The following is a 144,179-nucleotide window of genomic DNA, read 5'->3' as shown; positions in this document are numbered from 1 at the left end:
ACTTGCTAACCAAAAATGTTGATGTATCTCATTTCTCTGCCCAAGGCCCCCCCTTCTCTTAATCATCTTCTCTTTCCTCTTAGATAATCATCACCTAGCCCCTGGATAAAAATACCACTTATATTCTCTCAAGTGCCAAATTTGCCTTCTTCCCTTGCATATCCAACCGCCTACTTCACATCTTCACTTGAATTAGCTAAAGATATCTCAAACATATCACATCCACCAGAATTCTTTGAGTCCACCTTCTCTCCTGAAACTCTTTCCCCCCAGTCTTTCTCATCTCAGTAAATGACATCAGTATTTACCATTCCTCAAGCCAAACACTTGGAATTATCCTTATTTTTCCCTTCCCTCAGTGCCCTCATTCGGTCTTTCAAGAAGTCCTACCACCTCTATCTATAAACTCTATCTCAAACTGCCCCATGTCTCTCTATCTTCTAAATCCAAGCCACCAAAATCTCTTACTGTTCTACCTCAGTCATCTCCTAACTTCTCTCCCTCTGCCACTCTTCTCAACCCCCTCCCTTTTCTCCACTACAACCAGCATGTACACACTATCATTATTCTCAGAGCTGCCAGAATAATCCTTTTAGAATATGTCAGGTCATGGCATTCACCCATTTAAAACCTTATAATGGCTTCCTGTTGCATTTAAGAGAAAGTATTTTAGTCTATAAGTCCTGATATGATCTGGTCCCTGTCTGGTTTTTCTCATATTACTCACCTTCTTGCTTACCAAGCTTCAGAAACTGGTTTCTGTTGCTTTCTTTATTTTTTTTTCTTTTAAAAATATCTAGGTATTTTTTACCTCAGGCCCTTTACATCTAATGGTTCCACTGTACCCTGTTTCCTCCTTCTTATCATTCAAGGATCAGTTCAAATGCAACCTCCTCAGAGAAGATGCCCTGATCACATGTGTAAATTAGGACCAAGATTAACTATCTCACATATGGCTCTATTTCTTTCAAGCACTTGTAGCAATCTGAAAAGATCTTGTTTATTTGTTGTTTACCTGTTTATTACCTGAATTCTCCCACTAGAAAAGTCATCACCATGGAGGCAGGCACCTTGTCTATGTCATTCATTCTGTAGACCAATGTCAAGCCCAATGTCTGGAATATAGTAAACACTCAATGAAAATCTATTGAGTAAATAGATGAAACCAAGGACAACACTGAAGAGTTTTAAATGGGAGAGTAACATGAAACATCTTTCCTGCATCATCTATGTCCAACAACGGTATGGAGGATGGATTTAAGGTGGGAAGAGTCCATGTTTTATTCATCTTTGATGAATTCATCCCAATGTCTAGTATGGGATAGTCCAGTCTACTGTTATATAATAATGAGATTCCCAAGCAACATCATTTTATCAAAAATCTCATTAAAAACAGACTTGTTTTGGTGTGTTTGGATAGGAGATGGAGAGTTAGAGATATATAACACAAAGGTATTATTCTTGTATGCATTTCATTAATAAAGGCATAATTTTAATTGAACATGCATTTTATTAAGACAAAAATAATAAATTAATTTTTTCAAATAAACAAAAAAAGTAAACATCATCTGAACGCACCAAATTTTTTTTTAATAAATTCTCATGATAACCCTTGAATTATAGAGTATGAGTTTGAAGGAGACATAAAGATGACCTGGTTCAGTCATCTCAAAGAACAGATATGGTAACAGGCCTGCAGAAATTGAGGGTTCAAGGCCAGAACACAAGCTATAACCCAAATTTCTGATGCTCCGTCCTGGACACCATCCATTCTACCACCTTGAGTTGGGAAGGTGACACTAAGGGGGGAGTTGGCAAGATGGTGACCCAAAGCAATTCATGTCAAAGTTGGCAAAAAACCATTGGGCTATTTGAGTCTAAAACTTCAGGCTCTGACTTTTGTGATTTATTCATTAAAAGAAAATTCTTCTTAATCTCAATAAAAGAGGATCTTTCCCCAAAAGGAAAGGAAAGCCGTCTTGCTTTACATTGGCAAGCCCACTTTGAGCCCTTTTATAGTCCACAACCAGATGTGCACTTAGAGAAACCATCTGTCCCATTTAGGATGCAAAACAAACCACATATAAGGGAACTCTCACCCCAGATCCTTCTCTGAATGGGAAAGGAAATAATAGGGTAAACCATAAAACAGAAGTCGAAGAGATAGATAGGTAATTAGATGGATAACACAACAGAAATTGCAATCAATGGCAATAGATGTAGGTGTTTGATAAAAGTTGGCAGATGAGAAAGGTGTTGAGACTGGGGCTCCATGTGTTTCAATTAGAAAATTCTCAGTAACTGAGGCTTTGGGGAAAGTCTGGCAGTTTGGAAACTTTTGCCTATGGTCATGTTCACTTCATAGACACCTACTTCAGTATCATTATTTTTTGGCCTTTTGACTTCACATTCTAGCTCTCTCTTACTTACTTCCTATTATTGCTTAAAAGTTTGTAGCTTTTATTTAAAATTCACTTTGTTTTTAGCTACACTCATTCAGGGAAATAAACACCAGAAAAGCTGCATTTGGCATGTCTTATAAAACTGCTTCTGGATACTTTTTGCCATACTAGCAGCCTGCTTAGAGCTTTAAAATGGATTCCCCTATTTCAACGTTGTTTTCAGGCTGATTGGCTGGAGTGTGGCTGGAGTATTCACCACGTGGAAATTCCTCTTGGTACATGATGAACTCAATTGTGCTCTTAACCCAAATCCAAGAATGTGGGCCAAATTTAGCTTTCTGCTGAAAATCCTATTTACCACAGACATGTCTTAGTGTTATCAGCAGCCCTGAATCAGGAAGGATTACAATACCATGACTATTTTACTGGAGAGTTACAAGAACTTTATTCTACTGTTTTCAGTGTGTGTAAGCAACCATCGAGGCATTCTTTCAATCAGTGACTACTGAGCACCCATTCTGTGCCAGACCCTGGGCTAAATGCTGAAAATACCAAATGATTCATAGTTACTTCCACAGCTCCTGTCCCCAGAACTCATCAACTAGTGCAAGGCGTTGGTGTAATAGCCAGACCCCGCAATTCCCACCTCCTGATATTCATGACCTTACAGAATCTCTTGCCCTTGAATGCGGGCAGGATCTGTGACTTGCTTCTAATCAGTACGATATGGCAAAGATGATAGGACATCACTCCCTATGATTAAGTTACATCACATAAGCTTCATTCTTGCTGGCTTGATAAAGTACAAGGCCATGTTGAGGAAGCCCACATAGCAAGGAACCACAGCTGACTGTGAACTGAAAGTCAGAACCCTCGGTCACACAGCCACGGGGAATGACTTCTGCCGACAGCCTCAATGAGCTCAGAAGTGGATTCTTGCTGAGTCAAGCTCCCAGATTAAAACACAGCCTGGCTGACACCTTGATTGCAGCCTTTGAAGACTCTGAGCAGAGAACCCAGCTAAGCTGTACATAAACTCTTGACCCACAGAAACTGTGACATAATCAATGTGTGTTGTTTTCAGCTGCTCAATTTGTGGCCATTTGTCACACAGCAATAGAAAACAGACACAGCAAACTATAGCCTATGAGCCAAATTTGTTCTGATGCCTGTTTCTGCATGCCCTACAAGCTAAGGAGGATTTTAACATTTTTAAGTCATTGAAACAAATCAAAAGAAGACTATTTTGTGACACATGAAAATTATATGAAATTCCAGTTTCAGTGTCCGTAAACAAAGTTTTATTAGAAAACAGCCACACCCATTCATTTGTGCATCTTCTAGGGCTGCTTATGCACAACAGTGGCACCGTTGAGTAGGGGTGAAAGAGACCAGATAAACCAAAAAGCCTAAAATATTTACTATCTGGCCTTTTTCAGGAAAAAAAAAAAAAGTGCTAGCCCTTGATCTAGTGGAAGGGACAGACACTTAACTCGGTAAATTACAAACTCAGAAGAGGCATGGGAGCTGGTCCTACTGTTGAGTAAGAGAGTTTTCCAGATGGAAAGTGGAGGAAGGATATCACAAGGAAGGATCAAAAGTAGACAGACAACAAGCTTTGGGGAAATCATTGCATATAATAAGATCCGCAATTTAATCCGTATCTCTAAACTGTTATTGTGGTTTGCCTAGGGCTCTTGGCCAAATCATGTCACACATGCTTCTGCCTAAATGAGTCTGGTGATACAGCTGCATCCCCGCTTCCAAATGCCATAAAATCCACAAATGATCACTTTCCAAATTGGAAAGCATTAATCTTGTACTGCCATTCTTGTTTGGGGGGGGTGCAGAGGGGGGGATATTTGTCTACAGTTTAGTGGCTACAGATCATAGTCTGTTACTGGGTTACTTAAAGATTCAGTTTCACCTCATTTTCTTGAATGCTCTACTCCTATCTTTGACACTCACATCTGTTCATTTGTAGGTGGAACTGAAGTTTGAAAAAAAGGCACACAGTCAGAGCGCCACCCAGGGATGACCAGTTAACTGGCCTTACAGGGTGAATTTTTCGGGGTCTGGCCTTCAGTTTCTAAGTCTACAATCTCCTCATCAGTGCTATATGTCTGTCATTATTATTATGATACTCTCAGATTTTATCAGGGGTTATAGCATCATGTGCCTCCAAACTAAATGACCCTCAAACTACTGCATATTCTGTGACTGCACGTTACAATTTTTCTGTCTCCTTTGTGTTCTTGGGTGTGTGGGCACCTCTCCCTTCTGTTGGCGACCTTCCAGTAGCATCCACACTACTAAATTGCTGACAGCTTAGAAAGGGATAACATAGGTCTTTAAATTATGGGTAAAACAATAATCTATAGAGAAAGAGTGAGGGCCTAAAGTGTTCTTCAATCACTTAAATGATATGAATTTACTATATTCAGTGGGTACCCTCTTTGGCTTTGAGGAATCCTTTTATGCTCTTGCCTAGTTATCAATTGCATTCCAGGGAACTAAGTTCAATATAAGTTAGAAGTTACTACTCTGCTCTTGAAATGCTCAGGGACAGTAGAAAAGGGAAAACAAAACTCTATCATGCAAATGATTGATCTTCATTCAGTACATACCTGTTTACAGTCAATCGATCTACATTGTGTGTTATAAGAATTTCTAATCAATGTCCTTCAACTTAGATCTAAGTTTGAGGAATTCAGCAAATTGATTAAACCAATCAATGGCTCCATATCGTTAGGGCTTTATGACATTTTCAGAAGCTCAGCAGTTACTTACAGGCAGCAGCAAAAGACAGGACACTATTGTGGCTGTGACATCCAGAGTGTCCTTGGATGGTAACTTTCCCCTTCTTACCCCTTCCTCCCTGGGCTCAGCAGGAACTAACAGGCTCTTACTATTTACTTACTATTTTAGTTTTAAAATATGGGTGGTGGGACAGAAAATGGGCAGGGAATTCTGTTCAAACAAATATGGAGATAGTGACCAACTGTCTCCATTTGCCTGGGACTGGGGAGGTTCGCAGAATGTGGGAATTTCACTCCTAAGACGGGGAAAGATCCAGGCAAACTGGGATAAGTTAACCACACTGTATATGACACTAATTGTGCTGTGATTGTTTTTTTTAGAAATCCATAACTGAACTGAAAAGGAAAAAGGAAGATGGTTTTCTAGCAAAAGTAAAAAGAGAAAAACACATTAAGAGGCTCCTGGTGGTTCCACTGGTTGGAAAAGTTTATCAATGAATATCAGTTACCACTGCTTGTGGTAACTTGACCTTCCAAGTCTTCCTTACCTCTGAATTTCCCCGCTAAGCCCACATCTTTCTCTTCTAGAATACAAATCCCCCTTGCCAACGGTGCCCGTAATTTAAAATACTTCAGCATAGAAAGTGCAGCACAAAGCACGTTTTCAGTAAGTTTCACTCCAGGATCCTTCTAAACGGAACTCACACTCCTGAGGATGCTACTGTGTAAGCATTTCCGTTATCCTCGCCTCAGTTAACACCAGAAGCTTTGATAATTAACATCATGAGAGTCAGAAATGAGCCATCACTGGTGAAATGAGTGGTTTGTTAATTAGCCTCGGGGATATCAGAAAGGGACCCTCACTGGTAAAATTCACAGTATTCAAGAAGATATGCGAGTTGACAACTATTTTAGAGACACTCCAGCTATATTACTTTCTTAAGGCTGCCATAACAAAGTACCACAAAGTACAGTCCTGGAGGCTAGAAGTCTGAAATCAAGGTGTGGGCAGAGCCATGCTCCCTCTAAAGTCTCTAGAGAAGAATTCTTCCTTACTTCTTCCTAGCTTCATCTAGTGTTTTTCTGCAATCCTTGGTGTTCCTTGGTTTGTAGCTGTGTCATTCCGAATTCTGCTTCCATCTTTACATTTCCCGCCCCATGTGTCTCACTATCTTCACACAGCCTTCTTACAGGACACTAGTCATTGGACTTAGGGTCCACCCTAATCCACTATGACCTCAGCTAACTACATCTGCAAGGACCCATTTCCAAATAAGTTTCATTCTGAGGTTCCAGGTAGACATGAATTTGGAGGCACACTATTCAGTCCATCACACTTCCCATGCCTAAAGAGGGTATAAGACCTTAACAAGCCTCCAACTGTAGAGATGGTACTTGAGAGCTGATTTCTAACAGTGTCCAGCTATTGGGTTGAAGGATTTCTGATTGCCTGATAATAACTAGATGACATACCTCTGGCATACAGTTGTCAGCCTCACATGAACCTTTCATCAAAGTGAAGTTCATATCACTGAAAAGTTCAGAAAGGTCGGAGTTCATGAGACTTTCAGAACATTTGAATGCATTGTCTTGCCTGCTAGACAATATATGCTTGATGAATACATATTTGTACGTGTGTAAGAATTTGGTCTAACACTTGCTTTCATTATAACCTGGCAATGAGACTGTAAGAGAAGAGTGGTCACCCTCACACATGCCAACATTTTGGTGGCCTCTGTTATTAACCAAAAAGAACCAAGGAGTTGGGCATAACCAAATTGATATAAGTTGTCTGCAATCCTCTTTAACCTCACTTCTTTCTCTCTCCTTCCCTTCTCAACCAAACTTCTAGAAAGAATAATCTACTCTCTCTTATCTGCACTTCTATCATTTCCATTCACCCCTCAACCCAGTGAAACTTGGCTTCCGCTGCCATCAAACCAATAGAATGCGTTCTCCAAGGTCACCCATGTTGTTTGAATTGCCAGACTCACCAGATGCTTTTCAATCCTTCTCTTAGGAACTGTGTCAGCAACATTGGACTCTGCTGAACATTCGTTTCTTCATACAACCCTTTTTCCTCGGCTTCTATGACACCCCTTTCTCCTAACCCTCCTACCCTCTTTCAAGGGTTCTTCTCCTTCTATTTGCCCCTTTACGGTGTGTATTTCTGAGAGTAATATTCTGGATCCACTATTGTTTTCATTCTACAACCTCCCCAGATGAGTAATTCAATTTTCACCACTCTAAGTGATGACTCCAGAGGCATATTTCTCTAAGCTTCAGATTTGCATGCCCCATGCCTGCTCAATGTCCTGGGTGACCCATGGGGAGCTCAAACCTGCTTGCTTAAATCAATCTCATTGCTTCCCACCAACATCTAGACTTACTCTTGGGTTGACCTCAGGTAATGGCTGCAGCAGACAAGGCAGAAACTTGACCACTCCCTCTCATTTTCCACTCTCATCCAATCGCCAAGTCCTCAACCCATCTCTTCTCTCCCACTACAAAGGCCCTGGTCCAGACACTCACGGGTTCTCTCTGTGCTGCTGCAGGAACCTATCCTCTTGCCTCAAGCCCCCTCAAATCTACCCTCCATACATATTGTCTAACACAAGAGCATGCCATTCATTCACTTAAAGTCCTGCAATAACCCATCTCCCTTTCTGAAAGCAGGATTTCTCAACCTTGGCACTGTTGACATTTAGAGCCAGAAAATTCTTTGTTGTGGGTAGCTGTCCTTGCATTATAGGATGTTTAACCACAACCTGGTGTTATCCCCCAAGTTGTGACAATCAAAATTGTCTCCAAACACCACCAAATGTCCCCTGGAGGGGTGCAAAATCACCCCCACTTGAGAAGCACTGACCTGGAGAACAAAGCCAAAAATCTCTAATGTATCAAAAATGGACCTTCATCAGCTGGTCCCTGACTACCTGCTGACCCTATCTCTTCCCTCTCCCTGTGGTGTATCTGACGCCCTATGAAAAATCTTTATAATTATACTTAACATATTGCATCATAACTAATTCTGCATATGTCTGCATTTCCCATGAACCATGAACTCCTTGTGTCTGGAGGACCATCACTTATTCCTCTATATATTCAAAGCTTATAACAAGTGCAGTGCATGTAAGTATTTAATGTTTGTTGGATAAGTGAACAAATGAATTGGAGAGGACTTGGAAAAATAAAACAACTTTGGCTTTTGTGCCTACTATTGCTGCATCTCTGATGAGCTACAGCCACACACCCGCCTCTTCAACTTTTGAGCACTTAACCAAGCGTATTCTTATGTGGCTCTCTGTGTCATGGTGTACACTTTGTTTTCCCAGTTAGGATATAAGATCTGCCAAAGCAAAGATCTTTGAATTAAGCTTCCTTCCTAAACCTCACATCCCCTACTACAATGCTGGGCTCATAATGTAGCCTAACAACGACTTTGAGAAACACATTGACTCTCTGTAAAAACTTCACCTGTGGAACACAAGCCTGGGTAAGGTAGTAATTAAGTTGGATTCTAGAGTTCAACAATCCAAATTCCAATCCAGGTTCTTTCCACATTTTCCTAGTTCCATAACCTTGGAGAATTCATTTAACGTATCTAAGTTTGTGTTTCTTTGTGGGGCAAAATGAAGATAGTAATAGTACTTACCTCATCCATTCAAACAATATTCATTGATTATTTATTACATGCCAGGCACTGGAGGTACAACTGAGTTCAAAACAAAGTTTCTTCCCTCATTTGAGCTTACATTTTAACAGGTAAAGACAAACAATAAATATGTAACAGATAAATAATGTAATTCCAGATAAAGGTAAGTGCTGCAAAGAAAATATACTAGGGCTTTGGGATATCACAATGGGTAGGTAAGATAACCTTAGATAAAATTATCAGTAAAAGCCTCATTGAGGATGGATTTGATCTCCTAAATTACAGAGGGTGTTGTGAAGATAAAATGAAAGGCATGCTTGCGAATTTCTGAATAATGAATATTCATAAATTGCAAATATTCTACAAAAATTTACTATTGCTATTACAGGGAATCCCCACTAGAGGGAACTACCACTCATTGAGTACTTGCTGCATGCCAGGCACATGGCTCATCATTTTACATGCAATTTCCATTGATCCTCCTAACAGAAACAACCCTGGAGAACAGATATTATTGGTTCCATAGTCCAAGACTGAGGCTCAGAGAGCAACCTGCCCAGGGGTTACGCAGTTGGTAAGTGGTGGAGCCATGCAGGTCTGTCTGACATCAAACCTGTGCTTTTTCAGTTAAACCATGCTGCCTCTTTCTTCATACTGACTTCCTTCAAAAACAAAGAGACAAGAGCACAGCAGTCGAAGATCAATAAGTAGGAGGGGGAAGGAGAAAGATCTATACGAAGTTCATGGTTCACAATTTGGAGTCAAAAGCCCTGGCAAGTCACAGAATGAACAAAGCCCTCACATTAAGGAAAAATTCTTCAGAACTGTTTTCAGAGATGGTCCAGCTTACTGCTCCATCCTGGGGCTTCAGACCTCCTAGATTCCCATGAAATCAAAGCTCAAAGCAGTGACACTTCGTAGCTGTGAAACAGAACTGACAGAAACACTTCCTCAAGGCCCTCGGAACAGAGGCAGGTGGAAATTTTCACTCTGTGAGTCCAACAGCATTTATTTTCTGTAAACAATTTTCTGGTTTTTCCCCCTGACTACCAAAGACTCTGCCCAGAAAAACAGGTAAAGGGACCCACAAACTTCCATTTCAGGAATCTGGAGTGTAGAGATGCACCTCGAATTCAATCAAAGTCATACTTTACAGAGTTAGCAGGATGGAGAATCTGACTGCTCTGTGGATAAATTAACAACCTGCCTAGTGAACACAACCAGACAAGAAAAGTGGGAAATAAACTCCCAAATGATTCATCCCATCATCCACCAAACATTCATTAAGCATTAATATTTTGTCTGGCTTAATGAAACAATTGCCATCTGCAGCAACATGGATGGACCTAGAGATTATCATACTAACTGAAGTAAGTCAGAAAGAGAAAGACAAATACCATATGATATCACTTATATGTGGAATCTAAAATATGACACAAATGAACCTATATATGAAACAGAAACAGACTCACATACATAGAGAACAGACTTGTGGTTGCTATGGGGGAGGGGGGGTGGAAGAGAGAAAGATTGGGAGTTTGGGATTAGCAGATGCAAACTAGTATGTATAGAATGGATAAACAACAAGGTCCTACTGTATAGCACAGGGAACTAGATTCAATATCCTGTGATAAACCATAATGGAAAAGAATAAGAAAAAGAATACATATGTGTATAACTGAGTCACTTTGCTGTACAGCAGATATTAACACAACATGGTAAATCAACAACAACAAAAATAGAAAAGTTTTAAGAGTTTTTAAAAAAGAATCAAGAATCAGAAAAAAATATTGTGTCTGGCTCAGAAGGAAGACACATGCTGCATTACTGTTCATAGTGTTAATTTACTTAACTATATTTGCATTTTGTCCAAGAGTAAACACAACTGTATAATATTTATTGTACAACACGTTCTGCATTTTTTAAATTAAAATAACAGCTGTGTGCTGGTAAGGGTTTGCCAGCTGTCCAAGGAGGAGTGGGTGGTGAGAAGCCTAATGATAGAGTTTGCCAATTTCCATGGTGTAAATATTTCCACCATGGCCAGTTTTGAGCTGCCACTGTGAAATAACTCAAATGAGGAGTTCAGAGAGATGCCAGGAGCCGGAGAGCCAGCTCCAGCACTCCACTGAAAATCAGAAGTTTGCTAGTGAAGTTTTTCCCCAGCAGCTTGAGAAGAAATAAAATGTAGTCCACAACTTCCAAGTTAAGAAGACAGCATAACATAATAGAAAAAGCACAAAATGAAATTTCAGAAGCCTGAGTTCTAGGCTTGCCTCTGCCTCAGATATCCTGTGTAATTTGGGAGTAGACATCTTTCCCACTCTGAGTCCAAGTGTCTTGCGCCTAAAAGGCGGGATTGAGACACATTGGTAGTTTTCAACCATGGCTACACATTTGAATCACTGTGGATTTTTTTTAACTACAGCTGCCTGGATTCCACCTGTCAGAATGATTCTGAGGGTTTAGAGAGGTCTCTAAGGATCTTCCTTTTTTTGTTGTTTTGTTTTGTTTTGCTTAACTCCATCTCTCTATATGTATATCTGAGACTGGGGAAGCATTGGACTGTTTTATGTTTTAGGCCTCTCCTAGGTGAAATATCCATATTTCTAGCCTAACTAGTGTGGCAGACAGATTAACGGGGACCCCCAATGATCCCTATCTCCCAGCATTCATGCCCTTGTATAGTCTCCTCCCCTGCAGGGTGGGCAGGACTTGTGACTTGCTTCTAACCAGTAGAACATGGCAAAGGCAATGGGATGTCATTCCCATGGTTCCATTACATTATGTAGGACTCCATCTTGCTGACAGACTTGTCCTAGAGATGCTCATTCTCCTGCAGGCCCTAAGGGAGCAAGCGGCCATGCGGTGAGCTGCCTGTGGAGGGACCACGTGGCAGAGAGCTGGGGGAGACACCAGCCAACAGCCAGCAAAAAGCTTCAGTTCTTAGTCCTACAGCCACAAAGAAATCAATTCTGCCAACAATATGAGTGACCTTGGCAGCAGATTCTCCTCTAGCTGAGCCTCCAGAAGTGCGGCAGCCCAGCTGATACCTCAATTACAGCTTCATGGGACCCTAAAACAGAGAACACAGTTAAACTGTGCCTGGGCTCCTGATTCAGAGACACTGAGATAATAATTGTGTGGTTTGTAAGCTGTTATGTTTGAGGTAATTTATTATAAGGCATAAAAAACATACATCCCAAAACACTAGAACCTCATTCAGCTAGAGGTGCTGAAACCAACAGATTCATGCTTCCCTTTTCAAGCCCACTCCACGGCGCAAGCTCACTGCATGGAGTGACTGGCCGGATTACGTCACACTTTTTAAAATATAATTTGATTCCCCTTTTTTTTTTCAGCCTTTAGTTTGCTAAATTCTATTAAATTGAATGTGCAGATGATGTGACCTCACTGTAAAATTATATTACACTTTCTGGTTTATAAACTTTATTTCTTGATCTTTACCATGTCCCTGTGTAGTACTTTTATTGTTGTACTAGTTTTCTTTTGCTGGGTAAAAAAATTACCACAAACTTAGAGGCTTAAAAACACATTCATTCACAATAGCCAAAAGGTGGAAGCAACCCAAGTGTCCATCGAGAAGTGAATGAATAAATAAAATGTGGATTGGAATACTATTTAGAATATACACATATACACTGAATAATGGAATATTATTCAGGCTTAAAAAGGAAGGAAATTCTGAGGCATGCTACAACCTGGATGACCTGTGAAGATGTACACGACGTGAAACGTCAGTCACACACACACAAAAATCCTGTATGATTCTGTTTTTACGAATTATCTAGATGAGTCAAATTCATGGAAACAGAAAGTAGAATAGTGGTTGACAGAGCTGGGGGTGAGGAAAAATGCAGAGTTGCTGTTTAACGGGTATCTAGTTTTCAGTTTTGCAAGATGAAAACATTCTGGAGATCGGTTGCACAGCAATGCGAACATACTTAACACTACTGAACTTAAAAGTGGTTAAGATGGTAAATTTTATATTGCGGGTATTTTACTACAAATAACAACTAATTTTTAACTAATTACCAAAAAAACCCCACATTTATTATCTGACAGCTTCCATGGGTCAGGGGTCCAAGTTCAGCTTAGCTGTCTTTTGCTCAGGGTCTCACGGGGCTGCAATCAAGGTACCAGGGCTGCATTTTCATCTGGAGTTTCAACTGGGGAAGAATCCACTTCCAAGTTCATCCAAGTTGTTGACAGTACCCACTTCCTTGCAGCTGTATGACCGAGGGCCCTGCTTTCTTGCTATCTGTCAGCTGGGGGCTGCTCTCAGCTCCCAGAGGCTGCCTGTAGCTTTTTGCCACAGGGGCCCACTGTCTCAGTCTGTCTGGGCTGCTATAACAAACTACCATAGTTTGGGTGGCTTAAACAGTAAACACTTATTTCTCACAGTTCTGCAGGCTAGGAAGTCCAACTTTCAGGCACCAGCAGAATCGACGTCTGGTGAGAGCCCACTTCCCGGTCATAGATGACCATCTTCTCATGTTCTCACTGGGTCCTCACATGACAGAAAGGGCAGGGAGCTCTCTAGGGTCTCTTCTATATGGTCAGTAAACCCATTAATGTTCCACCCTCATGACCCAGTCACCTCCCAGTGGCCCCACCTCCAAATACCATCACTTTGGGGGTTAAGTTTCAACATATGAAATTGGGGGGGAAGGGGGGCACAAACATCCAGTCTATAGCACCATCTCCATAGGACCTCTCCTAACATGGCAGTTTACTTCTTCAAAGCTGGCGAGGGTAGCTTCTCTTTTCAGCCTGTGAAGACAGAGTCTTATATAACATAACCTGGGCAAGGAAATGACATCTTGTTACCTTTGCCATCTTCTATTGGCCAGAAGCAATTTACAGGCTCCTCCTACATTCAAACAGAGGGAGACAAGGTTGTGACTCGCTAGGAGTCACCTCATGTGTGTCTGCCACAACTGCTGACCCCGTTAGTTATACATGAGAAAACTGAAGCTTAGCAAGTTTATGTGACAAATCTAAGGTCACCCATTCAGCAACAGGCTGACCAGAGACCTCTAGCTGTGGACTTCTGGATGCAACTTCCAGACTCCATTCAGTCCCCACATGTAGGAGCCAACAGGCACTCACTGGAAAGACGGAGGCAGCCCATCTCCTTTTACTGGTGGCAGCAAAGACATCCAAACGTTAAGAAATAGGTCTCAAGTCTCAGCAGGAAATTAGCTGGATTATGTGGCTTCTGTGTTTCTTTTCATGACTCCCAAGTTCAATGTCAACAATCAGGATTCTAGAAGCCTATTCTGAAGTCCAATCAATAATGTTGTTTGTAAAAATACTTTGAAAAATGTAAATCACATTTTGTCCCCAAAGAAAAAGATTATCACTTTAAAAATGACTGCATGTTTAGCCAATTCTTTAAAAGGAAACTGTACCCTGACTTGTTAAAAATCACATCTCCTAGAAGTGAGATTTATATCATATCAGAGAATCTTAGAACACAACTAGAATACATAGTGCTAACTACTGGCTCAGCTTCAAGGAAAAAAGCTTCCAGCAAAGTAAATGGAGGTGAGGTCATATACAAAATAAAATTAACAAGGGAAGATGAAAACAAATTAGTGAAGTCAGTTTAGAATTTAGTTTTTATTTACACCCAACACTCATTTTGTAACCCTATGTAAAGGTTTCTACCTTCTGAACCTGCTCGAGATCACCTCCCAGGATTCTCCTCTGCTGGACAAGATTTAGGTGCCTTTCCTTGTCATTGTGATAATACGCAGTGATAGGAAAAGGAAAGCTATTCCTCAAACTTGTGAAACTAAGAAATTACTTATATTGCAATTTTTCATATTTATCCCACCTAATAATGATTGTAGGGTATCTGAGAGTCATGATTATCTCAGCTAACTTAAAAGAGATTGGTATTCTTCCAAATGCATGCTTTCTGATAGAATGTCTAAAAAACAGGAATGAAGGAAAGAGTGGACTGATGGCCCCTTCCCCTAGTAAAAATGAAGAGATCAAATAACATCATGGAGAAAAATGTCACCAAGGAAAACCATGTGCTTTTGTTTCTAAATTAATTACAAGATCCTTACCTTTCAAGTTCATTTCCTATTCATACTTATTGAAACATGCTATTGCAAATGAAAGTTCATTTTGAAATCAAATATTAATATATGTTTTCATCTTTCTTGGGAAAATATCAAGGAATGTGATTGCTGGGTTATATGGTAAGTATATATTTACCTTTTTAAGAAACTGCTAAAGGTGCTGTTTTCACCTTGTTTTCTAAAGGTGCTGTACCATTTCACATTTTACCAGCAATGGCTGAGACTTCCAGTTGTTCTGCATACTTATCAACACTTGGTATTGTCAGCCTTTTGAATTTTAGCCATTTTAGTCAGTGCAGTTTTAATTTGGACTTCTTGATTAGTAATGATTTGAGCATATTTTCATAGGGCATTTGTATATCTCTTTTTGTAAAGTGTCTGCTCAAATATTTTGCTTAGTTTTTTTAAGTGGGTTGTTTAGCTTTTATTGTTGATTTGTAATATTTCTTTATATATTCTTGATATGGAGTTTTTGTTTTAATACATGAAAAAGGTAATTAATAAAAGCTTAAATGGTGCAAGGGAAAAAAATCAAGCTCAAGAAGCAAATAGCCCTGAGATACATATGATTTAAACCTTACAGTTTCTTCAGCTATAAAGACCAGTGGTGGGAGCAGGTCCTGGGCTGGTGTCCCTTCCTATGTGGATATCTCCACCATCGATATTGGAAAGCAAGCTACTTTCTTTACTGTTTCCATTTAGATGCAACTTCAGCATGCCTTCATCTCCTGTTAGCCTTCATCTCCCGCCATGGTAAGAAGAGAGAATTCTAGCCCTCCCGTTCATCATCACCCCAACAAGCTACCGGAGGGGCACAGCTGTGATGAGCACAGGAGCTGTCACTGATCATCAGAAGGAATTATGGACTGAAGTTAAGTGGGAGGATTTCAGGCAACTTACTTAACCACTCTGTTCCTCAGTTTTCCCATCTGAAAGATGGGATGACAGTAGTACTCGCCTTACGGTTTGTTGTGAATATTAAATAGCTCAATTTATTCAAAGCACTTGAAACAGTGTTTGGTGCTATGTAAGCATTTATTGCCACGATTCTTTCTTTTTGAACTACATGAAAGAGGCTAAATGCATGTTGATTGACCAACTGACAATATAGGTGACAGAGTAAATCATTAAGGAACTAAGATCTTCATGATCTGATACCTATTTCCATGTCCAACCTTACTTCCCATCTCCCCACCCCCTTCTCAAGCCTGTGTTCCATCCTTGCTAAGCCCCTTTCAGTTTCATAAACTCTCCATCTTCTCCGTACCTTTGGCCTTTGCACCTGCTGTGCTCCTGCTTGGAACACTGACACCCACATTCCACCCCCTCCACCCCCCACAATATGGCTCTCCTCACTGCTCCCAAGAAGCCTTCCTTGACCCAAGTCTCAAATAGATGACCCTCTCCGTGCTCCCATGCACCCCCGGACCACTACATGACATCACTTCACGTTCTCTACTGTGATGATACATTTGTTTGCCTCTCCCACTGTCGAGTGAGATCCTTGAGAAGGATCATGTTCACTGGGCCATGTTCACTGGCTTCCCTCTACTTGGAACAGGACTTGGCATACAGTAGGTGGGTGTTCAGTATGCACAAGCTTTTGTTGAATCAATGAACAAATGAATAAATGAAATGCCTAACAACACATGCTATAAGAGTCACTACTATGGGCTACATTGGAAAACCTAATAAAAAAAAATCTTACAATCCAATTAGGAAGATAAATCCTAAGTAGATGAAAAGTTAAATAATTTTAAAAGATTCATATACATAGGTAATTACAAATAAAAATTAAACCCTCTTGTACATGTCACTGACCATGATATCAGGGTGGCAAGCTAACTCCAAATAGCACTGGAAATGCTACAAAGTCTTCTATGCAGGTCCAGAAACCAAGACTCATATTTCATTGATAATAAGATAACACATTTTCTCAAATTTTAACATCTCAAACTTATGAGGCATCCTGTAAATAATGACATGTCATAGTTTAAGCAGAAATCTTTCTCTTTCTTAGTGGTACATAAAACAATGGTGCATCTTACAATCCTTGGTGTTTGATGAAATCCATGATGAAATAAGGGGAAAGGGTCAAGGAAATCTAATTATTGTATATGCATTTTTTCCTTAGAGGAAACATCAGAGAATTTAAGAGCTGGATGTGTGAGGACTTTGGTAATCTCTCCTGCAGCAAGTAATTAAAAATAAATGGTTGCAGGGATCCTGGAAGGTCACTCCTGCCCCTCAATGCCCAAGGTGAATATCTGATGCAGTTTGAGTGTAGAGAGCTTATCTTGGCAGCCGATGAGGATAAAACCTAAGAGATGAAGGGGCGTGGGCTGCAGTAACTACATCTAAACAGTCAGTATAATACTTCACTATCATTTTTATGATCTTCTAAATGCAGATATTCTTGCACCTCTTCCACCCTGTTTTATGAATTTTATGAAAGATAAAAATTAATTCAGCTATCTTGCAAAGCCCTTTATAACTAACTCCTTCCTCTGCCCAATGATCATTCCTATGTGCAGAATATTTTGAAAGGTGATAAACGATTTATTTGTTCCATTAAAGACGTCTCCTTACTAAATGAGAGCGTTCCTTAAAATGACATGGTTCCAGCAAGAAACACACAATCACTTCTAGTGACCCAGAAGCTGAAGATGTGTAATACTCATCAATATACTGCAACGTCCCACTTGGCAAGTATAATGTTTAATTTATTTGATTTCTTAACTGATTTCACACTTACTAGGATTTTCACAGGGTAGTCACACTAATTTTTTAAAATAATCTTCCTGTAATACCATGGCAGATAGTGAAAAATAGATTTTTGCCAGAAACTGCTTTTTTAAAAATTGCAAAATAGGGATTTTGCAGTTAACTTATCCCATCTCTCTTCTCTCTCTCTCTCTCTCTCTCTCTCTCTCTCTCTCTCTGTCACACACACACACACACACACACACACACACACACACACACAGAGCAAAGCAATGCTCTCCTGTCAAGCTAAATCCATCTTATTTTGATATTTAAACATATCACGTAATTTGTATCTTTAATCAACACAGCCAATTTGGCTAATGCACATGGGGTGATTGGGTGTCTGTGTGCTAATAACAGTGGCTGGGAGCTAATGCTGGGAAAGGCTAAATGCCCTGAGAAGAGACTTGGATTAACTATGAGCATTTGCCTCTTGGCTTTCCTAGAACTGTTTGGTTTCACCTCCATTTAACCTTGACATTCAGAAACAGAATCTAAAGGTTTGACAAATAGGGACCCAACTTAAACACAAAACAGAATGCCAAAAATCCTACACGTATTCCCCAAGAGGGGGGGAATGCAAAGCTGAATCTGACCATCTTCTTTTAACACCTTGCACTTTGACCTCATCCAGTAAAGATGGTTCAAGAATCAAGTAGTCTGTTATTAAAAAGACTTTTGTGTGGGTAAAAGAAAAAAATGTGTATTTAAGAAGTACTTAATTACCCATGAAAATATTCAAGGACCTCTGGCCTTGAAGAAATGATAGTGTCACTTTTACCAAGTGTCGTAAGGAACACTATCTAGTGTAATTCTGAGTGAATATAGAATTCTCTTTTCAAATAAGCTGGGAATTATTGAATATAGTGCAGGCCCACCCACCTCTGAGTTTCACTTTACGGATCTCCATCTTAAGGGCTCAAAAAACTCTTGCAGCAAAGACACCTATTTAAATTTGGTTAACCCGTTGTTACCTAAATTTATTTGACCACAGAACCTTTTTTTTGAGCAAGAACATTTTGGGAATGTTAGCTAAATGAAAAGAAATCCAGGAAAAAGATCAGGAGATCTAAAGCCCAAGGTGAGCTTTCCTTTTAGTTCACTGTACAGCTTGGAGTAGGTGAGCTTTCCTTTTAGTTCACTGTACAGCTTGGAGTAAGTCCTTTTGTTTAATTCATGCTTTGAGAAAATAAAAGTGTTGGGCTAGAAAAGTTCTGAAGTCTCTCCCAGCTCATAAATGAAATGGTCTGAGCAAACCTGATGAAAATGAAGGTGAGAGGCTGAAGAAAATATTAGACATCACCTAAAGGACTGGGATAAACGAGGTGAGAATAATGACCAAGTAGGTAAAAGGGCATGAAGACCTGGGCAATTCATTCCCAAGAAAGTCTTACCAAGCAACCCAGGAGCAGATCTGGGTCCTTGTCAAGAGAAATCCAGGTCAGACCCAGGAAGACAAGACGCTGAAAAAGCAAACAGACAAAACAAAGACCGAAACAAAAACTGAGTCAGGAGGGTGGATGGAGAGTCAGCCATATGTGGGATGAAAGGAGGTCCACGAAATAGCTCGAGGTGAGGGGTTCATCAGTGAAACTGAGAACAGAAACTTGGCAAAACTACCCTTTTTATACAGTGGGCAACATTCTGGGAGCAGGAGTAGGCTGGACAGAAGAATCTGTGATAGACCAGTCAAAATTAAAATTATAGGTCACCCTTTCAGCAATATTTGGTTGGCTCATTGGACCTTTTAATAAATTTTGAATGAAATTTGTCTTAAACTCAGTAAACAAAAAGGAAAAGAATGTGGTTGAATAAGACCAAAGTTTTCCAACCTAGAATCCCTGGGCTGCTAAGGCTTGCAAAGGTTGTAAAGGGTCGCCAAGTAGCCTTTCAGCTAAAAGAAGTAGGACTGTTGTCACTGCTTTTTCAGGATGCTGAGCAAGAGGCCACTGCCTGGGGTTGGAGTCCTCAGGGGCACAGCTAGGGCAGGGGGCCAGCATGGGTTAGGGGAAGGCAAAAATGCAAATGTATGACCAGAAAAAACACTGGCAGAATAAGAGCTCAACCTGCAGAGCCAAGACTAAGCAACGGTCAGCAGAACCCTGACACTCTTGGCTTGTGCACCATCGTTAAAAAGAATTTTGAAGGGACTTCCCTGGAGGTCCAGTGGTTAAGACTTCGCCTTCCAATGCTGGGGGTTCGATCCCTGGTCGGGGAGCTAAGATCCCACATGCCCCGTGGCCAAAAAACCAAAACATAAAACAGAAGCAATATTGTAACAAATTCAATAAAGACTTTAAAAAAATGGTCCACATTAAAAAATAAATAAATAATCTTGAGCACAATATACACCTGCAATGTACGCAAATTACGTAGGTATAAAACTGTACTAATAAGTTACATGCATGACAAAATATACACAAAAAAAGCAGAAAATTTAAACCAGTGAGAAAAAATAAAGAAGTATAAAGCTTCTAATACCACATAACTCCTAGAGTGAAAGCACTCCACTTTGGGAGACCACTGACAAAGACCAGATGAGAGCAAAAGATGAAAAACAAGCGAGAGGGGAACCAGACAAAGAGATGGCTGCAGACATGTGGGAGCTCACTGCTTGCAGCTGTACAGCATGGAGGCATCAGGCTGCTTTAAAGAATTAGGAGGAAAGAGAACAGGAATCTGAAAGCCCTTTTTGGAAATTCAAGACTATAATGTAAATATGCCTGTACCTGTGATAAGGCCACCAGAATGGAAAAACCATAATAATTTTTAAAATTTCGGCTAGAATTATATCAGCTCAATGTAGTCATATCTACCTCCTAGCAGAAGGTATTGCATTTGTTTATGCCTTGACTTTACAAGTGGGGGAAGATATTATCTTTCATCTAATAAGAACCCTGCAAGACAGAACTTTTTTAATGGAAAAATATATATGGAAGTTCTCAGATGTAAAAATATTAAGAATTACAGGACTAGAGTATCTCTAACTCTGTGATGTGAGGTCATTAACGTGGCCACTTTCCTTCACCAAAACTATTCTTCAAACTGAGAAACCTTCTCGACCAGTGCCATCCAATAGAACTTTCTGCGATAAGGAAAAATCTGTATCTGTGCTGTCCGCTATGGTAGTCCCTAGCTCCACGTGACAATTGGGCATTTGAAATGTGGCTAGAGAAACTGAATTTTAAGTTTTATTTAATCTTAATAATTTAATTTCAAACAGTCACATGTGGCTAATGGCTACTGTATCGGATAGTGCAGCCCTAGAATAAAATCTCAAACAAATGTATCACAATCAGTTATTAGAAGCAATAAACATAGTTTATGAAGATTTGGGAAGACTTGCTAAAATTCCACAATCTAATTTGTCAGGTAGACTGAATTCAACAAACCACAAAATCAAAGGATGCTGTTTAATAGGCTTTAAGTATAAGATATTAGACTGTAACCAAAACAAAGAAAACCCACAGATACAAGAGGGTCAATGAGCTGGAAAAAAAAATAAAAAGAGAATAAAAACCCCACAGGGACCACAATGGGCAGCAAATGAAATGGGCCTGAAGCATGTCTAGAGTGAAGATGATGAGGGCTGAGCTGAGAGATAAGGATATAAAAGTGCCAGTGAGGAATCCTTCCTCTAGACTTGGCTTGCATTTTTGGCCTCCACCTCTGAAGAGGGATGAGAAGGAATTGGAGAAGGTCCAAGGAAGAACAAAATGATTCAACTGTTGGATCACAGGTTCACAATGCGGAAATACTGGATGCACTGTGGCTTTTTAATCCAGAGAAATAGAATTTGAGGGTAACAATATCTGCCTTCAGGTACCAGAAAAGTCACAATAAGTGGCATCTGCCAGATGGTCCCCATGCACACAGAGGAGAAAATTATACTTAATATACAGCAAGGATGATATTCCATTTAGCCAGAAGGAAGACTTATCTATTCATAGGTAATGGTTTAACAGGGAAGCAGTTTCATTTAATCAAAGAGATGTTGAGCAACAGAGCCTGTGGGGACTGACCCTAAAATATAAATAAGACAGTCCCTGAGCTCAGGACCTTCACCTGGGAGAGCCGTAGGAGGACTATGCACTGCCTCACACCCAACCATCCAACACTGGGACAAATTTGTAAGGAAGAGGAAGAGGGCTGTTGACGATTCCACACTCATACCTCCCTCCCCTCTCTACAAAGAGAGTTGTACAGGCACACCTTGCTTAATGCACTTGGCTTTACTGCACTTTGCAGATACATTTCTTTTACAAATTGACGGTGTGCGGCAACCCTGCATGGAGCAAGTCTATAGGCACAATTATTCCAACAGCATTTGCTCCATTCATGTCTCTGTGTCACATTTTGGTAATTCTCACAGTATTTCAAAGTTTTTCATTACTAACCTATTTGTTATGGTGGTCTGCGATCAGTGATCTTTGTTGTTACTATTGCAATTGTTTTGGCGCACCATGAACCATGCCCATATAAGATGGTGAACTTAACTGAGAAATGTTTTATGTGTTCTGACTGCTCCACCAACTGGCTGTTCCCCCCCACCCCGCCTCCCTCTCCTCAGGCCTCCTTATTCCCTGGGACACAACAATATTAAAATTAGGCCAATTAATAACCCTACAATGACCTCTAAGTGCTTAAGTGAAAGGAAGAGTCACACAATTCTCACTTTAAATAAAAAGCTAGAATGATTCAGCTGAGTGAGGAAGGTATGTAAAAAGCCAGGATAGGCCAAAAGCTAGACCTCTTGTGCCAAACAGTTATCCAAGCTGTGAAAGCAAAGGAAAAGTTTTTTTTTTTTTTTTTTTTTTTTTGTGGCCATGCCCCGTGGCCTGTGGGATCTTAGGTCCCAGACTAGGGATTAAACCCATGCCCCCTGCAGTGGAAGTGTGGAGTCTTAACCACTGGACTTCCACGGAAGTCCTGCAAAGGAAAGGTTCTTAAAGAAACTTAAAAGTGCTACTCCAGTGAACACACAAATGGTAAGGGTGTGAAATGGCCTTATTGCTGATATGGAGAAAGTTTGAGTGGTCTGGATAGAAGATCAAACCAGCCACAACATTTCCTTTAGCCAAAGCCTAATCCAGATCAAGACTTTAATTCTCTTCAATTCTATGAAGGCTGAGAGAGGTGAGGGAGCTGCAGAAGAAAATCTGAAGCTAGCAGAGGTTGGTTCATGAGGTTTAAGTAAAGAAGCCGTCTCCATAATATAAAAGTGCAAGGGGAAGCAGCAAGTGCAGATGTAGAAGCTGCAGCAAGTTATTCAAAAGCTCTAGTAAGATAATTCATGAAGGTGGCTACAATAAACAACAGATTTTCGATGTAGACAAACAGCCTCATATTGGAAGAAGATGCCATCTAGGACTTTAATAACTAGAGAGAAGAAGTCAGTGCCTGGCTTCAAAACTTCAAAGGACAAGCTGACTCTTTTGTTAGGGGCTAATGCAGCTGGTGACTTTACATTAAAGCCAATGCTCATTTACCATTCCAAAAATCCTAGGGCCTTTAAGAATTATGCTAAATTTACCCTGCCTGTGCTCTATAAATGGAGCAACAAAGCCTAGATGACAGCATATCTGTTTACAACGTGGTTTACTGAATATTTTAGCCCAACTTTGATAACTACTGCCTAGAAAAAAAGATTCCTTTCAAAACATGACTGCTCATTGACAATGCACCTGGTCACCCAAGAGCTCTGATGGAGATGTATAATAAGATTCATGTTGTTTTCATGCCTGCTAACACAACATCCATTCTGCAGCCCATGGATCAAGAAGTCATTTCGACTTTCAAGTCATTATTTAAGAAATACTTTTTGTAAGGTTATAGCTGCCATAAATAGTGATTCCTCTGATGGATCTGGGCAAAGTCAATTTAAAACATTCTGGAAAGGATTCACCATTCTAGACGCCATTAAGAATATTCATGATTCATAGGAAGAGGTCAAAATATCAACATTAACAGGGATTTGGAAGAAGTTGATTCCAGCCCTTAGGGATGACTTTGAGGGTTTCAAGACTTCCGTGGAGGAAGTAACAGCAGATGTGGTAGAAACAGCAAGAGAACTAGAATTAGAAGTGACTGAATAACTTGAATCTCATGATAAAACTTTAACAGAGGAGGAGTTGCTTCTCACGGATGAGCAAAGAAAGTGGTTTCTTGAGATGGAATCTACACTTGGTTGAAGACGCTGTGAAGACCATTGAAGCGAAAACAACAGATTTACAACAAAATATCACATAAACAGCTGATAAAGCAATGGCAGGTTTTGAGAGAATTGACTGCAATTTTTAAAGAAGTTCTCCTGTGGTTAAATACTATCAAAAACTATTGCACGCTACAGAGAAATCATTCATGAAAGAAGAGTCAGTCAATGCAGCAAACTTCACTGTTGTCTTATGTGAAGAAACTGTCATGGCCACCCCAGCCTTCAACCACCACTCTCATCAGTCAGCAGCCGTCAACACTTAGGCAAGACGCTCCGCCAGCAAAATAATTACAACTTGCTGAAGGCTCAGATGATGGAAAACATTTTTAGCAATAGAGTACTTTTTAATTAAAATATGTACATTATTTTTAGATGTAATGCTATTGCACACTTTATAGACTACAGTATAGTATAGACACAACTTTTCTATGCTCTAGGAAACCAAAAAATTCATGTGACTGACTTGCTTTATTGCAATATTCGCTTTATTGTAGTGGCCTGGATCTGAACCCATAACATCTCTGAGGTATGTCTGTACTCCACTGGGAGGAAACAAAGCATTAATAAAAGAGAAACTGGAAACGCCTAACACCATGTGCTCAGGTAAATGCTGGATTGGAATATATGGAAAGGCTCAAAGTTCAAAGAAGCCAGTGGGTCTCTTGTCCTGAATCTAGGATGGCAGGGTCTGTGGGGCTGAGCATCCCTAACTTATCCTCTCATGCGCAGAGAGCAAGGCAGAACCAAAAGAGGAAGCAAGCTCTGTCTAGGTGAGTTTGGCACCTGGAAACGGGATGTACAAGGGATCCTGCTGTTGATGAGTCCTGACCAAGGGCGAACACATGGTGGCTAATGTAATTAACCAGGGCTAACCCAGGAAAACTGGATATAGGGTCACCTCCCTTTAAGGTACTGTACTCTTATTAGTTAAACATTCACTTTGCCTAATCAAGGCTCAGGCTTTACCCAATCAGATAGCATCTTCTCTCTTGAGGAGAATGAGTGAAGGTTCCTGCCGCAACTATTGCAATTATATCACAGATATATTTAAGCACTAATGAGAAATCAGAGAAGGGAGTATAATGAAGGGCAACTGCATATTATGCAACACTGAATTAATCTGAAACTATGTGATATAAAAATATTAATAAAGTCCCAATTTATGCACAAAATTAAAAATTATGCAATTATCAAACCATTGTTTAACTCATCAGGAATTGTTTATTTTCAATGTTATTATGCCAAGGGACTTGTAGAGAGTGTTTACACTACTAGCACTTGAGCTGGTAAACAAAAATACCCACCATCAGAAATGCTTTTGTCAGATCTGTGAGAAAATTAATCTTAAATTATGTTTCTTTGATTTATGTAAAAATTTATATAAATTCTTCAAAAATCTATCCCTCATGTACATTATCACTTCTGTGTATGAGAGCAGAGGAAAGACATTTCAGGAAGAGATAAAAATTATTTGCAAATACATAGAGGCAAGAAAAAATTAAGGGAAGGAAAGCAGAAAGGAAGGAAAAGGGTTTGGAATATCCAAGAAACAGTGGGAAGTGGGGGAGGGGAAAATGAGGCTGAAAAAAATTAGTTGTAAACCAGTGATTCCCAAAAGCCAGTCCTCATTTAAGTATCAGGCCATGGTGGAGTTTTCATCGATTCACAGTAACATAAGAAAAACAAGGACAGTATTTTCTATAAAGCTAAATATATAAAGTGTTTAATATTTTCAAATTATCCTTTATTATGAGATTATATCTTCCTTAATTTGTTGGCATTAAAATATCTTGTTATGAAATGTTGACAACAGGAGATGACAGATGACAGGTAGGGTTAGGTATTTTTTTTAATCTCCTTATTTAACAAAATAAAATTTGACAACCCTGTATAGGTCCACAATTTATTTTTCAGAAATATTACTGCTCCATAAAACGCAAGAGACATGGAACCACAGTCATATAGTAAGAAATTTAGATAGTTGAACAAGGTGTCAGATTAAGCACACTGAGAATAATTCTAGATATTGATTTTTCAATATGTTTAAATGTACATCAATAATTAAGAGGAACTACTAGAAGAATATATAGAGCATGCAAGTGTTCCAAAAAAAGAAAAAATATGACAAAAAAGTATTATAAATTCAACAAAGGGAAGAAAAAAAAAGGAAACTAAAAAAACAAAATAAGATAGCAAGAATTAAGTCCAAATGTATCATTAATCACAACAAATATATCTGGGTTATATTCACCACATGGAAATTCCCAGACTGGTCATGAAAACCAAACCAAACCAAACAAACAAATAAAAACTGTCTGTATGCTTTCTGTAGGAATCACATTAAAATAAGACCTTGGAAATTTAAAAATAAAGTGATGGAGAACGATAAATCAGGCAAATGCTAGCTACTATTCTTCAATCCAAACACCTCAAAAGAAAATAGTGTCACAATATTAATTTCAGGTGAAATAAAATTCAAAGGGGTGAACATTAAATGAGACAAAAAAATTTTATGTTGATAAAAAATTAAAATCTACCAAATAACTACAACAGCACTCAACAAAATGGTTTCAATATATATAAGGCAAAAATTGTTAAAAAAGCAAGCACAAACAGACTAAACCATAATAGTGGGATGGAATAGACATTTCTTAGAAAATGATTGTGTTTTCTATACAGAAGTAGAGATTAGGATTTCACAATTAACAAGCTTAATCAAAGAGCTATATAAAGAAGTTGTACACAACAGAGAAAAAATACATTTTTAAGCACTCGTGAAACATTCAGAAATAAAGGTGGCACAAAATAGCTCAGTAAGTTCCAAAAATAGAGATTATTCCACAATTCATTTTCTTTTTTTTAATTAGTTATCTATTTTATACATATCAGTGTATATATGTCAATCCCAATCTCTCAGTTCATCCCACCACCACCACCACCCCCCCGCTTTCCCCCTTGGTGTCCATACGTTTTGTTCTCTGCATCTGTGTCTCTATTTCTGCCTTGCAAACCAATTCATCTGTACCATTTTTCTAGATTCCACATATATGTGTTAATATACGATATTTGTTTTTCTCTTTCTGACTTACTTCACTCTGTATGACAGTCTCTAGGTCCGTCCACGTCTCTACAAATGACCCAGTTTCGTCCTTTTCATGGCTGAGTAATATTCCATTGTATATATGTACCACATCTTCTTTATCCATTCATCTGTCGATGGGCATTTAGGTTGTTTCCATGACCTGGCTATTGTAAATAGTGCTGCAATGAACACTGGGGTGCATGTGTCTTTTTGAATTATGGTTTCCCAGTAGTGGGATTGCTGGGTCATATGGTAATTCCATTTTTAGTTTTTTAAGGACACAATTCATTTTCATTAGAAATTTACAACAAAAGATAACGAGCAGCATCCAATCCCCAAAATAACTACTTAGAAATTTTAAAGAGCTCTTTTAAATACTTCCAAGTAAAAGCAAAAATCAAAACCAAAATTATAGATTCTTTCAACATTAACACCAATGACATTATACAGCAAAATCATTGAGATGCAGTCTCAGTGGTATTTAGAAGTCTTTGATGTGTTTATTGGGTTAACTTATATAAGTATTCAAGTCAAGAAATTAAAAAATGAAAAATAAATATAGAGAAAGGGGAAGAAAGGAATAATACATAAAATATAAATTAACCAAATGTAAAAGAAACTGTAAGTACAGAATGAATTTTAAAAATAGTCTTAGCAGAAACTAACACACCATTGTAAAGCAATTATACTCCAATAAAGACGTTAAAAAAATTTTTTTTAATTTAAAAAATAAAATAAAAATAGTCGATTAATAAAATGAAAACTGGTCCTTTGGACGGAGAAATAAGCAACAATAATAAAACTGGCAATCCTTTGGCATGTTTGATTATGAAGAATAAAAGAAGGCAAAAACAAACTCTTAGGAAAGAGAAGACAGGCATAGCTACAGATACAGAAGGGATTAAAAAACATATAGTAGTTTCTGGAGCCAGACTACCTGGGTTTGAATCCCAGTTCCACCACTTGCTGGACAAGTTAATAAATCTCTCCTCTGGGCCTCAATTATCATACCTATAAAATGGTTATAATAATAGTACCAACCTCGGGGAAGATTAAATGCCATATATAAAAATACCTAACACTACTCCTGGCTCCAGAGTAGGCAATGTATAAAGGTTAGCTATTATTATAAGAGTATAATTTCAACTTTCATCTAGATGAAATGTATGGTTCTCTAAAAATATATAAATGAGCAAATTTGACTCATGAACTGAGAGACTGAATAGGTTAATAATTAAGAAAGAAATGAGAAATACAGTCAAAGATTTAGGACTAATCAGGCATCAGGCCTGTTTTATAAAACTTTTATAAGAAAAGTACTAAACCTTATATCGACTGTTTCAGAGCATGGAAAAATATGAGAAGTTTTTCAATTTTTTTCTACTGGGCTACCATAATCCTACTACTAAAACCAGATTAAAAAAGATACAGCACAGACATCATACAAACACACACGTACCCCTTTGGCCAAAACTTAATTACAAACATAAACAGAAAGTTCCAAATACAGGCATACCTTGTTTTATTACACTTCACTTTATTGCACTCCAAAGATATTGCATTTCTTTTTACAAATTGAAAGTCTGTGGCAAGCCTGCACCGAGCAGGTCTATCAGTGCCATTTTTCCAACAGCATTTGCTCACTTTATGTCTCTGTATCACATTTTGGTAATTCTCAAAATATTTCAAACTTTTTCATTATTATCATATTTGTTATGGTGATCTCTGATCAGTGAGTGATCTTTGATGTTACTATTGCAAAAAGATTACAATTTGCTGAAGGCTCAGATGGTGGTTAGCATTCTTAGCAGTAAAGTATTGCACACTTAATAGATCACAGTATAATGTAAACATAACTTTTATATGTACTGGGAAACCAAAAAAATCGGGTGACTCACTTTATTTCAATATATGCTTTTTTGCGGTGGTCTGGAACTGAACCCACAATATCTCTGAGGTATGCCTGCAAAATGTGAGCAAACCAAATCTGGCACGTATTGTTTAGATATTAGGGGAAATCTTAGGAATGGGTCAACATTAGGAAAAATACATTAATGAAATTCACTGTCATAACAGATTAGGAAAAAAGAAATATATACATAATTAGACATTATAAAAAAGAAATATATATTGTATATAATTATATGTATATAATTACATATATAGTATACATACATATATAATATATATTTCTTTTTTCATAATCTGCATATATACAATCAGTAATCCTCCCTTATCCATAGGGGATACGTTCTAAAACCCCCAGCGGCTGCCTGAAACTACATATGGTACCAAACCCTATGTATAATACTATGTTTTTTTTTCCCATACATACTTACCAATAATAAAGTCCAATTTATTAATTAGGCACAATAAGAGATTAACAATAATAACTAATAATAAAATAGAACAATTATAACAATATACTACAATAAAAGTTATGTGAATGTGGTCTCTCTGTACCTCAAAATACCTTATTGTACAAATTTAATGACTTTTCTATCTTAACTAGGCACTTATCACACACTGTGGCTGTAACTTTTATAATTTGATGTGTGACAGAAGAATTAGCATGAATTTTTTTTCCTTCTTCACAATTTCATGGATAGAAGATTCGTTCTTACTATATATTCCAACATAAAATTTTTTTTCTTTTTTTTTACTAAGTTGAGAACTTTCCCCTTTTCATTTAAGGGAAGCACTTTACAGCTTTTCTTTGGCATATCCAGATAGCCAGCATCACTACTCTTGAGATCGGGGCCCATTATTAAGGAAAATAAGAGTTACTTGAACACAAGCACTGTGATATCCAGGCAATCTGATAACCAGGACATTTACCAAGTGACTAACAGGCGGGATTGAGGAAGACCGTGTGAGATTTCATCACACTGTTCAGAACGGCCTGCAATTCAAAATTTATGAACTGTTTATTTCTGGAATTTTCCACTTACTGTTATCAGACTGCGGCCGATCACTGGTAACTGAACCTCAGGAAGCAAAACCATGGATAAAGAGGGACTACTGTATTTCCTAACACATTAGATGTACAAATTCTGAAAAAGTATTTTATAAAATTCAATACTCAGCTTAATTAAAGACAAATAGACAAACAAAATCTTGCTAATAAAGGTTATCTAACAACAGAAAATATCACACTTAATGGTGAAACACTAGAATAATGCCCACTCATCAGGAACAATGCAGGGAAATCAACTATCTTCACTATTATTCAATATTATGCTAAAGGAACTGGTAATCTCAATAATAGAAGACAAAAAGAGAGATCAATTTTTTTAGAAAGAAAGGGACAAAGCATTCCATTTTGTAGATAATATAACCTACCTAGAAACTCCAAGAAAATCCATTTTCCAAACTACTAGAATAAAAGGATTTGGTAACATGACCAGACACAAGATCAACATGTAAAATTTGACAGCTGTCTAAACACCAGTGCTAACTTACCAAGACTCACAAAGGATACCTTTTCACTTAGGGTCCAGTTGCAGATGATGAAAATTTCTCTAACTGGTTTTTTAATAGTAAGGAATTTATTTCCAGGTTTACAAAATTATTAGAAAGCCTGGAGAAACAGGCCTCACCTAGGCTGAACTTCCAGGAATCATAATCCTCTATTAGGACTGAGAAAACTGCCACAAAGGCAGGAAACCACCTGATGGGGAAGCTGCCGACCATGGACCAAGTTGGCTTCTGTCACCATCAGAAAAGCGGTTTTCAGAGTCAGAAAGTTGCTGACAGCAGACACAGAGGGTAATGAATTAAAGGAAAAAACAGCCAGTTGTAAAAGAATATATATAGTGTAATTCTGTTTATCTTTTAAAGAATTAAATATCACATCTGAAGTGCCTGGATCATAGGGTAGAATACAATAAATGGTAGCTAGCTATTTTTGAACTTTGCAAAAATATCTGGAATGATATTTTGTAGGTTCTGGAAGCTACTGAAGGTTTTTACAACAGGAAAGTAGTCTGATTGGATTTATGTTTTAGAAAGATTGCTCCAGCATCCAAGGGGAAGTTGAGTGATAACAACAGCTAGCATTTATTGAGTGCTTACTATATCCTAGGCATTGTTCCAAGGGCATGACACATCTTATTTCATTTAATGTTCACAACCATCCGATAAAGTTATTACTACTATTTTCCTCATTTAGCAGATGAGGCACTTCAGGCAAGGGAGGCTAAATAGTTTGCCCAGAGAGTCAGAGTCAGTTACTGGTGAAACAGGATTCGAATCCAAGCAGTCGGACCTCAGACCCCACAAATTGACACTGATGCCTTTGAACTGAAAGGGAATGGAGACAGGGACCCCTAACTCTATACCAGTTAGGGGACTATCAAATTAATATTAGTCTGTGACAGATGATGATGATACAGACATAGTACAATGAGGTCTGATAAATATTTTGGTACAAGATAAAAAATGGAGTTTTAGATAGAGGCAGGAGGAACGAAGATGCGAATAGGAAGTGAAAGATTCAAGAATGTTTGGGGTTTCTGGAATAGATAATTGAGGGGAAATTTGTATCATAAGCCTGGATGAGGGATGGATGACGAACATCAGGTTTGGGTTCAGACATGCTGACAAATTCTAGACGGAGATGTCTTTGTCAAGCAGTGGCTATAGTAGTTAGGAGGTGGGAGACAGATGCAGTGAATTTCAAGTACAGGCTCTTCTCTCTCTAGCTGTGTGACCTGGGGCACTTTAATCCCTCTGAGTCCTAGTTTCCTCATCTGTAGAATAAGGATGCCGAAACCTTCCTGCCAGATTTTTGTGTGACTCTCAAGTGAAAGAATGAACAGAGAAATACATTGTTGGCTATTAAATGCACACACACACACACACACACACACACACACACACACAATGGGATTTAAGAAGCCCTCATTGCTTTAGTAAAAGAATTCAGCCTTGTGTAGATAAAGTATGTCAATAATATCAATCCTTCCCATACTTTGTTAACTTTTGGTCTTCTTTGATGAGAGTCAACAATAATGAGAAATCAAAATGACTTTATAGACTCAAGTTTTTAACAAAGTCTATACTTTCATAGTTTTTTTTTTAAAAATGGCTTGAATTGTCTTTCTGAAATCAATACGTTGCATTTACAGAGACACTTTAGGAAAAAAGAACAGTGACTTTTCTAGGATCAATAGTAAATGACTTGATTCTTACCTAGACAATGAGCACATCCAGGTTAACTCTTGGGAGCTGGGAAAAGTTTTCCTCAAAACCCAGGCTTGTCCAAGTCTTTCTTGTTCATCCTCAAGGCCCAGTGTCCTTGACACCTTCAAGATAGAGTAAGGTAGTCTTCAAGAGCATGTGCTTTTTTAAGGGTATCAGGCAGTGATGGGTTCGGACTCCAGTTTTATCACTTTTTAGCTCTGTGATCTGCAACAAGTTACTCAGCCTCTTTAAGCCTTAATTTCTTAATTTGTAAAATGGGTAGAATAAAATATCATAGCATCATAGGGTGTGGTTGGGATTTTTTTTTTTTTTTTGAAGATTTATTGATTGATTGATTGCCATGTTGGGTCTTCGTTTCCGCGCTAGGGCTCTCTCCAGTTGCGGCAAGTGGGGGCCACTCTTCATCGCGGTGCACGGGCCTCTCACTATCGTGGCCTCTCTTGTTGCGGAGCACAGGCTCCAGACGCGCAGGCTCAGTAGTTGTGGCTCACGGGCCTAGTTGCTCCGCGGCATGTGGGATCTTCCCAGACCAGGGCTCGAACCCGTGTCCCCTGCATTAGCAGGCAGATTCTCAACCACTGCGCCACCAGGGAAGCCCGGGATTTTTTTTTTTAAGTACATGTGTCTTATGGCAGGTTTCCCATCTAAGACTCTCAAATGGAAAGTGTGCACAGGAAGCTTTTTAGAGAGTGATACCCAAAGTCAACACCCATGAGGTAGTGAGGGATGCAGGACTGGACAGGGGGATGTACTGCACCGGGATGCAGTCACGACAGAGGCCTCAGCTGATTCCCTGGGGAGCTCTGGAGCCGGGATAGCCCTTCAAAGTAGTCTGGAATTAAGGCAAAGTGTTGGTCCTTTGTACCCCTCATCTGCTAGTCACTGGACGCAGGCTGCCTCCAAGAGGGAGAATAACCCAAGGCAAGGCAGGACTCTTCAGCTGATGACAATTCCTGTGAACTACCAGCTGTCAACACTGGTTAAGAGCTGGAGGAATGATTCTAAAGGGGGATCTGAGTGGTGCAAGACAACATCCACTACAACATACAAAGGAAGTCAGCTCTCTCGATTGTAAATGCCGCAAAGGTAACCACCTTCTCTACTATTTGCTGCCCCTACCGATGCTAGTTCCAAGCATATAGTATGTGCTTAATAAATGTTGAATGCAGAGAAGAAGCACAATGTGTTAGTTACTATTACGATTAATAAGCCTTCCCTGATACTTCCTAAAAGGAGGTACCTTGTACCCTCATTGCTTTGGTCCTGTCTTTCCTATTCCCTTATTCTATTCTACCTTGCTACCCTACCATTTTTATTCAATTATTAATATCTCACACCATTCCACAAAACATAAAGGTAACCCCCTAATTTTATCTTGTCAGATATTACCTGTCACTCTTCAGCTGAAACATAGAAAGAATAAGAGTCTTCATGGTATTATGGGCAGGAAGAAACCAGATTTACAATCCCACCCCCTAGGAATGTGGGGGCAGATGACAGTGTCCATATAAAAGAACCTGGGGATGAAAACATTGGCCAAGAGTGGAAGCGTTTTCTCAGATAATGATCCCCTACCCTGCCCCTCACAAACACTCAAGAGGTTAAGTTCCCATTATACCTCCACAGCAGCCTGAACTAATCTTTCCAACACTCATCACCCTGAAAATTACTCTTTCATCGTTGGGTCTCCCACTGGACTACAAGTTGCATGAGACCTAGGACCATGCAACGCCATTATGTGGGGCCAAGGCTAAGCCACGATGCACAAACATAGGTACACCAATCGTTTACAACAGGCACTCCTTCTGAGCGGCCTGGTCAGTCCTGAATGCTCAGCATCTGTGTCACAGCGGTTGCCAAGAATTTTGAAAATCACTTTCTTTTGGCTTCAGGGCTTAGCACAGGTCCTGACAAATGGTAGGTGCTTGTTATGGGCTGAATTGTGTCCCCAAAATTCATACGTTGAAATCTTAACCCCCAGTACCTCAGAATGTGACTGTATTTGGAGATAGGATCTTTAAAAAGATGATTAAGTAAAAATAAGGCCATTACCATGGGTCCTAATCCAATCTGGCTGGTGTCCTTAGAAGAAGAGGAAATTTGGACCCAAAAGGAGACACCAGGAATTACTGCGTGAGGATACAGCGAGAAGGCAGCCATTTGCTAGCCAGAAAGAGAGGCTTCAGAAGAAACCAAACCTTCCAAAACTTTGATCTTGGACTTCTAGCCTCTGAAACTGTGAGAAATTAATTTCTGTTGTTTAAGTCATCCAATCTGTGATATTTTGTTATGGCAGTCTGAGCAAACTAATACAGTGCTTAATAAATTTTTATTGGTTGACATAATTGGTTACTTAGGTCTCAGGAAGTAAAGGGAAAAATTGATTATTTTACACACAGTTCAGCAAATATTTACCAACTACTGCCGTATGCCAGGCCCTGAGCTAGGTGCCGGGTAACATAACAAAAAAATAAATTAAATGTGGCCCCATGACCTTTGTGAACCAGCAATTGCCTGAAAGTAGTAAATAAGAAACACAAAATTGCTGGGACCCAGGGGGCGAGGGAGCTGCCAGCCCAGGGGAAGATTTCAGTCATGTAAAGAATTCTGGGAGCCCAGCTGAATGATTCTGGCAGGGGCATAAAGACACACACAGCACATTATCCCTAAGGCCAGGTGTGTAGACCCCAGACCATACATAAGGGACAAACAGAACTTGGCCTTGCTCATATCTGTCTTTTCGGATCCCTCTGTCCTTGGGCTCCCAGTAGCTGATCACTCTGGGGATAATGAGAAGATTCATAGCGTTCTGGATCATTAAAGCTTTAAAAAGGTCAAACAGAGTGGAAACAACCCTCCACCAATGATCCAGCAAATTGAGCAGAGCATCCAGGGGACACTGAAAAAACACGGGCAATAAATATAGTTGCCTTGGCAACCAGGCCCCTCCCCAGTCTGTGATACTATCATTTTTTAAGCCACAGGCAAATGAAGGAAACTGGACATAAGGGCAACATTTGGCTTAATTAGCTCCACCTTAGGAAAGGGTCTTGGAAGTAGACCTTGGAAGCGTAGACCTTGGAAGTAGACCTGTGCAGGGGTAAAGGATAAGATCATGAAGAGATAAACCTGATTGTAAATAGCAAGAATTGTATCTAAGTTTCAGAATTTCTTAGGTTCTGCAATGCATCTTCCATTGACAAGGGTGCAGTGAGTGTAAATAATTTAAATGTCTGCAAGCCCAGCACACGTCATTGGATTTATTCTACCACAACCACTGCAAGAAGGAAAACTCTGGAGCCAGGAGAGCTCCTGCCCACAACAGGTATTTGAAATTGGCTTGAGTTACCAGCTTGCTGCATTGATTAAACTCCCACTCCCTTGCATCCATCCAGAAGAACTGAGTCCACCAAAGGAATTCAAGGTGGATATAAGGAGAACCTAAGAGTTCTCTTAGCTTAGAAAACACTTTCCCAGATTTCTCTAGAACCTAGAGACCCTCACTATCTCATGTTTCAGTTCCAATTTTAAATAATTCTCTCTTCTCTTAAATATGATTCTCATATTTAAGACTCAGTCCTTTGAGAGCAACGTATTCCCCTGCAGTTTTTAAAAAAATAACTAAAACTAGAGCAAATGACAGTTTATGGGTTTCCCCAAACATTTTTTCTGGTAAAATCTCCTCTTCTCTTTTCAGCCTATAACCAAAATGACTTTTTCCTTATACTACCCTAATCCAATGTTTCTGTTATAAAGTAAATGAACGGGCACAGGCCAAGCTCCCAAACATGTTAACAAACAATGATGGAGTTTAGCAGAAAATAGCTCATAGAAAAGTTTAATGAGCCACAAATGTTACATTTTATCCTACAATGTCACCACCTCCCTCCATTACCGCCCATGCTTCCAGCCCTCCCCCAGACATCTCCACTTCCCAGACACTCCGTTGCTCATGAATCCAGCAGAAGAGTTGAATTTTTCAGATTTTTTTTTTTACATTCCTGGTCATTGTTTCTTATGAAGTCTTATGAACTGAAAAATCTCCCCAACCTCTCCCTTCCTTGAAATCAAGAAAATTAATAAAACAGTCAAGCATGGAATGAGCCGTTACAAAGAAGAAGCATATCATTTGAAGCAGCTTGCGGGTGAATCCACAAAGGGTCAAAGCCACACAAAACCAAACAGTAATGCCAAATTCCAAAACATGTGTATTCCACTGACTGCAGTGAAAGCTAGATGCGTCCTAATTAAATCACTAAACACTTAATATTTGTAATGAGCTTAGGGAATGGAGCTCATTGTTTCATCTCAGCATGCAGCTTTAAGAAACTTTTTTGTTTAATTTGGCTTTACCAATCCCACTGATTTGGGGCATGACCAAACCCCTATTTAGAAAAATGGTTAGCTAGACATCTAAGAGAGGCAGCATGGAATGATATTGAGGATATAGGCTTTAGAGTCAAAAAGATCGATGTTCAAGTCTCACTTTGTGACTTAGTATAAGACACTTAATCACTCTGAGATACAGGTGCCTCATTGCCACGTGGGAGTAATCATATCCAATTTGCAGTGTTGTTTTAAGAGTTAAATAAGATTATATTGCTAAAGTGCCTAACACAGCACCGGACCAAGAAGACTCAATAAATTTTAGGAATGATGGTCATAATAATGACAAAGAGGACCACTATGATGATGATGTTGGTGATGGAGATGATGGTAAGGATGAGGATAAGGATGGTGATGTTGAAAAAAGAGGACCAAGACCAGCTATTATTCATCTGCACAGTCCAACTGAATAGGCTCCTCAACTCACAGAGTTGAAGAAGAGTAAGCAAGTGCCACACAACCACCAGTTCTGAGCCAGAGTCAGGACAGGACAGGAGATCAGAGAGGGAGGTTTGATGCACATGCAGATGAGAACTTCACCTCCAATAAATCAGTCTTCTCAGGGCAATGCCCCCAGCATGATGCATTCATAAATCAAAGCATCTATTACATGGTATATCCACAGACCTGTCTACATCACAAAGCAGGCAATCACATGCCTGGGCTCCCATCTTGTTTCAGACCAGGTGCTCACAGGGATCTGAAACTGTAAGTGATTTCTCAGCTACCTGGACAAGGAAATTTACCCCAATACAATATCGCAAAAATGAATCTTTGACACTTGATTCATATCTGCACTAACAATTGGAAACAGGAATAGCTGTACTTTTTAAATATGAGATTCAGTGGAGGCTGGGGGAGATGGAAGAGTAAGGGTGAGCTTTGCTATGAGGGGTGGTGGTAATAAATGTCACCAAGTAGGAAATATTCGAGCCCTATTCCCAGAAACTGGGAGGCAGTAGCTCAAGGCAGAAAAATGACAATAATTATATTGCTCAGAAGTTGACAGCATGCATAAATCTGGTGCGTTAAGCCCTGCCCGTGGATTCGCTTTCCAAATCACATTTCGGCAGCATCCTTTCTGGGAGCTAGAATCCCCTTTTTCTGCCTAGAGATTTCAGGTAAATTCTGCTCCTGCAAAAGGTAATTATTATCAGACTTTCGCTTGCTTTGCTTGTTTTTTGTTCAGGCAATACAAGTTCCACAGTTTGGTGAATTACCAGCCACAAGGAAGGAGTAGGGCAGACAGTCTTTGGGTTGGTGTCTCTCTGTCTTAAGGTGGCCATTGTGTGTGTGATTTCTTCCTGCTCCCTCCCAGACAAGTCCCACTTGAACCTGGGTTTATGTAATAAATCTTGGAAAACCATTGCTCCGGCAATTTCTAAGTTACTAAGCCGGCCTCCTCAGTCAACCTGGCTTTAAGACTCCATTGGGAGATTGTGCTGGTGTCTATGTGTATCTAGGAAAATGCATTCAAGATTTGTCACGCTGAAGGAAGGGATTGGGCTGTGTCTGGGGAAAGTTCTGTTTCACAGTGCAAATTCTGGAGAGATAGGAAGGAATCTTAGAGTCACACGCTTTTGAAATACCAATTATAAACATTCCTTTTAGTGGCAGATTTTACACTTTGGAGTGAATTTTAAACTTCTGGGTTTGGAAGCAATCAAAGCGTTAGAATAGAAGATTCTGTGTTTGAAGGGCCTTGGTACTCCCAAGTTTCAAGTCTTAGCAATAAAAGAAAAAGAAGTATTCAGGGAGAACTTCTCTGCTCAGAGGAACACTCTGAACATTGCCATCCTCTGAACTTCTGTGTTGAGACTCAGGACCAAGCAGGGGCTGGTGGTGGGAAAGCACTGCAGGGGGGTCAGATAGAGAAGAAGCCTGGGGGTTAGGGGGCAGGCCCATCCCTCCCCAACTTACGATCTGCCCCTGTCCAAGTCCCAGTGCCCCTCGCCATCATCCCACAAGAGTACAATAACACTTGGAAACCTAAGAGAATATGAAATAGAATGAGTGAATCCCTGAGGGTAAATTGTGGAATATGCCATGATTGCATTTATTCTGAGGTCATGTCAATATCACAACTTGTTCAAGATCAAGACCAAAATTAAACATAAACCAAGAGCACCATCTCACAGAGAGATCTACCTCCACCTGAGTGGCTCTTCCCCCAGCTGCCCCAAGGTATTTTTTTAAAGGACACCTTTGCCAAGCACAACCCCACAACTTAAGGGACATGCAAGGTGAATGCATTCATTGTCTACTCCATAAGCCTCTGCAGAAGGGAGAGAATGTCCACTGTCTCCCACTGTAGTAGTCCTGGTTCTCCAGAGAAACAGAACCAATAAGATAAATATATATGTATCTAGGAAGAGATTTACTTAAGGTATTGGCTCAGGTAATCATGGAGGCCGAGAAATTCCCTGATCTGCTGTCTGCAAGCCAGAGACCCAGGCAAGCTGGTGGTTCAGTTCTAAGGCCTAGAGCTGGAGAGCCAATCGTATAGATTCCAGCCTGGGTCTGAGGGCCTGAGAACGGAGAAACTGGAGTGCCAAGGGCAGGAGAAGATCAATGTCCCAGCCAGAACGGTCAGGCAGAGAGCAAATGCAACCTTCCTTTGCCTTTTTGTTCTATTCAGGCTCTCAACTAACGAGATGAGTCCCACCCACGCAGGAGAGGGCCCTCTGCTTTACTCAGCCCACCAATTCACACGCTAATCTCCTCCAGAAGCACCCTCATATTCACACTCGGAAATAATGTTTAAACAGATATCTGGGCATCCCATGGCTCAGTCAAGTTGACACATAAAATGAACATCTTTGGGCATCTGCCCAAAGTGGAAATTACAGGAGGAACACAGGGGAGGTTTCAGGCTTGCTCCACCCCTGAAGCAGAGGCCGGCTGTCGAGGAGGCCACGGGAAGGCCACCAGTTGAAAGACTGCTGGCAAGTCCTACTTGGCCACACATCCAAGTCTCATCATCCAACTCAATTTTCTCTAGAAATAAAGCAGAAGTGCTTATCATCTTTCTTTCTTTTTTTTCCCTTTTTTTCATTGTTGTAAACATCCATAACATAAAATTTACAATTTTAACAATTTTAAGTATACTGTTCGATAGAATTAAGTACCTTCACTCTGTTGTACAAAGATCACTACCATCCATCTCCAGGACATTTTCATCTTCCCAAACTGAAACTCTGTACCCATTAAACAGTAACTCCTCATCACCCCCTCCCCCAGTGCCTATCCATATTACAGTGTGCATCAGAATTTCCTTATTTTTTAAGGCTGAAAACTATTCCTTTGTATGTATACACCACATTTTCTTTAACCATTCATCTGTGGTTGGACAATTAGTCTGCTTCGGCCTTTTGGCTACTGTGAATAACACTGTTTTGAAGAGGGGTGTACAAATATCTAGTCTCATCCCTGCTTTCAGTTCTTTTGGGTATATACCCAAAAGTAGAATTGATATCTCCATTTTTCTGACTCCTGCATCCATCTCTGAAATGGTCTTATCTCAGGCCTAGAGAAGAGTATCATCTATGACTCAGCCAAACCCCAACAGACCAGGCTGCCACATCCATTTCTGTAAGTTGGGCCCTACCCAGAAGACCTCTGGGCGGGTGGGGGAAGCTGAAACCCTACCTATGCATCCACCTGGAGAAGGGTCTTTTCCTAAATCTCCCAAAGGTACCCGGGTTGCAACTCAGCCCATAGGACTCGTGTCCTTCCATGTTCCTAATTGGGTCTCATCTGGGTCCCAACTATGTCTGCTCCCCAAGGCCCATGCCCCTTGCTCCAGGGCATCGTTGGAAGAGCTCGGTTTCTTCCTGCCTCTCTCAGTCCTGGTTCCTTCCAAGGGTCTCCATGGTCACTAATGCAGAGATAAATGAAAACCTACCTTCTCAGATAAGACCTTCTCCTCCTAACTAGTATTATGCATCCAGCCCAGGCAATCTGTGTTTGAGAAAAATGCTGAACTCTTCCAAACCAGGTGAAAATCCAGTGCTAAAATCCCAACAGTCTGGAGTACAACCATTCCACAGCAATTATTATCACTTAATACTTTTTTTTAAATATCGAAAGTACCATTCTCTTGCATAGCTGAAAGTCCTTTACAGATGCTAGCCCAGATGCCTGACATCAAAGGTAGCAAGAACTCTTACTGATCAACATTTTCCAGTAGCAAAAAGTCAGTGAGCTTCTGTTGCTCTGTTCGGCTTAGTGTCTTTGCCAGGATTATGAAGCACCTCAAAAGAATTCGGTTCAAAACATAAAGATCAAGAACAGGCAAAAATAGTTTTATCCTACAGGAATATGGCAGTGCATTCATTTTTTTATTGTTGCTGTAGCAAGTTACCACAAACTTGATATCTTACTTAATAAAGACAATGTGGTGTGTTTTTTGTTTTTTTTTTTTTTGGCCATGCACGTGGCTTGTGGGATCTTAGTTCCTCAACCAGGGTTCAAACCCATGACCCCTGCAGTGGAAGCGTGGTGTCCTAACCACTGGACTGCCAGGGAATTCCCATAAACACAAATTTTTTATCTTATAGTTCTGGTGGTCAGGAGTCCAACATAAGCCTCACTGGGCTAAAACCAGTGTGTCACAGGGCTGTGTCCCTCTTCAGAGGCTCTAAGAAAAAGAAAAATTTTCTTGCCTTTTCCAGCTTCTAGAGGCCACATACATGCCTTGGCTCATGGCTTCTTCCTGCATCTTCAAAATCAACAAAGTTGCATCTCTCCAACCATTCTTCCATAACTACATTTCCCTCTGACTTTCCTCTTCTACGTCCCTCTCCCAGTTATAAGGACCCTTGGGATTACATGGGACTCACTCGGACAATCCAGGTAATCTCCCTATTTTAAGGCCAGATGAACAGCAACCTTAATTTCATCTACAACCTGGATTTCCCATTGCCATGTAACCTAACACATTCACAGGTTCTAGGGATTAGGACACAATAATGGTGCTCTTTGGAGGACCATTATTGCATCTTCCATAGCAGGTAACGTACGTAAAAGAGTAAAACAGGCCAGACACAAGCCCAAAAGGAGAGGCTAATTTTTATGTGGAAACTTTTGGTTCTTAAACGTTAGCAGCCAAATCAAGTTAAACCCAAAACAAACACTGTCCAAATCAAACTCCTCTGGAGGCCACATTTGCCTGTGGGCTGTAGTTTGCAACTACTGCTTCATAGTACAGGGCAATGATTCCTAACCTTTTTTTCACCACCAAAAGCCCCTTTTGATTTCTCCTACTTAGACCCCCAGGTTTTAATAGATCCAAATAAATAAATAAATATTATTTATTAAGTAATTATTCATTTTCCAAAGTTTTATTAAACAAAGAAGCAGATTAACATCTATCATCTGTAAGAACAGCCTGAGATAAGACTTATTAATAATAAAAGCCAATGTAAATTGAGCACTTACTGACTGCCAGGCGCTATGCTAAGTGTTTTCTATGCATTAACTCCCTGAATACTCATAACAATTCTATGAGATCAGGACTATTATTTCTCCCATTTTTATCAATGTGAAAATCAAGGCTCAAAGAGCTGTGTCCTTAAAGTCACGTAGTCAGTGAGTGGCCAAACCATAATTCAAACCCAGGTCTGACTGCAGGAGCCACAGTTTTAACCATTATGTTATTCTGCCAATATACATCTAACAAAAGAAAAAATGTTATGGTTTCATGTGTCTGTGCTACCGAATGGTAGGCAAATGGATGTGAGTCTCTTTGGGGTGTTGAGAATACTATGCTTTTGTGTCACTGTTGCTTCCTTTGGCCACCACAGAGGACCATCCAGGAGTGGGGTTTGAAAACATTCAAGCAATAAAGCGGTGACATACAGATCCTATTCTATCAGATGAAGAAGTTGCCAAGGTAATCTTAAAATTGTCACTTCAAAGCAACAAAAAAATGCATAATAGACTGGGCATCATACACAGGAGACTCCAACCCTGCTTAAAATGCCTTAAAAAGGAATCCTATTTCCTGAGAGACTTTCCCCACAGTTTGCATTTCAGAGTTGAACAACTGCTAAAGACATCTGACTTCCTGGTGGTTCAGCTGCCCTGCCCCAGCCTGGAGCAGCTCTGGTTGTTTCCTGGAGGCCACTGCACCGGGAGCAGGTGAACCTCATCAATCTTAGAGTTATGGAATGCACAATATGATTGAAAATATGGCACAATACTGTATATTCAAACACAAGCACAGTCATTAATCACCCTCAGCCTCCCCGGACCAATGCAACCTGGTCCAGATGTTACTGAATTTAGAGCTGTAGAGCTAAAACAAAGGTCAGTCCCTCAGATGTCTCTGAGAGTCACATTCAAGAGTTATTTCTAAGACTTCTTGTTTCTAGACTTATTTCTAAGTCTTGAGCCAATCCTGAAGACAAATGGGAGGGAGAGGGGACGCAAGAGGGAGAGAGAGGGAAGGGTGGAAAGATGGAAGGGAGGAAGAGGAGGGAGGAAGAAAATAACCATGTATCTTAATTCAGGAAATACGGTGAAGTTCTAGTGTGCTTCATAGCCAGGTTTCTTATTCCAGGCACAGAAGGCTCACACTTCCTTACCTTCCTTGGAGGTGGGTGGGGTCCTGTAACAAGTCTGCTTTGAAATGTTTAATTGCTGGCACAGGCCCCTCTGTGCTCTCTTCCCCTGCTGGGATAATCATACAGGAATCAGAAGCCTTGTGATGGGATGGAGGAGCCACGCCATTGAAGCTTTGTCCTGGACAGTTGTCCAGACGCTCAGTGGACTTGAGTAAGCAAGAAATATACTTTGGTTTCTTAAGCCACTGAGATTTGGCAGGGGGGGTGGTTATTAATGCAGCATCCCTTATCTTAACCTGACTAATATAGGATATTAAAGGCAAAGCTTACCAGAGCCAACTTACAAGAGAATTTTTTAAATTTTATAAAACAAAGTTGTACACAGCCTAGGACCTAATCAGGGCTCAATAAATATTTGTTGAATATTGCATAATTGGTTTTTCTCAACTACTATTTAGTTAAGAAATAGTTTAGAAATCTCTTATGCAAAATATGTTTCCCACTGCTCTCTACCTCATATCTTCCATCTTCCTTTGCTTTAATGACTGTCTCAAAGAGTTGTTGTGAGGATTATGTGAGATGATGCATATAGAGTACTTTCCATGGTATGAGCACATATTGAGTACTCAATAAATGTTAGCTATTGGTGGTGGTGATGGTGTTAGTGCTTCATTATTCCTCCCAAACTCCATCCTTATGATTTTAATTAGATCTATTTCTTTTCCCTCACCCTGTCTCTGCTCTTCCCTACACCCAAATTCTGCCCAACCTTCAAGCCAGCTCAAGTCTCATCTTCTCCAAGAAGATGACTCTCAATTCTCACCTCTCCCATCTATAGAATTAATGCTCTGAGCTAGTACCTCCCAATTCAATCCATTGTTTTTTAAATTTTGTATGTGTAAAGTGGGCAGCAGTTCTTTTGTCTGCTAACATTGCTGTGATCTGGGAAATACATCACTTTTCTTTTAGTGCACAGTTTCTTCTCATCACCCACCCCCCCACCAGTTCAACTCCTTGGATAAGTGGATCATAGCAGACTGACCCTCCTGGTCACGGAGGTGGGTGTTGGATCCATCTTGAACCAATCTTAGTATCTTAACCTGATTGAACACAGTGATTGGTCCAAGAACCAGGTCCCATGACTCATATCTGGCCAATCAGAATTCTTATCCAGATTTTCTTACATTGGAGTTAAGGGTCCTTTCTTCTTAGGCTACACTATGGAAATTTGCATCTGGAAGCTACTAATTGTTGCTCCTTCTCCTCCTAAGAAGGCTGGATGTAGTAAGAGCAATAAAGCTGATATTCAGAAAGAAGTCAAGCCCAAAGAAAAAGGTCCCTGGCTTCAGTTGCCCCAAGCCATACCGCTCCCTTTTCATCTACCCAAGAAAATAAATTTCCCTTTTACCTAAACTAGAATTTTTGTCACTTGCAATCAAGAATCCTGACTAATCCAAAAAATTACCCTTGAGAAAAGCTTAATTCACAAATTTGGCAAACTTGTCTGCGCACCCATTATGTGAAGTTACAGCTCTAGTGTAATTTCAAACACAGAATAGATGTGGGAAGAGATGTGATAAATGTAAAAATTGTTCATATTATTTATCACCTAGAGGGGCTACTAAGAAACTCGTATTTGCATTTGGAAACAAGGTCTTGCAGCCAAAACCTGTGAGGCAAGAATGCAGAACCTAAACATAGACATGTAGCCTGCAGTCTTCCTATGACTCTAGTCTGTCAGTTTTACTAACCCCCATCTCCCAGTCACACCCCACATACACACCCAGCACTCCAAACTGTCCAGATTTCAACATCTTTTGCAACAGAATCTCATATGTTCACCAGGAGGATAGATTTTTACACTAGCACACTTGGGAAGCAGGATAAACCGGGGGTGATATTCTAAATATTTAACAACCAGACCTGCATGGGCATGGAGCAATCAGAACAGAAGCTGGCTATCAACAACTCTATGCTCGAATGGAAGTCTCAAGGCAGAGTGGGTAAAAAACTAAAACTCTGGATTCCAGAAAAAGCTCAGGATTGAGGACTGAGAGAACCCCAGTGGGTTGACAGTGAGGGGGTCAGCGAAGAGACTTCTGGCTGCGCCTCAGCCCATCCATCACTCATTCAGCCATCAGTTGTCAGCAGGCACAGATGATCACAAGCCTCTCCACCACTATATTTTTATAGGCTTCTGATCATTGCTACTTCAAGTTAACCCATTGCTTCATGAGATGTGTTAATTCCTTAAATCTGAGTATAGCCAAGTATATCCAAGGTCCTCTGCCCAAGATCACTTCATATCTCCACCAGATCACTATGCATAAGTATTCCAAACACAATCAAGGCCATGCATGTTGCAATTTCTGCATTTCAAGGAATCAGAGTCCAGCAATCCAAAAAAAAGTCTTCTAAACCAATTCAAATCTTTACTCAGACACTTGAGGAAATGACAAAGGCAGCCAGTGCGTTCTCCATACACAGCAAAATATTTTAAATATCCTTTGAGTAGAGTTCTCTTGGTCAGTCTCTCTCCTCATGCTGTCTCTCTCCTTCATCCAGCAGTGAACTCTACTCTACTCCAGGAAAATTCTCTCTCTGACAGTGACTGCTAAAAGCTCTCTTCTCCAGCTCTAATCATCCTCCAAATCTCCCTATAAAATTTAGCCCACAGGGCCCTACTTCCCTTTGCCTAAAGTTTCTCAGTCATCACAGAGGCTCAGAAACCTTTCCCTCTCAACTCTCCCTCCCATCACACAGCCTTCTACTCCCACCACATCCCAACAGCAACATTCAAAAGAGTGGAAGTTCTTGCTGGAGGCTTACTTCTTCCAGCGGGGAGAACAAGGGGCTCCTTACCACCCAACTCACTCTCACACCCCACAAAAGGGAGGTTGTGAATCCCCCTGCTTTTTGCAAAAGGAATTCTAGTGGAGACTCTCTAGTGAAAGGAATGTTCCATCTGTTTGTACATGTCTCCAGTTCAGACCAGTTTGCATTGTTTTCCTAGGGTATCTCTTTCCCAGTCCTTGGAGATGCCTTATTTTTGACCCCGAGGCACCCTTAGACAACCCCTGCCAGGAGGCCTTCTCACCAGGGCCAGCTATGTGGCCTTAGCTAAGTCATACTCCCTGCTGACTTGGGAGCAGTAATCCTCAAGGTACCAGATTAATCTGCTGCTTCTTTCTCCTTCTCTTTTCATCTGAACTCTAGAAGAACAAAAGACCTCAGAAGAGCATGCCACATCTTGCCTGGTTTAAGGAGCCCTGACCTAAGAATTGGGAAACATGGGCTCTGGTCCCAACCCACCCTACCAATCACAAACTGGGTGACTCTGAACCCATCAGCTCCTTTCTCTGAGCCTCAGCTTGAGGGTGTTGGACTAGATGGGCTTTTCAGCAGAAAGGAGAGAAGTTTGAGCAGATGGCTTTTTTTCATTTTTATTCATTTATTGGGATTGATCATATGATTGATTGCACTTGGGGAAAAAACTCCAGTGGCTAAAAAACTATGAAAAACACTGCCCTAGATGATACCTCCAAGGTCCTTTCATCTCTATTTGTCCAGTAGTCTATGATTTTCTCCACTGACCTCCATTTATAGAGGAAGTCTGCAATAAGCAATATTTTTTCATTTTTCAAATCAATCAGAGAATGGCAAGCAGTTACAATTGAACTTCCTTAAGCACTCTAATTAGGAGATGTCTTAGGAAAATATCATTACCCTAGATCGTGGGTTAAATAATGGATGCCATTTCCTCTCTGGCCGTGCTGTTCGCCCTGCTCAACATCTCTAGGGATGGCTATTTTTAAGTGGCCTTGGCCCTGTGGGCTCCAACAAAACCACTGGTACCACCCTGAGGACCAATGACTTTCACTATGGCCACAAAATAATCATGGGGGAATAAAATCATTCTCATGGTAGAATAAAATTCTGTAGGCCACCTGTAAATCAGGGGCAGGCAGTGACTAAAGGAGGAAGCTGGGGGATGGGAGGGGACATCGTTCTTACCAATTGATGCTGAAAGAGATTTAGAGACATGCAGCCAACCCACAATACCTCCTCCCTCCATGCCTCTAGCCTCCATTGACCTTCCTGTTCTCTGCTCCTTCTGCTTCCTTCAACTGAGACACACTGTCTCCCATCTGCCGCTCAGACATCAGGGAGTACAAAAATTTAGGAAATGCTCGAGGTTTTATGTTATAAAATTATAAAAGCAAAAATAAATAAGGATTCTGAAGGTCCAATAAAAGCAATTTTTAAGATAAATTTGGTTCCTATTTTAAATTATGTTTATAAGGCATTTACAATAATATAGGATACCTTACATTATATACAAACATTGACTCAAAAAATGGGTCAAAGATCTAAATGTAAGAGGTAAAACTATAAAACTCTTAGAAGAAAACATAGGTCAAGATCTTCATGACATTGGCTTTGGCAATGATTTCTTGGATATGACACCAAAAGCATAGGCAACAAAAGTAAAATTAGATAAATAGGACTTTGGCAAAATTTAAAACTTTTGTGTACCAAATGACACTATCAACAGAGTGAATAGGCAATCCATGGAATGGGAGAAAATATTTGCAAATTATAAACCTGATAAGGGTAGGCATAGAGGGAACTTTCCTCAACATAATAAAGGCCATATATGACAAACCCACAGCCAACATCGTCCTCAATGGTGAAAAACTGAAACCATTTCCACTAAGACCAGGAACAAGACAAGGTTGCCCATTCTCACCACTATTATTCAATATAGTTTTGGAAGTTTTAGCCACAGCAATCAGAGAAGAAAAAGAAATAAAAGGAATCCAAATCAGAAAAGAAGAAGTAAAGCTGTCACTGTTTGCAGACGACATGAATCTATACATAGAGAATCCTAAAGATGCTACCAGAAAACTACTAGAGCTAATCAACGAATTTGGTAAAGTAGCACGATACAAAATTAATGCACAGAAATCTCTTGCATTTGTATACACTAATGATGAAAAATCTGAAAGTGAAATTAAGAAAACACTCCCAAATACCACTGCAACAAAAAGAATAAAATACCTAGGAATAAACCTACCTAAGGAGAAAAAAGACCTGTAGGCAGAAAATTATAAGACTCTGATGAAAGAAATTAAAGATGATACAAATAGATGGAGAGATATACCATGTTCTTGGATTGGAAGGATCAACATTGTGAAAATCACTCTACTACCCAAAGCAACCTACAGATTCAATGCAATCCCTATCAAACTACCACTGGCATTTTTCACAGAACTAGAACAAAAAATTGCACAATTTGTATGGAAACACAAAAGACCCCGAATAGCCCAAGCAATCTTGAGAAAGAAAAAAGGAGCTGGAGGAATCAGGCTCCCTGACTTCAGACTATACTACAAAGCTACAGTAATCAAGACAGTATGGTACTGGCACAAAGACAGAAACATAGATCAATGGAACAGGATAGAAAGCCCAGCGATAAACCCACACACATATGGTCACCTTATCTTTGATAAAGGAGGCAAGAATATACAGTGGAGAAAAGACAGCTTCTTCAATAAGTGGTGCTGGGAAAACTGGACAGCTACATGTAAAAGAATGAAATTAGAACACTCCTTAAAACCATACACAAAAATAAACTCAAAATGGATTAAAGACCTAAATGTAAGGCCAGAGACTATCAAACTCTTAGAGGAAAACATAGGCAGAACACTCTATGACATAAATCACAGCAAGATCCTTTTTGACCCACCTCCTAGAGAAATGGAAATAAAAACAAAAATAAACAAATGGGACCTAATGAAACTTAAAAGATTTTGCACAGCAAAGGAAACCATAAACAGGATGAAAAGACAACCCTCAGAATGGGAGAAAATATTTGCAAATGAAGCAACTGACAAAGGATTAATCTCCAAAATTTACAAGCAGCTCACGCAGCTCAATATCTAAAAAACAGACAACCCAATCCAAAAATGGGCAGAAGACCTAAATAGACATTTCTACAAAGAAGAGATACAGATTGCCAACAAACACATGAAAGAATGCTCAACAACATTAATCATTAGAGAAATGCAAATCAAAACTACAAAGAGATATCATCTTACACCGGTCAAAATGGCCATCATCAAAAAATCTAGAAACAATAAATGCTGGAGAGGGTGTGGAGAAAAGGGAATCCTCTTGCACTGTTGGTGGGAATGTAAATTGATACAACCACTATGAAGAACAGTATGGAGGTTCCTTAAAAAACTAAAAATAGAACTACCATATGACCCAGCAATCCCACTACTGGGCATATACCCTGAGAAAACCATAATTCAAAAAGAGTCATGTACCACAATGTTCAGTGCAGCTCTATTTACAATAGCCAGGACATGGAAGCAACCTAAGTGTCCATCAACAGATGAATGGATAAAGAAGATGTGGCACATATATACAATGGAATATTACTCAGCCATAAAAAGAAACGAAATTGAGTTATTTGTAGTGAGGTGGATGGACCTAGAGTCTGTCATACAGAGTAAAGTAAGTCAGAAAGAGAAAAACAAGTACCGTATGCTAACACATATATATGGAATCTAAAAAAAAAAAAAAAGGTTATGAAGAACCTAGGGGCAAGACGGGAATAAAGACACAGACCTACTAGAGAATGGACTTGAGTATACGGGGAGGGGGAAGGGTAAGCTGTGACAAAGTGAGAGAGTGTCATGGACATATATACACTACCAAACGTAAAACAGATAGCTAGTGGGAAGCAGCCACATAGCACAGGGAGATCAGCTCGTGCTTTGTGACCACCTAGAGGGGTGGGATAGGGAGGGTGGGAGGGAGGGAGACACAAGAGGGAAGAGATATGGGGACATATGTATATGTATAACTGATTCACTTTGTTATAAAGCAGAAACTAACACACCATTGTAAAGCAATTATACTCCAATAAAGATGTTAAAAAATTTTTTTAAAAAAAGTAATGAAAATATGGGTAGAAGCAGAGGGATATTAAAAGAAGAGAGAAAATGGAGAAGAAAATGGGTGGGAGAAGATCAAATGGCAAAGGTTGAAATAACATAATTGATGTTTTTTTAATTATTGGGCAAATTTTATAATTTACTTCCACTTTATATTATTCCTTTGATTCTTATGGATGTGTCTCAGGTTTCTCTAATATCCAGTACCATTTCTTTCATATTATCATTAATCAATAAATAATTATTGAATGGAAGGGAGGGAAAAGAAAAAAAGTAATAAACCTGATAAGGGATTAATATCCAGAATACTTAGAGAGCTCCGACAATTCAGCAAGAACAACAAAAAACCCATTAAGGAAATGGGCAAAGAACTTGAGTAGGCATTTTTCCAGAAGACGATACACAAATGTCCAATAATCATGTGAAAAGATGCTCAACACCACTAATCATTGGGGAAATGCAAATTAAAACAAAAATTAGATATCACTTTACCCATTACAATGACTATTATCAAAAGATAAATAAATAATCTCAGAAAATAACAAGTATTGGCTAGGATGTGGAGAAACTGGAATTCTTGTGCATTGGTGGTGGGAATTTAAAACAGTGCATCCACTGTAGTGCATCCACAATATGACAGTTCCTCAAAAAATTTAAAATAGAATTACGATATCATCCAGCAATTTCAGCTCTTGGTATAAACCCAAGAGAACTGAAACTAAGGACTCAAAAAGATATTTGTACACCAGTGTTCACAGCAGCATTATTCACAATAGCCAAAAAAGGAAGCAATCCAAACATCCATCAATAGATGAATGGATAAACAAAATTATATACATATATGTGTAATATATATATATATATAGAGAGAGAGAGAGAGAGATACTTATATATGTGTATATGTATAGAGACAGATGTATATGCATATATATACATATATATATTAGAGTACTATTCCTTAAAAGTTAATAAAGTCTGATACATGCTACAACATGGATGAACCTTGCAAATATGCTAAATGAAATAATCCAGACACAAAAGGAGAAATATTGTCTGATTCCACTTATATGAGGTACCTAGAATAGTCAAATTGATAGAGACAGAAAGTAGAATGGTGGTTGCCGGGGACTGGGGAGTTACTGCTTAATGGGTACAGAGTTTCAGTTCGGGATGATGGATAGCTCCAGTCCCGGAGCTGGATCGTTGTAATGTCTGCACTTCAATGTGAGTGTACTTAATGCCACTGAATTATATACTTTAAAACGGTTAAGATGTTAAGTTTTAAGTTACGTATATTTTATCATAATGAAAAAAGTTACAGTAATAAAAAATAATCATCATCTGGGAGATAGCCTGTCCATGGGCAGGGGCAGCACAGCACAGGGTGTCTGAGCCCAGGCTGGGCGAGGAGGACTTCCACGTGGGGCTGGAGAGAGCAGAGGCATCAGCCTAGGCAGGAGTGTGAGCTCTTTCAGGGCAAGGAAGGCACCTGCACAGGGAAGGGGCAGCTACTGCAGTGGAGATTGGTTACGTACTGGGTGACCGATTGAATAAGTAAACATATTAGGGATAATATATTATTATCCCAACAATACAAAGTTCATTCTTGTTTTCTCCCTTTTAATATGTACAAGTTCCTTCTGTGGCAGTAAGGGAGAAAATAAGAATGAACTTTGTATTGTTGGTTTGGAACTGAAAGCACTGATGTGAATGCATGGTTTCCAATAGATAGATAGATAGAGATGTAAATGTGAATATATGGGAGAGTACGTGTATGTATGTATACATATGTCACCTTGCTTTGTCCACTGAGAATGCCCAGAAACAGCAATATCCTAAAAACAATGAGAACACTTAGTGTCCAGATCTAGGTTTCTAAATGTCATTTTTTTAGTAAGAGGCATCAGAGCTGCTTGAAGAAGTGGTTGATTCCAGGACTGGAGAAGAAAAGCACAATATGAATCAGGAAATGCTCCAACAATGATGTGAACATGTCGAAGGACACAGGAGACAGTTTGAAGGGATGCCACTGGTTAGATCTGTGACATTTTAGCATTAAAAAAAAAGATAGTTGTAGATTATACCCACTAAATAAAACAAGAAACCATGAGTCCCTCTGATACAAGTAGATAAGGAGAATTAGAGACTGAGAGAGGAAAGTTTGGTGAGGAATGGGATATTTACATAGTTTCAAAATACCTCCCCATCAAATGCTTATTAATTACAAAAGGAAAAGGAGTAACGTTACCATGGAGAAGCCTGACCAACAGCACACTAATCAAGCGGTCAAGGTGAGTATCATCAATTCTGGAGCAAATTGAAATTCTATGCCACTTGCTAGGGTGCAATGACAACATAGCATCACTTTTGTGATATTCCTGCCAAAAAATTATAACCTGAATCTAGTCATAAGGAAATAGCAAAACCCAAACTGAGGGACATCATGTAAAATAAGCGACCTTTAATCTTTAAAAGTGTGGAGGTCATGAAGTCCAGAAAAGACAGAAGAGGTGTTCCAGACTGAAAACTAAATGCAGTGTGTGATTCTGAACTAGCTGGATCCATTTGTATCCACAAAACTTAAGTGGGGTCTGAGGATTAAGTGCAATACGTTAATATTAATTTTCTGCCTTTCATCATTGTAGTGTAGTTACATGAGAAGATGTCCTTATTTGTAGGAAATAAACACTAAAGTACTTGGAGGTGATGGAGCATCAGTGGCAACTGTCTCTCAAGGGCTCGGGGGGCGGGAGGCTCTTTTTCCTGTACTTGCGACAACATTTCTGTAGGCTTGAGACTTCTGGATGTTAAAAATTGTTTTTCAAAATAATATTGGGTAATTCGTGATAGGTTAAATGAAAAAGCAGGACACAAAATCATATGTACTTGAAGAGTTAAACTTTCTTAAAAAGAGATATTCACAGGAAAAAAAAAGTCTTGAAAGAAGTACACCCAAAATACAGTAGTTGACTATAACTGAATTATGCAGGATGCTTTTCTTTACTTTATATTTTATATTTCAAATTTTCTATAAGAAGTATGCATTTTTAATAAATGTCTCTTTCTTTTACAAAATTTAATATTTTTCTTTCTCTTTGGTGTTCTGGTTTTCTAAGGCACGGCTATGAATTAATTTGCTTCATTTATATTTTTTAAAACTCTAAGGATTCCATTAATACCTTATAGATTTCTCTGAAACTGAAAAATTCTCCATCATTTTACCGTGAGGAGGGACCTCTTCTCCAGTATCTCCAGTCTAATTTTCTGACACTCTTATTAAATATAATTTTAATCATTTTGATCTATCTTCCTTTTCTAATAATTTCTCTTTCGTATCTGTGCCTCATTTTGCTCATTTACTTAGCTCTATCTTCCACTTCATTACTTATCTCTTTGAATATTTTCGTCTACCATTTAATGAGTCCTTTTTGTCATTTCAATGACTGCATATTTGTTTCTTTAATCTCTATTTGGTTCTTCCTCAGGTTCACCTGTTCTTTTGCCATGATGCCCTGTTCTTTCCTACCGGTTTCTATCCCTTCCTTTATCTCTTTGAAGATTATAAATGTACTCATTTGAAAGCATTTCTTAGACTGTTTTATTATCTACAGTTTCTAGAGTATAAATTTTACCATCTCTTGCATTTTCTCACTCAGCAGTTCACTTGTAATTTCACTCATTTTAAGCAGGAGTTGGCTTCCATCAGAGGGTCCTAACCTTCCTTCCCCTAACACTATCTTCTCCCCATATGCACCTGGCCATGGGGATCACCCATTGCCTGAACCCCCGCCCTCACTCCTAGAGGCACACCCACCCCCCGCCATCATGACTCTGAATCTGAACACTACATCGACTACATCCAGGGTTACCATGGCCTCTGGTCAACATCTCTGAAGCTCCAGCTGTCCTGGAGATGCTGCAGTTGAGCACAGTCTCCCAGTCAACTCTTGGCTCCATCTCTCTCCCTGCCACCAAAGAGCACTTGAACTTTTTCCTTGACCTCTTAGGTGCTGAGTTTCACCAACATGCCTGACTGGACTTTCTTTCTTGCCTAAAATTGCTCCTCATAAGGCAGAAGAGCCTTAGCCAGGTGTGGCCCCTCCCACTCTGCCCATGCCTCTGCAGCAAGCCCCTCCACCCACTCCTGCATCAGGAACAGTGCTCATGGCTGCAGGCATCTGGCCATAGTCATCCACCTTAGCAAGGCTCTCCATCCTGTGCACTGGGTCCCAGAACACCCTCATTTTCCTCTTTTGGTGCCAACTCACTTGAAGGCAAAGGCTTAGTGTTGCAAACATAAAGCTAAGCATTTTATATGCCTCATCTCATTCAATGCTCGCAGTTCTAGAAGGAAGATATTACTATATCCATTTTACAGATAAGGTAACTAAGACTCAAGAGAGGTACAGTCACGCAGAGAGGTCACATAACCTGAAGACGTCAAAGTCAGGACTCCAACCCCTGACAGTGTCTTTGGGTCCACTGTTCTCTTGGTCCTCATGGCCTTTTCCTTCTGAACATGAGCCAGACAAATCTCCCTCTCTAAAAATTGGAATATGCATCTTTAGCTTTCTTTTAAGCTACTCCAGTGAACCCTTCAGGAATTGACATCTCAGATTTCTGAGTATCAGCCACTGGGGGTATGCAATCTTTATTAAATTAACAAATGGCCAACCAAATAAAAGCTATTTTAAAGTGGTTCGTAATGGGCCTTCTGCTTTCCCTAATGAAGTTTCGTGTGTCCCTTCCTGAAGAAAGCTTGTGTTAGGGTAAGAGGTGACCAGAGTCACTTGCATCTTTCCCAGGAAGAAACACTTAATACAATAAAATCTCAGACCTGTCAGAGAGTTTGTCTGAGTGCTGCTTCCTGGAAGAATTTTTTAAAGTTCTATTTACATTAACATAAACGTTAAACTAACCTCCACTCCATTGCTCAAGGCCACTTTCTATTGCAACTGAACAGGGAGCAGGAGATACGTTCCAACAGGAAGAAATCAGAATGAACTTGAGTGATGCTAAGTCTTCCATCTTTCTACTTTCCCCTGGGGGAGAAAATATGAAGCTGCCTTTTAATTCCACTATTGCCAGCTTTGAATAAGTACCTTGTCTTCTTAGCCTCATGCATGTTAACTAAGAATCCTGGAAGAGACATCTCAGATCCTCTATTCCTACCACCCTCCTGACATAAAATTAGACCCATTACATTGGGTAGTATTCATTGGAGGATAGAACCATCTCACACATTTAAAAAAATGAAATCCCCATAATCACAAACACTTCTCACTCCTCCTCTTCATCCATTTTCCTAATTTCACTGTAGTTCTTACTCCTTAGACTTGAATAAAGGCACATATAATTTTTTCAACTCTACCTCCATCTTTGGACCTTTAATAGTTCAGGACTGGCCCATGTGAGGCAAGAAGTCACTTGTCAATTATGCCCCTCACTGGAGGCACCTGCAGGTTTTTAACATGAGTTAGGCTGGCTCTCTCTTGACTTCAGTCCTTACCACTGCCACTCCATCTGCCTAAAGGAGGACATCCTACCTCCTCCCTCCCAATTTTAATTAGCCAATGCCTGCTCAGCCTACAAATTTCAACTCAGAGCTCACCTACTCCTGGGAACCTTCCCAGAGCTCACCTCCTGTTCCTGACTATGTAACTTGTGTCCACACAACACCAGTGCATCCCTCCCCAGTGGGACCATAGCAACACAGTAGGCACACAGCACCTAGAATGGCTGCTCTGGGTTCAACAAATATAAATACCTCTCTGTCACAGTCTCCGGTTGGAAAAGTAACCTTGGGTAACTAAAACCTTGCTCTTCAGGAGAGTTATAAGTGGGGTTAATAAGACATAGGAAGCTTCTGCACAGCAAAGAAAACCATCAACAAAATGAAAAGGCAACCTACTGAATGGGAGAAAAGATTTGCAAATCACATATCTGATAAGGGATTAATATCCCAAATATATATTTTTAAAAAACTCACACAATTCAACAGCAAAGAAACCAAACAATTCTTTTTAAAAATGGGCAGAGGATCTGAATAGTAATTTGTTCAAAGAAGATATCCAAATTGCCAACAGGTACATGAAAAGGTGCTCAACATCACTTATCATCAGGGAAATGCAAGTCAAAACCACATTGAGATATCACCTCACACCTGCTAGAATGGGCATTAGCAAAAAGAAATATGAGTGTTGGTAAAGATATGGAGAAAAGGGAACCCTTCTGCCCTGTTGGTGGAAGTGTAAATTGGTGCATCCACTATGAAAAACAGTATGGAGGTTTCTCCAAAAATTAAAAATAGAACTACCATATGATTACAGAAATTCCACTTCTGGATATTTACCTGAAGGAAATGAAAACACTAACTGGAAAAGATATACGCACGCCCATGTTCATTGCAGAATTATATACAATAGCCAAGACATGGAAGCAACCTAAGTGTCCATCAGTGGATCAATGGATAAAGAAAATGTGGTAGATCGATAGACAGATGGTGGAATATTATTCAACACACAAAAATAGGAAATCTTGCCATTTGCAACAACATGGGTAGACCTTGAAGGCATTATGCTAAGTGAGGTAAGTCAGACAGAGAAAGACAAATACCATATGATCCCACTTATATGTGGAAGCTAAAAAAATTTAAACCAGCAAACTCATAGATACGGAGAAGATATTGGTGGTTGCCAGAGGTCGCGGATAGGGGGTGGGCAAAATGGGTGAAGGGGGTTAAAGATACAAACTTCCAGTTATAAAATAACTAAGTCATGCATATATACATTACCAAGTGTAAAATAGATAGCTAGTGGGAAGCAGCCACATAGCACAGGGAGATCAGCTCGTGCTTTGTGACCGCCTAGAGGGGTGGGATAGGGAGGGTGGAGGGAGGGAGACGCAAGAGGGAAGAGATATGGGGATATATGTATATGTATAACTGATTCACTTTGTTATAAAGCAGAAACTAACACACCATTGTAAAGCAATTATACTCCAATAAAGATGTTAAAAAATAAATTAAAAAAATAACTAAGTCATGGGGATGTAATATATAGCATGGTGACTATAGTTAATACTACCGTATTGCACATTTGAAAGTTGAGAGTAAATCTTAAAAGTTTTCAGCACAAGAAAAATAATTGTAACTACATATGATGACAAATATTAACTAGATTTATTGTGGTGATCATTTCTCAATATATACAAATATTGAATCATTATGTTGTACACCTGAAACTAATGTTAAATGTCAATTATATCTCAATTTTTTAAAAAGGCACAGGAAAGAGGTGAATCCTTTATCAGAGTCTAAAACTACAGTTATAGAGCATTTGCAAGGCTTGTGCTAATGCTTAATACATTATCTTATTAAATCTTCAAACAACACTGGGAGGTAGGTGTACTTATACCCTTTTTACATGAGGAAACAGGGTCAGCAAGGTTAAGAACGTGCCCCAAGCAGTGATGCAGCTGGGCTCAAGTCCAGGTCTAACTCTAAAACTCACAGACATTCCTTGCATCTGACTGCCTCTGGGTATCCATTAGTCCAAAAGGCTCCTACTTTCCAGTCCCCACAAAGATTCTTGCACAGACTCCCCTACACATTTGTAATGTGTTTGCTGAATTATTTAAGATATTCAATTCTGCTACGTAAAATCAGAAACACAAACAAGGGAAATAAACGAAACTAAGTACAGAAGCAAATATTGGGTTGGCCAAAAAGTTCGTTCGGGCTTTTCCGTAAGCTGTTACGGGACCACACCCGAACGAACTTTTTGGTCAAGCTAATAGTTTGTGAGACACAGGCAGAATTCATTAGATGTGTTAAATATATATAAATAAGTTACATAGGGAGACATTAGCATAGATAAAGTAAGGAGAGCATATTTGTGCTGAACATAGAAAGGGATGAAAGACCAAGAGGCATCAAATATTTGTGACTCACTAAATATACATGAGGCACCTGAGGTTTCAAATACTCATAATACATTCAATATACACGAGGCACTCAACATTTATGGTGTCTGAAATCAGCCACCCATTGGTAACTCCCATTCAGGCCCCAAGAATCCTCTGCCAAATGAAAGCCATAGCTGCTTATCAGGGTAATTGGTGAGCTGCAACTTTGAGCCAGGCGTAATTGCTCCTGCATCTCTCCGATAGAACAAATACACTGTGTTGGTCCCAGGCACCTTTCATTTGTCAAGCTTCCTCTTCAGCCTCAACTTTGCTCCTTGTAACCATTCCATCAGCAGGGAAGGCTGAGGAAGCAGGCAGAGATGGGACATGGGGGCTCTGCATAAACCAGGGTGTGGGCAATGTGGTCCTTCTCCCCTACTTGCTACCTGTCCTAAACGCATCAAATACCCACCCTGTTCCTCTTGCTTTGCACTGTGTATTTTAAATTCCTACACTAAACCATGTGATTCACGCATCTTAACTTGGTCCTTGAGCCCTTCTATTATAAGAGCTTTGCGACATCCTCCCTTAGATTTAGCACTGTAGCGAGATGATTTCCCATGGGACACTTCTGGGCAATTCTTTTGTCTCCTCAAAGGATGCCCTTGACACCGTGGTATCAGAAAGCAAGCAGTGGATTTGGAGTTAGGCTCCTGGATTTCAACGTTGCCTCAGCCAGTGTCCACCTCTTTAAGCTTTTGTTCTCTCCACATCTGTCAAATGAGAATGATAATCCTTCTCTTGCAGGGTTGCTGTTAAGACTAAATGATGGCATTTGTTAAAATGCTTTGCAAAACCATGTAACCTGTATGACTTTTTCTGTGGCACTCAGATAAAATACGTTTCTTATTTTATATCTCAGCATTGATGGGAATCCTAATCCCAGTCTTTGGGTGGCAGGCTTACCCTCACTTGGACAAATGAGGGTCCTAGGGCTTTAGCAGGAAACCCCGGGGAGGGGCCTCAGGTCCTCAGCTCCTCGTGGAGGCCCCTGAGATGCTCAATATTCGGGCCAGCGTGGTGTGACGGGAGGTGACAGCTCTACGGCCCACAGCACTTACTCTCTCGGCACTAGACTCAAGCCTGGGACCTTTGCCCTGACTGGGTCCAGGCTGCGGGCGGATGTCCTGTACCCTGGCATCCATGCAGTCCCTCTGCTGGAGGTCCTGCCAACTGCGTGCTGTTCGGGGGATGGAGCACATAATCCTCACCTCTGCATCACCCAGATCAACTCTCTCGGGGGTGGAGTTCTCGTCTCCACCCTGAACATCACCCTCTCCCCAACCAGCCCCAGCTTCACTACCTGGTGCTGGAGGACACGGTGTTGCTAATTGTCCCCTGGGACGGTAAGTCAATGAGGCACACAGTCCTGGGTTAGCAGGGTCACAGGAAGCATAACGGTCAACAGCAGGGGAGGGTCGCTGCCCTGGCTCTGTCACTGTATGACCTTAGGCAAGATTATTATTTAACCTCTCTGTGACTTGGTATCAGTAAAATGGGTTTAATAATAAACTCACCACACAGAATTGTTTTGAGGATTAGGCAGATTTTTTAATGCTTGGAATTGGAAGAGGGGGAATGAATAGGCAGAGAACAGAAGTTCTTAGGGCAGTAAAAAAAAAACAAAAAAACCCACAAAAAACGGATACCATAATGATGGGTACATGTCATTATACATTTGCCCAAACCCATAGAATGTACAACACCAAGAATGAACCCCACTGTAAACTACAGACTTTGGATGATTATGATGTGTCATTGTAGGTTTATCAATTGTAACAAAAGTACCAATTTGGTGGGGGACGTTGATAATGGGGGAGCATTGGAGGGGAGGGGAGCAGGGAGTATATGTGAAATCTCTATACCTTCACTTCAATTTTGCTGTGAACCTAAAACTGCTCTCATAAAATAAAGTCTTAATAATTTTTTTAATTAACAAACTCTTGGAACAATGCCCAGCATAAAGTATGCATTCAGAGCTAGCCATTATTTATTATTATTATTATTTACCTTTCTATACTGGAAGAAAACAAGACAGGTTATAAAACACAATTCATTTCTTTCTTTTTTAAGGTATAATTCACATACAATAAAATGCACAAACTTTAGCTGTACTAGGAGACCATCGGGATCAAAGCAGACATTTCAATCTCCCCAGAAAATTCCCCATGTCCTTTTCCCAGCCAACACTCCACCCACCCAGATAACACTATTCTGAATTTATCAGTGTAGATTAGTTTTGCCTTTTCTTGAATTTAATGCATCATTTCTAAACCAGGTTATCCTGTCGTGCAATAAGAGGCTTCTCAGTGGCTAGATTTCCTGCGATCACATGTGTTTCCACTGGATATACTCAGAGAAGCAACATAGGAGAATGGGGTAGAGGGCTCTGAGCCTGACTTGAAGGGCTTCTGCCCTCCCCTCCATGCACCCTGCCCTTGGCTCTATCCAGCAGGGCAAGAACAGGGGCAGAAACCACAGCAGGGCTGAGCTGCTGTGGCTGAGCAAGAGACGGCTGCTTGAACCCAGGGTGTGATCAATAATTGATTCAGAGGAGGATTCCAAGGGCGATGGAGATGCGGTATGTGGACGTGAATCCCGGTGCCCCGCATCGGGCCAGGTGGCCTCAGGCAGTGGACCCCATGCAAGCCTGTTAATAATTTTAACTCATTTCACGTGCATGGTTTGTCTCACCTCCCAAATAAAATTAATTATGGAGACTTTAAAGGATTTTCAGAGAGAATCTTATTACTAACTGCACATTCGGCCTGACCAATCAATAATCCTTTCATTTTTACATAGCAAGTGGGAGAGAAAAAGGGGTTTAAAAAAAGAAAACTTCCATTTCTCATTTCATCATCTCCAGCCTTGACATTTAATGAGTTCTCTGAAATATGTTCAAACTCTCAATCCCCACTGTGTGACCTTGAGCAAATTAGTTAACCTCTCTGAGCCTCACCTTTAGAATATCTTTGCTTTTCCCTCCACCTTCAATGCCCATCACCCTGGTTGTCCAGATGAGACACTCCTATTCATTCTACAAAACCCTACTGCATTCATAATGGGCAAGAGTTTGGCACGGTGATGAGAAGACCAAACTTTAAAGTCAGACCATCCTGGATTGATATGCTGCTCCAGCACTTACTAGCTAGGGTGACTGTGGGCAAAGGACTTAAGCCTCAGTCTCCTCATCTGTAAAATGGTATCAGTATACATAACTCACAAATGGTTATGCAGAACAGGTGATAAAATGCATGTAAAGCCACTTACCACAAGGTTGGACACATAATATGTGCTCAATACCTGTTGGCTATTATTGTCATGCGCTTATTTTTTCCACAACTATCTATGGAAAGTATACTATGTGACAATCACTGTGTTTAGACAGAAGTCTTCCATGAGCCACTACCCCTATCTAAACAACACCTCTCAACTTCCCTGCTTTATGTTCCTTCCATTACCTTGTGTGTCACATTATATATTATATTCTGTGGCTCAGTGGACTCTTTAGAGGGCAGGGACTGGTCTTATTTGGCTTTGCACCCACAGAGCTTAGCATAGTCTGAAACGCTGGTGCCAGGAGTCACAGCACCCAGGAGGGCCCCTGGCAGCAGGTTATCCATGACCCCCTCGACTAGTGAAGGCTGAGGGCTGGAGAAGGCAGAAGCCAGATCTTAGACGACCTTGCTCCATGCTAAGGAGCAATGAGGTTATTTTGTGGGGGAAGAGGTTCTTCTAGAATGTTCCAAGGAGAAGAGAGACACACTCAGACTTATATTCTAAAACAGATGCCTTGGGAAGCCAATAGAAGATGACCTGTAGGAGACTGTCGAGGCTGGAGGAAGCCTGTAAGAATTGGGAGGTGGCCCATGTCTGATTCTGTTCATCATTGCATCCCCCAATATCTCACACATGGGAGATGCCCAATAAATATTTACTGAATGAACTAGGAAGGCATACTAAGAACCTGGACATCACTTAGGAGATGGCAGTATGAGTGAGAAACTATAAGAACCTAGACTAGTGCTGTCCAAGAGAACTTTCTGTGATGATGGAAATGCCTTGTAATATGATGGTCAGTAGACACATGGGGCTACTGAGCTCTTGAGATGTAACTATTTCCATTGAGGAACTGAATTTAATTTTAATTAATTTTAATTTAAATAACCACATGAGCCTATCATAGCCCAGACCCATACTAAGATTGGGACAGCATAAATGGAGAGGAAGTATCCCCCAGTGGATTTCTTGTTTTGAAATATCTAAATTTCCAAGCTTTATGGAAGTAATATTTCTTTTTATACATTTTTATTCATCACTATACCACTTAGGGTTTCTTAACATGCTGTAATTCCAAATAAAAATTGGATACTCCAGGCCCTGAATGATAATAACAGTTATCATTTCTTAAGTAATTGCTATATGACTAGAGTGGCAGTAGAGGGTGGTGTTTGAGAACACAGGCTCTGGAGCGAGATGGCCTGGGTTTGAAAGTTGGCTCTGATTATACAAACTCCCTGTTTTCCTTCTCTGTAAAATGATAGTACCTACGTCATGACATTGTTATAAGGATTAAATTGTTTGACCTATAAAAAGCCTAACACATAACTGCTTAATTCATATGAGCTATTTTTGTGTTTTACATACATTATCTCATTAATCCCCTCAATAACTCTCCAAAGGAGGTGTTATCATTCCCATTTTGCAGGTGAGGAAACATGGTCAATGAGGATAATTGTAAATAATCCACTGTTATACTGATAATAAGCACTATGGCCAGGGATCAAGCCCAGGCTTATCTAAATCCAAAGCCCTGAACTAAAACAAATGGACAACAGATATGAAATTACAGTTTTCTTGGACATCAGGCAGCACAGAACAGTAATCCATGGAAAAGGATAAACAAACCCTATAAGTGCCCCAGCTTACCCCTTGGAGAGAGTTTCCAGGCTGCAGTGTAGGAAGGGGAAAGATAGGAGAAGCCTGGCAGTATCTCTGATTTGAGTTGATAAATCTGGCAGTCCAGGGAGGCCAAGAAAGCTAGATCTTGCAGGACAGAGTACCAGAAAGTAGAGAACTTCACATATACAAAGAGAGAGAGAGGGAGAAGAGAGAGAGACAGAAAGACAGACAGAGGCAAAGAGAGATAGAGACAGAGAAAGAGAGCTCTGAAGATCTGTGCAAGCTCTTCATGAAATCTTCAACTGATTATTGATACTTCTGAGGAAACCTGAAACTGGGAGGATAAATGCTCTAAAGGAGCACAGGGATCATTACCAGGACTCAGAAAGAGCCAAGAATAGTTTGTTTCCACAGTCTTGCCCATCATGGGGCATCAGCTAGAGTGGTTAGAAAGATACTGCATCAGTAGTAAGACCTAACGTCTCCTCTAGTCCTACCTAACAAGGTTTACATGTAATCTTTGAAAAGAGCAAACTGTTTCCACATAACTGCATCTCGTAACAAAGCTCACGTTTACAGGACTACAGATATTACTATTAGCATCTAAAAAGGTAAAATTAACAATGTCTGGCATCCAATCAAAAATTACCAGGCATGAATGGATCATAGATCTAAATGCAACCTAGATGACCTTGGGTACGATGATACCTTTTGAGATACATCAAAGACACAATCCATGAAAGAAATAATTGATAGCTAGACTTTATTAAAATTTAAAACTTCTGCTCTGTGAAAGACATTACCAAGAAAATTAGAAGAAAAGCCACAGAGTGGGAGAAAATATTTGCAAAAGACACATCTGATAAAGGACTGTTATCCAAAGTATACAAAGAACTCTTAACAATAAGAAAAACCCAACTATAAAATGGGTCAAAGATTTCAACAGACACCTCATCAAAGAAGATACACAGATGGCAAATAAGCATATGAGACGATGCTCCATATCATATGTCATCAAGGAAATGTAAATTACAGCAACAATGAGATACCACCACAAACCTATTAGGATGGCCAAAATCTGAAACACCAACAACACCAAATGATGGTGAGGATGTGGAGCAGCAGGAACTCTCACTCACTGCTGGTGAGAATGCCACGTGGTACAGCCACTTTGGAAGACAGTTTGGTAGTCTTTCACACAACTAAACATACTCTCATGGTATGATCAAGGAATCACCCTCCTTGGTATTTACCCAAAGGAGTTAAAAACTTATATCTACACAAAACCCTGCACATGGATGTTTAGAGCAGCTTTAATCATAATCACCAAACCTTGGAAGCAACCAAGATGTCCTTCAATAGGTGAATGAATAAATGAACTGTGGTACATCCAGACAATGCAATACTATTCAGCATTAAAAAGTAATGAGCTATCAAGCCATTAAGGAATCTTAAATGCATATTATTAAGTGAAAAAAGCCAATCTAAGAGGGCTACACACTGTATGATTCCAACTATGTCACATTCTGGATAAGGCGAAACTATGGATAAGGCAAAACACTCTGGATAAGGCAAAACAGTAAAAAGATCAGTGGTTGCTGGGGGTGGGAGGTAGGGAAGGGAAAGAGATGAATAGGCAGAGCACGGAGGATTTTCAGAGCAGTGAAAATACTGTGTGATATTATAATGGTAGATACATGTCATTATATATTGGCCAAAGCTATAGAATGAACACCAAGAGTGAACCCTTAGGTAAACTATGGACTTTGGGTGATGATAATTGTCAATGTAGGTTTATCCTTGGTGAAAAACTGCACCATTCTATTGAGTGATGTTGATTATGTGGAGGCTATGCACTTGTGGGGGGCAGGGTTATATGAGAAATCTCTGTACCTTTCTCCCAATTTTATTGTAAACCTAAGCTGCTCTAAAAAAATAAATAAATATTTATTAAAAAAAATTACTAGGCATGCAAAGAAGCAGAAATGTATAATCCATAATGAGGAAGAAAATTAATTGACAGAGACAGACCCAGAAATGACACAGATGGTAGACTTAATAGATGAGGACTTTAAAATCTTAAAAGCAGCCAAAGGGAAAAAGAGACATATTATATACAAAAGAACAAAGACAATAACTAGAGCATACTTCTCATTGGAAACAATGCAAGTGAGACATTGGGGCAACATCTCTAAAGTATTAAAAGAAAAAAGTATCGATCTAGAATTCTATACTTAGCAAAAATATTGTTCAAAATTTAAAGTGAAATAAAGTCTTTCGAGCGCAGCCTCATTGCCTCCAAGTTAGTAAATGTCCAATAGCTTTTGTTTTGTTTTTATTAAATTTTTATTGGAGTATAGTTGATTTACAATGTTGTGTTAGTTTCAGATGTACAGCAAGGTGAATCGTTTATACATATACATATATCCACTCTTTTTTTTTTGGATTCTTTTCCCATATAGGCCATTACAGAGCACTGAGTAGAGTTCCCTGTGCTATACAGTAGGTCCTTATTAGTTATTTATTTTATATATAGTAGCGTGTATATGTCAATCCCAATCTCCCAATTTATCCCTTCCCCACCTTATCCCGTGGTAACCATAAATTTGTTTTCTACATCCGTGACTCTACTTCTGTTTTGTAAATAAGTTCATTTGTACTCATTTTTTTAAGATTCCACATATAAGTGATATCTTATGATATTTGTCTTTCTGTGTCTGACTAACTTCACTCAGTATGACAATCTCTAGGTCCATCCATGTGGCTGCAAATGGCATTATTTCATTCTTTTTTATGGCTGAGTAATATTCCATTGTATATATGTACCACATCTTCTTTATCCATTCCTCTGTTGATGGACATTTAGGTTGCTTCCATGTCCTGGCTATTGTAAACAGTGCTGCAGTGAACATTGGGGTGCATGTATCTTTTCCAATTATGGTTTTCTCTGAGTATATGCCCAGGAGTGCGATTGCTAGGTCATATGATAGTTCTATTTTTAGTTTTTTAAGGAACCTCCATACTGTTCTCCATAGTGGCTGTACCAATTTACATTCCCACCAACAGTGCAAGAGGGTCCCCTTTTCTCCACACCCTCTCCAGTATTTATTGTTTGTAGATTTTTTGATGATGGCCATTCTGACCGATGTCCGGTGATACCTCATTGCAGTTTTGATTTGCGTTTCTCTAATAATTAGTGATATTGAGTATCTTTTCATGTGCTTTTTGCCCATCTGTATGTCTTCTTTGGAGAAATGTCTATTTAGATTTTCCATCCATTTTTTGATTGGGTTATTTGTTTTTTGATATTGAGCTGCATAAGCTGTTTGTATATCTTGGAGATTAATCCCTTGTCATTGCTTCATTTGCAAATATTTTCTCCCATTCTGAGGGTTGTCTTTTTGTTTTATTTATGGTTTCCTTTGTCCGACAGTTTTTCTGAACCACTTGGATGTGCATATTATAATATTCTTAGACCCTAGGTTAGAAACCATTGGCCTCCTCATGTTTGAGATCTCAGAAAAGTGGGAGGCAAATTCATCACATGGATCCCACTGTAGACAATCACAGCATGATCTGAAGGCCTGATATTTCTGGATTGAACTCCACACAGACCCTTCCTTGGTAACAGGACACGTGGGAAAGTAGTAAACTGTTAAACAGAAAATTCCTGACGGGCAAAATGTTAATATGCTGCATGTACAGGTTATACATACTAGAGGATCTGTTTTGAATACAAATCCACTACATAATGATTAAATTAAAATAATAATTAATAGCTATAATTTATTAAGCTTGTACTATCATATTCATGAATCTAACATGGGATTATTGTAAAACCTACCATGTTATGTACCTTTTAACATATACAACACTAAAAAAAAACACTGCCAATTAAATAGCACTACGCTTCCTTATTACTTATAATTTTATTTGAAAGTTCTTTTTAGACTCATCTCAACATGGATGCAACTTGCATCATTCCTATACAAACACAAAATGGAATATATAGACAAGATAAATTGCCTGAAGTATCACTTAATGTGTTTACATTAAGTATTCAACTCTTCTAATCCTTTTTTGACTCAGAGTAGATATGTCCATTTTTCCTTCCCATACAGGATCATCCTCTGTGCCATCAAATACATTAATGATACAGCATTTCTTGAAAGAGTGGTGTACTGTTGTCTGTGGGGATATTCTTCCAAGCCACTGATACCCATTCTGTAATTTTGATGCTGAAGCATCTTTTACCAAAAGGTGTCAATGGAAGGTTTTCAAATGGCAACCAGGACTTATATTCACTCTTTGAATGCTCCTGGAATAACAACCAAGTTCATAGCTTTATGGGCAACAACAACTCAGCAGCCATTTGGCTGAGATCTACTGTAATATTCCATTGATTGTGGGACATACCCCAAATTTGGAGAAGTTAAAATGTGAAAGAGTGTTCTGAGAGCCAATGAAATACAGTGTGTTCCAGGCACTTTCATTCATCACTCAATTGATATTTATTACACTCCTGTGATATAACAGACACTAAGTGAGGCACTGAATTACAGCAAAAAATAAATGATAGAATGTCCCCAGAGTCAAGAAACGCCAGTCTCTTTTAACTCCCAAAACAACCCAGCAAAGTTGACATATACATACTCATTTTACTAGTAAGGAAACCAGTGGTGGAGCTTGGATAGCAAACTAGGTCTTTCTTACTCCTAAATCTACATGCATTCCATTAAAAAAAATTAAAATAACTCAATCCAGAATTGACTGACCTACACAGACAGCCATTTCTGCATAAAGGTATTCACCAATTCTTTGAAAAAGGAACTGAAAATAAGTATTTCTCAAAAGTCCACTGCATCATAGTTGTTATATAAAATTATCCTTACACTGGCTGTATTCAGTTCTTGTTCCAGACCATGGGGATGGAAATTCTCAACAAACCGTTTTAAAGTCATCAGAGAACATCTTGGATATTATTGCAGATAGAAAATATAACCTGCATAGCTATGGTATAGAGTAGCCATTAAGAGCACAGACTCTAAAACTAGGATTCCTAGGTCAAAATCTTGGCTGTACTACTTACCAGATATGTGACCCTGGGCAGGTTATCTTCATACTTCAGTTTCCTCTTCTGAAAAGCGGAGGTATTGACAATCATATTTCCCTCATAAGCTGTATTAAAGGTTAAATGAGTTAATATGCATAAAGCACTCAGAACAATACATGTAGTCAGCATAACATAAGCATTAGCCAAAATACTATTATATCCAGATTGGTATATGTCTATACCTAGATTGGTGTATTATATCCAGATTGGCATAATGTTATACCTAAATTGCTGTCTCACCAAGATCCTCGTGCTCAGAAAGAGTGATTGAATAAATAAGTAAGTGAATGAACAGAAGTTTCTTTCACAAGGGGAGTTTCTGGGTAAGGGGCAATGCATTACCCTTGCACTGGCAGAGATATACTATGTCTGCCCCCAGGCGTGCACATCAGCAGGTAAGTTCTTGAACCATGAGATCTGAAGGGATCTCAGAAATCATTCTGTCACTCACATAAAATCCAGTTCAGATTTTTAAATATCTTGCTTATAGAAGCTCAACTCTGAGTTCACTTAACCGTGAATGAATATTTTAAACATTATTTTCTAGAGTGCCTCAGATTTCTTTTAAGTGGCATCAGAGGAATAACTTTCAATTAATACTGAATATGTAGAATGGAACTGCTTAAGATCAATTACCACTTTTTTCCTACTTTATTATTTTTTTAACATCTTTATTGGAGTATAATTGCTTTACAATGGTGTGTTAGTTTCTGCTTTATAACAAAGTGAATCAGTTATACATATACATATGTTCCCATATCTCTTCCCTCTTGCATCTCCCTCCCTCCCACCCTCCCTATCCCACCCCTCTAGGTGGTCACAAAGCACGGAGCTGATCTCCCTGTGCTATGCGGTTGCTTCCCGCTAGCTATCTATTTTACGCTTGGTAGTGTATATATGTCCATGCCACTCTCTCACTTTGTCACAGCTTAATGGAGTGACTGCTTTGCTTTGACAGCTACAACTTACTATGCAAGTGGGGAACCCCTACAGGGTGAGAATGGGAGAAGCGGGTGACATATACTACTTATACAATACAGTAGGTACTTTAGAGTCTTCTCATTTTCCTGAGGCTTTGTTTGAAAGCTTCTGCCGCTGCTCCATTTTTACTCACGTTGCTAAGAACAGTGATTTAAGCGTTATGAATTTGTTTTGCAATGAACTGAGACATGATTGTTGCAGTTTTTAGAAATGTTTAAAGAAGAAACCTCTTGGCTGCAGTCAGGGCACTAAAGGAAGCTGTGCTCTTTGGAGCTGCCCTAAGGAGCTGGCAAACAAATGGCCAAGCGGAATGTATGTTATAACCTGAAAGAGTAGAGGAGAATGGAAAATGAAACTTGCTGCTGGAGCATCAAAGGTATAGTCAGAAAACCTGAGTCCTAATCTGGAACATGGGTATTCACAGTTGGTTTTGCCTACCCAGCAGCCATCCTTAATTTCCCTTAGAGTCCCTCATCTCTCGTTCTCAGCTTGTGGATTTCCAGTAGGACTGATCATGCCCATCCCTAGAATGACCACATAATTTATCCTTCAAACTGGGGCATTTTTTGTTTGTTTGTTTTTTATAGTGGTATTTTTAAAAATATCTTTATTGGAGTATAATTGCTTTACAATGGTGTGTTACTGCTTTATAACAAAGTGAATCAGTTATACATATACATGTATCCCCATATACCCTCCCTCTTGCGTCTCCCTCCCACCCTCCCTAACCCACCCCTCTAGGTGGTCACAGAGCACCGAGCTGATCTCCCTGTGCTATGCAGTTGCTTCCCACTAGCTATCTATTTTACATTTGGTAGTATTTATAACTCCATGTCACTGTGTCACTTCGTTCCAACTTACCCTTCCCCCTCCCCGTGTCCTCAAGTCCATTCTCTACATCTGCGTCTTTATTCCTGTCCTGCCCCTAGGTTCTTCAGAACCTTTTTTTTTTTTTTTTTAGATTCCATATATATGTGTTAGCGTATGGTATTTGTTTTTCTCTTTCTGACTTACTTCATCCTGTATGACAGACTCTAGGTCCATCCACCTCACTACAAATAACTCAATTTCGTTTCTTTTTATGGCTGAGTAATATTCCATTGTATATATGTGCCACATCTTCTTTATCCATTCATCTGTCGACGGACACTTAGGTTGTTTCCATGTCCTGGCTATTATAAATAGAGCTGCACTGAACATTGTGGTACATGACTCTTTTTGAATTATGGTTTTCTCAGGGTATATGCGCAGTAGTGGGATTGCTGGGTTGTATGGTAGTTCTATTTTCATTTTTTTAAGGAACCTCCATACTGTTCTCCATAGTGGCTGTATCAATTTACATTCCCACCAACAGTGCAGGAGGGTTCCCTTTTCTCCACACTCGCTCCAGCATTTATTGTTTCTAGATTTTTTGATGATGGCCATTCTGACTGCTGTGAGATGATACCTCATTGTAGTTTTGATTTGCATTTCTCTAATGATTAGTGATGTTGAGCATCCTTTCATGTGTTTGTTGGCAATCTGTATATCTTCTTTGTAGAAATGTCTATTTAGGTCTTCTGCCCATTTTTGGATTGGGTTGTTTGTTTGTTTTTTTGATATTGAGTTGCATGAGCTGCTTGTAAATTTTGGAGGTTAATCCTTTGTCAGTTGCTTCATTTGCAAATATTTTCTCCCATTCTGAGGGTTGTCTTTTCGTCTTGTTTATGGTTTCCTTTGCTGTGCAAAAGCTTTTAAGTTTCATTAGGTCCCATTTGCTTATTTTTGTTTTTATTTTCATTTCTCTAGGAGGTGGGTCAAAAAGGATCTTGACAAAAAGGTTTTGTGTCATAGAGTATTCTGCCTGTGTTTTAGAGTTTTATAGTGTCTGGCCTTACATTTAGGTCTTTAATCCATTTTGAGTTTCTTTTTGTGCATGGTGTTAGGGTGTGTTCTAATTTCATTCTTTTACATGTAGCTGTCCAGTTTTCCCAGCACCACTTATTGAAGAGGCTGTCTTTTCTCCATTGTATATTCTTGCCTCCTTTATCAAAAATAAGGTGACCATATGTGCATGGGTTTATCTCTGGGCTTTCTATCCTGTTCCATTGATCTATATTTCTGTTTTTGTGCCAGTACTGTACTGTCTTGATTACTGTAGCTTTGTAGTATAGTCTGAATTCAGGGAGCCTGATTCCTCCAGCTCCGTTTTTCTTTCTCAAGATTGCTTGGGCTATTCGGGGTCTTTTGTGTTTCCATACAAATTGTGAAATTTTTGGTTCTAGTTCTGTGAAAAATGCCATTGGTAGTTTGATAGGGCTTGCATTGAATCTGTAGATTGCTTTGGGTAGTAGAGTCATTTTCACAATGTTGATTCTTCCAATCCAAGAACATGGTATATCTCTCCATCTGTTTGTATCATCTTCAATTTCTTTCATCAGTGTCTTATAGTTTTCTGCATACAGATCTTTGTCTCCTTAGGTAAGTTTATTCCTAGGTATTTTATTCTTTTTGTTGCAATGGTAAATGGGAGTGTGTCCTTAATTTCTCTTTCAGATTTTTCATCATTAGTTTACAGGAATGCAAGAGATTTCTGTGCATTAATTTTGTATCGTGCTACTTTACCAAATTCGTTGATTAGCTCTAGTAGTTTTCTGGTAGCATAATCTTTAGGATTCTCTATGTATAGATTCATGTCATCTGCAGTGACAGCTTTACTTCTTCTTTTCCGATTTGGATTCCTTTTATTTCTTTTTCTTCTCTGATTGCTGTAGCTAAAACTTCCAAAACTATGTTGAATAATAGTGGTGAGAGTGGACAACCTTGTCTTGTTCCTGATCTTAGAGGAAATGGTTTCAGTTTTTCACCACTGAGAACCATGTTGGCTGTGGGTTTGTCATATATGGCCTTTATTATGTTGAGGTAAGTAAGTTCCCTCTATGCCTACTTTCTGGAGGGTTTTTATCATAAATGGGTGTTGAATTTTGTTGAAAGCTTTTTCTGCATCTATTGAGATGATCATACGGGTTTTATCCTTCAATTTGTTAATATGGTTTATCACATTGACTGATTTGTGTATACTGCAGAATCCTTGCATTCCTGGGATAAACCCCATTTGATCATGGTGTATGATCCTTTTAATGTGCTGTTGGATTCTGTTTGCTAGTATTTTGTTGAGGATTTTTGCATCTATGTTCATCAGTGATATTGGCCTGTAGTTTTCTTTCTTTGTGACATCTTTTTCTGGTTTTGGTATCAGGGTGATGGTGGCCTCGTAGAATGAGTTTGGGAGTGTTCTTCCCTCTGCTATATTTTGGAAGAGTTTGAGAAGGATAAGTGTTAGCTCTTCTCTAAATGTTTGATAGAATTCACCCGTGAAGCCATCTGGTCCTGGACTTTTGTTTGTTGGAAGATTTTTAATCAGAGTCTCAATTTCAGTGCTTGTGATTGGTCTGTTTATATTTTCTATTTCTTCCTGGTTCAGTCTCGGAAGGTTGTGCTTTTCTAAGAATTTGTCCATTTCTTCCAGGTTGTCCATTTTATTGGCATATAGTTGCTTGTAGTAATCTCTCATGATCCTTCGTATTTCTGCAGTGTCACAAACTGGGGCATTTTTGAGACTAAATTTTTTAAGATGACAACTATATAATTTTTGAAATATTTATTTACTGACCAACAAATTGGTTTTCTTCAATTGGTGGACCTATAAAATTGTCCTATTCAAAAACTGTTTTCAAAAGTAAATACTTTATTTTTTAATTTTTATTGAAGTATAGTTGATTTACAATGTTGTGTTAGTTTCTGGTGTACAACAAAGTGAATCAGTTTATACACACAAATATATCCACTCTTTTTTAGATTCTTTTCCCATATAGGTCATTATAGAGTATTGAGTAGAATTCCCTGTGCTACACAATAGGCCCTTATTAGTTATCTATTTTATATATAGTGGTGTGTATATGTCAATCCCAATCTCCCAGTTTATCCCTCCCCCTAGAATCACAGATATAGAAATATTTTCTAAAAAGAAAATTTGTGACCATTAGGGTAAAATGGGAGAAATGTTCTTTATGTTGATTTTCTGAACATTCAAAATAACAGGCAGAATAATTATTCTTTACACATTGAATACTTCAGTTTCTTAACCATATCTGTCTCTAGTAAAATGTCAAAGTTATTTTCTAAATAATTAATGGTTTTATCATTTTTAATGTTTTCATAAAATTGCCTGCCCTATTTTTCCAAATTGCATTATATGGTTAATCAATTTGAAATTGTTGAACACTTCAGTTGACATTTGTCTGTAGATTCTGATTATTAGTGGGCAGCTAAGAAAAAAGGCATGTCCTGATATTCTGAGGGTTTTTTAAATCTGACATTAGCTTAATTATAAAAAATTGTGTTGTTCAGTTACTCAGTGTATGTACAAAAAACTGTATAAAATTTCACAAGTAAAGCTCTATTTTCATTAGTAGAATATCATAGCTTACTTGGATGCAATTTTGAATCATGTATACAATCAAACAATTCTGAGTAAAATATTTGCTCCATGGTTTCATAATTTAGTAAAAATATTGTTTTACCTTGGCACTGTGTGGCACCAAAAATTGTATTTGTGTTTACTATGTTATGACAAATAATTTTATTTTTCATGTTGAACTTTTGAACTTAATTTACAACAAGAGTCACCATAATATCATATGATTCACCTTCATTAAAATAAATTTCCAAATTTATTTAGTTTCCAATAATTTGGGTGAAAAATTCAAACCATTATAGAAATTAACTAATTTTCTATTTGAACCATCTCAGGACATGGATATGAAGTTAGCACCACTTAACTCTTTGCAAAGTTCTTTTATTGGAGTCAACCCATTAACAGCTGTCGTATTATTTTTTCTATTGCATGGGAAAACCTGGAAAAAAAGATGAGCAAAGTTCGTTTAGAAGAGAAGTCACTTGATCTAAATGAAGAGTCATGCTTCACAGAGTATATGCAAAAGCACCTATGGCCACAGCACACATCAATTCATCATTATTAGCCACAGTATTATTAAAACAACTACTAACATTTGAAGTAGATTCTGATACTCCAGTAGATTTGTATCTCTGGTCATCATGTAGTCAGGGAAATATTATGGCCCCCATTGTGAATGATAAATGTCAACAAATATCTTGTACAAGTTAATCTTCATCATCAACTTTCTTGAGAAATGGAAATTCATTCTCTAACTTTTCGTTAAACATTCCCTTTTTTAAGTTCATTGTTGTTAAAAGAATGTAAATATCATCATAAGACAGAAAAGTATTACCTGACAATGAGATAAATAGTTGCAGATTCCACCACACAATAACTGAAAAAACCACGGTAGCAAGATCATGCAGATTACTCTCTGTGCTATACACATGCTTGCTCCACATTATTTCACTTAAACCTCACTTATAATTTCATTGATCCCGCCAGCTGGAGGCCTGGCACAAGCCACAGCACTTCTGTCTGGTACCTATAAACCACTTGACCAGCAGGAACAGCAGCATGGAATACTTACCCCACCACCACCCAAGACAAAAAAGTTAGCAAGCCCTGGCAGCTCCTCTGCAAGCATCTTGCTTGCAGTCCTTGATGGGGTGTTAGTTATTTTATGTCAGAGAAGGCTCAGGACTAGAGAATCATCATGACTGGGTGCCTTTTAAGTTTAGCCATGGGCTAAAGTCAAAAGTCTGTTCACTATATATGCTTCTCTCACACAACTAGAGGAGTCCATGGTAAAAAGTAGAAGTGCAAAGTGGAGGTCTACCAAACCCATTTTTGTTTATTTTAATGTCACTGTTAATAATATTTTATTAAAAATAAAGAAACAAGGGTAAAGGCTAAACCGCTTAGGAAAGCCAACAGGTATAAATCTGGGGACTATCTCTTGCAAACCAGAACACATAGAGGTGGGCACAGCTTCCAGCCTATCAGAACACTGCAACCTCTGGGTCACAGTGATTGGTTCAAAGTTGAACACATGACTCTTGTTGAACCAGTGAGAATCAGCTCCAGATGTTCTACTGGAAGTCTTAGAAAAGAGCTGCTTCCTTTCCACTAGGGTTGCTGAGCTGGATCTGTCATCTTGTCACCAGTAGAAATAACCTGCCTGAGAATAAAGCCAACACACAGAGGCAGAGCCACCTGACTCCTGATGATGTCAGTTGAGCAGCGGGTCCAGCTCTGCCCAAAAATAGATGAGACTTAGTCCTAGCTTTCATGAAGCTAATTATATTCTTAGGAAAACAAGTCAAACCAGGAGGCCATTCACAATTTAAGTTGATCATTTTGCACTAAAGGTCATTAGCTTTTTATGATAAAATAATAACCCAGGCGAGGTATTTAGCAGCATCAGAGATCACCATGGGCTACATTGGTGGGAAAAGGCTGCACGGAGAAGGTTAAAACCTGAACCAGACTTTGAAGAGTGAGAAGCAAGAAGAGAGGACAGAGAACAGCCTGAGCAAAGTTCAAGGCAGGAATGAAAATGGCATTTGTGAAGCCATCTTGCTATTCACACAGTGCCTTTCATAATGCAGCTATAACTCAAGGCCCACTTTAAAGGCTTGAATAGTTGAAAGGGCCAAATAGATGGTCAACAAGTATCAAATATCTACCTAGCGCCTATTAAGCCCAAGCAACTCTACTGGTGCCATGTAGAAAAGAAGAATGAAGCAAGATCCTTAGTTTTCAGGGAACTTAAAGAATTATTGATATAATCTATAAATGTTAAAAAAATTAATTCAGAATCATGTAATACTTCGCACATCCAAACATGAATAGGTGCAATGCTGTAAAGAAGTGCAGCTTATCCATTCTGCCCATTCAGAGTCTTGAATATAAATGATAGGCAGGTCACTCTAATTCCTATCCTTTCCTTTAAACATCCTGGCATGGCTCTTTTTCAATATTTACATTCTGAAGAACAATGAAGACAGTAATTGAGTAAAAGTAAACTCATCAATGAAATGATCATTACACACAGTTTACTACATAGTTTTCTTGAGCTTATTTATATACAACTAAATGAAATATTATATTATATTATATTATAAATGAGATTTGCCATTATATTATAATATATTATGATTATATTATAAATGAACTCAAAATAGAAATATTTAACTATGGTGCAATTCTGGCTTTAACTACAATTCTCCTTATTAGGGAACTATTTCCTTAGGGAAAAAAATGTCCCTGTCCTGATCCAATTGTTTGTGTTCCTTGTTCAACATTTTTCAAGGACCTTCCTTTAATTCCCATGTTTACTCATATGTCAGGCTACACTGGAAGGATGGCTACATTGCACGGCATTTCACCAGCTGATTGAGAGGAATTCTCTGTTTCTCTCTCGGCCATTGCTCACAGGCTTCAGCATCCATATTTCTAAGCTGCAGCTATTATTACCACTGATTTGATACCACATAGATCCATGTAATGGTGGAAATAAAGGAGGCTCATATTTGTCCAATTATACTCTGCAACATCTCCTGCTGCAGCGGCCACTTTCTCCCCATTGTGACATCAAAGATCGGGTCAAAAATGGGTTTTCGTAAAAAAAAAAAATATATATATATATATATATATATATATATATATACACACATATAAATTCTAATATATATGTATATATATACACATATATATGTTCTAAACTGTTCTCAAAATCTCAAAAGGCTTCCACTATTTTGGAGGGAAAAGAAAAACAAACTATTGTTATTTACTGGGTTATTCTAGCAAATATTCCCCACCATCTACAAGTATCAGAGTTTTACTTTCTACCAATTTACTGTTCAGTTATTAGGGCAATACTGGCACTCGTTAGGGTGATATTGGACTTCCAATAATAAGTACCACGTCAGTGGTGCCAACAAGAAATGCCATAGACGTCTACAAAAAGAGAAATCTTACTTCAGGGGTAACCATCCATTCATTTACTCATCTATCAATTCAGGGAATATTTATCGATAACCTGCCACACGCCAGGCACAGAGCTAGGCACGGTGACAAGCCAGAGACATGACTTCTGTCATCATGGAGCTTGTAGTTTAGGTAGAGATATGTACAGGAAACAGTCACACAAATAGAGAGATCATTCAAAGTGTTATAAGTGCTGTGCAAAGTGCTATGAGAAAGGGCAACCAGTATGGGGAAGGGTTTAATTTAGATTTGGAGAGAAGTTAGGACTTGATTGAGCTATAGGCAATAATCAAGATTTATCATGATCAAAGGAGTCTGAACTAAAAACTAGGTTACCTGAATATTGGGGCCCTGTAAGAGGGTGTCGGACAACCAAAGACAATTATGACGACTTCTAGGTCCCAACAGGTGGTGACCCCTAGCAGGTCACAGGACTAGGGTGTCACAGATGAAGCCCTTCCAGAAGCTGGTGGCTCATCCCCTCTCTGACATAGGTTTGCTATTCAACTTCTGCTCAGATTCACTCCCACCTGTGAAGTCCCCCAAACTATGATGGTGGTAAATCTCATTAGTCGTTTTAATAACAGTCTTTGGGATACAAGTAGTCCCATCCAGGGTTCTTGTCGACTAGCACAGCAGTGGGTAAGAATTAGGGAAGTCTTGGAGTGAGCCTCGGTTGGTCGGTCACTGAGTAATGACCCCAGTGTTCTTGCACCTGTTGCTGAGCCTGGGGGAGAGAACTAGTCAAGGTTGGCATTTTCTCAGCTCAGGAACAGCAAAGAGTAAAAGAGTAAAGGGGAAATGAGCATCCAGGGCATAATTCTAAACTATCCTCTCAGCACCCCTCCTCTCAATTAAACCAAAGGCAGAGTTTCTTTACTGCAGGATTTCTCCATGTCTTTCTTAAAATGCCTTTGTTTATTGTGAATCTCCAGGAAAGAAGTATATTATGCAATATTTTCTAATCTCTTATGACTAATGTGATAGATTGCAAAATTATTTGCCATGTTTCCAGTTTCCCCCCCTGAAGGAAGAATATACATCTCTACACTGATGAGCTCAAGTATGACCATATGGCTTGGTTTGGCCAGTGCAATGTGGATGGAAGTGACATGTTATCACTGCCTGTAGTCATGTCTGGGCAGAAGCCTTAAAAGCCAGCTCATAGCTCCTCTTGTGTCTTCTCTCTACCAGGACAGTCATCAATATTCCAGAAACAGTCTGCTCCAATTCCTGGGTCTTGAAGTGAAGATGACACAGAGCAAACCTTTAACCATTCCATATGGACATGTAGTATGAGCAAGAAATAATGAGCCTGGGAATTCCCTGGTGGCACAGTGGTTAAGAATCCACCTGCCAATGCAGGGGACACAGGTTCGATCCCTGGTCCAGGAAGATCCCACATGCCGTGGAGCAACTAAGCCCATGTGCCACAACTACTGAGCCCACGTGCCTAGGGCCCGTGCTCCACAACAAGAGAAGCCACTGCAATGAGAAGCCCGCACACCGCTATGAAGAGTAGCCCCCGCTCGCCTCAACTAGAGAACACCCGTGCGCAGCAACAAAGACCCAACACAGCCAAAAATAAATAAATAAAATAAATAAATTTATTTTTAAAAAAAAGAGTCTTTGCAGTGTAAGCCCCTGAGGTTCTGTAATCATTTGTAATCAAGGCATAACACACTCAAAGTGTGGTCTTCAACTCCTGTGGGTCCTCAGACGCTTTCAGTGTATCCAAGAAGTCAAAACTATTTTCATAATAATACTAAGGCATTGTTTGCCTTTTCCACCATGTTGATACTTACATTAATGATGGAAAAGTAATGGTGGGTAAAACGGCTGGTCCTTATCACAAATCAAAGCAGTAACACCAAACTGCACTAGTATTCATGGTATTCTTCACCCCTATGCACTCATAGTTTTAAACAATACAAATTTCACTTTATCACTTAATGGAACAGAAAAAAGGACTAATTTTATTAAATCTCACCCTTGAGTACACATCTTCTTAATATTCTTTGTGATGAAATGGAAAGTGGGCATAAAGCTCTTTTGCTGCATACCAAAGTACTATGCTGTGTTGTGAGGAAGGGCACTTGTAATTGTTTGAGTTGCAAGCTGAATTAGCCACTCTTTCATTTAAAAATTTCTTTTTATTTGAAAGGATGACTGACAAACTATGGTTACTCAGACTTAGTCAACTGTCAGAGATTTTTCTTGCCAATAATACACTTCAGTGACTATTAGAATTCAATTAATATTAGAACATTAATGTTAGAATTAATATTAGAATATTAGTATTCAAGTGAGTATTTGAATTTTGTTAAGCTTGTATCTGTCACTGTGATCTTGACATTTTTCTAATAAAGATTTTTTTCTGATGAGATCAGTGGTAATATTAATGAATGTGGTTTTCTGATATTGTATAATGAAATATGTCACCACTTGGAAGATCTGTATAACTCAGTGAGCCAGTATTTTCTAAATGACCAATTTTGAAATTGGAAATGCATGGGGTAAAAGACACTCAAAGTACAAGAGAGATCAATGAATTTTAATTTCAGACTTCACATTGCAACTAACCTCTTGAAAACTACCACTTGTTGAATTTTTGTGTTGCATCAGAGAAGAATATCTGCAATTATCTTAAATACTCCCCCCTTTCCAACTATATATCTGTGAGAAGCCAGGTTTTCTTCATAAATTTCAGACTAAACAACATATCACAGGAGACTGCAGAAGCAGATATGAGAATCCAGCTGTCTTCATTAAGCCAGCCATGAAAGATATTTGCAGAAATATAAATCAATTCTACTCTTCTCATTAACACTTTTGGTTTGAAAACTATAAATATTTTTCAACAGGATTTAACATGTAATGAATGAATGGGCTTATCGTTTTAAAGGAATTAATAAATACATGTGTTTAAGTTTTGTTTTACTTTCATATGGTAAGTACCAATAGATATAACGTACTTGAACAAAAGCTCTTTGGGATCTTCAATAATTTTAGGAGTATAAAGGGGTCCTGAGAATCAACGTTTAAGAACTACTGCTGTGCGGTCAAGGTCAAGAGCCATGAAGGAGACAGAAGCCACAGGGAAACTTGAACAGGGAAAGCTTAACATAAAGGTTACTAACCATAAAGAATTTTTCAACATAATAATGGAGTAACTATAAAAATGAACCGAGAACTCTAAATAATGCCCTAGGACCAAGGAAGAGTAACGGAGGAAGGACAAAATCTTGCAAGACAGGGTCTGTCCCCACAGCTGGGATTCAGAGGAAAAAGTGTAGCTGAAGCACACTGGATGGCCAAGAAGGCCTTGGGCTAGAGCTAGCCCACAGTCTCAAGGTGAGCAGGAAACACTCCTCCAGAGAGCAGAGGGGCAGGCTGCAAGGTTGTCCGGGTAGCAGGTAGCACAAAGCCTGAGTGCAGAGTGTCCACATCAGGACGACTGTGTGAGGTGATCACCAGGCTGGTCAGGGGCTGTGAGCTTGCTGGGGAACCGCATGCTCTGGGCTTGCAGCTGGGGAACGAGTGCTGCTGACAAGGGTGCATCAGAAGCAAGAAGAAACAAACGCAGCCTGGAACCAAGAAAAGTATCTCCTTCCTCCTGCAGTGACTCTCCCGCGCTCTCTACTGACAAAGCTGAGTATCACAGCCGCTACAAAGGAGAATTACTGCAAGCTCCATGACAGAGCTAGTAGTACTCAGGGTGAATTCGGAACTGAAAGCGCTGACTTAAAACACACCACATAAACCCTTTTTATTACATCTATTCATAGGTCCAAAAATAATGTTCTGGGGACCACAGTTTAAGAAAAACTGATCTTTGTATATTGTAGACTTGTTCTGAGCCTCATATCCCCCTTGTACGTATTCGTTATTGTGGAATTCCAAAATTCGCTTGTCAACAACCACATCTGGAAAGCACACTCTGCTTAGGAAGGCTGCCAAGGGCCAACAACTGGGTGTGTATACGTGCGGGTTAAATTCTATAGCAAGATTTTTTTTAGTGCAGAAAGCAAAAAAGATCTGATGAATCATTAATAAGGGCAATTTAGCAAAATATATCAACAAGTTCTTGCATTCAGTGACAATGTTATGACTATTTTCCCATTAGCCCAGATCTCTGGTTACATCGGCTTTGAAAATGCCCAACTTGCACGTCTCCTGCACTAGTGTTTCCACAGCACAGAAATAAAAATCCAAAAAGCTAGAGATACAACACTGGCTGTTCTTCATTTCTCACAGAAAGCTGTCAAGGTCTTTCTCGTCCTTCAAGCACTAGCTCAAACATATTGTCTTCCCACCATGCCCGCCGCCCCCCTCACCCCATCAATGAATCTCTCTCTCCTCTAGACCCTGGCTTTCTGTTGTTTATGCCTCCAGTGAAGCACTTCCCCAGGCTAACTTGTTTTGCAGCTAGTTATGTCTGCATCTTTCTCTCCCACTGCACTGTGAGTTCCTCCAGGGAAGGGTACATGCCTCATTCATCTTTGCATTCCAGAGCCAGACATCTGACTGGATGTGGTAAGCCCACAACCCGTACATGTTGAGCCAAATTTGTTCACTTCAAGTGAAGGAAGAACGGGAGCTTGAAGTCTCCCGATTATCATTCCCAGTTTGAAAAGGAGCCTGGCCACAGACAGGCACTCAGTTGCTTTCTGCTGTGAGCAATCTTCAAGGCATTTTGAAAACAGTGGTCTTCAGGGGGATTCTTCTGAGTTGGGCAAAGAGTACAGAATTTATTTGAGAATTCTGGAATGCAGAAAGTTTATATGGTAATTCAAAACCCAGAAGAAATAATCAGGCACTATTTAATGCTGTAATTCTCTTGCAGCTTATCTTGATTCATTGCTTCCCTTCTTCTTACCTCCCACCTCAAGCCTTGATCCCCCGTAACATAAGACAGGACTATTTGTCTGGAAGAATCTTAAGATATTTTGTTGATAGCATGGAATGCTCCCCACCCTATTTGAAACCCTCCTAAAGAGTCTCTGCTGGTCAAGATCAACTGGATTATAAGGCAGTAACAAATATCCATAAATTTCTGGGCCTTAACACCTTAATAGTTTATTTCTCACTTTTGCGAAGTCCACTATGGGTCCGGGCAACTCTCCAGGGCAGCTGTGACTAATGCATTTACTCAATGATGCAGGTGACTCACCTGGTGCCTCTGAGACAAGGTGAAGAAGAGAGAGCATGGAGATTTCATGTCTGCACGTCTTTTGCTTTGACTCAGAAGTGACACATGCTGTTTCAGCCACAGCCCCTCAGCCAAAACTAGACAGGTAACCCCACTAATAGGCATGGAGGCTGGGAAGCACTGTCCTCTGTGGACCCAGGACGGAGAAGAAACCAGATATTAGTGAGCTCTGGTGCTATCTACTTCCAAGGCTTCACAAGGACTTTATATGTTAAAAATGTGCAAGTGCCCTTCCTATCAAGCCTGTTCCCCTTGTGAACCTCTACACATAACTGGCAGAGGGAAGGCAGAGGGAAGAGGCAGCTTGCTTCTCTCACCTTTGCCTTCTGTCCTAAAACACACCTAAGAAGCCAGGAAAGTTGTCCTCAGCATCTCCTGAATCAGACACCTCAACTGCACAGAGCAGAAGGAAGAAGTGTATCCCCCTCCTTTTCTCATCTATGATCTTATTTACCTGGAGTCATGTTCCTGTAACAGAGGGGTTCTAACCAGCTGGGTAGTTAGAAACAAAGCAAGTAGTCGAATAATTGCCCATTCCAGGACATCTGGCCTTGAAGAGTTCCATGACCAGGAAAGGAAGAAAGAATTAAGTTTGAAAGGTTTCAGCTTTCTTTCCAACTTCAATAACTAATTTTATTTTAATGTTATACCCCATTTTGATTATTAATATCATAACTCAAAACCTCCAATAAATATTCATTAAATACTTACAATATACCTGACTGCATAAAAAGGAGACCCATGGGGCTTCCCTGGTGGCGCAGTGGTTGAGAGTCAGCCTGCCAATGCAGGGGACACGGGTTCGAGCCCTGGTCTGGGAAGATCCCACATGCCGCGGAGCAGCTGGGCCTGTGAGCCACAACTACTGAGCCTGCGCGTCTGGAGCCTGTGCTCCGCAACAAGAGGGGCCGCGATAGTGAGAGGCCCGCGCACCACGATGAACAGTGGCTCCCGCTCGCCGCAACTGGAGAAAGCCCTCGCACAGAAACGAAGACCCAACACAGCTAAAAATAAATAAATAAAATTAAAAAAAAAAAAGGAGACCCATGCATTTTTTGAACAACTATGATGTTCCAAGTTTCACAGTATATGCCCTTTACAAATAATAAATTATTTTATCCTTTTCACCATACTTTGAGGTTGTCATGTTTGCTCCCATTGTAGAGCCAAATAAACTGAGGTTCAAAGAATTATGTCCTTTGTCCCAGATGATGGCTGGTAATAGTGGGAAAGGGGGATCTCAACCCACATCTATCTGGCTCATAATAAGGGAATCCCACATATTCACATCAAATTAATTAGAACTTAGAAGTTGTTGGCTTACAGCCTGATTTTTACTTTATATACTTGAAAAGTATAATCAAGAGATTATTCATTCACTGGAATAACTAGAGTTCCATTTGAAATTTGAAAGAATGTTAATCATCTTGTTTGTGTACTATTCATTATGCCATGATGATATTTTCAACTACATCAAATTTCCTTTCTCTCAAATAACTCACTGAACAGAATGCAGTTCTATTATATGGTCCAGAGATGCCATGTAACTCCTACCCCAGGATTAAATGAAATCATGCTCACTTAACAAAGTGTCCATAACAAAGTAAGCAGTTTATAAAAAAGATCAACTAATATGTTATTTGGCAAGGTTGTAGAACATTGGATCCTTATCTCATATAATGAGTAAAAATCTGAAAATAATAAAATCCTAATACTCTGGTAGAAGTGTAAATATCAAAAACCTGATAGAACTGAGATGTAGATGGAGATCATTATACATGTGTCTAAAGTAGCAAGTCTTTAGCTTCAAGCTCATGAGCTTAACATAAGCAATGGTGGGTTCAATTATGGAAGAGCAAAAACAAAAACAAATTTAGAAACATCCTGAAATGTTGGAAATGTATTGGCAAAATTCCAACTAAAGGACAAGATGTAAATAAAGGTGTTATAATATTGTTGGACCTTTCGAGAACAAACCCTCCCTTATACTAGATAAGCCTGATGTTTAGACTTTCTTACATTTGATTTTATACCCATTTTCAGTAGCCACTATACACACTCTTTGGATAATGCCAGTGTGTAGTTTTGTACTGTGTCCCAGCATCCAAAGCAGTACCTGGCACACAGTAGGCTCTCAGCAGATATTTGATGAATAAATAAATGACCAGATCTACATAGGAGAATAGATGTGGCAGTGAGAGAAAAGTATTTCAAAAGGTGGAGCTGAACTCTTCTTGGGGAGAGAACTGCCTGTTTTTTGGATGATACCAGCGATGGGACTTTTATTTCTGGCAGGATGGCAGACAAGGTACTTTGAACTGCAGTTCCAATGAAGAATCACTAAAATGTGAAATGAAATCTTTAAAAAGTATCTTTTAAATGCATCACTAGGTCAGGCTTCCCTCGTGGCGCAGTGGTCAAGAATCCGCCTGCCAATGCAGGGGACACGGGTTCGAGCCCTAGTCCGGGAAGATCCCACATGCCGTGCAGCAACTAAGCCCGTGTGCCACAACTGCTGAGCCTGCACTCTAGAGCCCGTGAGCCACAACTACTGGGCCTGTGTGCCACAACTACTGAAGCCTGCGCGCCTAGAGCCCGTGCTCCACAAGAGAAGCCACCGCAATGAGAAGCCTGCGCACTGCAACGAAGAGCAGACCCCGCTCGCCACAACTAGAGAAAGCCCGCGCACGGCAATGAAGACCCAATGATGCCAAAAACAAATAAATAAAATAAATAAATTTATTAAAAATAAATAAATAAATAAAATAAATGCATCACTAGGTAAGCTGCGACAGATGTTAAGGAGTGTACAGAAGCAAAAACAAATGAGACAAAAGCAGGAGGTAACTGAGCTCTAAAACTTTCACTGAAGTTTTCTGCTGCACCCCACAGACCCTGAACTTTCCTGGGTGATGGGCTGGAAAGAAGGGGTGGGAGGCAAAACCAAGTCTGCTCAAGGTGGCCAATTCTTATTATTTTTACCCCTTTCTAAGGCTGGCTGCATATAAACCTACATATAAAGCTGGTTCTACAAAGGGCTACAGTTCACTTGTAGAGAAGAACTATAAATTAATTTGTTGTTCAGAAGGGGAGTATCTGAAAGGGGGGAAGGTGAGTGGAAGGTCTTAGAGTGAAACCCAGACTCTGTGACCCCTCTTCCCATTGGGTGATGAAGCCTACTTGTTTTCAGATGTTTTATCCAGAATACCTCCAAGCTCCAAGTTCATGTGAGGTTTCTTCCCAATTTAGTGTTTTAGATCAAGGATTAAAAAGTACAGCAGTGCACTCATTTTAAGGAAACAGCTTATCTTTCTTTACTGTATCAACATTTGTTTTCCTTCGCTTAACCATGAATATGGAAAATGGTCACCTGCTCAAGATTCTCTCTACTTTATAGAAATCTGCTGCCCTTGATTTTGGTGTGATTTGGTGAGAACAGCACATTGCTTGGAGAAGCCACTGGTGACTGACTGGCTATGATGGTCATTAGGACATCACACAGGGGTTTGCTGTCACGTTCAGGGTGTGTTGAAAACTCAGCCCTGGGTTTGACAGACACTTTCATAGTATTGGAGAAATTACATCTCTTCATAATCAAACTTCAGTATTCTATTGATGCCTCCCAGGGACAAGGGGTGCGACTAAAGTTTCTGCCAAAATAATCAACTTGCTATAAACAATAGAAGAGGACATTGATATGCCAGTGAGTGTCTGAGAGGGAAAACAAAGGAGAGGAAATAGATTTTCAAAAGGCACCAGGAAAAAACAGCGCATTCAATTCAGTTAGACTCTACAGAAATCTACTGAACATCTACGTGTAGGGCACAGGACAGGACGAGGCCTGGGCGTTAAAAAAAAAAAAAAAAAGACCAGATAACACCTGGATGCACACACTCCATTCCAGTGCCATAATCAGTGCTTCTAACAATCCATCCCACGTTTTTGTAAATGTCCTTATTGAAATATAGCTGACTTACAGAAAAGCCCACGAGTGTACAGCTCTATCAATCTACACAAGGTTAACACTTCTAAGCAACCCCTACCTGGATCAAGAAATAGGATATTACCAAAATTTATTTGCTGCCTTGGTTGTCCTCTGATGCCTTCAAACAGCTGTTTTTGTAATTTTTCCAACTTGGCTATTTTTGCTATCGGCAGGGTTAGTCTCTTACCAGCTAGCTGTGCCCTCATCCTTCAGCAGAATTTCATTACGTACTACTGAATTCTCGCAAAACACTGTGAGGTGGCACCATTATCTTAATTTTCAATTTTAGGATACTGAGTTTCAGAGACACATACTTTACTCAAGAACACCAGCTGGTAGGTGCTTCCCTGGTGGCACAGTGGTTGAGAATCTGCCTGCCAATGCAGGGGACATGGGTTCGAGCCCTGGTCTGGGAAGATCCCACATGCTGTGGAGCAACTAGACCCGTGAGCCACAACTACTGAGCCTGCGCGTCTGGAGCCCGTGCTCCACAACAAGAGAGGCAGCGACGGTGAGAGGCCCGTGCACCGCAATGAAGAGTGGCCCCCACTCGCCACAGCTAGAGAAGGTCCTCGCACAGAAACGAAGACCCAACACACCCAAAAATAAATAAATAAATAAATAAATTAAAAAAAAAAAAAAAAAGAACACCAGCTGGTAAGTCGTGGAGCCAAGGTTTAAACTCCAGGATTGACTCAGAGCACATGCGCTTAACCACAATAGTACAGTGCTTTTCAAATAAGACACGGCCTGTGCATTAGAAGCTCACAGTCTTGAAGATATATTATCATATTACATGTAAATTTGGGTACCAACTTCTTTCTCTATCATATGCACATATATATTGTATACAGATGAATTACACAACATATATTGTCTCATTTAACCATTACAGTGTATTGTCTCATTTAAGCACCGTAACAACCCTATGAGGTAGAAATTATTCTTCATGTATTATGGTTGTTAAGCGACTTTCCTAAGCATGTCACCAATAAGTAGCCTGACTCCAGAGCACTGGCCCCTCCCAGCTCTCTGTCAATCACCCGTCCCTCACCCACACCACCCATGTAGTCTATGGATGTCTGTGGAATAAAAGAATGAAAGATGTCAACACTCACGGGTGACTTAAGTTGACAATAAAACAGGACAATACCGTTGTTCTGAGATCATTCACAAAAATGGAATGGGATGTGCTTAAATATCAGCCCTGGTGAGAAGAGACAAAAGCCCTTGATCGAGTTGCCTTCTCATTCTTTATCAGCAACTAGGAACTGGCGTGACCTATTTGTCTTGATGCAACCCTCTTCCTGCTGGTCCAATCGAAGTCATTCTTTAATCTAAGAAGGGAGGCATTCAGAGAAAGGAAACTAGCAGGTTCCTGAAGGCCAGCTATGTGTGTGCAGGAAACTATCAATACAGTTCATCATTTCATCCCCACAAAGGACCTGTGAGGTAGGTGTCAGTGCTCCCATTTTACAGATGAGGAGTCTGAGAATCACAGGGGTGCAGTAATGTGTCCAAGTTCACACAGATAGAAGTGGAAAGACTTGGGAATTGGATTCTGCCATCCACTTCAGAGTCACATTCCATTGTAGGTCTCCCCCACTGTTCTGGAATCTTAAGGTCTTCAAAGGCAGTAACTGTCTTGAATCACCAGGATACCACGCAGGGCTGGCACACAGGAGGACTGACCAGTTACCACTAATAGATCTCTGATGCCCAGCGCTGGCATCATGCCACCTCCCTGCCAGCTTTGTAGACGTGAAACTCTGCCTCGTATTCACTTCCCATCCTACAACGACTCTTGATTAGTTTGTCCTCTTGATAAGTACCTGTTCTCTTAAAACTCAAATTCTCTTTCATATTTTATCCTTCTGCCCCTGGGGAAAGGCTTCTCATTTCCCTGCTCAGACAGCCGGTTTAGGGAAGCTGTACACAGGAAGGAGATCTGCTTGTCCATTGCACTGCCAACCAGGAACACGAGCTACATTTGGAATTCACAGCACAGGAAAACATCCAGCCCGCTAACAAAGCATCTGCAGAGGCTCAAAGAAAACCAGATACAACATAATCCTTTTCTTGTGCTAATGACACTCTCATTTACATCCTCGCCATATTAATTCTCTTTGTTTCAACCTTAACTAAAGTCAAGGAAGGCTTCTTGGGCAACATTATTCACATGTATTTGACAGCCCTAAAATGACAAAATGCTCTAATTCCATCCGCTGATAAAAGTCAATTTGACACCAACGCTAACCTGTTATTTTTCAAATAACAATGGTAACATTTAATTAGAATTTAACTTGGCTGCTTGCTTTCACTTAACAATGTACACTGGTGGTTCCCTGATGAAAGAAAATATTGACATTCAGTGTAAATGCTGTATTTTTAAAAGAGCTGCACACTAGTCCTGTCTAATTATGCATAACATTCTGCTATTAAGTGCTAGTATTTCAAGTGGCTTGAAGGGTCACCTGGTCTTTAGTCCTTCCTATTATGATCGCAGGTTATGTTAAGTCTTTATGGGGCTATCACAATTGCCTTGTAAAGCTTACTTCTATCGGCAGACCCTACAGAAGCCCTCCCAAATGACTGATTATATCTCATGATCCCATTTTAACTAAAAAGATTATAAGAAAGCATCTAGCATCATGCCTGGCACACAGTAGGTGCTTAGTAAATGGTAGCTACTGGCATAGTAAATGTTTCATAAATACTTTGGAATTCAACCATTACCATAGTCTTAAGCTACATATTGATCAGAGAAGTTCTCTTTCCCCTCCTGGAACTCCTTACCTCATCTGTAACATTCACCCATTGGTTTATTCATGCCGCACACATTCACAGAGAACCTGCTCTGTGTCAGGCACTCATTCTCTCTAGATATTGATCCCCAAGGAAATGCTGCATGCTATATCTCCCTCTTGGAGATTCCCATTGCACATATTAGAGGTTCTAAGAAGTTCTATAAGGAATACATAGATAAATGAGAGATAGGCAAAAAATGGATGGATGGATGGATAGATAAATTGATTTTCAGTATTTTCCTTACTTGTGGAAACTTTAAAAATATCTTTACCATCTCTTTTTTACTGAAATATAGTTGATGTACAATATTATATAAGTTACAGGTGTACAATATATTGATTCACAATTTTTAAAGGTTATATTTCATTTATAGTTATTGTAAAATATTGGCTATATTCCCTGCGTTATACAATATATTCTGGTGGCTTATTTTATATATAATAGCTATACCTCCTAATCCCCGACCCCCTTTTCGCCCCTCCCTCCCTTCCCTCTCCTAGCCGGTAACCACTAGTTTGTTATCTATTATCCGTGAATCTGTCTCTTTTTTGTTACATTCAGGAGTTTGTTGTATTTTTTAGATTCTACCTATAAGTGATCATACAGTATTTGTCTTTCTCTGACTGACATTTCACTTAGCATAATGCCTTCCAGATCCATCCATGTTGCTGCAAATGGCAAAATTTCATGCTTTTTTATGGCTGAGTAGGAACACTTTTTGTCATGAAGACCTATTACCACCCTGAGACAATGGCGTTCTTAGGAACACGCTTTGGTAAAGAGTGCAGGTGCATATCCATTACAATGTCCCATACCCCACCTACAAGCATAGTTATCCATACATTATAAATTTTCAGAGCATACTCATTAAATTTGATACTGGACAATATAATTGATGCAACAATGAGTTTCAGGTGAGGCCTGAGCTCTAGCATCAAGACCACCCTATCTCTAAAATGCTATAACCAGGCATGTTTGTCCATGACAACCAATTTGAGAACTGGCCTTCAAGCCAACACAGACATGACTAAAGACCCAGCTGGTCCATTAAGTCCATTGCATAACGTCTCTGGGTCTCAGAGTGTCTAGTGGGGATTAACTGAGATAATGCACAAGGAAGACCAAAACTTCCCCTGAGATATTTGCAAAGGCTTTATTCTCTCGGGTCCCTCTACTTGGTCCAAACTATAACACTGTCCTGACACCTGTTCTGTTCACAATCTGTCCCTCAAGACCTGGATGTGTAAGTCAGTCTTTCCCTTAACTGGGAAGAGGAGGGGCCGAGGATAAAATGTTGGCCAGTGGGAGCCAATAACTTTTTTCAAGCACAGGTTCACACACGTATAAAGCATTTTTATCCCGCCCTAAGCATGAGACCAGATGAAGGAGTGACAAGGCAAGAATGAAAACAACTCTAGATTAAATATCAACATCCTGTTCTTTAAATGTACCTCAGCCTCACACCACCTGTACAAGGCTGTGCATCACCCTTCCCAGTAATTCTTCTCATGCTTTTACGTAGAACAAGTCAGCTTTTTCCAGCGCCCACTTCCAAATTAAACTCCACGTCTACCTGCTCTCAGAAGGGCTTTCCCATGGCACGACCTGCCCTCATTAACAGGCAATTATACATAAGCAACAAGGTCCTACTGTATAGCACAGGGAACTATATTCAATATCCTGTGATAAGCCATAATGGAAAAGAATATGAAAAAGAATGTATGTATATATATATGTATAACTGAATCACTTTGCTGTACAGAAGAAATTAACACAACATTGTAAATCAACTATACTTCAGTAAAATAATTTAAAAAAAAAAAAAACAGGCAATTATGCCCTCAGATAGCAAAGCTTTCCTCTACCTGACCCTTCAAATACACAAATCCCTAAGGAAGCTGGTGTCACGGCTGTAAATGTTCTCCAAGGAAGCAGCTGGGATGTGAGACAGTATTTCCCAAACTTCAGTCATTCAAAGACCTTCGTGATCTCACCACATATTTATACCATCTCTACTCTATGACAGAATAATGGTCCCCAAAAGGTATTTATGTCCTAATCTCAGAACCTATGAATGTGTTCCCTTACATGGCAAAAGGGATTTGGCAGATGTAATTAAATTAAGGATCCTGAAATGAAGAAATTATCCTATATTATCTGGGTGGGCCCGATGTAATTACAAGGCGCCTTATAAGAGGGAGACGAGAAGGTCAAAGTCAGAAAAAGGAGACGTGACAACAGAAGCAGAGGTTGGAGTGATGCAAGGAAGGGACCTCAAGCCAAGGAAGGCACCATTAGAATCTAGAAAAGGCAAGGAAACAAATTACACCCTTCACAAAAATTAGCTCAAAATGGATCACAGACCTCAATGCAAAATGCAACTTTAAAACTCCTAGCATAGGAGAAAACCTAGATGACAGGTATGGTGATGCCTTTTTAGATAAAACATCAAAGATACGGTTCATGAAAGGAATAACTGATAATCTGAATTTCTAGGGGATGCTGTGCCCAAGAGCCTCTGGAAAGAATGCAGCCCTGCTGATCCCTTCATTTTAGGACTCCTGACCTCCAGAGCTATAAAATAATAAATCTGGGTTGTTTTCAATCACTAAGTTTGTGGTAATTTGGTACAGCAGCAATAGGAAACCTATTTTAGGTAATGTATTTTTTCAAGACTATCTTTTCAAGAGCAGGGTTAGGTGTACCTAAAAATTGAAAGGACGGTACAGAGATTTGTCATAAACTCCCAGCCCACACACATGCATAGCCTCCCCGTTAGCAACATCACTCCCCAGAGCAGTACCTTTTTTACAGAGGATGAACTTACATTGACACATCATAATCACTCAAAATCCATAGTTTATCTAAGGGTGCTATGGGTTTGGACAAATGTGTAATGACATGTACCCACCAGTATGATATCATACAGAGTATTTTCACTCCCCTCAAAATCCTCTATGCTCTGCCCATTCATCTCTTCTCCTACCCACCCCCGCCACCAACACTGAATTTTTTATTACCTCCATAGTTTTGCCTTATCCCAAATGTGATATAGTTGGAATCATACAGTCTGTAGCCCTCTCAGATTGACTTCTTTCATTTAATAATATGCATTTAAGTTTCCTTCATGTCTTGTCATGGCTTGACAGTGCACTTCTTTTTAGCACTGAGTACTATTCCACTGTCTAGATGGACCACAGCGCATTTATTCATTCACCTACTGAAGGACATCTTGGTTGCTTCCACGGTTTGGAGATTATGATTAAAATTGCTCTAAACATTCACGTGCAGGGTTTTCTGTAGACGTTAAGTTTTCAACTCCTTTGGGTAAAGACCAAGGAGGGTGATTCCTGGCTCGTACCATGAGAGTATGTTTAGTTGTGTGAGAGACTGCCAAACTGTCTTCCAAAGTGGCTGTACCACGCGGCATTCTCACCAGCAATGAATGAGAGTTCCGGCTGCTCCACATCCGCACCAGCATATGGTGTCGTTGTTTCAGATTTTGGCCATTCTAATAGGTGTGTGGTGATATCTCATTGTTTTAACTTGCATTTCCCTAATGACACATGATATGGAACATCTTTTCATATGCTTATTTGCCAGCTGTATATCCTCTTTGATGAGGCATCTGTTGAAGTCTTTGGTCCATTTTTTAATTGGGTTGTTTGTTATCTTATTGTTGTTTTTTAAGGCTTCTTGGTATATTGGCTAACAGTCCTTTATCAGATGTGTTTTTTGTAAATATTTTCTCCCAGTCTGTGGCTTTTCTTCTAATTCACTTGATATTTTTGTTATCCAACACAAGTCCATGTGCCTGAAGCACAGTGAGGCCAAACAATACCAAAACGTCAGAGCTGGGAACAGAGAAAGGCATATTGTAGGCCCATGAAAGGAGACGGGCGGCTCATGCCTTAAAAACCCTGCGCTCCTCGAAAGCTTCCAGCAAAGCCCTTTAATAGGAAAGGTGAGGGAGGGGCATGGTTAGTTGTTGCAAACCTCTCCGTGTCAGATCCTTTTTTTGAGGTCAGGTCACAGTCAGGTCACAGAGTTCCCATAAACCTCCTCCCAAACAAATGTTATTCTCTGTTCTGACAAGAAGGGGCAAGGTCCCAAGGCTCAACTTTCCCCCTCTGAGGTCCAGGCCCTGGCTGAGAGGAGAGGGTCGCTGCACGGGCCGGTTACCCGGCCCAGGAGCATTCGTCCAGCACCCAGGCTGGATCCTCCTGCCGGGGCCCAGGCCTGGCTAAAGGGGCAGATCTCAGCTGTCGGCGCCCTCAGGGCCAGGTCCCCAGACCCTGCCCAGCCGTCACCACTGAGGGAGCCAGGCACCCAGGATCTACCGGTCCTTAGGCTTTTCATTTAAGCTGGAGAGAATCATTTGTATAGGATCAATAGGAGCAAATACCCATCAGGTGAATTCCCAGCTCCCAATTGCCCTTCTCTGAGAATAGCGCTAACCACAGAGGTGGACCTGGAGTAATGCTGCGCAATGTCCTTACACCTTAACCCTGACCTCCGGCCACCTCCTAGGAGTAGACAACTGATCTCAGCTGTACCAAGTTTTGAAAATTGAACGGAGAGACGGAAGCTGGTTGAAACTGTTACCTTAATGGCAGGGTCCATATACTCCAGCTGCTGAGGCCTCCGTGGATTGTGACCCATGGTGACTGCCACCACCATTAGGTCGACGAGGTGGGGATGGGGGGAGAAGGGTCACTGCTGCTTCAAGGCCTGGGCCCGGCCAGGGGGCGGCCGCGGTGAGGGCTCTGGAGCTCTATAGGACACAGCCCTCAGGCTGTCCCCGGGCACCCCAGCTCACCTGCTGGCCCCAAGGCCAGAGGGCCCGGAGGGCCCCGGGGAGAAGGCTGCAATCCGCCTCTTCCCGCACTCTCTGCCGCGCGGACCGCGCTGACTGTCTGCACAGCCGTAACTCCGCCCACGAGGCTCAGGGTCTCGCGATAACAGCTGCGTGCCTGCTCCGCCTCTGTTACATTTCCTTTCACGGAGCAGAACTTTTTAATTTTAATGAAGTCCAGTTTATCAATTATTTCTTTCATGGATCATGTGTTTGGTGGTGTATCTAAAAAAGCATCACCATAACCAAGGTCATTTAGGTTTTCTCCTATGGTATCTTCTAGGAGTTTATAGTTTTGCATTTTACATTTAAGGCTATGAAATGGGGAAATGATCCTATATTTTGAGTGAATTTCCTGAAGGATGTAAGGACTGTGTCTAGATTAATTTTTTTGGAAGTTCTGTTGTTCCAGCACCATTGCTGAAGAGACTATCTTTGCCCCGTTGTGTTTCCTGTGCTCCTTTATCAAAGATCAATTGACTGTATTTTTATCGGGGTGTATTTCTGGGCTCCTTATTGTGTTCCATTGATCTGTTTGTCTATTCTTTCATCAGTACATCACTGTCTTGATTACTGTAGCTTTACAGTAAGTCTTGAAGTCAAGTAGCATCAGTCTTCCAACTTTGTTCTCCTTCAATATTGTATTGGCTATTCCGGTGTATTCTTTATGTAACATTTAAATCGATCCACTTTTTTCTTGCTATCTAATTTAGTCGCATCCTGGCCATAATATCCATGGAATTGAAAGCTTGCTACATATTTTTATATAAAATAGATGATTATTAAATAGAAAGCATTCTCCTGTGTCCCACCCCACATCTCCCTGTACACATACCCCAATGGAATGGCTCATACTTTGGAAAACTGGTGTAAGGAAACACTCAAAGCCCCCAGAGTTCCACACCTTGCTCTACCATTCATTGACCTTAAACTGGTCATAGCCAGACCCCTGGTCCTTTGTCTTCCCATCTGTACAAGGGGTTCGGTGGAACAAATATTTATTGGACCCCAGCCCTATGCTGGCCACCAGGACTATCCAGGACAGTCCCTGGCTGAGCAAAGGGTCACAGACCACCAAGTTGTCCAAAGTTTTCACTCTCTGCTCCCTTAAGTCTGCTCCCCTGACTGAGCCCTCCAGCCTCTGACTGACTTGGAGTCAAAAAGAACAATGACAGCCCCTGTTCCCTCATGCCTCTTCTTTCCCTCTGGAGCATCTATGCACTGAGCTTAGTTGACATCAGAAGAAAAAGCTGCCTCTCTCTTCCCCACACTGGTCACCCTGAATCATATTCACATTGGGAGATGGGACTAAATCAAGCAATCCCATGGGGTTTAATGGCAGGAACACTAGAGTAAGAAGTCCAAACTCTGGCTTAAATTATGTTTCTGTGACCTGCCAGCGGCATGATCCCTCTAAGACTCAATTGCCTTATGTGTAAATAGGGAAAGGCCTACTGAGCTCAAAGTACTGGTGTGAAGATTCGGTGAAATAACATAGTCTCAATCTCCCAGCACCTAACCTGACACACAGTAGGCATTCAGTAAACGTCAGTGAGACCTGAATTGGAATCAATAACCATCTCTTAGCGTGTACAGGTGATGGGAACTTTACAGGGACTTCTGACATACTGACAGGGAACAGGTCCTTTTCCCAGTGGCTTGTGCACACTCTAGCAGTCTGAACTGTTGCTGTTTCTCGTGTGTGTGTCGTCATCTGTTTGCATGGAGATTGGGCTTTTAAGACGTTGCAAGCTTGGTCATGTTTAGGAAGTTATCTACTACTTTTTTAAACCTGACTTTCCACTTCAGTGAAGAAAGTACACAAGAGGATGCAGGGGAGAAAGGGTGAGAGGAAAGGAGGAAGGCAGGGAGAGAGAAAAAAGTCAGGATGCACAGCAGCTAGTCTCCAATATTGAGGTTACGTATCGATCTTAGACCTACTCAGAGAGCTGAGCAGAGGCCCCCACAAGGAAAAGAAAATTGAACCAGTTTCACACGCTGGTTTTCCGCACCAATATTCCCATCTATTGCCAACGGCTGCCCCCTTGTGGACGTTCTTCACACTGCTTGGATCTTCTAAAATGCAAGGAAGCGGAAAGCCTCACAGTGGAAAAAAATGTTTTAAGCTTTCAGAGGTTCCCCATTGCCTGCAAGACAAAATTCACTAAACAAAGATCCTTCATGATCCAGCCCCTGCCAACCAAGACAGCCAGAATGGACTAAGACAGGGATGGATACTAAGCTTGGACACACCATGTTCAAGTTACCTCTGGGACACCCAAGTGGAAAGGGTGAAGCAGCTCCTAGGAAGCTTTAGCGCTGGAGTATGGAGAGGATGTTGAAAGGGACCTGGTGTGTCAGTTTTTCTGTTGATGCCCACAGGTGAGAACGTGATAGGTACTAGGTCCCCACATGCCCAGACACAGCATTAGATCATTTATGCAGGGCCCATCGAGAGCCTGGGAAGTCATTACCAGAGTCCTGGACACCCACCTCCAGTCTGTGACAGAGGAGAGATGGCAGAGGGACAGACAATGTCTTGGGAGAGAACTACTGGAGAGCTATGGCACTTCCCTTCCCTTCTCTGTAAGTGAGAGGAGGCAAAGGCTTATGTGTTCCCACAGGCCAGATGTGGGTCATGTAAGAAGGAGCCAACCTCGAGGCATCTTGTAAAGGACACCGCCCAGGAGAATGGCCTGGAAAGACAAAGTGGCCCAGCACAGAAGGGAACCATGGCAGGTTAGCAGCCGAGGGTTACACCTGCTCAAGGAACAAACTATATTCAGGGTTGCTGGTCAGAGGACTCCAGCAAGGATGCACCCAACAAAAGAACCAGCACTTAAAACTCTGCCATTCCCAGACAGCACGTGTGGCTGAATAGACGTGAACTAGCCCAGCACATCCTTCCTGTCCTGTACCGTTCCTGGAATCAACTTCCCAGCACCTCTGGAAGTGGATACTCCAGCCCCAATCAAGCCTCCAGATGAATGTAGCCCCAGATGACATCTGACAGCAACTTCATGGGAGACCCTGAGCCAGAATCCCCAAATTAGCCCCCTCCAAATTCCAGACCCACAGAAACTGGGGGAGATAATAAGTACTGTTCTTTAAAGCCACTATTCGTTATGCAGTAGCAGACAACTAATACATGACTCTACCCTACAACTATGATTCAGTTCTGGGGAGGGGTCCAGGAATCCGTTTTTAATAAGCTCCCTAGATGGTCCTTTTGACAACTAACTAAAGTTAGAGGAAGAAGAGGACTAAGGCAGTATCTCCGGGAGCCCTGACATTCAGTGCCCCCATGAAGCTTACAGTCCTGTGGGTGCAACAGGCAATAATCACACCAAATACTGTTTTAGGGTCTTGGATTTTGTTTTTATTGAAATATAACCGACATATAGCATTGTGTACATTAAAGGTGTACACCATGTTGATTGATACACTTATATACTGCAATATGATAACCACCATAGCTTTCAATAATATCTCTATCACATCACAGAATTATCATTTCTCTTCCGTGGTGAGAACATTTAAGATCGACTCTTTTAGAACTCTGAAGTATATAATATAGCAATATCGACTATAATCCTTATGCTGTGCATCAGATCCCCAGAACTTATGCATCTTCTTGTTACAAGTTGTTTAGTTATAATTGTAGAATCTGGGTTTGAAGGACCTAGGAGTTGTCTGGGGCATCAATTTCCAAGAGTCATTGAAACAACACTGAAAATTACTTGCAGGTAAGCAAGCCAATCACACTTCCACCTAAGCTGACAGCTCCACCAAGTGGACATTTCAAAAACTCCTCTCATCTGAGTGTTTCCCTTTTCTACACTCGAAGTCACAGGCAGCTAAAAGCCCAGCATTACCACGGACTGAAATGCTGATTCAGAACTTGTTTGCCTCTCTGCTGCTAACCAGCTATTGGCCTCCTAAACTGCAAGCCTCTCCATCTGCCTCCCGAGGAGTCTGCTTTAGAAGATCAGACAGGAAAACTGTGAATTCAGAACAAACACTACAAAAAAGTGATGTTGCAAAAGTATTTTCAAAATGTTGGGTCTGCTTCTGCCCATGGAAATAAATATGTTTTTTAAAAAAAAAGCATTCTGCAAGAAGTTTTTATTAACCAAAAATCTATTTCTCCACAACAGATAATTTTCACATTCCTTGAGGATTGTCTCATATCAATAAGAATTGTTTGAAAATGTGGTCTTTGATAATGGTATTATATTTGTTATTGGCATAACTAAATTGTGCTCATCATATGGCTTATTTGCAGGCTGCTGTAGTGCAGTGGCTGAGAACACAAACGTTGTAGTCGAAATGCCTGTTCAAATCCTGGCTCTCACTACCTCCTAACTGTGTAAACTTGGGTGAGTAACTTCTCTCTATGCCTCATTCTTCTCAACTGTAAAATGGACTTAAAAATAGGAGTCTCTTCAATAGAATTGTGAGGATTTGTTAATCCTTGTAAAGCCACACCTACAGCATAGAAAGTGCTCAATAAATGTTAGCTACAGTGATTACTTAACAATACTTTATTGTTGGGTCTTTTGAGTTGTTTCAAAGATTGCAGTAATTAATGATGCAGGAATTCATATATTTGTTATATTTCTTGTCCTTGTTTCTTTTTTTATTTTATTGAAGTACAGCTGATTTACAATGTTGTGTTCATTTCTGCTGTACAGCAAAGTGATTCATATATATCAATGTATACATTCTTTTTCATATTCTTTTCCATAATGGTTTATTACAGGATATTGAATATAGTTCCCTGTGCTATACAGTAGCACCTTGCTGTTTATCCATTCTGTCTTGTTTCTGATTATTTCATAGAATCTAAGATATGGGATTACTAGATCAAATGGTGAAAAGTTTTTTTTTTTTTTAAACATCTTTATTGGAGTATAATTGCTTTACAATGGTGTGTTAGTTTCTGCTTTATAACAAAGTGAATCAGTTATACATATACATATGTTCCCATATCTCTTCCCTCTTGCATCTCCCTCCCCCCCCACTCTCCCTATCCCACCCCTCGAGGTGGTCACAAAGCACAGAGCTGATCTCCCTGTGCTATTCGGTTGCTTCCCACTAGCTATCTATTTAAGAGTATTGATAGAGTATCAAGTTACTCTCCTAAACAGTTCTATGTGGCCCTCCCACCAACAGGGTTCAAAAACACATGTCAGCACGTGCTTTAAAAATAGTTGCTAGTTTGTGGTGGCGGTGGGGGGAAGAAATTTTCCTCTACCCTTCTAGGTTCTTCTGGCTGGTCTAAGAATTAAGTTGACATGAGACACATTAAAAGGAGAAAATCAAATAAAAGTTTAATAACATGTATGCATGGGAGAGACCCAGGAAAATAGTAGTAACTCACCGAAATGGCCGAAGCCCTCACCTTAAATACCATCTTCAGCTGAAGACAAAAGAGGACATTGAGGGTAGTGGTTGGGGACTTCAAAGGGGAGAAAGACAATTCACATGAAAATGAAAAAGAAAATGTTTGATAAACAAATGTTTGCTAGGCCCTGAAGAGACACGGGACATAGAGTGAACTCCGATCTCTCTCCCACCACACCCCGCCCATATTCTTTGCAGATACCTCTGGTGGTAGCTCTATTCTGGGAACAGTCCCTTTATCTAAATTCTTTAGGCAGCTAAGGGAGAGGTCAAAAGAAGGAATTCCTGAATCTTCTTCTTCTTAAAGATAATCAGCCTAAAACAATCCTCATGCCAAAGATACACATGTTTCCGTGGCAAATTTGCTCCCCTGCATTTACCTAGTACGACTGCCATCTCATTGTTTCAGTTTGCATTTCTTAAATAACCAGTGAAGTGGGACATTTAATTTTTCTCTCACTCAGACTTCTAGTCCGAATTACTTTATCCAGAGATAACATAATTTGCAAAAATTTTAGTAAGAAATTCTCCCTGAAAATGGAGCAAATGTAGCTCTAGGAAACTGAGGCAGAGGCCAGAAAGGGACTTGCTTAACTTGGGAGTATTCCTCAGGACACAGTCTCTCAATGCTAAGAACATTCTAGAAACACAGCAGGTTTCTACCCATAATCCCCTACACACAGGTTGGTCTGGACCCCAAGACAACAGAAGCCTCTGGCTGAGTAGGATTCTCTAGCTAATGTGCTTCCCTTAGCCTCCGTGGAGCTTTTTCCCCTTAGAATGTCCCAAATGGTATTTATTTTAATCTAAGTGATAGAGTGTCACAATAGAATTGATCTATGGGGAAAAAATTGGACTCAACCCCGATTTTTTTCCACCAACAGAGACCCAGAAGCAGAACCTTCCCAGCCCTCTTTCCAAGCCCCCAGACAGGCTCTCGGCTGCACTTTGGATGAAGTGTCTGCCTTCGCATTTTCCTTAGACACAGTACTTCAGCCTTTCCATTTTCTAGGGTTGTAAACAGCTGTGACTTGAACAGGCCCAGAGTAGCAGCACCGCTCTCCCCAGGTCCCCGGCTGAGCTGACCTGCCACAGAACGAACATGGTCACACTGGGAGGGTCTCTCTCCAGTCCCAGGTTATTCAGCTGCACTGATTCAGCCCCTCAGGAGTGTCCGGAAGGGTGAGTGGTGATACTGCCACCACCTCCCTTGGGTGAGAAATGAACTTGAGGACCAATGACTTTGAGGCAAATTAAAAATGCAGAAGTCAAAACATACTCTCCTAAAATAGGCCCACTATTTCCCCCTGAAGTATGATAATAAGAATAAATAATCATGTACTATTTCACTGAATCCCCACAGCTACTCCATAAGGCAGATATGATCATTCCCATTTCACAGATGAGGACCAGCCAGCAAACAGAAACTACTCAAACAGGGGGGGACTTAATAAAGGAAATAAGCCATATGGGAGGTGGAAAAATCCAGAATCCAAACATGGGATGGTGAGGTGACCCAAAGATTAGCAACAGTGGAAAGCCACTGCTTCTCCAAGGGCTGAGAATCAAAAAGAAGAGCCCAGTGGGCAGGTCTGCAGGGAGCCACAGGGGAGGGGCTGGCCAGTGGGAGCTGGGGCTGTGGAAGTGATACTGCCATGGCCAAAGATGCCACTGCCCCCAGAGATGCCACCAGAGGCAGGAGGGGACATGGAGATACTGTGGTTTCTCCCCTCTCCCCCACTTCAGTCTTCCACAAGGGACCCCGCTGCCAAAACCTATAGGAAGACAGTTGGCAAGGGAGCCTGGGAAAGGCAGGTCCCTGCAATACAGAGCAGGACAGAGAAGGGCAAAGAACGGGGCTGAGAAAAGAGACCAGTTCTGGCCCATTGCTCATGGTCCTTCCACTACCACGTGGCAGAGCCAGGTATGCAAACAAGGTGCACTTGAGTCCATCAGCCTGGGAGAGGCAACAAGGGAGATGACAGGTGGACAAAATAGCAGATGGAAGAAATAAGATGGTTTAAAAACTGGCTGTGGGAAGGGAAGTGACAGTCTTATGTCTCTAGCCAGGGTATCATACAAGCAACAAGGGGTGGGGATCTGTGGACACCTGGCTCCATCACTCACTTGCATCACGTACTAGGAGCACACCGATTAGTTATCTTCTCCAAGCCTGCCTTTCGTCCACTCATTCAACATTTACTGAACACTGAGGATGGGGAGATGCAAAATGCAAAATAATGCTTTAGGAGTTCAGGGGAATCTAACCTTCATCCCTCCTCTCCCTCATCCTCCTCATCGGATAAATCCCTCATCCTCCTCATCCTCCTCCTGTGGCAAGGACCTCAAGAGAGGAAAAGATGTGTCCCTGCAAAAACTGCCCCTGGATGTGGACCCCTTAAGAATCCATGAGGAAGAGGAGCCAGGAATGCACAGGCTGACCTCCGAGCTGGTGAGAGCCCATCTGCGGAGGGAGCAGAGGCCGACCTCTGGAGTGTGGCAGGAAATGAGCACCTGGGACAAGGGCGCTTCAGGTGAGCTCAGGTGAAGGGAAATCAGAAAATGCCATAAACCAGGCTGCAAATTGCATGCCTCAGATCAGCTCCCCGAGAAAGGGCTTCAGCAATAAAGTAAATCTATGAGAACAACGCAGACCCAAAAGCCTGGTAGACTTTTTTAGATTCTGTTCAAGGGTAAAGTTTAGAAGACTCTAACAAAGTTAACTCCTTTAACTGAGTTAAAGGCGTCTGTACACCCATTCCTCTTCTCCCCTGCTCTCTTAAGCTCACTCTAATCTTTGACCCCCACTACTCTACTGAAAGTGCTTGTCAGCACCATCCGTGAACTCCCCACGGCTAAGTCCAATGGTCAGTTTCTAGCCTTTATCTTCCTTCACTTCTCAGCAGCATTTGGCATTGCTGTTCATTCCTTCTTTCTCAATACACTTTCTTCACTTTACTCCCAGGACTGCACATTCTGCCTCATTGGTTGCTCCTTCCGGTGTCCTTTGTTGACTTTTCCTCTTCTTCCCAATCTTAGAGAGCTCAGTCCATGGTCATCTTCTCTGCACACATTTAACGTTTTGCTAGTGTCTTAGTTCAGGCTGCTATAACTACCATGGATTGGGTAGCTTATAAAAAAAACAGAAATGTATGTCTCACAGTTCTGGAAGCTGGAAGGCTGAGATCAGGGGGTCAGCATGTCTGGATCAGGGGTCCTGGTTAGGACCCACTTCTCAGCTGCAGAATGCTGATTTCTCATTGTGTCCTCCCGTGGCAGAGAGCAGAGTAGAGGGAAGCAAGCTGTCCCATGACTCTCATAAGGGCACTAATCCCATTCATGAGGGTTTCACCCAATGATCTCGTCTCATCCTAATTATCTCCCAAAGGCCCCACCTCCTAACATCATCACATTGGGAGGGTAGACTTTCAACATATGAGTTTTGGAAGGACACAAACATTCAGTCCATAACAGCCAGTGTTTTGCCGCACTGCTCCAAGGTCACCTTCATGGGCTGCTCTGCAGTAATGGTGGTAGACCCTGTGGGCCTTCCTGCACAGTTGACATTACGCAAAGTTTTGCCAACAGAGAGTGTTGGAAACCCTGCAAGAAGAAGGAGCTTCTCCTCCTGGTTCTGGCGTGTTTCCTTTCTGCTCCTGCCACATGGATACCACGTGCATGTGGGAGACATGAAGCAGCACTCCCAGGGACAGCTTTGCCTTGAGTTTCGGCAGCATCCCATGAGCAGGATCCCCAGTGGGTCTCAAAGGCACCCCAGTGGGAGTGCTTCTAGCCTCGGTCTACCTGCACCTTGACAGGGTGTTTCCTGCTTCCCCAGTGACGGTAGAGCAGCACTGGCCCAGGAAACCCAGTGAAGCTCTCTGCCATCCACGGAGCCACAACCATCCTGGCTCCAATGAGGTCCAGATCCCAGCCTTGGGGAGGGGTCTGTCTTCCAAATGTGTCTTTCCTTGAGTACTCTCCCCCAGCCAAAAGGTATTCTTTGGGGTTCTCTTTAGTCCTTTATAGTTAATTTCTTGTTATTCAATAATTCTTCATGTTAAACTTGCCCTGCTTACATCACTGTGTGGTTTCCACCTCCTAGATGCCATTGACACACTCCCTTAGTGATCTCAGCTAGTCTCCTAGCTTTAAATGGCAACTGTATGCTCATGACCCCAAGTTTTCATCTCCATCCCAGATCTCTCTCTTGAACTCCAGACTCAAAATACAATTCAATATCACCACCGGGATAGGAAAGAGCAAACCTATAAGTAAAAAACTACATTCCTGATATTCCCAGCAAAACTTGCTCTATCCACAGCCTTCTCCATCACATTTGGCAAAAAACTCAATCCTTCCTTCTGCTCATGTCAAAAACCTTGGGAGTCATCTCTGACTCTTCTCTCTCACCCTCACATTCAGTCCACCAGGAAATCCTGTTGACTCTACCTTCAGAATACACTTTCCTCTCACCACCTCCACCGCTACCACCCTAGCCACCATCATTTCTTGCCTGGATCATCACAACAGTCTCAGGATTATCTTCAACATAACAGCTGAAGCAATCTTTTAAAATATATCATGTCACGCCTTTGCTCAAAATCCCCACAACAGCTGCCAAAAGCCAAAGCCAAAGTCCCTAAAATGCACACCACCTTACATTTTCCATTTTCAAATTGTGCACCAGGCACCCCAGGGAATTCACAGGGTCACCACAGGGTAGTTTACATCTCCTAGGTTAACATAGCGATATCTGTCCCACTGGGACTATTAGATTGTTAGGATCTAACTATTTATAAAGCCACTGTTAAGTACTTCCTTTGATGTAGGGGCACCATGAAAAATTGCTAAGACACTAATGGCACCACGGACCTAGGAAGTTTGGGAACCTCTGCGCCACACGATCATGTCTCTGGTCTCATCTACAATGGCTCCTTTACTGACCCCACTCACTCCACTCCAGTCCCCAAGTTCTCCTTAAGCTCCTCAGCCATACCTGGCACACTCATGCCGTGGGGCTTTTGTCTAAAACACTCATACTTCAGATATCCAAGGGGCTAACTTCTGCACCTCCTTTAAGATTTGCTCAAATGTCATCTCTTCAAATGAGGTCCTCCCTCACCGTCTTAGTCAGCTCTGGCTGCCATAACAAAATACCACAGACTGGGCGGTCCAAAGGACTGAACTTAATTTTCTAGAGGTCAGAAGTCCAATACCAAGGTGCCAGGTGATTTGTTCTTGTAAGGACTCTCCTGGCTTGCAGACGGCCACCTTCTCACTGTACCTTCACGTGGCCTTTCCTTGGTGTGTGCACTGACAGACAGACAGACAGAGAGAAAGCACTCTCTGGTGTCTCTTCTTATAAGGACACTAATTGTATGAGATCTGGGCCCCACCCTTGTCACCTCAATCAACCTTACTTACTTCTTTAGAGGCTCCATCTTCAGCCACATTGGGGCTTAGGGTTTCAACATAGGGATCTGCAGGGGGGACACAAACATTCAGTCCATAACTCTACACTGTCTGAAATTGCAACCCCACCTCCTCAACATTCCTTAACCCCCTTACCTTGCTCTTTTTTCCTCACAGTTCACACCCTTTTCACCTACTCTAACTTATATTCAGGCTATATTTCATTGTTTATTGTGTCTGCCCTCAGTGAAAGGCAGACAGAGGGCTTTGCCTACTCCATTCACTGCGTGTCATACATTAGCACCTATTACATAGCTGGCACTCAAAACTTACTTGCTGAATGACTGGCTAAAGCATAAGAGGAAAAACATCCCACCTTCCTCACACCTGATCCCATTACATTCTCTTGGCATGTCACCAGGTTGTAAGGCCTAAGGAAAGGAAAAGAAACACATCTAAATAATCAATGATAAGGTCTGGTTTCTAAATGGAATGAAAACGTCTCCTGAAATTAATTGTATCCTCAACAAGTCACTTAAATTATGGGACTGTTTCTTCATCTGAAAATGGCAACCATCTATCTCAGGTATTTCGGGGAGGATGAGATGGAAGAGTGGGCATGTAAGGTGCTGTGACTTCCCGCTGTACCGCTCTCTGGCTGGGGGTCTTGGGCCACTCGGGATGCTATAATGAAATACCAAAGATTGAATGGCTGATAAAAACAGAAGTTGATTTCTCACAGTTCTGGAGGCTGTAAGTCTGAGATCAAGGGGCCAGCAGGGTTGGGTGAGAGCCCTCTTCCAAGTCACAGACTTCTTATTGTGTCCTCACTTGGCTAAAGGGCTAGGGATCTTGCTGAACCTGCTTTTAAAAGGGCACTAATCCTATACATAAGGGCTCACCTCCCAATGGCCCCACCTCCTAACACCACTACATTGGGCATTAGGATTTCAAGATATGAATGTACGAATTTTGGAGGGGACACAAAACATTCAGACCACAGCATTGGGTGACTTTGAAGAAATGAGTCCTATTTTCTGAGCTCACATCTTCTTTCCTATAAAAGTTGGATAATATCTCCTTGAAATGCAGAGTCAAGAATCAAAAAAGACTCTTCAAATAGTTACACACAGAATTACCAGATGACTGAGCAACCCCACAGCTGGGTATATATCCAAAAGAACTGAAAAGAGGTACTCAAATACCTGTACAGGAATATGCATGGCAGTACTATTCACGGCAGCCAAAAGGCAGAAACAACCCAAATGTCTATCAACAGATGAATGGAGTGTAGTATATACAAACAATGTAATATTATTCAGCCACAAAAAGGAATGAAGTGCTAATAGCTGCTCCAAAGGAGATGAACCTTGAAAACATGCTAAGTGAAAGAAGCCAGACATAAAAGGCCACAGACTGCATGATTGTATTTACATGAAATATCCAGAACAGGTAAATTCACAGACAGAGAACAGATTGGTGGCTGCCAGGGGCTGGAGACAGGGGGAATGAGGAGTGACTGCTTAGTGGGTATGGGGCTGGATTTTGGGGTGATGAACATGTTTACAGAACACTGTGAATAGACTAAACGCCACCAAGTTTTTTCACTTTAAAAGGGTTAATTTTATGTTATGTGAATTTTACCTCAATAAAAATTTTTTTTTTTAAGAATTGAAAAAGAAAATACATGGTAAAAGCCTTTATGAATAGCAGCCATCTGGTGACTGGGTTCTGGGCTTAGTTCTGCCACTTACTGGCCATAAGGATGGAAAGTCATTGCTCTGGGTCTCAGTTTCCTCATCTGTAAAATGATGGGGTGCACTAGACCACTAATTCTCAATCAGAATGGCCGGTATCAGTCACGTGGAGCACTGTTTCTAAATGCACAGGGCCATCCCCCCAGCTTCAGATTCTGAAACGTCCAAGGAAACGTGCCTCTGTCACTGTGCTGAGAACACTTACTTCAGGATTTGAATTCACCCCCCTTTTCGAGAACATCAGGCTGAAGACCACTAGCAGCCTGTGATTCTAGTACCTTCATCTATGACTGTTTATAAGATGCGTTTTGATTAAAGACAACACAGTAAATGAAGTCCATTTATTAAGAAGATAAACTCCAAACAATCACAAGTAGTTCTCTTGCGCACTTGGCAAATGCACAGGAAAAAGGTACCTTAACAGAGTCCACAGGATTTTGCTTACACTACAGAAAGAGTTTGATGGCAGTTTAATTCGAGGCTACAAAAACTATGGCTGTGACATAAACATAACATTCAAAAATAACTCAGGGTCCAAATGTCCCTGACCCAACAAATCTCTGAACTAGTCAGGTCGACACAGCCACTGGCAGGGACACAGAAAGAGAGCCTCAAAAGCAATTCAACATGACGCTGAAGCGGAGGGGGCCGTCCTGAGACCTCCTAAATTCCGTGGTTAACACAGACTGACAGTGCTATCTACCTGTGGGATCCACATGTTTTTATTTCACATAAACCTGTTACACTGTCCTAGGAGAACAAATGCACATTAGATGAGAGAAAGACAGGACTCACTGTCTTGTACCATGAACAGGATTACAGAAAATGCAAGGCCGGATGTGGCCACGCTAATAGATTAATGACTTTTCTGACAGGCACCTCACAGGCAATGAAACGTAGCTTAAAAATACGCTGGGGTAAGCTCCGTCCTTCCCTTTGTGGTTACCACCTGGATTAGGCTTCCTGAGCTTGGTCGGTTTTTCTCTGTGATCCAGTCATGGAAGGTTCTAGAACAAAGAAGAGAAGCTTTACATTTTAAAAGGAAAAATCTGGACACATGCTTAGAGTCACATTACTGGTTGGGCGGGTGGGGGGTGAGGGCACAGCAGCAGCTGTAAAAAAGCCTCTAAGACCTCATGGACACAAACCTAGGTCCCCGATGATTTCAGAACTTTACTCCTTCTAATTCCTGAGTGGCTAGATTTCGCAACGTTTTCATTTTGCTATTTTTCTGCATTGTTGGAATCCTTTATAACACAGTGGTACGATTTTATGTGATTAAAAAAGATTTTAATTAGTACATTCTAAGAGATAGACATGGGCACAATACTTTACACTTGGTTAGATCACTTCCCAGAATCTAAGAAGAAAGAGAAAAAATTTATTATTTTTTTTGTTAACAAATATTTATGGAGCGCCCACAGCTGTGCCAAGCAATGGAAAAAGATGAAAAAACAGACTATTACAATAAAACGCGTTCGGTGTTGGAATGGGGCATTTAACAACCAACTCTGTGGGGAGGGGCAACCAACCGTGCCTGCCTGGGGAAGACGGGAGACCTCGTCTAAGAAGAGAGGAATGAAAAAGGGCACAAGGAATTCACAAGGTTTAACAAGTAGCTGATCATTTTTAAAATATTTACTCTTGGTGCTGAGTATACCATCCCCTCCCACAAACCCCAGGTGGGACCTTGGCCCTTCCTTCGCTGGAGAACTCTCAGGAGCTACCGGGATCTTTAATGCCGATAAGTAACCTGTTGGACCACAGCTGACGTTTAGCTGTCCAGTCATTCGACCTCCCACTCTGGGGGTTGAACAAGTGAAGGGAAGTCACGTGGGCTCAAAAATCCAAGTGCTTCTCCAACTCCCTAAGGTACTGTCATGTGTCCTGAGCCATCTCTGGGGGCAGGGCTCAGGGGACAGCTCTGAAGGAGACCAGTCACAGCTGGATGAGCAGAGGCATATGTGTTACTTAGGCAGGTTAATAAATGGTCTTACTTCTCCCTCCTCCTCATCAGCCGTCTGGAGTGGGTGGGAGAGAACGCCATTCTAACCATGGACAGCCAAGAGGGTAACATGCTCACAGACATTGCAAAGTCAACTTTATGTCAACTTGTCACGTGAGTTTTCAAATACCACAAATGGGTGAGCATGATTTCTGGGGCAAGGCATGGCTGTCCCAGCCCACCCTCTGTCAGTAGTGGCCCAGCACTGATTTACACACGTGGCCCCAGATGTTCCATCTAGGGTCCTGGGTCAATGTCTCTGTCAAGAATTGCTGGCAGTAGTGGCCTTTAAAAAGAAACTCAAATGCAAACACCATTCAAGCGTTGTTCCTTCCACAACTTCAATTTTTTTTTTTCTTTTGCAAATCCAGCATTAAGCACGATACCCGGCAAAGACAGGAGTAACTGTCGGGACAGTGGTTAAGACCGAGGGCTCTGCAGCCACACTGCCCGGGTCAGATCCTGGCTCTGCTGTGCGACCCTGGGCAAGTTCCTTAGGCCCACACTCCCCATGCCTCCGAGCCCCCAAACCTTAAATAAAGACGACGGCACCTCCCTCACAGACCTGCTATGAGCATTTAATAAGATCATGGTTATGAAGTGCTTAAACGGTGCCTGGCATGTAAGTGCTTGTTCCAAACATAAAAGTCCCAAATATCTCCCAATTCCATTTAAATAAGATGTAACCTCAGGCCAGAAGCAAGCTTCTTCTCAGCCCAAGCTTTAGAAACATCCTGTGCAAACAGCCGTCAAAGCCGCTCAGACACTGGCTCTGCTGGGCGAGTCCGTCCCCACTGCATGAAGGCAGGGCCTGCATCTTATTCCTCATCGTCCCCGGGCCCAGCAGAGCCCCTGACCCGAGTGGGTGCTCAGTGAACACGTGCTTAACACCCCCTTAAATAGAGAAGTGCGGGAAACTGAGATCTAGGCAAACACAAAAGAGCGCACTCTCTCTGTGAACTTCCGGTGCCACCCATACTCACAAAGGGCTGAATGTGATTTCAGGGACAAAGGATGCTTCCTGTGGGTTTGTGGCTTGGCACTAATGCAGGCATGTGGGCCCAGATGTTCCACCTAGATCAGCGGCTGACTCCATGCAGCTGCTCCTCTTTAACAGACAGAACACGGTTTACAGGCTCCAGGCTTACCCAGCCCTGCTATGGGTCACACACAGTGCTGAGACCTTGGCACACACTTCCACGTCTTACCCTCCTAACAATTATCACCGACCCCCATTATACAGATGGGGAAGTTGAGGCCTAGAGCAGTTAAACAACATGCTCCGATTGGCCAGCTGGTGGGTGGAGGAGCCAGGATTCAGGTCGGCACCATCAATCTCTCCACCCCGTGATATTGACAATGAGGTGCAAGGTGCCCTCGGAGGTCAGGCCCTCACGAACCACCCAGGCTGATAAGCCAAGAGAACATGGGCCTGTCCTTTCTCCCACAAGAGGCAGAGAATGGAAGCTGCTGAGTCACTGAAATGATTGTGATACTCACTCGACTAGGAATTCCAAGGGCGTCCAGGAGCTGAAGTCGGCCTCAGGCATTGATTTCCTGTTCATCGGTGTGTCCAGGGTAACCCTGCGGAGCACAGAGATAAGCATGTCACATGTGCCTCCCCCGCAGAACAACAGCTGCGAGGTCCTCCTTGGCCAGGAAAGTACATGGAGAGATCACACGAAGATAATCAGAGAGAGGCCAGGAAGCCGTCCACGGTTACAGAGATCACATCCCAGCCTGACTCAGCCAAGCGCTTCAGAACTCACCCTTCAGGCAGACAGGAACAAAATGAAAGGGCCATGTTTTGCCTTTTTTTCTGAAACAGTGTCTTTACTAAAGTAAACTGTTCTGCTATTTATGTCTCCGTTCACTCCCTAAAATGTGGCAGACTCATTTCTCAGGTTTTTGTAAGTGTAATCATAATATTCCTTTAAATATGGGGAAAAGACAGCCTTGTCCTTCATTTTGTGTCTGTTTTCCATGAAATCTTCTAATTTTCAGCAAGGGAATACAGAATTCAGATATGTATGACTTTCCCAAGAACCTTCAGGCCTCGGAAATCATTCAAAATAGCCGTGAGACCAAGTCACAGAATCACAGAAGCCCGCAAATGAATACGTGGACAGCCCAGTCCCCTAGAAGACAGACATCCTTTTCATAGGACCACAGCTAAGAGACAAGCCATTTGGTCCTGGAATCCCTCCAGAAACGTCTCCCCATAGTTTCCCAGATTCTTCCCCAAGCTCCCCCTCCCCCATCCCACAAACCTAATACAGTCTCTCTTCCACACCGACCTTATGAAGACTTGAAAGACAGAACTACAAATAATAAAATTAAATGTGTAAGCTATTTTTTAACAAGGAGGGAGGGAGGGACGGATAGAGGGAAGGAAAGAAAACAAGAAAGACAGAGGCAAGAGAGACCCATCCCATCAGCCAAGCAACCATTCTGGAAAGCCCAGGATAATCCAAAACCTAAACAGGTATCTTCAGGGCCTCTGGTGAATTTCAGAAGCCAAGGTGACGGCACACACGCGCCCCTGGTGTAGAGTGACTCTAGGACACATGTGAACTCTCAGCCGTGGGGCAGAGATGGGGGAGACTTACGGGAGCACGGCGATGGCAGCAGACCCAGACGGCATGCCGCTGTCCTTCCCGGCCAGGCTCTGGCAAAGCTGGTGAACCGCACCCTTGGCCATGCCGTAGCCAATCATCCCTGGGAAATAAGGAGAAAACATTTCAGTGACCACTGGCCGCCACTGGTATGTCCAAAGAACACCACACCAAGGTCCAGAGGAGGCCGGGAAAAGAGAACCAGGGACGTCCATGGAGAGAAAGTGGAAGGGACGTAACCTTCTATTTGCCTGGCACTTAACATTTATCACAGAAGCCATGAGGTTAATGCTATTTTTATTGCTAAGGAAACGGAGGCTCGGACAGGGTGAGTAATATGCCCAGGCTCACACACAGACTCGCACCGAGGCCAATGGAGAGGTTAAAAGCCACGCGAGTTCTGAACCCTTGTATCGACAACTGCTTGTGAGCAGCCTGCACACACCCACCCTGGGTGCCCAATGGGTCAGCAAAACCGAGCAGTCATTTGAAGCGCAGGCTTTAGAGTCAGGCTGCGCAGGTTCAAAGCCCAGCTCTTCCACTTACCACTAAAGAAATCCAGGCGGGTTCTCAAAAACCTTTCTAATCCTCAGTTATCCCATCTGTAAAATGGGGATAAAGTACTTAATTCTAGGCTCAGGACAGGGTAGGACTTCCATAAGTGTTTCCCATCAAATTAATAGAAGTGCTATGCCCCGGAGTCCAACTCCTTGTTTAAAGCATACCATCTGGGGAAATTCCTTAGCGGTCCAGGGTTAGGACTCCACGCTACCACTGCGTGGGGCACAAGTTCGATCCCTGGTCCAGGAACTAAGATCCCACAAGCCACGCAGCACAGCCAAAAAATAAAGTATACCATTTGAGCAACTGTGACATATGGGCATACTAGCTACCTATTAGCCTTCCTTTCCTCCCACCAGTCAGCAAATGCTTGCTGACAGAAGTAAGGCATGCCTTTTTTTATTGAAGTAGTTGATTTACAATGTGTTGATTTCTGCTGTGCAGCAAAGTAATTCAGTTATACATCTATATACATTCTTTTTTTAATATTCTCTTCCATTATGGTTTATTACAGGATGTTGACTATAGTTCTCTGTGCTTCACAGTAGGACCTTGCTGTTTATCCAGTCTATATATTGAATACAATAGCTTATTAGGACAGGGTTCCGTATGACTCCCCCAGACACATGGCAAACGAGGTCTCTCTCCTCTCCAAAGTTCCCCACAGCACCCAGCTGTAGGTGCACTAAATGCAGCTATCACAGTAACAAAGAATGGTTAATTGCTGTCAACACCCCTCCACCTTCGGAAAACCACTACTTCCAAAGGTCAGCAGCGCCCTTAAAAACCCCAGCAGGCATGCTGTTTAAAGAATAACAACTGAGGAGGCATCAGAGGTCCAGGGGGAGGTGGGGCTCACAGCCCAGCCAAGAAACCAATCACTGAACAGCTTCCACAGTAACCTCAAATTGCAAAAGAGGGTCAAGGTTTCAAAAAGTTATTTAGAAGTACAAGAAGAATATTTCACCAAACCTGGCTTCTCTGTTTAATTAGGGCCAGGAGGCCAACAATGGCAGGAAGATCTAACAGTAATTAAAATAAACCGGTGCATGAATCTCATTCGTTCAGCCCCTGTCCCCAGCAAACTCCTGGGACTCTCTCTTCATTCCACTCAAACAGCATGAAAGCAGGGAATGAGATGTAGAAAGAAACAAGCAGCCAGCAGCCCTAATGGTTTAATTCCACAGAATTCTACACAATGCGGGTAAGGGCATCATTGGCAAGATATGGAAAAAAATGCATTTCATTAAGAAGATAAAAACTGTCTCTCCAATTACAAAATGATCAGTGTAGTCCCTAAGGACTGATTTCCAAACATAAAACAGATCCTTAAATGGTAAACAAAAGTGATCACCATCACTTCGATACAGTTTATGCTCCAGTGGACAGTCTACAAATACAACCTTGGAAATAGGAGGGTGAGGGTTTTCTCAGTATCTTCCCAAGTGAAAAACTTTCTATTTTTGAACAAGTCTTCTTGGGTTTGAAGGACTCTTAAGCCTGTTCATCACCTGCTTTCACAGATTTCCCCAGATTTTTCTGGGGTCCGAATCAGTTAAAAGATTTCATGACTCAAATTTAACAACATCTAACTAATGAGCTGAAAGATGAACAAATTTATTAACATCTGAAGCAAGAGTAACTGAGCAAAAGTAAGCCTGGAGTAAATAATAATAATAGTTCACATTTATTACTGATTCTAATACCTTTTCTAAACCATTTACATCCATTAAGATGTTTACAAGTCACAACTACCATATAAAGGACGTATTACTATTTACCTTCATTTTACAGATGACAAAACTGAGGTTCAGAGAGGTTAAGTAACTTGCCAAATATCGCACAGCAACTAAATGGCAAAACCACAATACAAAACCAACCCGTGTAGTTCCAGATCCCACAGTCTTAATCAGTATCTGAAACTATAAGCAAAGAATGATATTTACAAGCCAAAGGCAAGTAGAAGACTGTTTTGCCCTTCAGAAAAATTAGTCTTTCAGTCCTAGGGTTTTTTTCAATGTCAAGCTATTACTCATTTCTCTATTTACTTTCTAGTACCTCTGCTCTATGTCACCTTTAATAAAAATCAGATCTTAACCAAACTAGCACCTAACATATGCACAGCTTTAATCATTGCAATAGCCATGGACTTGTAAGATCACATGCTCTGAGAAACATAAGAAAATGAGTGGCAAGAAATTATTAATTTGTAACAGCCTCACAGTTAAGTTAGTTACATTAAAATCGAAAAAGGTGCTCAAGGTTTCTACCACTTACTAAAGAGATCCCAAAAAAGCTCCCCCCCCTTTTTTTAAGAAGAGTTCAATGTAGGTAGTCGAGATAAGACAGTTTCTGCCTCCCTGTGCTAACTCCCTGACCCCCTGCTTAAATTCTTTTAGCCCGATCCCAAAGGGAGAGAGATGGGTTGAATTGTGCCTCCCAGCCAAATTCAGATATTGAAGTCCTAACCCCCATACCTCAGAATGTGACTGTATTTGGAGACGGAAGTTAATTAAGTTAAAATGAGGTCATTAGGGTGGGCCCTAATCCAATATGACTGGTATACTTCTAAGAAGAGGCAATTTGGACACAGACAAACACAGAGGGAGGACAAAGACACAGGGAGAAGACAGCCATCCACAAGCCAAGGAGAGAGGCCTCAGAAGAAAGCAACCCTCCTGACACCTTGATCTTGAACTTGTAGCCTCCAGAACTGTGAGAAAATACTTATGCCACCCAGTCTGTGGTACTTTGTTATGGCAACCCTAGCAAGCTAACACAGGGCGTACAAAATGCAAAGGGAACTTGGATCTGCATGATGTAACAAAAAAGCACAGAATTTAAAAATGATCAGGGTTTCAATTCAATGTACGTTTGCAACTTATTTTTTGCATAACCCAGACAAATTACTTACCCTCTCTAAGTTTTAGTTTCCTTATCTGTAAAATGAAAAAGATAATAATGACCTCTACCCCAGGATTAAATGAGAATATATAATAAGACTTACCATGTGCTGGGCACTTTGTACATATTAATACCTCTAACACCTTATAACTACTCTTCAAGGTAGATATTACTGTCACTATATTACAATTAAGGAAACTACAGCAGAAATGTCGTCAAAGAGAACAAATGATTTGTTCTAGGCCACACAGCTAGGGTGAAGAATCTACCTCAGCGTCTCTCGCTCTACAGCTCACACTATCCTTGGGACACATGAACACAATGTGACTATTACCTAGCTGATAGCTACTGCAACACCATTCATTCCCTGGGTGCATCACAGATAAATAAACAAGATGAGGGGCTGCCAGATTACAGCGGTCCTTCACCACCGCGAACATGAGGACAATGCAAATGAAAAGATCAGGAGTTTTTCCCCTAAAAAAATCTGGGCCTAAAAGGAAGCAAAATCCATCAAACTGTAAAGCACCTGAGACGGTAAAGGGCTTTAAGAGTCCTCATCTCACAGAAGTGTCCAGCAACCCCAGCGAGCAAGTGTCAGCATTCCCATTTCACAGACAGGGAAATGGAGGCTCACCCGGAGTCCCATCCAGGGCGGCCTTGGCCCCTGCCAAGGTCAGGAGGCCTCCTTCCTTGAGGTGCTTGGTGGCCAGGTGGCTGGAGATGGTCGACGTCCACATGCTCTGCTTCCACATCAGGTCACAGTTTTTAAAGAGAGCTGAGCAAAGAAACACATGAGGTGAGCATTCACAGGGAAGAAAATGACAGGTGAGCTCGACTCACGGCGCCCGACACTCCAGGAAGCCCTCACGACCACTCTGTGTCTGCAAGGAGATCTAATACAAACAGCCCAGGGCTTGCGGTCAGAGACACGGGTTCGAATCCAGGCCACATGATCACCTGAGTCTCAACTTCCTCACCTGTAAACTGGTAAACGTCAGCCAATAAATGAGGACTGTTGACAAATATGCAGGACTGGCTTGAATTCAAACATTGCCCTACTTTATAAAGGGCATTAGATCTATAATTAGAACCTATATATCTAAGTCAGGTTTCATCTGTGATAAAAAGCTCAGGGATTATTACCATCTGGACATAAAGAGGGCTTTTATGCAGCTACATTGAAACAATGTAGAAACAATGCTGATTTCATTTTTTTATGGCTGAAAGTTTAATGCCAGCTTTAAAGACTCTTTTAAAAAAAGCTGAAATAACAACCATTCTGCAGTTGCTTTACCCTCTGGCCTTCCAGAGATGTGAAGAGGAATAAGTGGTAAGGAGTGTCACATCACCAGCTGAACAGTTGTCCCCTTCCTCCCTCACAGGACACACAGAACCCAGTGAAGCTGCACCCATGACCCAGAAAGAGAGCCCTCTTGATACAGGAGGAGGGGTCTTCAGTAGGTGACAACCAAGGTACTGCATTTCCCTGCTAAAAAGAACTACAAAAAAAAAATGGACGGACCCACATTTATCACTTCTTGTTACCAAAATACACCAAAGGCCATCAGGGTGTTTTGCCAACCTGATCACCACACAAAATACCAATTTCAAATTTAAGTGTGGTTCACAGAAAATCAACTCCTTTTTAAATGGCTTTGGCTGATAAATGTAGAAGGAATGACAGAATTAGAAAACTACCATTTTCCAATCCCCAGTGGGATGACTGACTCAGGTAGAGATTACCAATGGATGCTTATAACCATTAGGTTTTGGGAATTTGGGGTTCTCAAGGTGTTTGGGAACAGGATATTCATACACGATGACGAAGTACCATCCCATAGCTCACTTACAATTGCAAACAGAAAAATGAACCTTTATGATGGAAATCTATCAGCTTACCACCTTAACCAAGCATGAAATTTGGCACCACTCCAGATATAGAAGGCCACGTGACATGGTAAGCTCCCTATGTGATGCAGCATGAAGTCCACATCACTCAGGAAGCATTCTCACCTCAAAATATTTAACCTGAATCTAAGCCAGCCTCTAGACCTACCTTCCAGTTCACAGGAAATACCAGGGACAGAGGAACAAGGTAAATGATACCTTAAAGAAACAGTTTGACAAATTCAGTGTGGGGGACAGTCTATATGAAAACTGCCCTGGACCTGCCAAGTCTGTCACAGGCAAAAAAAAACATTCTAGATAAACAGACTAAAAACAACAATAAAATGCAGTACATAAACCCTGACTGGAACAAATTTAGAGAAAACAACTATGAAAGATATGGAATAAACTGAGGTAATCAGAACATGAGCTGATACTATTAATCTTATAGAATCACTGTTAATTTTCTTAGGTATGAGAATGGTGTTACGATAACGTGGGAGAATGGCTTCATCTTTGGAGGCGCATGTTGAAATATAGTGAAGTGTCAAATTACTTTCAAATGATCAAAAACAACAAAAAAATACACACACAGAGGACACACATGTAAGAAAGCAAGAGAATGCAAGTATAGCAAATGTTAACAAGTATTGAATCTAGATGGAGGACATAAGGGTGTGTGTTGAACTGTTCTTTCAACTTTCCTGTATATCTGAAAATGTTCATAATAAAAATGGAAAATATACTCAGCTTTAACAAAAGCTCAGTTTTGAGTCCTTTTGATCTTCAGAATGATTTCTCCATTCCATTCACATCCCCCAACTCCCAGTAACAAGCCCTGAAAGACTGGGGTAGAAACAATGCTGATTTCATTTTGTCTCTTTTTTAAACGTCAATCTCAAGGTCCCTCTGCCCTAACCCCCTTCTATGGGAAGTTTTTTCTTTATCTGTAAAACGGGGTGTTGATCTCTACCTCACAGCTACGGTAAAGCTTCTGGGAGACATACAGGAAAACATCTGACCTGACAGATAGTATAGACCCATCCACACGCACCTGGACAAAGAGAAGAGCAAAATGACTAACTCAGAAAAGGACTCACACTTGGACTTGGCATTGCCCCCAGCCCATCCTCCAGCCACACAAAGGATCGCGTCCACCTTCTCTGCACCCAAGAGCTTTCCAACCTCAGCGGTCACCTGAAATAAAAGGGTCAGGAAGATGCACAGTCAGGTAAACCTCAACAGGCTGACATCTTCACAGTCACCTCCATTTATTTTTCACTTCTTTTTAAGTCAGTTCACAGTACCTGGCAATTAATACTTTGAAAATAAGATGCAGGACCAATTTATAATGGACATTTGGATAGTGAAGCTCGACTACATTTCAGTGTGATTCTTATAAAGCAACCTAGTCTTCTTCTGAACATCTAAAGGTGGAGACATATGCATCCCTGGAATAAAACAATAAATAAAGTAGGAAAAGTTTTAAAAAAAAATCACCTAGGGCTTCACTGCCTACAGCTAGCCTTCTGGTATACTTCTTTGCCGACTTTCTTTGCAAATCACAGAACCATAATCTGAAATAATCAATTCTACTCTCCTTGGAATACAAGCATCCCATTAACTGCAACTCCAAGAAAAAAAAAGCCAAAGAGAAATTATTTTTTTTAAAAAGCAATAAAAAATAGTCAATGGCAAAATGTTGGTAAATAGTGAGTACACGGGGGTTCATTTTAATTCTCTATTTCTGTCTGATTAAAATGTTTCAAGTGTTGAAAACATACACATGTCCTTTTGTTACAATTTATTAAAACAAAAGCCTGACAAGACAGACAACCCTGGTCATTACCCATGACCCATTTCCATATTTTTCTGGAAGGCAGCTATGCTCACCACTATACCATATTTTTCTGGAATGGCTGAAAGGACCACAGCCTCTCAATTGCTTTGTTAAGATCAATCTTATTAAGACTTAACACAATGGTGTTAAGTGTAAATGGTGTAATTCTCCCAGCAGTAACATTTCAGTCTCTGACTGCTTTCCCTAACAATTTCCGAGCCTCAAATTACTTTTTCAAGGGACTTCCCTGGCGGTCCAGTAGTTAGGACTCCGCACTTTCACTACACAGGGCACGGGTTCAATCCCTGGAACTAAGATCCTGCAAACCATGAGACCCAACCAAAAGAAAAAAACAATTACTCTTCCAAAGAGACTGCTTTAGCAATGGAAACCAATCTTTCCTCTCCGTACATTCTATACCTAAAGCTTTCATTTTAAGAAGATTCCTGAACATCCCTTGGCAAGTATCTCACCTAATCTTGACTTAGCTTTTGTTGACCTTTCTCCTGTTACCCTGGTTCCCTGGCTGTCCCTCCCTTGATTTCTAAGCCATACCCTGTTGCCAAGAGCCCAGATCCCAGCTGCAGGAAATTGGATCATTTCCCCTGACCTCTGTACAGGCACACAACCTGTGCTCTCTACTTTTTAGGGAAGCATGGAGCCCGCAGCAACAATGCACCTGCTTGATTTGTTTTTCTACAACCTCTGTCTTTTATTTTTATAATAAAATTAAAACGAGGCATTTTAAAACTCCTTCCCCTTAAATTCTGCTTTCTGCCCAATAGTTTTCTAAAGATTTAGTACTTCTCTCACTTCTTCATCTTATCACCGTCATCATGAATTTCCAATCCAGGGGGCCAATTTTACGTGTATTAGGATTGAACTTCCTCTTCTGGAGCTTTAGAAACAAAAACTGGATGTCATGTTTTCGTCCAGAAATTCTTAATTGAGTGACTAGGGGATGAGAGAGTCTCCTACAGGAGGGGTTAAAGATGTTAAAAGCTAAGCTTATAATAATGAAGGCATTTCCCAATCTTCATCGTAAAGATGCACTGTATAGTCAAGACTCAGATGCGGACAACTTCACATTCAGAAAGGGATACAGACATCAGAAACCTGCAACTAAAGGAGCAGGAGAGACACTGATTACAGAGAACCACGTCTGGAGGAGTTGCTGCTATCCAAGCCCAGGTGCCTCCCTAGCATTTGGTTTTAGTTTTCATTACTTTATTCACATGAAGCTATTTTGCTGAGAATCAACTTAAGGTACAGTTAAGAGCACAGACATCAAAACCCCCACTGCCCAGGTTCAAATCCTAGCTCTGCCACCTACTAGCTTTGACCTTGAGCAAACACCAGGGACTCTATGCCTCAGACTCCTCATATCTAAAAGGAAGATAAAATAAGAAACTGTTTTACAGAGATTGAGTTAATGCAAATGCAAATACGGCACTTAGTATGGTGTCTAACACACAACGAAGCCACGTCAAGTTTTACTATTAGGTCCATTAAAGACAATAATATCATTAAGTATGGGAAACATTGGGAGCATATTATAAAAAGTAAGGACAACAAAAATCTACATTTTGGAATAAGTCAGCTGGGTTCTTATATTCTAAACCATGATGCTTTAGGAAGAGCAAATGAGCAGTTACAGTATAGTCATAATTTATTTGGGTTTTTTGGGGGATTTTTGCCGCACTGTATAGCATGCGGGATCTTAGTTCCCCAACCAGGGATCGAACCCATGCCCCCTGCAGTGGAAGCGCAGAGTCTTAACCACTGGACTGCCAGGGAAGTCCCAGGATTTTTTTTTAATTTTTAGATTTATACATGTATACGTTTGGAGAAATGGAGTGGAAGAAAATATAACAAAATATTAACTGCATCGTGAGAACAGAAATGATTTCCTTCTCCTTTTTGCTTTACTGTATTTTCTACATCATACATGCACTACTTTTAAAATTTTAAAAATTTGTTATAAGAAATAGCTGAGGGTTGGCATGAGAACCATATAAAGCACATCCTCATGCAGCTGGTGGGAACAGCTCTTTCAGAAAGGCAGAACCGCTTAAGAGCATCTCAGATATTTATACCAAGATATCCATCAAATTGTTAACAGTGCTTCCTTCTGGGCGGGGGGAGTGACACTATCACAGAGAGAAAGAGGGGTATTTCACAATTTACCTATATATTTGTATAGTTTTGTTTGACTTATTTTACAGTAAGCCTATAATTTTATAATTAGAAACAACCTGCTTTGTTAGTATTCTTGCTTTGAACGGGGGGAGCCCACTTTTTAGAATGTATGCTAAATAAATAATCAGAGATAGAGACGAAGAAGTTCACCACAGTATTCTTGATAATGGTAAAAAAAGAAAACCTTGCAAAAAACTTAAATGTATAATGAAGTGCAAACTAAACAAACTGTGACCAATCCACACAAAGAAAAATTACATGTCAACACAGGTTTTATTAAGTGATCTGAATAAGTATCTAAGTTAAAGGTTAAGTTTTAAAAACAAAGCTGACCATAACATATAAAATACGAATTCATCTCAACTTGTAAAACTAATAACATATAGTACGCATAGGAAAGACAAGAAAATGGGCCAAAATGTGAACTAACTAGTGAGCTAACTAGACATGAATTATGGGCTATTTATCTTTGTGGTTTTTTTTCATTTTTTCCAAATTTCCCTCCATGAGCACAAATGGCTTTCATAAATAGAGAAATAATACCTGAAAAAAAGGAAGAACACACAGACGGTGGAACCCTCTCCCCAGCGTTCCCCTACCACATGCACGGTAGAGCCTTCTCTAGACTTACCTGGTCAGCCTGCTCCGTAAACGAGTCTGTCATTTTAACCAGGACGCTGGCACTGGCCTCTTCATTCTCCACCACGTCGATGCTGGCGACCCACTGGATCAAGGAGAAAACAGCTTCGGTCAAGAGACAGTCAGTTGTTAAAGATCCATGCCCAGGACTCGGGGAGTGGAGGCACATAAGAGGCTTACATGAAAACCCCCTAGAGAAAGGATCTAGCAACCGACCTCTCGCACTCTTTGCAGGGCATCTGGCTTCAGCCAGTGTACCCCTTACTGAGCCCCAGGCTAGCCCATTCTGCCCCCAAAAACCTCTTCCTCTTCCACTCTCACCTCTGAAAGCCAAACCCTGATCATGCAGAGACCCCCTAGACCAGGGGTCTGCAAATCTTTTCTGTAAAGAGCCAGAGAGTAAATATTTTAGGCTTTGCTGACCATACAACCTCTGTTGCAACTACTCAACTCTGCTATTACAGCTGGAGAGCAGCCATAGACAACAGTAAATGAATCAATGAATGAGCGTGGCTTCTGTGCCAATTAAACTTCAGATACTGAATTATGAATTTCATATAATGTTCACATGTCACAAAATATTACTCTTCTTTTGATTTGTTTTCAACCATTTAAAAATGGGGAACTATTTCCAGCTCTTGGGCTCTATGAAAAAAGGTGCCAGGCAGGATTCAACCCACGGAGAACTGGAGTTTTCCGACCACTGTCCCAGAGCATAAAGGGATGACTGCGGGTTCGGAAATCAGATCAGGCTTTGAATCCTGGTTCTGCCCTAGAGCGGCTTTCTCGCTCACCCGCTCTGCAGAGGTTCCTCACCTGTAAAATGGGGGTTGTCAACAATGAACGGTGTTAGTGTGAGAATTAAATGAAATGTAAGATTCTATAGCTGCTGGCACAGGTGACACATGGTTCTTACTCAGAAAGCTCTAAGGTCCGGGAGTCTGAAGGTCCCAGAGATAAGCATCTCCACCACAAGCTTTGAAGAACACAGCATCCTTTCAAAACACTCACTACTTCTGTGTCACAGCCATGGGGGATACTGAGACAAAGAAAAGGTTCTATCCCCGCCCTCCCGGAGCCCCCAGGAAGGAAGGCAGAGAAAGACAAGAGAGTCACAGGTAAATCAGCTCTGCAGATTCACCAAGTCAAAGGGCCAAAGTGCCCCCACCGGGAGGAAGCACAGCCCTTGTATCTATAATGTAGGTGGATACAGGAGCCCTGTATTAAAGTTACAGGAAAGAGTAAAGGAAACTAAGTATGTAGGAGCACAGTGCTTGGCCTTTGGCTGGCAGTCCTTAAATGTTCCCATTGTCACCACCATCCACGGCTGCAGACCTGGGAAGATACCCCAAGACAGGTAAATGGTGGGAAGGTGATGCATTTAGAATCCTTCGAAGCATATTCCTATACCAGACTGTGAGTAAGAAGAAAACCCTGGCACCCTTTCTCTCTGGTCCCAGCGCACCCTTGCTCAGGCTGCTGCTAAGTAAACACCCATGAAAGCTCCCCAGAGTGAGGTCCCTGAGTAAGAAACAGCTGAAGCAAGAAGAAACTGTGGGCGTGCGCGGAGCCCTGTGGCTGCTGGGGTCAGGATCCCTGACCCCGCCACAGGCTCGGCGACAACCTCGGCTCCTCCTTGCTGCTTTCTGGGGAGCGGCTACTGATTATGCAAAGTAGTAGAAGTAATCTTTGCAAAACAAAAGGCATTTGCGGGGCTTCAAAGTATCACATACAACGGAAGCAAATGGAACAAAGGTATATATCAATAATATATATGTATATATATATCAATAATAGCTAACATTTAAATAGCTTTTACCACGAGTCAAGCAATTTACAATTTATGCGCAACGACGCCATTCATCTCATTTAATCTTCGTAACTCCCCTAAGGGATAAACACTATTATTATTCCCATTTTACGGATGGGGAAACTCAAGTTCGCTGACGTTAAGCAATCCATTCATGGTCATAGAGCTAATAACCCCAGGCAAGCAGTGTGATTCCAGATCCTTCCCTCTCATTACCTCTTCCTCCGTCTCTGTTCTCTCTCGAGTCATGCCAGACTTTCCGGGCCTGGAAGAGGCCGACGGAGCAGCCGCCGCGCGCCCCCGAACCTCTCTCCTTGGAGAGCAAAGTCCCTGCACCTCGGGCCCCGGGGTACCAACGCACTCGGAGACAGAACAGACGTGCAGACGTGTGCATACATGTGCAAGCACCCATGTCTGGGGGTGCTCGGGGGCCCCCAGCTTCCTTCCAGACCGCGCTCCGGCGCTGCACCGGCAGGTCCCTCTGGGCCCCAGTCACCACGGTGCCCGCCCGCAGCCCGCCGAATTACCCAGTTGCGGGCGCGGAACGCCTGCACGCATCGGGAGCCCAGCGCGCCCCTGCCGCCGTACACCAGCACCCGGCGCGTCTCGCCTGCTACCGCCGCCATCCCGTTCCTCCGGCTCGGCTTCCGCTGCTCCGAAAGCCCTGAGCACGAACGTGGCGCTCCGCCCCGGCCGCCTACGCCGCCAAGAGGGACCGCGCGTCGGCCGCGCCCGGAGACGAGCCCGCTGCCGCCGCCTAGCGCGCGGCCACCCTCGGCGAGCACGGCCGCGCCCCCTCACCCCCCGCCCGCTGCCCCGCCCCAGCCCCAAATAAACACCCACGCACGGCGAGAAGTGATCTCCAAGTGCCATTTCATTTTAGTTTACTCAACAAGCCTATGACAAGTTAGGAAACTGAAACAGGAGAGTCTCAGCCACTTGCCCAGAAGAGTAGGAATCTGAACCCAAGTCTTTAACAGGGTTCTGCCTAACCACACCTCCATTCAGCCGGGAGGAGCATGGGCTTGGTGAAGATCCGTCGATTCCCGCAGAATTTTTCGAAAGATAACTGCTTAACCCCTAAAACACCAAAAGTTGACCTAGGTCCATCATTTGGGGCAGAGACAGGTTGCAAAGGTATTACACATGGCCTGCCTTCTCAAAGCGTGCTTCATGTTACAATAAGGATAACGAATGTTACTGGTCACTTACTAATGTGCCAAGCGCTCTCCTAAGCCTTTTATAGGTATTTTGTTGTTCATTACCAGAAGAACATTTGCTATGTCAAGGTTATTGTGATGAAGACAGCTGTTACATTTCAAAGACCTGATCTCCAGCCCCAACCCTGACATCCAGTTTTCTCAGGAGAGAAATGTCTGGAATAGCACATCCCCTGCCTACCACAAAGGGTTGCCGCACCATCAGGGGTGAGCAAGCATATGGTAAGAGCCTTTGTACACCGCACAAGCTGTGGAGACACTCTTTATTTTCATTGCGGAGAGACCACAGAAGTGAACCCCCATTAGAGGGAAGAAAACTATTTCCATCACGATGTCTCTCTGCCCCTCTGTGCTGTCCAAGTGAGATTCCCAGAACACCTGTTGGTTAACAGGGCAACCTCCTGAACTCCCTCCAGAGCTCTGTGACCAAATAAGGAATTTCACTGCCACTTCTGCCCCATTTTGCCCCCAAAGCTACTGACAGTGACTGTTACCAGCCTCACGTGACGTGAAGTTGACATTCAGCAATAGACTAAAAGTTAAATTTTTAAAGCCACAGTATAAGATAGAAATTGTGGAATATTCCATTCTTTGTGCCAGTAAATTAAAAGAAAAAGACAGATCTTCACTCTTAGGAGAGACAAAGATCCCAGCAGGGTGATGGGAGATTATTATTTGCTAACACATTAGAAAAGAGCTTTCCCGTTTCAGATGACACAACAGGCGGGGGCAGGGGGGAAGGGTGGAGATAAAGGGGGGCTGTAAGTGTTGGGGTCCAGGTTTCCCCAACAGTCACAAATTGACTCTGACTCAGGCTGCAATTTTACCCACAGCAGATTCACCCAGTGATAAATTTAAGAATCATAAAGCCTTGTTTACACATTTCAATTAAAAGGCTTGAGAACAGAGGTCATTTTGTGGTATTAATAACACTTCTAGGGATTCTGACAGCAGTGACATTTTAGAGAAAGAAATGCCAGGGCATGCATCAAAGAGATCAACATTTGATACGGTGCATTGTTGGCAATGTTCAAGAGCTAATCATTCCATTTTTGCTTTCCTTCTACCGTATGCATTTTTTGAGACTGGTTAGCACCTCCTTATAGTCAGATCTACCTGGTTATGCCTGCTAATAACTTCCTTGTCATTAAGAGGTCCACACCAGGGTTATTCAAATACTCGAACAGAGGAACAATTAAGTCCTCTGCTGAAACCTTAGTCTAGTGGGGGATATAGGGTTACTTCCTTCGGTAAGGCACTCCTCCACACTCCAGTCAGGTGAAGATGCCTCTGTAGAGACTTCCAATGCAGCTGTAGTAAACATGGGCTGTGGAGGCAGGCGCTGAGGGAGGACCAGGAGATGGACCTGAAATCTTGAAACAGTGTGTTTGGAAGAGCTGACCCTAGAGCAGGGGATTGCCAAGTGTCTGGAAGATGTCAAGGACCCCCGCTGTTGCTCAGACACCTGGGGCATGACCTGCACCCACCAGGATGCCTGGATGGTTCAAAAAGGCGTGGTATGGGCTGGCATCTTTACTCAGCTTCTCCTCCTTCATCCTGATCATCGTTGCCCTGGCGGTGCCCCACTGGCTGAGTGGGAAAATCCTTTGTCAGACTGGAGTTGATCTTGTCAATGCCACAGATCCAGAGCTGGTCAAATTCATTGGGGACATTTACTACGGACTCTTCCGCGGTTGTAAGGTGCGGCAATGCGGGCTCGGGAGCCGCCAGTCCCAATTCACGAGTGAGTATATTGGGGGGCACGAAACCTGCTTTAGAACACTTATTTTTAAATATTCGTAAGGGTGCTTGTGTCTAAATGAGAAATTCAAGTGCCATTTCAATCTAAAGCATAATGACTTAATCCACAGTAAGCCAAGGACTTACTCTTGTTCAGCACCCGGAAGAGACCTTTTTTTTTCTGTGGAGGCTGATAGAAACATTAGAAATAGGGATTTGTATATCTTTGTAGTTTACCTCTATGAATAATCACTAAAAATATTGAGTGCTTACGTGTGTCAGACATTCTACTAAATGCTTTACACGCTTTGTCTCTTTTAAGCCTTATAACAAATTTATAAAGAAGGAATTATTAACATTCCCATTTTGCAGAGGACTACACCGAGGCTTGGAGAGGTTACAAAACTTGCCTGAGGTCACCCAGCGGAAAACTTTAGACCCAGGTCACGAGACTTGGGTATGCTCAGCCAGTGTGGCCTGCGGGTGTAGACGACCTGCTGAAATGAACCTTCCACTTGTATTTATATAAAAGCTTCAGAGTCTGCGAAAAAGCAAAAGGGCTCTGCGTCTGGGCTCTGGAATCAGACTATCTGAGTTCAGAGCCCAACCCGGATGTTTCCTGGCAAGGAGACCTCGGGCAAGGCTGCTGTCCGTGAACGTGAGCAGGTACTGACGTGGGCAGGCGGCCATCCAGTGTCACAGCAGAGCTGCTCTGCATGTAGATAGAGCAGGAATCCAAGACCAGCTTATGAAGGATCTTCTGGGAAGAAAAAACCAAAACAAAAAAGGCAATATTCTGCACATCTTTAGACTCATACAATTAGATCGTTGGTGAGACCAGTATCCTACAAAATCATAATTAATCAACATAATGCAAATGCAAGGGGATAAGGGATTTATTCATTATATGATTTCTATATTTCATAACTGTAGTTTTCAGAATCCTGGCCAGGGTGTCTTATTAAACGTATAAAGACAGAAAGCTGGAACCACTGACAAATATAACGATACAAATTGGCATCATTTATATACATGAAGGATATATATATTTGTTATGTATAGCAAGAAAAAATATCTCTGCGAATATTTATATTTACCCAGAAATTAAATTGGACCAGGGATATTGAAAAGCTCTGTTAAAAACATAACATAATAAAAAAAGAACAAAAATAAACATAACATAAAAAGCTGAAAACATACTTAACATAAAGAAATAAACAAAGAAATAAAACAAAGAAATAGGACATGCTAAAAGGGGATGATGACAGCTATATTCAGTACTTGGTTCTGAGCTGGGTCAGTTTACTCTAAAGGATGTCACTGGGACAATTGGTGGAACTTGAACGGGGTGTCAGGATTAAACAGCAGTCATATGCCAGTGTTAACCTACTGATTTTGATAGTTGTATCGTGGTTGTGAAAGACAACGTCCTTTTTGAGGAAATTGACCCTGAAGTGCTCAGGGTTGAAGGGGCAATTTACCCTCAAATGGTTCAGAAGAAAAAAAAAAATTTCTTTGTACCATTCTTGCAATTTTTCTGAAGTTTGAGGTTGTTTCAAAACCACAAATACACACACAAAAAGGGGGAAATGGCACAATTTTTTAAATAGTTGTAGATAATAGGTTTTTCTTTAATTTTTATTTTATATTGGAGTATAGCTGATTTCCAATGTTGTGTTAGTTTCAGGTATACAGCACAGTGATTCAGTTATACATATACAAATATCCATTCTTTTTCAGATTCTTTTCCCATATAGGTTATTACAGAGTATTGAGTAAAGTTCCCTGTGCTGTACAGTAGGTCCTTGTTGATTACTTTATATATAGTAGTGTGTAAGTTGTAGGGAATTGAAATTAACGAACCTCACGAAGGAAGTTCCGAAGCTTGAACATGGGAGCAATAGATTCAATAGCAGCAATACTCCAGAGGCTTTAATAAGCAAGCCAGTGCTCAGGGAACATAATAAAAATAGCCCATATAATTATGTAATTATATAGCATGATATACCACGTTACCATCATAACCACCTTCTTACACACTAGATCATTTATTTATCTGTTTGTTTATTATTTATTATGTCTCCACCCCTTTGGTATATAGCGCCATTAGGGCAAGGATCTTGTCCATTGATGATCCCAAGTCCCTAGAACAGTGCCTGGCGCACATTCAAAAACATTGGTTGAATGAATATCAGTAAAGTACTTTTAAACTCATTTGTACTGAATGTTCATGTACAAGATGCCAGACATGTGACCTATGCTATACTAATCTTCCACAAACCTGCCAGATAGAAGAATGAGGCTCAGAGAGGTTAAGCAACTTGATCAAGGTCACAGAGCCATGAGTACCAGAGCCAGGCCCCAACCCTGGTCAGCCTTACCTTAAAGTTCCCACCCTCCACTGTGTGCTGTTCCCTCAGGAATCTGTGACTGGCAACTTTCCCAAGGCGGAGTGTCACCCTAGTAGCCTTTACTGTTCTTCCAGAATTCAGCAAGTTCTGGATGTTGGGGAGGTGGTGGATGGATGTGAATTCTCCAGGATGGGAGGATGCAGGTGGATGGCTCCTGTCAGAAATGACTGAGGGGTCATTTGGGAGGGTGTGTTAGTTCCCTAGGGCTGCCATAACAAAGTACCACAAACGGGGTGGCTTAAATAACAGAAATTTATTCTCTCACAGTTCTAGAGGTTAGAAATCCAAAATCAGGTTCTTGACAGGGCCGTTCTCCCTCTGAAACCTCTAGGAGAAGGAGTCTTCCTTGCCTCTTCCAGTTTCTGGTAGCCCCAGACATTCCTTGGCTTGTGGCAACATTACTCCACTCTATACATGGCATTCTCCCTAAGTCTCTTCACATGGTCTTCCCTCCGTGCATGACTGTCTCTGTGTCCAAATTTCCCCTTCTTTATAAGGACACTAGTCTTACTGGCATAGGGCTCACCCTAGTGACCTCATTTCCACTTGATTACCTCTGTAAAGACCCTATTTCCCAATAAGGTCATATCCTGAGATGATGGCGGTTAGGACTTCAACACATTTTTTGAGGCTGGGTACAGAATGCAACCCATAACAGAGGGTGTGGAGTGGCAGATGGTGGGCTTAGGATAATTAAGGAAGTCACCAAGCACAAGCACTGTTTGTGGAGAAGCAGCTGAAGCAGAGACAGGCTTTGCAGAAGGAGGAGGCCAAAGGAGGGCAAGACAAGACCGGGCCCTTCCACTGTGATGCTAATTAAACCCCTGCCATCCCAGCTCACAGAAATGCAAACTACCTCTAGCCCTGGAAGCCATAAGCTAAGCAAATGAGCACTTCCTGTTTGCCCACTGGAGGCACTCAGTACAAGTTCCTTTCCCTCTTCCCTCTTCCTTCTCAGAGGGGTGACTATGGGAAAAAGCCCCCTGGGTTCATCTAACGTGGTCTGCTCTCTGAAACATCAGAACTGTGTAAGAATCATAAAGGACTTTTTAATATTATTTCTGAGCAGGATAATACTCAGGAAAGTTTTATTTCTGGCTGCCCTGGGTGGTGTCCCAGAGGAGGGTATATAACCATGATGGGATTCTTTTTGAAAACTTGCACTGGGAGCTGGGGCCAGGTTCCTCCTGGCTTTGGCTGGTTTTACACCAATGCCGCCCAGGGACACCGTATCTGTTATCACATTCTCTAGCCTCAGAGGTGAGTCTCTCTACCTTTAGATGTACAGCTCCTAGAGCCAGTACCACCTACTTGTGTGAGGCAGCTATGGGGTGTATCAGAGCCCCCAAACCCCAAGTTGGAATCAGGATTTTCCTGCTACTGTCACTGTTGTTCTGAAGAAAGAAAGAAAAAAAAAAATCCCTGCTCCCAGGGCCCGTGTGCAGATCAGCGGAGAAGGGGGGTGTGAAAGCGCTTTGTAAACTGGAGTAGGAAAGTTTGATTGGGTGTTGTGGACAAACAGCCTCAATTCTCACCTTCATAGGGGTCTCCCCTAGAATCACCCAAGAGAGTCAATTTCCAAACCAATCATGGAGAAAAGCAGAGAACTATACAGCATAATCATAATTAAGATCCTTTTTTATACCCAGACTTTCTGAAATAAAAACAAATCAATCTAGCAGTTTGAGCGGCTGGGGAAAGAAAAGGACAAACGCTAATGTAGCAGTGTTCACATATTCAGCTGTACTGTAGAGTATTTATGGGCCTGGCGCTCTTAGGAAAACAGGGATAAACTAAACAGAGGAGTGTCTGCCCTCCAGAAGCTTTCCATCTGGGAAAGAGAAAGGCAGTAAATGAGCACTGGGCAGTGACACATTAATGTCTCAAGCTGTCACCTCTTTGTTCATTTCCTTCAACCCACTCTGTGCTAGAGGAGAGATTTTATTTATGCCCATTTTACTGATGAGGAAATTGGGGGTCAGAGAAATCAATAAATGAAATAATTTCTGTAAAAGCACCTGATGTGGTGCTTGATACATAGTATGTGCTTGATAATTTTTAATTCACTGGTTCCCTCCTCATCTCCCACCCCCAAGCATTCCATCAACAGCCGGACCTGGATCTGACTTCAGATCTCAGGCTTTTCTTACCATTGCCCATTTTAGATAACAGTCCTTTCTCAGATGTCTTTTGCAACTCTTTTCTCCCATTGCAGTGGCTGTGTTGTCATTTTTTTGGCATTGTCTTTCGCAGGGCAGAATTTTTTCATTTTAGTGAAATCCAATTTATCAATTATTTCTTTTTTAAAATTAATTTTTGCCTTGCTGGGGCAAAAGGGACTGCTGGACTTCTCTGGAGTGGGGAGCAAACAAATTACTTAATAATTAGATAGTTATCTAATTTGAGTTGCTGACAGGATGATTAATCACTTCTGGGATTCAAGTGAGTTAGCTTTAATATGTACACCATAAGAATATTTATTCAAATTCAAAATAAGACCTCTAGACCTCCAGCTGTACTAGGATTAAACTTTTAAATCTTTGCTTATCCAAGTGATCTGATTTTCCGGCAATAGATCCTGCGGCAAAATCCTGAAGCCAGAACTTCCTGGCTGCGTGACCTGGCTAAGCTATTTAACTTCTCATTTCTAAGACTCTAACTTACGCATCTGTAGGAGTGAGAGAAGGTTGCCGTGAGCAGTGAAAGAGAGAAAGTGTATATATGTGCTGGCACACAGTCTGCGCTCAATATGTGTAGCTAGTGTCACTTGTCACCATGGATCATATGCTTTTATGGTCATGGATTTCAAGCTGGAAACTTAAGTGTAATCCTTAAGTCAGACGTGTCTCAAACTTTTGGAAACTGGGTACAAATATGAAAGGCAGGCAAGCAACAGGTCTCCTGGGATGGCACTTGTGTGACAAGAGCAAAAGTAGAGTCACCCCTTAAAGAAATTATTAATAGAAGGAACTGATGCATGAAAACTCGTGAGGAAAGATTTGAATTTCTAAATAATGACATATATAAAAAATAATAAGATCTCAATTAACTGGGAGATCTAGAGCCTTGGAGTATGGCCCATGATTGTGGAGGCTGAATGAGATTCAGCCCTTTGCCAGTAAAGATCTGTTTTTTTAATATAGTCAATACATTTCCTACTGCGGAAGCTAAGGATTGGGTATTCTTTCACCATGCCTCTCCATATCACTCCATATGCCCCAAATCCCCTCGCCCCATCATCATAATATGGTTATTTCTCAATTTCTTTATTGAATCACACCTGGAGATGGGTTCATATCATTATATGGATATGATTAATTCTTTTTAAAAGTTGCTTTGTGTGATTGTGCTTTAATTTATTAAATCAATCTCCTATTGACTCATATTTTGGTTTTTTCTCCAATCTTTGGCTACTGTAATGAATATCTGATATACACAGTTTTGAGCACACGTGGGAGTGCTTTTCCTAGAAATGAAATTGCTGTGATAGATGTTGCCAAATTGCTCTCTAAGGACATTGTATGAATTAATATCCCTACAAGTTTTGACAACTGCTTCCTTCCCTACTCCTTCATTAACATAGTGTATTAGCAAACCTTTTGATCTTTGCCAGTCACACAGGTGATGATTTTCTACTTTAAGTGTTTGGTGAGGATTATTATGCTGGTCATGTGTCCTAAGGATTGCATGGCAAGAAAGAGGATTATGAAACAATTAGGTAATCAGGCATAAGCTACCATGTTTGGAATGAAAAAGTGCTGAGAGTTTGCAATGAAAAAAAAAAAATCTAAAGGACACTGAAATATAAGGAAAGGAAATGGAAGAGAGAAGTCCTACAGAAAAAAATCCCACGGGAAGGAGTTCATTTTCTGGGGTAAAGTTTCTGATGCTGATGAGATAACCACATGGAGATAAATATACATGGAAATACAGAACTGGAAAGAAATCTAGATCAGAACTAAAGACGTAACTGTGAAGTGTCTGGAAACTTCTGAGTGGAAAGGACACTTCAAAGGAAGAAGGACAAAAATTCTTGTTCTCAGGCTTGGGAGACGCCAGCCTTCTGTGAATAAAAATGGACAGGTGAGCCAGCAAAGGAGCTAGAGCGGGACGGGGTCAGGGAGTGAGTGGAACCTGGAAAGCTTTGAGTCCTGGCTCCCAGTTGGGGCCAAAGATGGGTTGGTCAATTGTATCAAGTAATTAAGCAGGGAGGTTGGAATTCACAAGGTGGACCCAGATTTGACCAGGAGGTATTCAGTAGAAACTTTGGAGTAGTTGCAGAGGAAGGGGTTTGCCCAGGAGTTTTTTAGCTTTCATCATTTTAAATGATTCATTTATAATAACCGAAATCAGTGACTCTAAACTCTATATACCATGTGATATATAGGACTTTGGTCCTAGATAGAGTTCAGGATCACCTTGCCCAAAGACAAGGAACTTAGTGTCTCCAAGCCTGTGGGTAAGGGCATTTAATAAAATCTGCTTCATATCCTTGTCACAAGGATTGGATGAGATAACAGATGTAAAGGGCTTGGCCCCTGACTGTGCTCAGTAAATGTTGATTACGCTCAACTCATATGCAACTGTTACTATCCCCATTATACTGATGAGAAAACTGAGGCTTGAGAAGTCACATGACTTTTCCCAAGTCAGAGGGTAAAATAACAGCAACAACCACAGTTGCCATTTTTGAGAACTGACTCTTTCCTATACAATATTTAAACACTCTACTATGATATATTATTTAATCTTCACATAGAGAGAAATAGAGAGAAAACAAATCCAAATTAATATCTCACTAAATTACCCTGCCACATTAATATGGCAAATTAATATTCTAATAAAGTGCAACATGAGAATTACATGCCCATCATACACAGGGAATTAATGTCTATCTTACTGAATCATTATGAGGAATCCAAAATCATGCTCCTAGCTTTGCATTAGTGCCCACAAAATGGGCACTATGATTATTCCTATGCCCTTTACTTGACCCCCTCAATATTGTAAGATGGGTAGGAGAAGTAGGGTTTAGATGATCCTAAATATTTTATAACTGTGGCAAATCAGCAAAGCTGGGATTTGAACCTGGAACTTTGGATGCCAGATCTAGGCTTCACTTTGCTACACCCTTCTACACTCTTCATGATATACCTGAGACCGCTTCTACCTTTCTGATTTAATGAAGGCTACTCTCTGACCCAGATGAAAGCTTTGTGATCAATCAGCCTTCTTTGACTGATTCTCTTGCCAGCCTCCTTTGCTAAAGCAACACCATCTGGAGCTTGTATGGATTAGCTCACACCAGATCCCAGAGCTGCGAGGCCGATGCAACTTAAATGCCCAGCTGGGGCACATTCTGATTTTGCATCCACCCCAAGGAAGAGAAGATTGTTGGCCAACTGATAAGTGGTAAATCTGGGGGCCATGAATTCATCTCAGGAAGTCTCCTGCTTTTTGAAAACCCAGCACTTGCTGCCTTGCCCTCACTCCCCTCTGCTAAAGCCTTCATGGTAAGCAAGCCTGGGACGTACGAACTTGAGCCAAGCTCTGAGGCTGACATCGTGGCTGTGTCTTCTCTCCCCAGTCTTCCCACACCTGGTGAAGGAGCTCAATGCAGGCCTCCACGTGACAATTCTGTTGCTCCTCTTCCTGGCCTTGGTGCTGGCTCTGGTCAGCATGGGCTTTGCCATTCTCAACATGATCCAGGTTCCGTACCAGGCAGTCAACGGCCCCGGGGGCATCTGTCTATGGAATGTTCTCGCAGGTAAGGAAGGCCCCTGGGGAGAGAGATTCCTGTCCATGCCATCAGGAGGCTGAGTTCCAAGTAGGTGGGCAGAAGGCGTGAAGGAATTAAAATGCCCCACCTCAGCCTTCACTTCACTGGGTCTGTTACTTCCTTGATGGGCATGAATATCCTTTTTACTAAAAGTTGAAGAATCTCTGTCATCATAAAGAACTGAAGTATTAGCGTGCATGAGTGGCTGAGGACTTAGAGCAGCAAAGAGAGGTCGGGATGAGAGAAGAGAGAAGACAGAGAGCTGGGGGTGAAGAAGAGGGGACCATGGGGTGAGTGAGGATGTGGGACTGCTGCTGTGATTCTGAAGGAACCTCACAAAGGACAGAAGAGAAGGGACCTGGGGGGCTTACATGTCTCATTTCGTGTAAACCTCACAACCTCTCTATGAGGCAGTATTATTAGACCCATATTTACAGGTGAAGAACCTGAAGCTCAGAGAAGTTAAAAGATGCACCCAAAGTCACACAACAATGAGTAACAGAGGCAGGATTCCAACCCAGGTATAACTGAGTCTAAGCCTTTTGTCCTTTCTTTAATCCATGGTGTCATCTATGACCACCGTGACTTATTTTCCAAGACAAAAGATGTGTGTGAGTGTGTGTGTGTGTGTGTGTGCGCGCGCGTATATGTGTGTTGATTTGGGAGAGTATCTGATATACAGAAATTAATTCACATTTAGTTCGGCACTGAAAAAATCACCTGTAATGAAAGTAATAAAATCCCAAGAATGATTTCAGAAAACCCAGGTCAAATGGTCAAGGTATCCTGATGGCAATAACCCCTCACTACCTTTTACTTTATACAGGATGACCATAAAGTATAGAAACAAGTAATGTTGTTTTATCATGCATTAGAATGTAATGTCAGTAAATCAATTATTATGTGTTTGCCTATGTTTGCAGACTGTGGCCATCCAGTAGAATTTCTTATAAACGTGGCTCACTCCCATCTAGACTTGTTTATCTCTGCCTGAATCCTCAGGCAGAGGATTGGCATGGTTGGCATGTAGAAAGTGCTCAATCCTGCTTTTGAAATAAATGCTTATCTCTGTCAATTCCCTTCCTCAGAGAGACAGTACTCTCAAGCTCTATTGACAAGAGTATTTTAAAAAACACAATTTGACAAAACTTTACTCTCAAAAGGCATAAAAATATGAGTATCCTTTGATTAAACAATTCCAAACATTAATTTATGCTAAGGAAATAACAGGAAAAGAGCACCAAAAATGTACATTAAAAGGAGTTTCCTACAGCACTTTATAATATCAAAAAATTAGAAGCAATCTAGATATCCAGAAATTAGGTCACACTTAATTAAACTTAAAATAATTAGGTGTGTCGCTAGTATAAAACATCATACACAGTTTAAAGTGGTGCTTTAACAGAATATCTAACAACATGGAAAAATATTCAAGTAAGGGAAAAAAATCAAGTGTAAAGCAGTAAGAGTACCATAACACTAATTTTGTTAAAGAGATAGAAATGTAAAGAAATATACTAAAATGTTCAAAGTGTTTATATTTGGCTTTTAGGAAAAAAGCAAATTTGTCTTTTCATCTTTGTGATTTTCTCTGGCGTCCAAATTTTCTTCAATAAGAAGTAATAATCTAAACAGAGGGCATAATAAATGTGTTTTTTAAATACTAATTAAAATCAGGGCAGGAGAAAAGTAGAGAGAAAGAGAGAGAGAAAGATGGAGAGAGAAAGAGAAACAGAGGGAACCCGGACGGTCAAAGTCTGATGTGGGAAGGGAAGGATAGGGAAGGATGAGAAGGGAAGGGAAGGATGTGAAGTTTGGAATCCTTCCAGTTTTCTCCTCTCTCCTTTCCTTTCCTCCTTCTCTTATCTCCTCTTATCATTAAGCTTGGAAAGAGGACAACTGAGGAGGAGAGAACAGTCTAGCCCTCTGTTCTGGTCCCCCAATCTGCCCAGTAGGATGCTCTTGTCTCTTCCCTCATAAGCCTCAAGGTCTACATACACAGGCTGAAATACTTAGAGACTGAGCTTATCCAAATGTGCACACCCACCCCCCCACCCCGCCCTGGGTCAGGGAAAAAGTAGCGGGGTCGAGATTCAAAGTAGATCTGATAGGAAGCTTATTCCCACACCTCTCGCCCCTCACACAGTGGATTATCTGCTGCTTTTAAAAGCATTTTAAAATTTGTGTTGCCCTAAGCATGTTTTACACCGCAAGTTTGTTGCCTGTGCCACAGAAAAGCCACCTCACATCTAGTGGTTGAATTGCAAGGAAAAGAGCTGTGCATGAGGGTGTCCTTTTTGGGTTTCAGGCGGAGTCGTGGCCTTGGCCATCGCCAGCTTCACGGCCGCGGTAAAATTTCACGACCTGACGGAACGAATCGCCAACTTCCAGGAGAAACTCTTCCGCTTTGTGGTGGTGGAGGAAGAGTATGAAGAGTCATTCTGGATCTGCGTGGCCAGCGCCTCAGCCCACGCCACTAACCTGGTTGTGGTGGCCATCAGCCAGATTCCCCTCCCGGAGATTAAGACCAAGATAGAAGAGGCCACGGTCACGGCCGAGGATATCTTGTATTAATAACCTTCTCCTAAAATCAGTTCTTAGGAGAATGGAAACCTCCTTTTTCTTTTCTCCAGCTTGCACAGTCCTGAATGTCTATGTTTTGGCAGTAAGAAGAAGGAAGTGGAAGGGGGAAGGGTAGTACCTGGGCCAGAAAAGAAAACTTTCCGAATTTCTGGCATCCCTGCACTTCTTTCTCACTGACCTTGGAGTTAGAGACTCTGCCACTTGCCAGCCGTGTGTGACACTGGACAATTCATTTAATATCTACTTCTCAGTTTCTTCATCTGTAAAATGGGGATATTAACGACCTTGCAAGGTTGTAATGAGGTTTAAATGGGCGATAATGTTGCCAGCCTTTGTATATTGTAGAGCACCCGACAGGTATAAGGTACTGTACACTCCAAGAAATGTCTATAGACCCTTGGTGTATCCCGCACAATATTAGGAGGAATGCAAAGAGGAATATGATAATGTCCCTGGCCTCCAGAAACACCTAGTCTTTCCACACGACACAGGAATCAGAGAGCAACAATAACAGTAAGAATGAAAATAACTACCATTCTTTGGAGTGGTTACTACATGCAGTTCTAAAAGTTTTACATGGAGGAAGTCATTAGGTCCTCACTATAACTTTGTTGGTATAGTACTACTTTAGTCCCATTTCATAGATGAAGAAACTAAGGCATAAAGCAGTTGGATAACGTGCTGAGGACAGGAATTAAATGGAGGGAAGTCTGGAGCCAGAGTTTACATTTTTAACCCCTTTGCTGATCTGATGTTTGGTGTACAAGCAATTGCAAGGCAATGTGATCAGTGTTATAACAGCACATGGAGAAAGGACCTGAGAAGGAATGAATGCTTCAGGATGGGATGCGGTATTAAAGAAAGTGTCTCAGAGTTGACAGTGGATCTGAACTTTGAAAGATGAGGAGACTTTTTCCAGTGGTAAAGGAAGCAAGGTTGGAGAAGGGCATTCCAGGATAAGTCAGTAATGAGGAGGAAGCACAAGGTATGAATTTACAAAGGGGGCTTGGAAGTATGTGAATACCCAGTGGGGTTAGAATATTGCTCTAATGCAGCTGTTGGATAAACTCAGATGTTTTGTGTTAGGTTTTCCTGAGTGGTACTGTGACAGTTAATTTTATGTGTCAATTTGGTTAGGCCACGGTACCTAGATATTGGTCAAACACTATTCTAGATGTTTTTGTGAAGGTATTTTTTTGGACAGGGTTTATCAGTAGATTTTCAGTAAAGCAGATTGCCGTCCATAATACGGGAGGGTCTCATCCAATCAGTTGAAGGCTTTAAGAAAAAGACTGACCTCCCCCAAGGGAGAGGGAATTCTGCCAGCAAACTTCCACTGGGCTCAAACTGCAACTCTTCCCTGTATCCCCAGACTGCCAGCCTACCCTGCAGACTTTGGATTTGCCAGTCTCCACAATCATGTAAGCCAGTTCCTTATAATAAATCTCTCTCTCTCATACACACAGACACACACACATCCTATTGGTTCTATTTCTTTGGAGAACCCTCACTCATGCAGGTCCACAACTCTCTTAATTCATTTTCCCACCATGTCAGCTGGGGTGAATCCTTTCCCAGCTCTCCTGTCTTCATGCCAAGTAAAAGTTATCTAATCCCCCCAGATTAGCTTCACCTAAAATGACAGTTGATTCGGACTCACTCTACTTTGCTTAACACTGAGCTTCAGAAAGTTTCCACAGAATGGCTTCTGTTCTAACTGCTTCTGCTTCCCTTCTGTGTTCTTCTGCCGCTTCCAGCCCTCTATCCCCACCCCAGACACAACTGCAGTCTTACTTAGCAGACTGATGTCACTCATCAAATATGCAGATGGCACATGGCTGGAAGGGAGAGTTAACATGATAGGAGATGGGTCCCAAAGGTAACGACACACCGCCGTGCTGTCTTGAAAACAAGTGGAAAGGTCAATGTTCTATCAAGTTTAACATAAAGTCCTGCTAACAGTTTTTCTTTAAAATCAATAACATAAACACAAGACTCTGGCAACAGTTTATATGATAAACATCTGAGGGTCTTAGTACATTTATTCATTCATTCAACAAGTATTGAAACTTCTGGAAGTAGAGCAGTGAACGAACAGACAAAAATTCCTGCCCTGCAGAGATTTCATTCTCCGAGCAGCTGGGGGGAAGTGGGGATTCATACTGAGACAGCATGTGAGCTACTAAAAATGTTATCCCAGCCCAGCCGTAGCCTTCACCCTGATCACTGCCTCAGATCTGTGCAGGCCATCAGGTGGCATGGCGGCAGAGTGAACTGGTTTTGCTCCTAATAGTGGAATTACCTTATCAAGGTGGTAACCTTGATCAAGCTGCATATGTTCCATGGTGTCAAAGTGCAAGCTTTTGTATGAGTGTGTATTTTTCCAGTGACAGAGTCTATAGCTTTACAAAATGTTTCAGAAGCGTCTGTAACACCTTAACAATTTCACACCCTGACCCATCAGGTAGCAACCTTCACGTTGCTGGAGATAATCAGGTTCGGTCTGAAAGTCATCTCTCAGGGATACTGTAGAAGAGATTCCTATATGGAATTTAGCAAGTTTTGTTAGGCGGGAAGGGAGGAAGGAAGGAGGGAGAATACGTATCTGGGTCACAATACACTCGCATGATACTCAAAGATATGGAGAAATTGTAGCTCATTTATTTTGACTATAGTTAATCTGGTCATTTTATGAATAAAGAAAAACTAATAATAAATGCCTGATTCAGTTTAAATTTAACCCGATCTGATTGTTTATACTTAGGGATAATGCTGAGGCTCTCTGGGATAAAATGGTTGGCTCCTCAGATAAACTCTCTGCGCCTGCCTCTCTCCTGAAGGTCCTGGGCTTATGGGAGAGGAAGGTAGGCACACGTATACTCCTGATCTCCGGGAAGCATCCCCTGGTATCCTGATGGTTCTTGGGGGGAGGGTGCCCTGGCTGGGCTCACTGGGCTTCTGTCCCCCTGGCTGCTGCTTGCCCTGCCAGCCTTCCCAGGGCAGCCTGAGGGTGGAATAATTTATGAAATGTTCTTTCAACTGGTCAGAGCCCGATCACTGCCTGGAAGACTTGTCCTCGTCTTGGATCCTACCAGCTGCAGACCCCCGAGTGGCCACCAAGTCCTCCCTCCGGCTCACCTGTCCTCTGGTCCACACCCAGGCTTCACTGCAGAGCTGCCCACCTGCCTTGGTAGCCTAGGAGCCTCACCTGGTGTCAACATAGCATCCTGCCCCGGGGGTCCTGGAGACACCTCTCCATTCACTCCCACGAAGTAACTAACGTGATTTATAGGCTCTTATTTCCCCCAAAATTGCAGACTTGAGAGGTTCCCTGCTGCTAATATGGCCTAGTCCAAATATGAAATAAACTTTATTCAAAAAATTAAGTCTCTGCAAAATATTAACAATTGTTAAACTCAGATGATGGATATTCACTATATTATTCTAATTTTCTTCATGTTTGAAAATTTTAATAAGAAGTAAAATAAAGAAATAAAAAAGAATAAACACACACACGAAAATTAAGTCTTTGTTTTTTAAAATCACCAGAAAGAGCTGTAAGTATATAATTGGTATAAAGTAAAACCTCAGACTCAGAGCCCATTGAGATGGTTATATTTTTCCCACACTTAGAAAAAAAATTCACCAAACTCACTTCCTGCCTCACCAAACTCACTTAATGCTTCAAGGAGGTTCAACAGTGGCTGCAGGTCAAACACGGAAAACCTCTTAATATGCCTTAGGTGAGCCTGGCCCTTTCGAGGTTTCTATTTCCTCATTTTTTAAATGAGAAACTTATACTGCATGATAATGACCACTGTCTAGTGTGAGACAGGCATTTGACATACTTTGTCCCTAATTTTCAACACAATTATTCAAGATATATATTACTGTCTGTATCTTACAGATGGGCCATTTTAGGTTCAGAGAACATAAGTAACTTGCTCAGGCCACATTACTAATAAGCAATGGAGAAAGGAGTCAGCCCCCATCTATGTAATGTCAAGGTCACCATTTTCCCACTACAGGATTGTGCTTCTTGCAAGACTTCTAAGGCGCCTTCCCAGGGCTCCGGCAGATGGCTGTGCAGGTTGCACCTCACCCAAGGGATGGATAACAGCTCAAATCTAGCCCATCCTCCCCTGGCTTCTCATGGCCTGAATCCTCCAGATGCTTCCACCCAGAGAGGGTGCCTTTCCCTCATGCTCACCAAGGTGTCTGGTGGGCTCACAGTGCCTCACCCCAGTCCATGTAAAATCAAACTGTTAATCATAATATTATTTTATGACATTGTTTATCAGCTTGTGATAATGATGATTAATTTCCATATGTCCCTTAAAGGTAACTATCATATGCATACATTGTCAGATTATTACTAACACTAACAGTAGGGACCAAAGCCAAGGAAACTTAAACTGTAATTCAGAGAAGTAATTAGTTATCCATGAGATGAAGTCCTACTCTATGTTCACTCTGAAATCTGAGTAATATGTGATGTCTCAGCCCATTCAGGCAGCTCTAACAAATCACCATAGACTGAGTGGCTTAAACAACAGGAATTTATTTCTCACAGTTCTGGATGCTAGAAATCTGTAATCAACGTGCCAGCAGATCCCATGTCTGGTGAGGACCCTCTTCCTGGCTTGTAGACAGCTGCCTTCTCATGGTATCCTCACAAGGCAGAGAGCAGAGAGCTAGGGCAAGCTCTCATGTCTCTTTTGTAAGGGCACTAATCCCATTCATGAGGATGCCACCCTCATGACCTAACCTCTTATAGGCCTCACCCCTTAATACCATCACATTAGGGGTTAAGTTTTGGGGGGATACACAGTCCACATCACATTGGGGTATAGTTGTTTTACAATGTCGTGTTAGTTTCTACTGTACAGAGAAGTGGAGTTCCCTGTGCTATACAGCAGGTTCTTATCAGTTATCTATTTTATACATATTAGTGCATATATGTCAATCCCAATCTCCCAATTCACATCACATTTTCATTAATAAAAATATACCAATAGGGCTTCCCTGGTGGCACAGTGTTTGAGAGTCTGCCTGCCAATGCAGGGGACACGGGTTCGAGCCCTGGTCTGGGAAGATCCCACATGCCACGGAGCAACTGGGCCCGTGAGCCACAATTGCTGAGCCTGTGCGTCTGGAGCCTGTGCTCCGCAACAAGAGAGGCCGCGATAGTGAGGGATCCGCGCACCGCGATGAAGAGTGGCCTCCGCTTGCCACAACTAGAGAAAGCCCTCGCACAGAAACGAAGACCCAACACAGCCATAAATAAATAAAATAAAATAAATAATAATAATTAAAAAATTAAAAAAAAAAACCAATAAAATATACAATTAATATTGGGATATTAATTCTTGGGATAGCAAGAACCCTTCCATATCAAATCAGAGTAGACATATTACAATATGCTTCTTTCTCTTTTGAGAAAAATATGAAACACTATGAAAATTTAATTAAACAATTTTTCATACTTCCAAAAGCATGTAATAAAAAATACTAGCTCTTCCATTCTAAACAAAATTAATTTTCTAAATCATAAGGGCACTTTGCAGTAGTTGATAAATGAACAGGGCTAATGGTTGCTTTAACAAAAGTCTACAACATAATCCTAATGACAATTGGATACGTTTCCTCTTCTGACTGTAGCAAATTACATAAACTTGATAGTTAAAAACAAGAATTTATTATCTTAAGAGTTTTGGAGGTCAGAAGTCCAAAATGTGCCACTGGGGTAAATAAATCTGTGGGCAAGTCTTTGTTCCTTCTGGAGGCTCTAAGGGAGAATTTGTTTCCTTGCTTTTCCAGGTTCTAGAGGCTGCCTGCATCTTTGGCTCCTGGCCCTTTCCCAGCAATCTCATCTCTCCACCCTCTGCTTCAGTCATAGCGTGATGATTCTGATAACTGCGACCCTCCTGTCTCCGTCTCATAAGGATCCTTGTGATTCCATTGGGCCCACCCAGATAATCCAGGACATCTTTTGGGGGGCATTTTTCCACCTACCACAACAGTGTTTCTCAAATTCAGTGTTTCTTGTTCTAACAATATTCCTGAAAATATAATGTTTAATACAAAATAAAAGAACAAAATATTGTATTATTAATCATTACTAATAGGCACCACAATTTAGAAAATTCTTGCTGGGAGTGGAGTGTTTACCTACATCACCTACATGAATTTCAAAAAGTTATATATTATGCCAGGTATATATTTGGAAATCATAAATGGGTAGAAGGAGGCTAGGCAAGACACAGGGAATCACAAAAGTGAAAAGCAATTTCAGGATACAATGCTGGAGAGGGACACAGCCACTCAGAGAGGTCCCTGTGCCTGTTTTAGACAAATTTCCAACACTGTCTATAAACACAGTATGATTCCAAATCAATCGAAATTGTAAGACTGACCTGTTTCTCTAGCAGACCAACTCTCTTAATTATCACCAATACCTAAAATAATAAATATGCACAGATTTTAAACCCCAAAATATCAATATCTCGATTTTGCTTCTTTTGAATATTAATTCAAAAGAATTAATTCTAAATTAATTCTGTGCTTAATTCTAAATCTTGTCAGACCAAAAGATGCTTACTCACCAAGTAAATAATTTACCACCTGTCACAATTTTAGGAATTGCCTTCCTGTAAATTTTGGGAATTGACTTCTCAGAAGACTTGAGGTCACATTATGACCTTAAGTCTCACCTCCAAGACTGTGTGCATGTACCCACAGTTTGTGGACACTAGTATGTAAACTGTCGTGTATATGATTGAGTACCCAAAGTTCCTTTGTGTACACATATTCTATACACAGTTGCAAACATAGGTGCTGTCCTGCTGGGGGTGGTGGGTGCTTGGGCTGATTCAATCAGCCCCTTGGAGAACATGACTCCTACTATTAAATCAGTCCCCATAAATCAGGTGACTCCCATCGAATCAATCAGCACCCTTTTATCACGTGACTCCCATGTATTAAACAGCCCCCTAAATCAGGTGACTCCAATTGATTAAATCAGCCCCATTAAATATCCCGACCCCCGTTAAATCAGTCCTTCTTCTTAAATCTCCTGACACCCATTTTACTAATTAAACCTCTTAAGTTTCCTAACCCACCCCAACAATCAATCTGCCTTCTTAGCTCTCCAGACCTGCACTAAGTCATTCTGCCTTCTTAATTCTCCTGAACCCCATTAAATTAATTGCCCTTCTTAATCTCCTGACCACCCTTAAACCAAAGGGCCCCCTTAACTCACGTGTTTGCCTTTGATTCAATCAGTCCCCTCAAATCATGGGCTGTAAATGATTCAATCAGCCCCCTAAGTCACATGACTCCCATTGATTATATCAGCTCCCTTAAATATTGTTAACCCATTTAAATCAATTGGCCTTCTTAAATCTCCTGACTTTCATTAAAACAACCAAACACCTTAGGTTTCCTGACCCCAATTAAATCAATCAACCCCCTTAGGTTTCCTGACCCCATTAATACAATTTGGCTTCTTAAGTCTCCTGACACCCATTAAAAAGGAT

General features: G+C 41.1%; 2 protein-coding genes and 1 long non-coding RNA gene across 6 annotated transcripts; 1 reads left to right on the top strand and 2 right to left on the bottom strand.

The window, feature by feature from the left end:
• Positions 1–67,351: 67,351 nt before the first annotated feature.
• LOC309627513 lies at positions 67,352–106,645 on the bottom strand. Of its 3 annotated transcripts, XR_014243773.1 has the most exons (5): positions 105,065–106,645; positions 104,701–104,756; positions 99,251–99,328; positions 73,899–73,972; positions 67,352–68,161 (listed from the first exon to the last, which is right to left on the bottom strand). It is a non-coding gene; the product is annotated as an uncharacterized lncRNA (long non-coding RNA). The 3 variants fall into 3 exon arrangements; XR_014243774.1 differs by lacking the exon at positions 67,352–68,161 and having other exon boundaries at positions 69,827–73,972; XR_014243775.1 differs by lacking the exon at positions 67,352–68,161 and having other exon boundaries at positions 69,827–73,972; positions 99,251–99,289.
• Positions 106,646–106,772: 127 nt separating this feature from the next.
• QDPR (quinoid dihydropteridine reductase) lies at positions 106,773–123,615 on the bottom strand. The gene is made up of 7 exons (XM_082389543.1): positions 123,436–123,615; positions 121,091–121,183; positions 117,521–117,617; positions 115,168–115,308; positions 111,060–111,168; positions 109,951–110,034; positions 106,773–107,452 (listed from the first exon to the last, which is right to left on the bottom strand). The coding sequence occupies exons 1-7, from the start codon at positions 123,532–123,534 to the stop codon at positions 107,347–107,349; spliced, it is 729 nt and encodes a 242-aa protein (XP_082245669.1). The 5' UTR covers positions 123,535–123,615; the 3' UTR covers positions 106,773–107,346.
• A 127-nt stretch (positions 123,616–123,742) lies between these two features.
• Positions 123,743–140,127, top strand: CLRN2 (clarin 2). 2 transcript variants are annotated; one of them, XM_082389553.1, is made up of 3 exons: positions 123,743–125,872; positions 133,867–134,046; positions 136,367–139,381. In XM_082389553.1, the coding sequence occupies exons 1-3, from the start codon at positions 125,620–125,622 to the stop codon at positions 136,630–136,632; spliced, it is 699 nt and encodes a 232-aa protein (XP_082245679.1). In that variant the 5' UTR covers positions 123,743–125,619; the 3' UTR covers positions 136,633–139,381. The 2 variants fall into 2 exon arrangements, 1 of the variants encoding a protein (XP_082245679.1); XR_014243776.1 differs by lacking the exons at positions 133,867–134,046; positions 136,367–139,381 and adding an exon at positions 139,689–140,127 and having other exon boundaries at positions 125,768–125,872.
• Positions 140,128–144,179: the final 4,052 nt, after the last annotated feature.

The sequence above is a fragment of the Balaenoptera borealis genome (genome assembly GCF_965194805.1).
Source record: "Balaenoptera borealis genome assembly, chromosome: 4".
Classification (NCBI taxonomy): Eukaryota; Metazoa; Chordata; class Mammalia; order Artiodactyla; family Balaenopteridae; genus Balaenoptera; species Balaenoptera borealis.
Note: the sequence above shows the minus strand (reverse complement) of the source record. Positions and strands in the feature narration are given on the sequence as shown.

Coding starts and splice junctions, on each gene's coding strand:
- CLRN2 (XM_082389553.1), top strand. CDS start 125,620: ATGCCTGGATGGTTCAAAAAGGCGTGGTATGGGCTGGCATCTTTACTC. Junction 125,873..133,866: donor CCGCCAGTCCCAATTCACGA/GTGAGTATATTG, acceptor TTCTCTCCCCAG/TCTTCCCACACCTGGTGAAG. Junction 134,047..136,366: donor TCTATGGAATGTTCTCGCAG/GTAAGGAAGGCC, acceptor TTTGGGTTTCAG/GCGGAGTCGTGGCCTTGGCC.
- QDPR (XM_082389543.1), bottom strand. CDS start 123,534: ATGGCGGCGGTAGCAGGCGAGACGCGCCGGGTGCTGGTGTACGGCGGC. Junction 121,184..123,435: donor CGTTCCGCGCCCGCAACTGG/GTAATTCGGCGG, acceptor TCCTTGATCCAG/TGGGTCGCCAGCATCGACGT. Junction 110,035..111,059: donor GCTGCCATCGCCGTGCTCCC/GTAAGTCTCCCC, acceptor TGTGCTCCGCAG/GGTTACCCTGGACACACCGA.